Source organism: Spodoptera frugiperda, chromosome 8 (genome assembly GCF_023101765.2).
Source record: "Spodoptera frugiperda isolate SF20-4 chromosome 8, AGI-APGP_CSIRO_Sfru_2.0, whole genome shotgun sequence".
NCBI lineage: Eukaryota > Metazoa > Arthropoda > Insecta > Lepidoptera > Noctuidae > Spodoptera > Spodoptera frugiperda.
In genome coordinates, this window is record NC_064219.1 from 6,150,452 (window position 1) to 6,294,630 (window position 144,179).

At 35.5% G+C, this 144,179-nt stretch overlaps 9 protein-coding genes and 1 long non-coding RNA gene across 29 annotated transcripts; 5 read left to right on the forward strand and 5 right to left on the reverse strand.

Annotated features, from left to right (window-relative positions):
• Window positions 1–6,122: 6,122 nt before the first annotated feature.
• On the reverse strand, window positions 6,123–7,266 carry LOC126910946 (uncharacterized). Its single transcript, XR_007705545.1, has 2 exons — window positions 6,853–7,266; window positions 6,123–6,369 (listed from the first exon to the last, which is right to left on the reverse strand). It is a non-coding gene; the product is annotated as an uncharacterized LOC126910946 (long non-coding RNA).
• Window positions 7,267–14,189: 6,923 nt separating this feature from the next.
• On the reverse strand, window positions 14,190–35,338 carry LOC118275295 (ubiquinone biosynthesis monooxygenase COQ6, mitochondrial). The gene is made up of 9 exons (XM_035593218.2): window positions 34,938–35,338; window positions 34,364–34,554; window positions 33,828–34,079; window positions 22,585–22,692; window positions 21,370–21,540; window positions 20,236–20,438; window positions 19,586–19,701; window positions 18,602–18,768; window positions 14,190–14,356 (listed from the first exon to the last, which is right to left on the reverse strand). The coding sequence occupies exons 1-9, from the start codon at window positions 35,128–35,130 to the stop codon at window positions 14,327–14,329; spliced, it is 1,431 nt and encodes a 476-aa protein (XP_035449111.2). The 5' UTR covers window positions 35,131–35,338; the 3' UTR covers window positions 14,190–14,326.
• LOC118275293 (transient receptor potential channel pyrexia) lies at window positions 23,260–33,511 on the forward strand. Of its 12 annotated transcripts, none has more exons than XM_035593206.2 (15): window positions 23,260–23,676; window positions 26,374–26,728; window positions 28,781–28,946; window positions 29,148–29,364; window positions 29,438–29,594; window positions 29,670–29,804; window positions 29,917–30,145; window positions 30,226–30,471; window positions 30,687–30,916; window positions 31,021–31,159; window positions 31,318–31,511; window positions 31,743–31,896; window positions 31,994–32,286; window positions 32,355–32,552; window positions 32,897–33,511. In XM_035593206.2, the coding sequence occupies exons 2-15, from the start codon at window positions 26,681–26,683 to the stop codon at window positions 33,287–33,289; spliced, it is 2,799 nt and encodes a 932-aa protein (XP_035449099.1). In that variant the 5' UTR covers window positions 23,260–23,676; window positions 26,374–26,680; the 3' UTR covers window positions 33,290–33,511. The 12 variants fall into 12 exon arrangements, with proteins under 12 accessions (XP_035449099.1, XP_035449101.1, XP_035449098.1 ...); XM_035593208.2 differs by having other exon boundaries at window positions 26,385–26,728; XM_035593205.2 differs by having other exon boundaries at window positions 23,260–23,614.
• A 137-nt stretch (window positions 35,339–35,475) lies between the features above and the next one.
• On the forward strand, window positions 35,476–40,027 carry LOC118275294 (protein FAM161B). The gene is made up of 6 exons (XM_035593217.2): window positions 35,476–36,574; window positions 36,840–37,004; window positions 37,410–37,631; window positions 37,859–38,141; window positions 38,325–38,605; window positions 39,574–40,027. Exons 1-6 carry the CDS (start codon window positions 35,676–35,678, stop codon window positions 39,953–39,955), a joined length of 2,232 nt encoding a protein of 743 aa, XP_035449110.2. The 5' UTR covers window positions 35,476–35,675; the 3' UTR covers window positions 39,956–40,027.
• Window positions 40,028–40,116: 89 nt separating this feature from the next.
• On the reverse strand, window positions 40,117–49,648 carry LOC118275297 (phenoloxidase-activating factor 1). Of its 2 annotated transcripts, XM_035593219.2 has the most exons (8): window positions 49,223–49,648; window positions 48,048–48,116; window positions 45,296–45,448; window positions 43,426–43,528; window positions 42,083–42,264; window positions 41,652–41,791; window positions 40,985–41,116; window positions 40,117–40,333 (listed from the first exon to the last, which is right to left on the reverse strand). In XM_035593219.2, exons 1-8 carry the CDS (start codon window positions 49,284–49,286, stop codon window positions 40,193–40,195), a joined length of 984 nt encoding a protein of 327 aa, XP_035449112.2. In that variant the 5' UTR covers window positions 49,287–49,648; the 3' UTR covers window positions 40,117–40,192. The 2 variants fall into 2 exon arrangements, with proteins under 2 accessions (XP_035449112.2, XP_035449113.2); XM_035593220.2 differs by lacking the exon at window positions 48,048–48,116 and having other exon boundaries at window positions 49,223–49,644.
• A 4,037-nt stretch (window positions 49,649–53,685) lies between these two features.
• On the forward strand, window positions 53,686–63,226 carry LOC118275657 (CLIP domain-containing serine protease HP8). Its single transcript, XM_035593711.2, has 7 exons — window positions 53,686–54,293; window positions 56,772–56,941; window positions 58,980–59,244; window positions 61,078–61,268; window positions 61,491–61,596; window positions 61,791–61,968; window positions 62,182–63,226. The coding sequence occupies exons 1-7, from the start codon at window positions 54,233–54,235 to the stop codon at window positions 62,420–62,422; spliced, it is 1,212 nt and encodes a 403-aa protein (XP_035449604.2). The 5' UTR covers window positions 53,686–54,232; the 3' UTR covers window positions 62,423–63,226.
• Window positions 63,227–63,449: 223 nt separating this feature from the next.
• LOC118275331 (uncharacterized) lies at window positions 63,450–65,563 on the forward strand. Of its 2 annotated transcripts, XM_050695231.1 has the most exons (3): window positions 63,450–63,594; window positions 63,974–64,157; window positions 65,260–65,563. In XM_050695231.1, the coding sequence occupies exons 1-3, from the start codon at window positions 63,575–63,577 to the stop codon at window positions 65,476–65,478; spliced, it is 423 nt and encodes a 140-aa protein (XP_050551188.1). In that variant the 5' UTR covers window positions 63,450–63,574; the 3' UTR covers window positions 65,479–65,563. The 2 variants fall into 2 exon arrangements, with proteins under 2 accessions (XP_050551188.1, XP_050551187.1); XM_050695230.1 differs by lacking the exon at window positions 63,450–63,594 and having other exon boundaries at window positions 63,816–64,157.
• A 2,720-nt stretch (window positions 65,564–68,283) lies between these two features.
• On the forward strand, window positions 68,284–81,078 carry LOC118275332 (CLIP domain-containing serine protease HP8). Of its 4 annotated transcripts, none has more exons than XM_035593236.2 (9): window positions 68,284–68,451; window positions 68,883–68,964; window positions 76,122–76,264; window positions 76,448–76,631; window positions 76,939–77,044; window positions 78,386–78,573; window positions 78,881–78,982; window positions 79,104–79,154; window positions 80,215–80,895. In XM_035593236.2, the coding sequence occupies exons 2-9, from the start codon at window positions 68,889–68,891 to the stop codon at window positions 80,523–80,525; spliced, it is 1,161 nt and encodes a 386-aa protein (XP_035449129.1). In that variant the 5' UTR covers window positions 68,284–68,451; window positions 68,883–68,888; the 3' UTR covers window positions 80,526–80,895. The 4 variants fall into 4 exon arrangements, with proteins under 4 accessions (XP_035449129.1, XP_050551182.1, XP_035449128.1 ...); XM_035593235.2 differs by lacking the exon at window positions 68,284–68,451 and adding an exon at window positions 80,934–81,078 and having other exon boundaries at window positions 68,744–68,964; window positions 80,215–80,525; XM_050695225.1 differs by lacking the exon at window positions 79,104–79,154 and having other exon boundaries at window positions 68,286–68,451.
• LOC118275335 (uncharacterized protein C14orf119) lies at window positions 80,861–86,939 on the reverse strand. Of its 4 annotated transcripts, none has more exons than XM_035593242.2 (3): window positions 86,747–86,939; window positions 84,894–85,126; window positions 80,861–83,413 (listed from the first exon to the last, which is right to left on the reverse strand). In XM_035593242.2, the coding sequence occupies exons 2-3, from the start codon at window positions 85,086–85,088 to the stop codon at window positions 83,105–83,107; spliced, it is 504 nt and encodes a 167-aa protein (XP_035449135.2). In that variant the 5' UTR covers window positions 85,089–85,126; window positions 86,747–86,939; the 3' UTR covers window positions 80,861–83,104. The 4 variants fall into 4 exon arrangements, with proteins under 4 accessions (XP_035449135.2, XP_035449134.2, XP_035449131.2 ...); XM_035593241.2 differs by lacking the exon at window positions 86,747–86,939 and adding an exon at window positions 86,429–86,606; XM_035593238.2 differs by lacking the exon at window positions 86,747–86,939 and adding an exon at window positions 85,333–85,512.
• A 648-nt stretch (window positions 86,940–87,587) lies between these two features.
• Window positions 87,588–118,929, reverse strand: LOC118275525 (zinc transporter ZIP1). The gene is made up of 5 exons (XM_035593518.2): window positions 118,457–118,929; window positions 90,135–90,373; window positions 89,779–89,960; window positions 89,252–89,586; window positions 87,588–88,910 (listed from the first exon to the last, which is right to left on the reverse strand). The coding sequence occupies exons 1-5, from the start codon at window positions 118,746–118,748 to the stop codon at window positions 88,846–88,848; spliced, it is 1,113 nt and encodes a 370-aa protein (XP_035449411.1). The 5' UTR covers window positions 118,749–118,929; the 3' UTR covers window positions 87,588–88,845.
• Window positions 118,930–144,179: the final 25,250 nt, after the last annotated feature.

The following is a 144,179-nucleotide window of genomic DNA, read 5'->3' on the forward strand; positions in this document are numbered from 1 at the left end:
GCAGTTCGCGGGCTGCAGGAGCAGGCTCGCAGTCCGCGGGCTGCAGGAGCAGGCTCGCAGTCCGCGGGCTCCGGTAAGGGCTCGTTGTTTTCATGCTCCAAATCCAGGTCGAGCTGCAGGAATAAGTTCACGAGCTGCCGGAGTAATTGCATAGGTCCCGGGCCGCAGTAGACACGCAGTTCGCTGAATGCCACAGGTGGTCTTCATTTTGCGGGCAACAGGAAGAGGCTCGCAGTACACGCGTGAGCTCGCAATACGCGGGCTGCCAGAGTAAGCGCGCAATATGTGGACTCAGGAGTAGGCCCGCAGTGCGCGGGCTGCTGGAGGAAGTGCACGATTCGCGTGTTGCAGCAGCGGGCCCGAAATGCGCCGGCTGCAAGAAGAGACCCGCAGTTCACGGGTTGCAGGAGGAGGCCCGCAGTCCGCGAGCTGCAGGAGGAGGCCCGCAGTCCGCGAGCTGCAGGAGTAGGCCCGCAGTCCGCGAGCTGCAGGAGAAGGCCCGCAGTCCGCGAGCTGCAGGTGGAGGCCCGCAGTTCGCGAGCTGCAGGTGGATGCCCGCAGTTCGCAGTCTGTAGGAGTAAGCTCGCAGTTTGCGGGTTGCAGGAGCAGGCCCGCTGTCGGCTGGCTGAAGGAGTAGGCTCGCAGTTCGCGGGCGCGAGGAAGACGCTAGCTGTCTACAGGCTCCAGGTGGAGGCTCGCTGTCTGCAGGGCTCCAGAAGGAGGCCCGCAGTTCGCAGTCTGTAGAAGTAAGGTCGCAGTTCGCGCGCTCCAGGAAGAGGCTCGCTGTCAGCACGAGTCTAGGCTCGCAATTCTCGGGCTTCAAGTCGCGCATTTTCCATACCAGACAAGATGACACGTGAGCAACTTTTACTGCAGGAAGCAGACTGCGGTTTGCACGCTTCAGGAAGAGGCTCTCGGCTCTAGACAAACACCCGCAGTTCGTGGACTGCAAAAGACGACACGGATATTAGGGCCTTTTAGAGACCCTTACATTTCAAATACTCATGTTGTTGGCGCAGTTAGCACGCTGCACAACATTGTTGGCGCAGTTAGCACGCTGCAGAACACTTACGCTTAACCGACTGCTAGTGGTCGCTCGTAGTTTGCAGGTCCTAGAAGGTAGTTAGGTCTCATTGCAACCTACAGGAGAAGGCATGCGGTTCGCATACTACTGACATACTGGCGTAGAGTTGGTGGTCTGCAAGAGGCCCGCATTTCTCGGGCTGTTGTAGGTCGACGGTTCGCAGGTCATACGGCTAGATTGTAAGAGCTACCTCGTTCGCATTGCAATAGTTCTGTGCGTTTCGTCAGCTACGCAACTTTTCTACTACTTTAAACTAGGTTTCGGGCGTAAATTTTATAGAGTTGAGTTTCAGTTTATTTTTGCATTAGTCACAATATGTAGAGTAGATATGACGTCCGATGAAAGAAGTCGTTATATAACCTACGGCAAAATAAATATCTAGAGTAAATGGTTAGCTAGAAACGAATTTCTAAATGATCAAAGTCTACATACCGGATGTGCACCGGCGACTGTGTTAGATGACAAACAGCTTTGGGTCAGCCATCAGCTTGCATTTGTTTAGTTTATTGTCGCTCGTAAATGCATTAACAGTGCATGGGTGAAGACGTTTAGCAATGTAAACTGTTATTATCAGTACTACCGGGTTCTTTCCTTTACTAATGTTTTGAAAGTCTTCAGCCATTGTGCTGTTGGTGGATATAACACTGGAAGAATAATGACCTGGACTAATATCGTCCAGAAATTGGATTCTTGAATGATTTAGACCTTCTAGGTAAATAAGGATTATGAGAATTTTAAGTAAATGTAGCTATTACGGTTTGAGAATAAAGTGCGGAAGAAATTTTGCAAAGTAAAAAAAATTACCCCAACTAAGGTAGGTAGAAAATTAAAGTTACGTGTTTGTTGAGCTTGATACGTCGAGGTCACGCCGTCAACGAGCATTGACGACACGTTGTAACCACGTCGGCAACGAGCATTGACGCCACGTTGAAATCACGTAGTCAACGAGCATTGACGACACGTAGAAATCACGTCGTCAGCGAGCATTGACGACACGTAGAAATAATGTTGTCAGCGAGCATTGACGACACGTCGATATCACGTCGACAACGAGCATTGACGACACGTAGAAATCACGTCGACAACGAGCATTGACGACACGTAGTTCACGCTGTCAGCGAGCATTGGCGCACATGGTAATCTCGTCGACAACGAGCACTGACGCACGTCGAAATCACTGACAACGAGCATTGACGACACGTTGAGGTCTGTTATAGTTTAAGGGCATTGATACTCGTAGATCACGAAGTCAACGATCATTGACGACTCGTAGTTTTGTAGTCAACGAGCATTGAAGACATGAAGGGTCTTGACGACCTAAGAAAAGAAAAGGAAAAAGATGCCAATATTGACATCGGGGTTCTGTAGCTGTTGAGTATTATCAGAGGCCACGTAGTTGGGTAACAGAGACGGTCGCAAAGAGACTGTTACCACGTGAGCGCGTGTGGTCGATACACGACGAACCGTCTAGTCATAATGCATTGACATTCTATGTGGAGTGGCCACGCGAAGATACTGTCAACTAAGAGAGCAGAGTTAACACCACAACCGGCGACATTATCAGTCGCACAGCCAACAATAAAATAAAAGTAAAAAAAATATTAACAACGGTAATGTAGTAATTACGAATTAGTAAATAGTAACAAACCTAAAGAAAAATATGTCGCATTTACATACCGTTTTAGTAAAGGCGACATCACCATCTTTAGTTTTCAGTCGTACTAAAAAAGCGTCGTAGGTCATAATAGTCGTTCCAATCCTCCGGAAAGATTGTTGGACGGTTGGTTCATCATGTCATGACGGCCAAACGTGATTTGTATTTTAAGATATACATTTATATTTCATCACCGTCGACGTCACAGCATCATCGCTTTGAGCTCGTGAAGTTTGCCCTGATAAATTTATAAATACCACACATACCACAGGAATAAATAGCAGAGCGGCGTGACCGCAAAGTAACGTGATTTAGAGAAGTAACGTAGTTGTTGGATATCCTTTAGTTTTGAGCAGTTTGCCCCGGCAGTTGTGTGCATTATCATAATTTTATCATAGAATTTTAATCAATACTCCTTTGTAGACGTTTTCATATCATTATTATGCACTAAAAAGTAACGCTGCAATGCTTTTCATAAATTTAGACCTCAATTAAAATAATCTTGGATATTTAGCTGTTGGTCTCATATTGACAGGGCCCATCTGGTAGGAGTTCGTATTAGGAATTTCATCCAGAAGTATAGTAAGTGTCTCGTTGTTTTATGTTGCTATTCGCAGTATTATACTTAATTTATGATTATTTTCGTAATTATATTGGGCCAATGTATTGAATCTGCAATATGTCCAAGGAACCTGCTCCTAAACAGATAAGACACAAATGGGCAATATTATATAGTTCAAAACTGCACAGCAGTCTTGAACAGATAAATGTCTAAAACAATGTGAGGAAGCCATTAAAAAACAATAAAGGTTAATTACATTGATTTTTCTCAACATTTGTATGCATGAGACAAGCAGAAAAATCTAAAATGTACAAAAAGTATATTGATAATTAATAATAATAGATAAATTCGTACCGTTATCAGACGCAACTAGCTTCTGAAGGTCGGTTTTGATCTGACCTCGCTTAATTTCCTCTTATGGTCCACCCATATTGTCAATTTTGACAGTGGTATTGATTTGTAAAATAAAATAAAAATTTATCTGTTTCTTGGATTTCAAATAATTCATTAGCTGGATAAATATTCTGTTGTAAGGGAAACTGTCATGGCATCCATTGGTTTTTGAAGATTGTTAGGTAAAGGTACTTATACAAATAAGCATTTGTTTTGTTGAATTTTGTACTTTTCCTCGAGTTCATATTCAAAATTTCTTTTTAGAACGCTCTTTTTATATTGGTCGAATTTCATAGGGTTTAACCTTTTTGCTTGACTACCTTAAAATAATTTCCTAGTTTTTGTGGACAAGAGAGACCTGTTAATCAGAATAGATAAACTTTTGTATCGTACATTCGTACAATATCTTAACACATACGATTTGTAGCAGAATGTGTACATACCTCATGGAGCTTTAAGTTGATTTTAAACAAAACATACCTTCAACTAATATTATTCAAGACTGATAAATATAATCATGTTCATTGCTGTCTTAATGGGATTTTAATGATTACTTCCTAATTTCTTATGTGTGAATATTTGTATACGTCAAAATGTTGGTATGCAAATGGCTATTTTAAATAGCCTTTGTGATCCTCAAATGTAATGTTTGTTTGGTGTTGCGGCTAATCAGTTGCTGGATAACTATATACTTTAGCATATTTCTATGAACTTAAGTCTGAAATAAAAAGAAGTTTGTTATAAGGCCCTATCAGCTGCTATTAGGTGTTTACAAGTGCTTATTTTTGTATTTTTATAAATAAAATTTTGTAGATCAGTCAATAAAATTATAAAAAAGAAATAACTAAGAAATGTAAATGGTACTTAAAAAGACTTACCTATTACGTACTATTCATATCGTAGGACTTGTATCCTATTATATTAGTTTCCCTAATTTTATATCTGTAGGATACCATGGAATACTTTCAATACATTATGTTATATGATTAGGGCCGGTAAGACTTATCTGTGGATGGGGTGTGACGTTCCACTCGCTAATATCAACTGGAGCCGGGTTAGCCTTCTTCACTAGGAAGGACCACCTTGCTTTTCATACGATAGTGATAGGAGTGCGTGATACTCGCTCACGTCAGCCCCAGTCCAGTCGTTAGCTGTGAAGTTTGCAAATAAACAATGAGTATTTGTACATACAGTCTACTTGTCGCTATAAGCACAGAACTAAATCTTGAAAACATTGTATGTATTATAGAACATCAGAGGTCAGTATTAGTCTCGACCACTCACCGTAAAATCTATCCCTTCACGTTTTCGGCCTCGTTTTCATTATTCAGCTATTTATAGGATTCAGTCAGGTTTCGTTTAGAGTAGGTATTGTCCCGGTTTAGTCATCAGCCCACGCTTTTCTTCTTGATTTGTGTATATAGATACCATTTTATACAAACGTCGTTTCATATTTATTTGTGCGTTACCTATATTTGGCTTGTTATTAGAGTAATGGCGATGAATGCTTAGTTTTCTCAATGTTTCGTCTAGATTTCTTTCCTAAACAATTATACAAGACAGCATGCCAATTGATTCGTAAAAAAATAAGAATCAGTCGTTACCTAAAAGTGAAAGTTGCCCCAAACGCCGCCGGGCCGACACCGACGGCAGCAGAAGCAGGGGCTTGACAAGGCCACTATGTTAAGTGCCTCGTTGGAAATTACTCAGGTACACAGTCGACCTCTTCTAAACCTTAACACTCCTCCGTCCTTGTACACATTCCTTCTTCAAAGATAAATTCCATTGTGGCGCATTCACTCCTGTTTACTAGATTATTATGGCACAAATATCCTAACCAACTTTGTTGTTAAATCTTTGAAAGATTGAACAGTGACTCATTTTCATATTATTATGATCTGATACACAATGTCCACTATGTTTTGAAAACAAGCGACTCACCACTTTTCTAGAAAACATAATCCCAAGCAGAATTTCCGTGGCGATGTTCAAGACCACGGTAGAGGTTAAGGTCTGAAGCCTTGCCTCGTCGTTTGTGGCAGCTGCTGACCACGGTTGGCAGGGCTCTGAGAGACTAAACATAATGTTACACCAACAGTGGCCCGAGTATGGGCCACACAATAGCACTATCTAAATTGAAAGGAACCTTCACGCCAACAACCTAACGGTTACCTAGTGGGCTGACAACCGGGACGTATTCGTGCGAGCACGTCGTATAGCAGACAGGTAGCACCCCAGTGCGTACGGTACGCAGACTGCAGCCAAGCCAGCGGCTCCGCAGACAGCAGACTCATATACTCGTTCAGTGACCCGAACACGCCATCGCACGCAACTCTGCGCCATGTTCTCCACGTAGACGATGATGACTCATGGAATAATAATTGTTTGTGTGGTGAATTTGTAAGAAAAGCTAAATAAAAACTCAGTGATACGACCTTTTTTTAAAAGTTATTTATTTCCATACTTAAACATATGTACAATAAATATTATTCAATATGAATAAAAATCAAAATTCCAATTTAATCGTTAGGCGAGAGAATAAATTGAAACACTTAAAAATTAACAAATAAATGCATGATACCGTTACAAACCCATTTTGTAGTTATCTGCGACCACGCCCCAGCGGCAACCAAGATGGCGGCCGACGGATGCAGGCCCACGCGAAACGCAATGGGACTGTAATTTAGAAAAACATCCTACATAATATCACAGATACAAAAAACTTTACTTTACCTAAAACAGCCTATTTAGGAGCTGGCTTGACATTATCTAATTCTCTAAAAAAACTATCTAAGCCACTGAGATCATTCTTCCAGAGATAATCTATTTTTTCTTGATGTTGCTTGGCGACTTCTTCTTCTTTGTTGCGTAATCCAAGATCAGCTTGCATTTGAGCCCACCTCCTGGCGCGCTCTCGTTGTTTTGAAATGAGCTCACTCTCCGCACGTGATAGAGAGTTACTCAAAATGGCGATTATTCTTAAATCACGATTTCTTCTTGTCTTGGCGTCTAGGGATTTGGATTTAACTTGGCGAACCCAATTGGATAGGGATTCGGTTTTACTTTCACAAAAGTCAACGATAGATTTTTCATTTGACTTGTAACCCATTTTTAAAGGATGGGCTAGAAAGTACTGTTTGTTGAGACAATACTACACACCTGTATCCGACCAGGCACAAATATCACTTCTTGGAATCTCCAGCACTACACACAGCGGAGCCACACAACTGCACTTCACCGAGCCGAATTAAGAATGTGGGCGCTTGACGTCATGGCCGCTTTTTATACTCGACCTGAGGCGGGGGGCCGCACTGCGCAGTTGGCCGCAAAATGGCGTCATTCCAACGGCAAAACAATGACCGAGCATTGCCGATGATAACCGAAAACTTACGAGCGTTTTGTGTTTGTTCGAAAATATTGTAGTATAGTGAAAATATGAGGGTTCTGTCGTGTATGCCCACATTTTCATTACTAAAAATTGGTAATTTTAATTACCGATTTTCAGTAAGTATCTTAAACATTTTATCTATTATAATTATTTTAGCAAGCAATGGCTGATTGCACTTAAATTAGGCAGCCTATACTATGTTGGTAGGTAACTACCTTTTAAAACAGAATTTTTCCTAAGTGTATATAAAAAAAAAAAACATGGTTACACTTTGTATGAGAATATTAACAGTGAATTGTGTATACCACAACACAATCATATCTACATCATCTATTTTTAGGATTACGTAGAAAGGATTATTAGAACTATCAACAATATTTTGGATCGAAATTCTAACATGTATGAATGTGGGAAAGAGAGAGCACGATGCGGTATGCGCAATAGAGGATATTGATCGAACAAGAGGCCCCATTTGGGAGCTCGAGACGGGCGTGCGAGGGGTAAATGAGGGGGGTCGGGGAGTTGTTAACGTCGTCTGTCCTCGTTGCACAGGCGGGGGCCGGGGGCAGAGCCAAGCTTCCCCTGCAGACTCCAGATATTTCCGATGACGTATGGAATTGTCTAGATACACATATAATATTATCTATTTAATCATAAAATCAAAACCCAAAAACATAAAATTATATCCAATATCACAAACGAATTAAACACGTTTTGAACAAATTGATTTGGACCGAAATATCATCAACAACAAAAAAATAAGGACAGTGTCGGTGAACTATCTACTGAAATAGATTTCGGTAGTCTGCTTACGTAGATTCTGCCTATACGGTTTTATACATTTTGGGAAATTGATAACCCCATACTAATGTCATTGACATTTTCTGAAAGTCACCTCTAAAAGAAACATTAATTATTACTTATAATATTTCATCTGTGAGCTCAATTTAGGCCGCAAAATGTATTTATCTCTACGAGACGAGGGTTCTAACCCTGCCTTACCTATATTAATGCGAAATACTGATATAATATTAAGTATTTCCAGAAATTATAAAATGTGTACTCATTAACACCAACGTGGTGTATAACAATACTAAGAATAATATCACAGATAATACATGTATTGTTTATTGAATTATACATGCCTATAAATAAGCAGAGACTTGCTATGGCTTCCTCTAACAATACAAGTGCATATTAACAAACATTGGGTAGGAATTTAATAATACTGCGTGTTATTTTAAAATGCAATGCTTATAGTTAGATGCTACGGGCTACGGGTGATTCAATAGCTTTTGTTTTCAATAAAAGTTCTTTGTTCGGCACTAGCGTTATCTCATTTTACAGTTACCTATAGGTAGGTTAGGTACCTACTTACTACTTGCATTTAGTTTAGCAAGTATACCTTGGTACCCTAGTACCTATCAGCATTTAGTAGACAAGTACCCCTACTACAAGACTTACATCAACCTAGGTTGTTGCAAAATTTATAGGTAATGCGGGAGACGAATTTACAGGACGATTCATACTCATTTATCGTTTACTCTCTGAAACTCCAGTCATACGCAGTAGACTAGTGAATCATTATTATTTGTCAATGACTCGAGCCATTACTCTGAATCATGAAATACCGACGTGCGCGTTATCATTTACGTATTAAAATTATGTTTAACCTTTTGTCTATAACGCTTAGGTTGGTTTTACTTTGTACAGTTTTTCAATGGATTGGAAAGAAACAGGTTGCTTGGAAGTTGGCCATTCTCTGACGTCACCCCAACGGTCTCACGCTCAGTCCGCTGTCGAAGGGTAGGGGAGCTCGCAGCTGCATACAACGAACTTTACTAACCAGCCTAGTTTTGTAAGAATTATTATTAAAAAAGGAAGTTACATACAGGGCTTCCTTTGTATTTCAACGGACAAATTCAACTAGAAAGGTCCTTTTTCTAGTTGAATTTTAATTAGGTAACGACCATAAATTCCATGATTATTATTGGACAGGATAAGTCCTTACCATCTTAATTGAAAAAGTCGACAGCATAAACGTGCAAAAATAGCATAAAAAAGAAGAAAGCAACGAATTTCGATAGAATCGACCCACGAGTTACCTATTCAGAATTCATTGCCCTTTTTTATCGGGCGCAGGTAGACAGTTAGACACGTAGGTAGGTATGCCTTTGTTTCAACATTCTACGGCGTAAAATACCCTTTTATAAGCATGTATTGGCTAGACTAAATAGAGATAACAGTCTTAAGCAAAGAATTGTTTGTAAAACTTTTTTTAATAGTAGGTACTTGTAGCAGTTGCAATAAATAACAATGGAATTTTAAATATTCTTACTTTCCCACGTGATGAGTTATGCCCCCTTCGTTATACAGTAGTAGTATACATAAGGAAGTTAGTTTAATTAAGTCCATACGTATTAAACCTATTTAGGATAAACTTGTAAGCAGATACCTGGAATAGATTATTCTAGGAATATTACGATGTTAGATATCATTTTCGTAAATGACGAACATTCCAGTAAGTAGGTACTTAATTACGCAAATCAGGAAATTGTGTCGACGTAAATTCTGTGTAGGCTATCGTTATCACATGCTTATCATTGTTGATAACGTTGTCGGTCAAAGTGGAGAAGTATGCGAAACGTAAACTGTAGCTATATGCAGCCCCGGATCTACATTTTTTTTCACCCGGGGCAAAATTTGAGAAATGCCGCCCCCACCTACTTTTTTTTTTTTTTTTCATTAGGATTTTGTCCTGTGTCGTGGGTGCGTTTACAAACATACAAGTTCACATGCACACAGACCCGAAACAACAATTTGTGGATCACACAAAGAGTTGCTCCGTGCGGGAATCGAACCCGGTACCCGTTGCACGGTAGCCAGTTGCCCAGTCACCGCACCAACCGTGCAGTCAAATCGTGTTTATTTTCACCTTTTTCACCCATATAATTGCAACAATCAGATGTCCACAAATTGTTTGAAATTTGGACAAAGCCTACATACTAACCAGCCCCGGATCTACATTTTTTTTTTGCCGGGGCAAAATTTGCAAACTGCCACCCCACCTACTTATGTTTATTTTCACCTTTATCACCCATATAATTGCAACAATCAGTTGTCCACAAATTGTTTGAAATTTGGACAAAGCCTACATACTAACCTACCTTCCGGAAATAATACATCCACACAGGCCTACATTTTCTTTTTCACGGAAAGGGTTTAAGTTTAATAGGTCTCCTATAGTAAATGGGGTGTGCTGATCACGAATCTGTGCTTAGTTTTTTTCTAGCAAGTCAGGTTTTTAGGAAAAGTGTGAATAAATTTTTTCATAGAAACTGCCAAAAAAATCTTAGAAAATATTTATTAAAGATATATTTAAAAGAAAATTACACTGCAAAATTGAGCTGCTCATAAAAAAAATAACCTACGTTAGACAGACGTTGGTTTTTTTTAATGAAATCGTTCTCTTTTTCCCTGAAAACTGCACCCTGTTCAAGGCCCAGCAGTAATCAGGCATCATTCTAATATCCCAACTTCCTTGGTTACGTCTCTCCATCTCCTTTATGTTTTGATGGAACCTCTCTCCCTGTTCCTCGCTGACAACTCCAAGATTTTCGGGAAAATAGTCAACATGGGAATTCAGAAAATGAAGTTTAACGCTCATATTGCATCCCAGTTTTTTTATAATTTTGGAGCATCTTAGCTACAATTTCTTTGTACTTAATTTGGAGACTTGTTATTTCCAAGGAAATCTTCTATGACTTCTACGAATGAACTCCATACTTCAGATTCATCCTGGGTCATTGTATTCTGGAATAATCTATCCGATTTTAAATTTCGAATTCGAGGGCCTACAAAAGTTCTTCTTTAAGTTGAGCTTGAGAAAATGCAGGAAATTTGTCGCATACGTATTAGCAGTCACCTTGTTTATTTTAAGCTTTGACAAACTGCTACATCAATCCTAACTTTATGTGAAGGGGAGGTGAAAGAACTGATTTTGGGTTGGTGCACATTTTTTTGTCCCGGTACAAGTCTTTCTCTGAAAGGCCATTCTTTCTTAATGTAATGTAAATTTCGTGCTCGACTGTCCCACTCGCACAAAAATCATGGATACTTTGTAAATCCAGACTGCTGACCCAAAATCATAGATATTATTTTGAGGTCTTCACAGAGTTGCCAACAATATTCGCTATACTTTATTTTATTTAGCAACAGCTCAAGATTCTCGTTCGTTTCTTTGAGATGCGCGGTGTGCGCAACATGCACCGAACCATAGGTATTACCATTGTACAACAAGATACCATTCAGACTTCTCTTAGAAGAATCAATAAATAACCTCCATGATGTGGAATCGTAATTATCAGCTCCCAGTTTCATGACTACTTCAGTAATATTATTACAAAATACCAGTCAACCCTCTTGAGAGAAATATTTCGCGAACTCTTTTTCACGATGCCTGTACCACGAAAATGTGGTTCTTGGAGTCAATAGATTTTTGTCTTTCAGTCGTGATCCTAGGATTTGTGCAGCATCCTTTGATAGACCCAAATCTCTCACTAAGTCATTTAATTCAGCCTGGATAAACTGTTGAGGTTAACCTATATCAGGATTGAATTCATCTTCAACGGGTTCTTCCGTTTGAACTTTCATCTGATGATTGCTGTTGGATAGTGGGAAGAAAAGGTGGAGGAATCGAAATTCCTGATCCATGAGGTACAGGTCGTTTAGCAGACGGTAAATTAGGATACTGCATTGTATGTTTGTTTTTCGAATGGACACCCTTTACATCACAAGAGCAAAAGTAACAATCGACAAGTGCTAAATAGTCCAGTCAATTTAGGAATTCACCTCGGAATGCGAGATACCCAGCTGTAATTTTGTATATACTTGTATATTGACCCCCTAAAACTTGTCTCAAAACCTACATATGGTAGGGTGTAAGCAACCCTTAAAATTCAGGGTCAAAGGGCCCAAAAATCTTTTTTTTGCGGTTTTTTCGAAATATCTCATTTCCTATGGGTTTTTGGTAGTTGTATTCAATAGCAATATTGTGGAATACAAAATTCTCTACAACTTTTGTGTAAACTTTTTTTTACGGTGAACCGTTTTCGAGACAGAGGGCGGAGAACGCGCGGTCACTGCATCTCTTCAAAAAATTTATTTTTCGTCTAACCTATCCGTGATGGTTGTCTATGGATAGGACATTAAAAAATACGTCATGGTTCCTAAAACCATTTTTCCTCAAAATCAATCGTTTGAAAGATAGACGCTTCCAAAGTGGAAAAATGAGGTCTATAGAATGTGTCCTGCCCTCTAACTTTTAAAATAAGTGAGTAAGAAAACTAAAAAAAATATATGCTGTACATTTTAATGGAAGCTTTCAACGAAAATTGGTTTGAATGAGATATCATAATTAGTTTTTAAGAATTGATTAAAAGAATTGAGAAAGTGGAAAATTAAGTGTGTTTTTTTTTAAATGTATCAATTCTTAAAAACTAATTATGATATCTTGTTCAAACTAATTTTCGTTGAAAGTTTCCATTAAAATCTACAGCATATATTTTTTTTAGTTTTCTTACACACTTATTTTAAAAGTTAGAGGGCAGGACACATTCTATAGACCTCATTTTTCCACTTTGGAAGCGTCTATCTTTCAAACGATTGATTTTGAGGAAAAATGGTTTTAGGAACCATGACGTATTTTTTAATGTCCTATCCATAGACAACCATCACGGATAGGTTAGAGGAAAAAAATTTTTTTGAAGAGATGCAGTGACCGCGCGCTCTCCGCCCTCTATCTCGAAAACGGTTCACCGTATAAAAAAAAGTTTACACAAAAGTTGTAGAGAATTTTGTATTTCACAATATTGCTATTGAATACAACTACCAAAAACCCATAGGAAATGAGATATTTCGAAAAAACCGCAAAAAAACGATTTTTGGGCCCTTTGACCCTGAATTTTAAGGGTTGCTTACACCCTACCATATGTAGGTTTTGAGACAAGTTTTAGCGGGTCAATATACAAGTATATACAAAATTACAGCTGGGTATCTCGCATTCCGAGATTTTTACCTAATTTTGCCTTATTTGACTGGACTATGAATAGTAAACATACAAACTACTCACATTTTTAAAACAAAACACTGACGTGGAGACAAATCGACGAGGAAGTTTTCGAACATAGCTTCATCTCATCCCCGGTGGCCACCTTCAGCACCGATATAAGGGGCACCGAGACCTCTAACTAGACCTGCTCCGGAGCCCCTGTGGTGCAACGCCCGTTACGGCACATCCTTAGGGAGACATGTACCTCCCATTAGCCTCGTTGTGTAAGTTGCATGGCAGAACGTGACCACTGTGCCACCGTCTTCCCTCAGCCTAACGAACGCCGCTCCTGGCACTCTACCACCGCCGTTTTGACGGACGGAACGGATTTGGTCGTAGACCTTGGCGTCCATATCCGCCAAGATATCCAACGGCGGAAAGCGAGCCAGGAGAGTTGCCGCCTCAAAGGACACCGTTCGGTATCCTCGTGCGATACGCCTGACAGTCGCGCTGACCAAACAGGCGCCCCGTAAAGGACCATCGATCGCACGACACCCGCGTAGAGGCGGCGAACTTCTTCTCTTATGTACTATGCCTATGCGCCTAGCGAATAATAAAATGTTCGGGCAGCACGTCTCACTCCGCGCTCAGGGTATCGGTCAAGTTGATATGGCCATGAAATTCCTGTACTTGTAGGTACTATATTTATTCCGTGGTCAAAATTAAATAAATGATGAGCTGTCCACTGGTCCGTGAAGTGTGAATTTTGCCGCCCCCTGAATTTGCCGCCCGGGGCATGGGCCCCGGCTTGCCCCCCCCTAGATCCGGCACTGGCTATATGTTTTTAAATTACGCACAATTACGCACATACGAAGATACATTTTGTTTAATTTAAGGTATTCGTATAATTTCCAACATAAGCACGTAATTAGAAGAAACAGTTAATGAGTATCGAAATAATGGACGTGATCGATACTTAAATAGTGTTAAGAAAATACAAAATACTTATGTATTTAATAAGTAATTGTGGAAGAAGGATAGGTAAATAAAATCCATGTATAAAAATCAACATAAATATATTAAACTAAATAATAATACAACAAATGGTTCCAATGCCTCCGCCTTTGCTTGTAACCTTCTATGAAACATTGAACCTTGAAGCAATCTCCATTACGCCGTGACTCAAACCAAATAGCTTATGTGGCTGCATGAGACAGTATCATTTTCTGGAACAAAGGAAATTATACTTTATTGGCATTTGTATAAAGTACATAGGAATCAGGTACCTTTTCTACGAGTAAGTATTGATAAACAAAATCATTTTTTCCGCGCTGCCATTCATTTTTTTTTTTATATCACATTTTCGATACAAAAGTCCAAAAAAGTACCATAATAATGTTGTTTGATATTTAATTACCATTAACTAATTAAATATTGAATTATGGGTACTTCAATATAAATTACGGAATTAGGTAATTAATAATTAAATACCTATGTCCTTTATGGCATCATAACAATAAGCTTTAATATAATTATGTATAAAGGCATAGCTAATGCATAGCTTTGACTATCAGTAAGTGAACAAGTAGATACATGTTTGTTTTTGATTCGTTTCAATGTTGTAAACAATATTGGCTTGTGCATGTAGGTAGCATGAGTCATTTCATGTTTAGTTTCTCTTACATCGTAGACTACTGATTAACTTTCACAAGCTACAAGGGAATAGTTGTCGCATTTGTGGTCTGTGTATGCCTTTGTTGAGTCGTCTTCCAGTTGTATAGACGTCAACTGACTTTCTTTCTAATAAACATGAAAACTAAGTGCATTTTTAAGGTTAAAGAACTGTTCAAAACAAACGAATAATGTTGAAGACAAGTTTTTTTGCAAGGACACTATGCGGTAGTTCTGTCTTCCTCGATTAACTTTTTCCTTCCTTAACATTCGCTTACTTTAATGAACAACTTACTTTATCTTTATTCGTTATTAGTACCTATGGTTTAAATAAGCATCTAACTTTTTTAAATTGCTAATATTTTATAAAGAAAACGCGTCTCTCTAAAGACAATTTAAAACATGAATTAGGACACTTTATGAAATAATGATTAACTAAGAATTCACTATAGGTAAAGCAAAATACACAGGCGGATCGTGAAAAAAAGACTATAATAATTTATCGGCTGCTATGACACTGACATTCTTTATAAGGTAAATAAAGAGATACTGCAATAAGTCACGGATGACCATTACAGTTTCTGGGTAGTAGACAGTACGTCAACTTTATTAGGCGAATCATCCCATATTAATAATCATTTACCTCAATACACGTAATTACAACAAGGTCGTAACAAGAAACGGATGATCCACATGATATTTTTGGGTAGTAGCACTAAACAAAAAGGTGTGTTGGTACCTGAAGTTCTACGATACGGGCACGGGTATTTTTATGCACGTGCGAAATAGCGGACGCAAAGATAAGCCTTTTTTACCTTACACCTGGTTTGGCTTCTGTGTTATTTTTGGCTATTGCAAAATAAAGCAGCAAACAACTGACTTCTAGGTACTGTTTCCAGACCAAATTGAAATAAATGATTCTAAGGTCATGTTTGTTCCTGAGTCTATACTCAACAAGGCTGTATTAATTAAAACAATGTCACATTAAATCAACACTGACAATGGTATAGGATTACGCATCAGTGTAGGTAAATAATGTAATACAGGTAGGTGTGTTTGCAATCAATATTACGAAAGTACAGGCACGGAACGATTGCACTCTTGGGTAAGACATTGTGTCATCGCACGCGTTTTAAATGTTATATAAAAATCGCGGTTTTTATGTCGAGCCGTTTTTTGTTAGGGTTGAAAAAACTCTCAAATTCTATCCGAAAAAGGCGAAGTCATGAGAATGAGGTCAAGTTTTGGCCAAGGCCAAAGCAAGAGCCGATCGCACGCTATGACAACAAAATATCGACGGTTGAAAGGCTAATTGATCTTAAAGCGACATTTTTTGCGAAATTCGGATTTATACCTTCAAATCTATTTAAAAAAATTGATATTGAATTGATCAATTAACCTTTCAACCGTTGATATAGTGATATCAATTTAAACTAGAGAAACGAAGTTTAAAATTACACCGATTAACGAAAGTCGGTCTCAATTTTTTTTTAAGAGAAAACGATTGTTTTTCTCTCTACAGAATTACTTTAAATCTCAACATTTGCTAGAAATTCTCACACGATTCTAAACATTTCTGGGGAACTCCACAAGACGTATGATGGCAGGCAAGACACATTACGTAAGTCACAGGGAAATTACACAATAGTGCAGTTACCTTGATATGTTTATCTTATATTATATCGACCACGATTTATTGGCTGTCGGAAATTTCTAAATAAATCATATTTTGATTACCAACGTAATACGGATATTTTTTTTTTAATATTTCATCTGCAGTCATTCCCAGGACTATAAGCAAATAGGTTGAGTGGTTCTAGAACATTGCGAGGGGTCTCCCCATTGGGAGGCACTCCTTTCCTTTTACCATCGGACATCTAGTTTCTGGATGTCGTAACGTTTGAGGCGTTTACTGTAGTTGATGTTCCTCAATTCGGCAGCTAGGTCATTCGGGTGGTTGTCGAGCCGGTTTCTATAGGTGACAGATATACGTAATACGGATATGAAATAAAAATAACATGCAAGTAAGTACCTACGACTTTTTTTCAAACATGACAAAAAGGGTCATGCCCCCTACATATATTCTTTAAGTATATAATAATTCTTTGGTTTACAACCTTATCTTTACCTGTACAAATCATGCAAGCTATACAAATCTTTAAAACTTCGCACGTGGTCTTTTACAGATAATTTAAAAACTAATTAAATTGTTGTTAACACAATGGCCAAAATACGGGTTCCGTGTTATTTTATAACAAAGGCAAATTTCGTGCTGCTTGTTAGAAAAAAAGATTGTCTAAGTATGTGAGATTACACTTTGAAACGGGCAAATAATTAACTAAATGAGCAATTTTTAATGAGCTTCTTATGACTAAATAATAAGTAAGTACATTATATTCATTTGTGTTTTTTTACTATAGTACATCTGCTAATTTTATTAGAACCGATTACCACGTTTTGCCCAAAAAGCGTGATTCTGTGATTAGACAATCTAAGTGAACAACTTTTTTTTAATCGTGATGAAATCCTCATTCCGTACCGAACTCTTACCGGCTAAAACCACTGCGGTGTTCCTCCACTGCCTGTGCCCGTGGTGCGGGTAGCCCTTACGGATTGATCGCACCTACTGCTATGTAGTTTTCTCCCTAACCTAACTTAACCTAACACTCTAAAATCGGGGTACAATAATGATCCTGTGTACTGTGTATACGAGACAGGAACCGTTCGGCACACGACGTATCTTAGGACGAATAACAAATTAATACAGGCATATACACGTTCAAACAAGTCCGTAAACGAAGCGTAATGTAGTTGTAGTACAATGAGATGAAGTTTGCATAATATTATGCAAGTAGGTACATATTGTTGTTGGTCTCATTAATAAATGACGCCTGAAGCTGAAGAAGATAAATCAATATTAGAGCCACTCGGCTACCGACTAACACCGCTTCGCCTAGAGCAGTTAGTATTCTTTATATGGACATTTATGGATAGGTACGCGTTCAAATTACATCAACTGACGATCGCATTGATAACGGGTGAACAACGGACGGTCCACTCATTGACAACTCGCTGCTCGCACGCTTGCGATGCACGTAGCGCGCATGTGGACCGCGAAGGGAATACCTTGCAAATGATTCACGCAAAGGTAGAACGTCTATATTCAAAAATTCGGGGACCAAGCGATTTTCATTCGTTGACTGCGCGACGTTTACTAGTTGACCGCCAGGCATCCAATTGTGGACTATCTGTCGACAACAAGTTGAGACGGTGGTGGTCGCGTGCCGGGTAGCTCTAAAGAGCGATGACTTTAAGGCCGGTTTTTTTGGTGACGGGGGAAACCTTCAAAAGGCGCCTAGCTTTTTGGGGAAAAAACTAGGGAGTGTGGGATTTTTACCTCACTTAAACGGGTGGTTTAAGTGAGGTAAAAATCCCAATCCCGGTGGCCACCTTCAACACCTGTAAGGGGCACCGGGTCCTTTTAATAGACCTGCTCCGGAGCCCCATGGTGCAACGCCTGTTACGGCACATCCCTAGGGGATTTTAAGGCCTACGGCCTACGACGCGTCATTTGACAAACGCATGCAACATACAAAGGGCGATAGGCAGATTTGTATGATGTAGACCTATACACTAATCTCTATAATAAGAGTAAGGCAGAAACCGTTGTAACCGAAACTTGTCGTTCTACGTGGAGGACTAAGGGGGAGGCCTTTGTTCAGCAGTGGACGTCTCTCGGCTGATGATGAAGGCAGAAACCTAGTAACAGTTATAACAGCTTCATTACAGGTATACCATACCTTCAGAGGTTGTAGGGCGTTGGTGATTTGTACGCCAACGCTCCTAGCTAATACAACGGGCATCAAGTCGACGGTGTACAGTCGATGCAACATCTCGATCATAACCTGTGTCGGTACGTTGTGTCGCTGTCGGGTGCTCTCGTATTTCGACATCCAATCAGTGTGAGCTAAAACAAACAGATTTATTAAATTTTCATAGAGTATACATACTAGTTATTTTTAGAAGGAGTGATTGGTAGAAAATTGTGTATTTTATGGTCAGCAACGTATTTGTAATTCTTGTGAGGTGTTATTGCGTTGCAGGTTTCTAATGGTGGTACCATAAACCAATCTCTATGTAAATGCATTATCAATCCAAATAATTATTAAATTTCAAAACTATGCAAATCCAATCGAACTTAGCTGTTAAAATAGTATTTAGAGTACGGAATATAAACCCAAACACAATACAATTTAGTTCATTCAAGTATCCACGCAATACGGATGCAATAGGCGGTAGTGTTGCAACTCAATCAATGTCAATCGATCGGAATTGGATTCAAGAGTCGTTTACCTCTTCCTATAATAAAATGCGCCCACACAATGTGCCTGTACAATTTCTGAACTTGTCGATACTTATTTGGCGTCGTATGTCGTTTGGGCCCGATTTGTATAAAATTGGTGTATAATTTAATTTACTATCATTTAATTTACTGAAAGGCATGATGAGAAACAAATTAATATGTTTCGAAAAAAAAAACAAATGACATAATCAGGATTTCAATCCGTGCGATTGCGATACAGCTTAAAAGACGAGTGGCGCCATCTATTAGAAAATATTTGCGTCTAAACTAATCCAATGACTCAAGTCGTCAATGAGGATTTTATTCAGTGAAGGTTTTCGTCTTTACTCACGAGATGGCGCTTCTAACCTAAGATCTGTTTACACATTATAAATGATTACGAATAACTTTAGATTTATAAAAGTTATAATACTACACTTACTTATATCCAAACCGCTGTACATGGCATTTGACAAAAACTTTGTGAGATCTGCGACGTCGCCGAAGCCGAGGTTGACTCCTTGACCAGCCAACGGATGTACTCGATGTGCCGCGTCTCTGCAAGATAGAAATAGTTTTAATAATAGCTGCAGCTGCAAGTCTTAAAAAAGGCGACGAATGGAAACACGTAGACTAGTGGCGTACAATTTTGCGCTCACGCGATGGTTCTAGTGAAGTATACGATCTTTTAGTCCCATGAGTTTAGCTGTCACTGGTCAAGTTGAATGAGTGATGACTTGAGATAATATATTCTACGACTAGACTATAAGATAATACACATGGTGCCTCTCATCAATAACTCACTGTTAGATTATGAGCTACCTCTACCTAGTTAAGAGGAATCCTACGCTTGGCCTCTCCACGCTTGTCAGGCGGATTGGAGATCGTAGTTAAAAAGGTTTAGATTAAACAGAGAGCGCCGATGCCCAATCTCTGTTTTTATTAGTAATGGTCCTTTAGTCGATTAGTTTCTTACGACAACGGAGAGAAGAGCAGGAATGTCGTACTTCTATTCTACCGTCACCACAAGACAATGTATCTTTTTTCAGTCAAATTATTTGTTATCCTAAATCAATTAAAATGTTGTATTACCCAATAAGTACGACGCCAGGGGCGATGTATCTCGTGCTATGTCCGAAGGCCAGAGGGAAGGCGGCGCGGGAGTTAGGACTGATGCTGCGAATAGAGGGAGGCAGCTGCCGCGCTGCCCCGTCAGGTAGCCCCGCGCGCCGCAGCCAGCTGCTCACGAACGAAGTAACCGTCTCCACGCTACCACTGCGCGGGTATTGTTTCCACTGAAACAAGTAGTACAACTTCAAATAGGCATGTTTCCTACTAGTCAAATTCAATACTTTATTCGAAACGTCAAAAACTATATTTTCTATGAACTTTGTATGAAATACTCTATTATGACGTCATAAGTTTTTGACGTTAAACAGCAGACTTATTTCTAGAAATTTAGCTAGATCGAAATTAAGTAGTTCATCAAATTTATGAATGAGAGTGTGATTATTTTTGAATATTTTATTGTATTGAAAAGTTGAAATAATTTATTTTTGACCCAGTCATCATCCCTATTCAAAACTTTAATGTAAATATACTTTAAAAGGAAAAACAAAGTATCCTCCATAACGATTTATGTCACCATAATACAGTACGCGATCTGGCTACAAGATAGCTACGTTCATAGAATCTGTAATCAAGTTATATAATATTCTTGCATAATAAATGGCGGATTCACCAGATTGTACGTTTGCCAAGGTGTCAATCAAAACTTGCACGCTAGTATTTTTAATCTTTTAAATTAATTGTATCCATTTGTAAGACGAAATGAAATAACACGACAAGATATATGTATTTCAATTTAAAAAATTAGGAGTAGAAATATAACATAGGTCTTTTTATACCATTGGTATTAATGGTTAATGCAATAAAATTTTCAAACTTTGGTAGCGCGATGTATGACTTGTCCTGTCCATCCAGCACCATCTGTTGGATAATACTCGAACTATCTCTATATGTAGATACCAAAGTACCGTAAAATGGGGTGAATAGGGATCGAGAGGTGAATAGGGTCAGAAGAGAGGTGAATAGGTATAGGGAAATTCTTCATAGTATCTATTCACCCCTCTTCTGTCCCTATTCACCTCTCGATCCCTATTCACCCCATTTTACTGTAGTGAAAGAAGTTTTATAGATTATCCTATAAAGCAGTAAGGACATTACCAGTGCATCATTCAGCGCATCAACGAATTGATCTTCTGGAAGTTTCAGCAGCTGTTTAGCGTGGTCCTGCCAAGTACTCCACACCAGGGAGCTTCGCTTTGAGTCTAGTGGGAGGATGGCAATGGGACCTGTAGGAATCCAGCGCTGCCAAGCTGTGGTGTTTGTATATTCCTGGAAGATAAAGGGAATCAAGTTAGTACTAAGTTATACATTTATGCAATAGGTAAGTACTAGTAATAGATGCGTTTGACCAGTTTATAACGGATACTTAATCAGAATAAAAAAACACCAAAGTTTGTTTCAAAAAGCCGTATCAACAATATCCAAATATCTGATATCTACCACTAAATGTGATACCAGTACCCTTAGGTACGAGTTTGGTTTACGTTGAACGAAAACGAAACGCGCGTTCGGCGTTCTGATTGGCCGGCGCTTATGAACCAACTAATCAGAGCACCAAACACGACCTCGTTTCGATCTCCTTATACGTAAAGTAAACTTGTACTAAGACGCCTGTTCAGGAAAAGCTAGTTATTTTAAATAACGAGACGTAGTTCCACATCTCAATACCTCGATAGATGAAATAATTATGCTTGTGTAAAGAATAACAAGTATATGTGCCGGTGGGTTAATCGTTATTAATAGTACACTTGTTACCGGACAGCCTTGGATCAAGAATTGTTATTATTTACCACGCTTAGTACTTTATCTAAATAAACAACGTTAGAACAGTTAGCTGTGGTTGCCATAAAAACTATTGAAATTTTTTTTTTTGAATGGGAATAATTATTCATTGTTTTCTCCCGCCTTGTGCGAGGCGGCGATAGGGAGTGTCAGATTCTTACTGACTAAAAACTACCGCGTTCCTACTCCTGCTTTTCGAGCTGGAGCCCCGGTAACTCGCTAGGCAGACCGCAGCTCCGGTCTATTTTCCGGTATATTTGAAATTAATCTAGGATCAGAATACTAGATCAATTCCATCCACAATTTTTAAAAGGTTTATGAAGCTTTGTAAAAGCTACATAAAATGGGAGAACTGCAAACCAACACTTTTCTCCATAGAAAACCTGTTGTTTATCTTTACTGTCACAAAACACCCCCACCTCCGTGTCTGTTTGCGTTGGCCTCCAAAAGTACTGAGCAAATTTTCATGCGATTTTAACAAAAGGTGAGTTGGGTCGCAAGTACTATAAGAATAATGATAATGTTGCTCACCTCAGCCAAATTAAGTGTGGCTACAACACCCATTTGGTCATAGTTCCACGATAGATATTGCACCCCCATTGCTCGACGGACCGCTGAGTTGGCACCATCTGCGCCGATCTGGAATAGATAACATACAATCTGAGTCTTGATGGTAATTATAAATGAACTGAGAAGCTTACTTTAGAACAGACATAAATGACGGAAGAACTAAACAAAGAAGAAAACCAATGAAACCATGAATGCACGAACTAAAAATATCATGTTGTTTCATCAAATTCAGCTGCATGCAGGATGGAGGATTTAAATGCTAAATGTCTCATACTTTCGGTTTGCTGTAATTCATCAAATTTTTTGTAAGCTTACGCTTACGCTTTTTACAAAATTTGGGTATTTTACAGACCTACATTTATTTTTAGTTTCAAGAAATTCTTGGAATAACTTAAAATTGTTAAACAGATGATATGAACGTTTTAGTTCTTTCATACGTTTGCTAAAAGTTGTACAACTCGAATGTACGAGTATTAAATTACTCGACATAAAAGTAAGAAAAAATAAACTTTTTTGGTTCAAAAATATGGAAACACCGAAGAGCAGCAGCACCAATATTACAGCATAATTTGTAAAAATGCAAAAACTTGGAACCCAATATCAGAAAACAATCGTGTAATGCAGGAAATCATAAGAATAGAAAATTGGTTATTAAAATTCATAGTAAACAGATGGTGTGGCTGTGTAATCATTAGTTGAGGAGGTTTATTTGTGTATGGCGAGAGAGCAGCTTCGCAGCCGGTGCAGCGCCATTCCGTGGTACAACAGTGCTGGGCGTCGATCCGCGTACCTGTTTGCTCCTTAAACGATCTAAGCTCGCCAAGTGTTCGTGGAAAATGTCCACATGTGATCTGTGAAGTGCAGTGAAGGTGAAAGTGCGTTACAATAAAATAGAAGACACGTGGACTTCATCTTTCGCTCCTACATAAAATAGTCAGTTTAATGAGGCCTTGTTAGCCAAACCTACTGATTTTAATATTTCATATTCAAAGTGAGAATTCTTAAACACTGTTATGCACAATTTATTCCTGGCTTATACCTTATCACGTGCAGGTAAACAGATCTTGTTCTGGTATAAAATTGTGCCGGTACTAAATCTGTGCTTTTAATAAAAGTTACGTGAATATCTAGGTAATAACTCAAAGTCATATTTCAAGACTAACCCCAAATAATTGTTCTTTACAAGAATATTTCATACTGGTGGATCGTGTAAATTCAGTAGAAAAGTCCAATCTATGCAGTATAAGTATCATGTAAAAAGAAAATGGTGCACTAAGTATTTTTAATTAGCTTTTCGTTTTGTAAAGGACATAGGGTTCGAAAATATCTGATAGTTATTATAAATATCGGATATTTATGATATATATTCGATATAAATCAAGTTATTTTATATGTCCACTTTGTATGAACATGTTTTTATATTTTACTAGCAAACCCGGCGAACTCCGTTTCGCCACCAATGATTTTCTGTTTTCCTTCTTTCTTGACTATTTTCCTGAATTTTCTTTGCTATAAACCTTACGGAGCCCGAGACTTTTCCAACGAATGCAAAACCGTGGAAATCGGTTCGTGCGTTCTGGAATTATAGCGTCAGGAAGGAAAACCCGACTTATTTTTATATGATAGATTAGTATTTTTAATTTTTTTTTCATAGGGTTTATTTATATACTTAAAAATCAGGAAAATGATTTCAAAATATACATTTTCTTCTAGATATATTCTTCGAACCTTGTGTATGATATTACAGTTCGTCAGGTTTACTGATTAAATCAATGTATAGAGAAGAATCGGGCACTACAGAATCAAAAATAATAGAACATTTTCCGACATCTCCTTAATATGCAACATGTTTTGCGCGATATACTTTCGTGTTGTTGAGATCAAAATATAACATGAAATAAGTACAACATTATCTATACTATAAAAATAAGTCGGGTTTTCCTTCCTGACGCTATAACTCCAGAACGCAGGAACTCATTTCCACGGTTTTGCATTCGTTGGAAAGGTATCGGGCTTTTTGAGGTTTATAGCGAAAAAATTCTAGAAAAATTCAAGAGAAAGGCAGGATAACCGGGAAAATAATCGGTGGCGAAACGGAGTTCGCCTGGTTTGCTAGTCTGTTATAAAAATTACTCATAATGTTGGTATTTTGTAGCTGTTTCAGTTTATTTCTTTAATGCTTCATGCACACACAATGCTTTCTTAATATATATTTTTTGCTACGACTAGATATTATAATCTTTAGACCAGGAAAACCTAGGAATCATTTGAATGCAGTCAGTCCAATGATTAGGAAAATCCTGAATACTAACAATTAGTAGGTAGTTAGGTACATAACTAGTTTTATTTAATTTATATTAACTGAGACAAGATTTTTCCTGTACACACATTGTTGTTGCAATGCATCGATGACATACTAGATCCTTGAGATATTTTCCTTTATCGTTTCCTAGATTTACTTGTTTTACTTGGTCGTGATTAATAGGTTAAGGAACTAATGGTTAAATACTCAAACGTCACTAAATTTTAAAACGCTCTCAAAAATAGTTCTATCACTTTATAAAATGAAAGAGATAGTACGATATTTAAGTACAATTTAAAATTGAGTAGCGTTTCAGTATTCGGGCTTAAGAGGTACGTTAGGCGATAAAAGGTAGTCGGTAGAAACTGTGTTGACAGTCCTTCGATACGTTTGCATTGTATTAAAGGGTTGATGAGTTTGGAAGAAAAGAAAGTTGAAACTTGAACTTAATATTGTGTGATGAATATAGCTCATACTCATACATATCCACTTCCACAATTTTTACTCGACTAGACAGACTAGACTGCTGTTTTCTGAAAACAGATTCTTTTGTACCTATATATTTCATAAGGTAAAATTATTAACTAAAAATCACGATTTACTCTCGTAAATCAATGGAGAAAAGCTCTACTTGTTACGAGTCAGAGAGGGGCTCTTCATCACGAATTCGTCTTATTCGTATGTCATACGATAGTCTAATAAAAAAAGAATAAGATGTATTGTGCGAGACATAGTCTACCATAAGTATTGAAAACTAAACCACAACAAACTTTTCCCTGGCTTTCCCCACGTGCCATTTTCATTACGAAATGGTTCTCCGTTTTTTTTTTATAAATAGATTTTTGGTTTAAAGCATGTTGCAAGCTTGTTTATTCTGCTGTCACTATTGCACCGCATGTTCCGTGTGTCATGGTCAAGAGAAAAAATGAACGTTGTTAGTGTTTAGTCTTCAATATTAATTTTAGTAAGCCTGCATTCAGTTCCGAGTTCTTAAATATGCAATATTATTTTCTGTAGATTATGGCTAACATTGCGTGTTTATTTAATAATGTTGGTATATTAAGTACTTGAGTTTTCTGGACAAGAAATGAGTTTAGGTCTAGATTGGTCGTATAAAGATATCATATTTCAGGTTTAGTTGATTTTTTAGGATATTACACTACTATTATAAATGTGAAAGTTTGTTTGTTTGGGTGTTTGTCCGACATTCATGCTGAAACTACTGAACGGATTTTGATGAAATTGGTATACAGGGTCTAAGCTGACTTGGGTGATAGATACGCGGGCGAAGACGCTGCCAGAACCTAGTGAACACTAAAAATAAGAAAACATTTAGGCACTTACTTACCATTCACTAGAAATAAATTAAAGTGCTAAAAACTTAGTATTATACTAGATATCATAGATATAATATTTCTATGCTAGTTCATTCGATATATTTTATGTAGTCTTTATACAGGTACCTACCAAGCTCGTTTATATTAATTTAACAACGAGAAAACTCCGAAGAATGAATAAATCTTCCACGGCTCATATCAAAGATGAAATAAATGGCGAGATTGAATTAAAAAGTTCGTGGAAAGAGTTCGACTTCTAGTTCCCAAAACATCCGGCGTTATTCAGAAACTAGGCCGTTGCGAAATGATCTATTAGGTCAGTACGATCGATTTAGAATTAAAAAGTGTTTGGGGAAGAAATAATGACGAGGAGCTCCTTGGCTGGAGTGTTTACCGGGAGAACCCAGACGCGAGCATCATGATGCGAAAGTCGGCGCAGGAAACCAATCACACCAAGTCCAACACGGTAAGCTGGATATATCTTTTAACACTTTCTCTGCTTTGTAATTAACATACAACTACTCACTCACTACATACATGCATGTAAAACATCATGAATGCACATGAGTCAACCGATGAAACAGAGCAAGTGTTGTTCTTTAAGGTAATACCATAAATTAGTGACGGTATCTGTATTTCCCTTAAGTTTACAAACAACACATTGTTTCATAAGATTAATTGTTCACTTGAAAGGAACTCCCACTTCCATTCATTCTCTGTTCTGGATCTAAATTAATTTCTCGATATTTATTACGTACAACGGTAGCAAGCTGGCTAGTTGCCGGTTTTCTGACATTATAAACAACAAAGGAACATTGAAATGACGAACATCGAATCAAGAAGCCCTCACAAGCCTCTGTCTGTTTTCTTTAACATGTCAAAGCATGGAGATTGGAATGTGAGCACATAATTAGTGAGATTTTGTAAAGATTCCATTTACACAAACCCCATCAGTTAGACGCATGTCTAAACAGAGATTAAAATAACCTGCGAACCTTGATGTTAACTATAATAAACGTGTAAATACAGTGTTTTTATGAAAATGTTGAATATTTCGGCCCCTTTCTTAAGAATGGCCGTGACGTCTACAATTATACAGTTCTGTTAAACACGCTCATTAAAATTTTAACGAACTTCTCGGAACCTAAAGTATTCAGCATTAGCGCCTAGGAGAACGGCTTTGATGTCGCTACACATTGTAGTTACATCGTACTACCACAAGTATTGTTTTCAATTACTTATATAAGAAAAAAAATGCCACAATGATGTATTCTTGTATTTATTTGAGTATATGTGGGGGAGTATTATCTAAACAGCATCATTTATAAAACGCCTTGATTCCAGTAAGTACCTCTGCCAGAAGCTTGCGGTTATGACGTGCTAATATTGGAAGTTTGATTTCATTGTTTGCATGTTTCACTCGTGCAGCAGGTGGTCTCGGACACTTTACAACATGGTGAATTTAGGAATGGCTGTATAACGTCTTGAAGGATAATTGTCTATTCATAATATTACGACTTGAATCTACTTGCACTGGTTTTGTTTTATGTATTACTCGCAGTAGCTATATTTACCTAAATAAGTAGTATAGTTGCTATATGACCTGGTTTACTGAAAGTTGTGTATTGAGAATTAAAACAGAAGATAAGTAGGTATGTAATGCGAATAGTCAGCACTATCTATTGCGTTTGTAACGTAAATTTACCTATGTATTCAGTTCTAAATTAGAAACAGATTCTCGTATTTTAGTTTGAGATACCTAAAATTCTTAACGCATTTGTTATGATGTCGAATATGTAATCAACGGGAATCTGTCTCGAGAATGAAAGAATCCGAGCATTGGTTGAGTGGTTCCCAAAATAATTGCGTGGGTTTGTCGCGACACATGTGATGGTCATTGGTGGCACTATCAAACCGTGCATTAGTACCTACACATGCACGGGAAAGATAAAAAAATTAAACAAAACATATAATTTCGGTAAAATTAATACAAGTGATACGTTTCTAGAAACAATTTTTTAGCTATAATGCTTTGTCTGGGATAGCAGATTAGAGAATGACGAAATCTTAGAAGCTACAATTTAGATTATTTCCCGTGTTATTATACTATCCATCGGCCGGGACGACAAGAGCGGGAGTTGAGTAACTTTCAGTTTTCAGTGGAGCGTGAGCACGCGCAATGATACGCTCATTCGCGCCTCGTCCGCGGGGTACGGAAACACACGTTCGCAAACAAGAGATAAGGAGGAAAAAGGTCCACTATATTCCATAATAATATATCCATGTTTTATGCAATTTGTTATTCGTACAACTAGGGACACATGGTTTAGAAAGTAACCCAAATGTGCCTGCGCAACATTTAGCAACTCCCTGGGAACAAAGTTATTTTGCCACAATACGGTTAAATATCCTGTAACGAATCCGTTTTATGTATTGCTTAGCATTATTAACATCAAAGGCGAGAAGTGACGTTAAATGATATACAAGTTTTAGTGTTACAATGAGTGTGTGTTGTCAGGTGTCCCGTGAAGGAAGTGCAGGATGGTGTGGTGCTATGAGGCAGGTGGCCGAGGACACGGACGACGACATCGAGGAACCCTACATCTCCAGCGACGAGTCTGCTCATGGTGCGGATCTCGCGGAACTGTTTCGAGTCAAACCATCACCAGATATTTGGGAACTAGGTAATTGTGAACTGCCTCTTTGTGTCGGGTAATTTAAGTAAAAATATTTTCCTTTGACTCACCTTACTGATACCTACTTACTCAAGGAATAAATAACTACATTCCTACTTTAATTCCAATATCAGTGTTATAAATCCATTCGCGCGCGATGGTAGCTACACCGGCCTGCTGTAACATATGTTTTCTCCGCACGTGTTTCAGATGAAATTGAATACAACTTACGACATCTCCCTCTAGCTGAAGAAATATCTGCTAATATATCGACGGGACATTATGACGAGACAGTAGAACTCGCAGCTAATGTAGAGGATGGAATTTTGACAGCCGGCCTATGGGCTTGCTGGCACGGCAGGAGTTCACTGCTGTCAAAGTTGTTGAAGTTGGGGTTGGATCCAAACAGAACCGATGATGCTGGAAGGTACCAACCACTGTTCATAGACATGGATTGGACGATGGTAACAGGGTACAAAATTTACAGTGTCTTCTTACAGATCATGTCTGCATTTAAGCTGTTTGGTAGGCAGCGAAGAATGTGCCAAACTGTTACTGGAGCACGGAGCCGACCCAAACATGTGGGACTCGTCGACAGACAGAAAAGCCACACCACTGCATTGCGCCGCAAGCGCGAAGAGTTTGGCGTGCGTCAAGGTAAACAGAATATTTTTAAAGATGAAAGATGACCCACTAAAGTAATGTTGTAATATATTTAATTTATTTGCACAGGTGCTAATTGCTCACGGAGCGGACGTGAATGCAGGTCTCAACGACCGGTCTCCCTTACATTACGCGGTGCTCAGCGACGCACCGGTAGTTGTGAAGGCGTTACTGGATGCAGGCGCTTGTCCAGACACACCACAGGTGCGGCCTGTTTTTAATCTTAAATCGAACACAAACCAGATGATAAATTGTCATTTAATTCAAATATGATAGAGGAAACGATCCAATACCTTAAAGTTGCCAAATTGTTTAGGTATTCACTGAAACTCCATTGCACGTGGCGGCCTCTCTTGGGTCGGCATCATGCACTAAGTTATTATTGGACGCCGGTGCCGACGTCCGAGCGGCTTTCGGAGCTGGTCGAGCGACCGCCTTACATCTAGCAGCAGAGGATGGCCACGCAGAGTGCGCAAGGTTACTTCTTGATCATGGAGCGAGGATCGATTTAGCGAACGTAAGAGGACAGACCCCGTTACATTTAGGTAAGTATATACGAATTGTTATTCTTTTTACATGCAACTTTTTTTTCTGTTTACTATATTTGTGTTTATTTACGTTACAGCTGCATTGGCACAATCACTGGAAGTGGTCGAGCTGCTGGTGGGCAAGCACGCAGATGTTCGTGCACGTGACAGCGACGGACGCACGCCGCTGCACGGAGCTATTGTGAGAGGAGTTCGAGCCTGCGATGTAGCCCGGGCTCTGCTGGCTGCAGGGGCCGATCCGAATGCGGCAGACAACTTCGGATACACACCGATACATATAGCCGCCTTAAATGAATTTTCCGCCTGCGTGTTGTTGTTACTAGGTAACGAAACACAACTAACTAGGAAACAAACTAACTAGCCGCAAATTAATTACCCCTTTTCAATGTTCAAACTATAGACCACTTGTTCCAATGATTCACCATCGCATATATTCAGGTTGTTTATATTAATACGTCGATATCTTAAAAGTGGAAACTTTGTTTTTCTTACTAGAAGTATTGAAATATTTTCCAAACAATTCATAAATTGCTTTCAGATTATGGCGGGGACGTGACACTGCGTACAAACGGTGGGGTGTCGGCGCTTTCGTTCATAGTACGCCGAGTGCCTGACGTGATTCCACGATACTTGGGGAAGCTCGACGATGCTGTTCATGTCAGCGAGCAGGAGATAGGGGATGTCGACTGCGAATTGGTTATAGACTTCAGGCCACTAGTTCCGTGCCTTAGTAGAGGCGAAGCTGAACTCTTACTCGCTTTCATTGAGGTATGAAACACTAAAGTACACACAGGTATTTCAGCCGTGTTTACATTAGTCAGAGTACGTCAAACAAATTCGTGGATCTACAAGTAACTTGTACTACGTTACAGGTTGGCCGTAAAGACGTATTGAAACATCCAGTTGCAGAAACGTTTCTGTTCTTGAAATGGCGCCGAATAAGGAAGTTTTTCGTAATGAGTTTCATCTATCATGCGCTGTTTATTACTTTGTATAGTCTCTATATCCTACGTAAGTATTATTATGGTATATATCCCTTTAGTGTTTAGTAAACCACTGGTGTCCAACCACTTGTTGACATCAGTATTGCTATGCGTTATTATAAAACTAACAGCAGTCTCTATAATTAAACAGTTTTGTTGTCAGTATATCAATTTTTCTTATTCCAGAGATCTTTCTATGTGAGTCCAGACCATGTGAGGTTCCAACATATCTCCGACCAGTCCAATACCTCATTATACTACTGAATCTATGTTTCTTATCGAAAGAGGTATTTCAGGCGTGTTTAGACTGGTCAGCGTATATTAGACAATGGGAAAACTGGTTGCAAACCCTGATAATAATCGGCGTATTTCTTTGCACGGTAAGCATACGCAGCAAATGTTATTTTTGGCAAAATGATGACCGCTATAAATGAAATAGTTACTACGTTCACAGCGGATTGAAAAGTGTTTTCATGAGAATACTTTTATCTAGACTAGACATACGTATGGGACCTGTAATGTCACAATGTCTCATACATTGTAATAACATAATAGAGGCGTCTTTAAGAAGCGTATTATTTTTTGGTGGATTTACGTATTGAATGTTATAGATACCAAGTTGGGATAACGGCGAACTAAGGACGAACACGTCAAGTTGGCAGCACGATATAGCAGCTATCACCATATTCTTCTGTTGGTTAGAGCTCATGATGATCATCGGTCGTTTCCCAACGTTCGGCTTGTATGTCCAAATGTTCACCACAGGTATTTTTAATACTTTATAACATTAATTCGATTTCAATTGTAATCCGATCTTTAATATTTTTATGTAAGTATTTCATGTATTTTTTCCAATTTCCAGTGACTGTAAACTTCGCAACATTTCTGCTCGCGTACAGTTGCTTGCTCATAGCATTTGGCCTCGCATTCAGCGTGCTGTTCAGCAACTACGCTCCGTTCAAACTGCCGGCCAGCTTGGTGAAAACAGTGATGATGATGTCGGGCGAGTTGGAGTACGAGGACATATTCTACAGTAACAATACGACGCAGTCTGACTATCCCGCCACTGCACATGGCATGTTCCTCACATTTGTTCTACTCGTCACTGTTATATTGACCAATCTCTTGGTTGGATTGGCTGTCAGCGATATACAGGTATGTTTGAGTCTTATTACAGTAAGTTTGTATTTCTACTGATGATAATGAATTCTATTACTTTCCAGGCTCTACAAGAGAGCGCTGGACTGGACCGACTAGTCCGTCAGACACAGTTAGTTGCGCACTTGGAGAGTATGTTGTTCAGCTCACTATTGACTTGTGCGCCCAAGCAGTTGCTAGGTGTGTTACGCTGGGGGGCGCTACTGACTGCCTCGCATACCCGCACGCTTACTATACGACCCAACGATCCGAGGGAAAACAGGGTAAGAATAATTTGCTTAGATTACCATCACTTTTCTGGAGACATAATCCATACTAATAAATAAAGTTGAAGAGTTTGTGTGTTGCATAGTCTATTTTTTTAGGAAATGTAGGTTGGCTGTAGGTTATAAACAGCTCGTGACGTCAATAGGAGCCGAGCAGAGCGGGTAAAACCGTGCGGGATTAGCTAGTAGGTAGTAAAACTCTCTAAGCACAGAGTTTTGACCTTGATCGTAATAATAGTAACTTTTACTCAATGTAAGAGTTTAGATTAGCTATCCTTAGAGCGGTGTCTTAGTACTTATTGAGAGGCAGGCCCAAATGATCGATTGTGCTTTGATTTCAGATCCCGAAAGACCTAATAACAGCAGTTTACAAAATGGTGGCCAGCCGGAAGATAATACAAAAAAGTATCAAACACAACAATAACTACGTTTTTAGACTGAAACGGAGCAAAGACGAAGCGGAATTGAAACAGAATCAAGTGAAGAGAAGAAGTAATTTGTTTGACATATATTCAGTGGAGAGTCAACAAGTCGAGAGGAGAAAGAAAACTAATTCTGCAAGCAACGCGGACAGAGTTAGACCAACATCATTGAATATAAACGCAATACAGGAAATATGTATGGTTGATATTAAAACACAATTAATGGAACTCACAAAACGAGTAAATAAATTAATAGAGACCACAGAGACCAGATTAAGTCGGATTGAGAACAAACTTATGCAGCCACCGTAAACTGGCTTGTTAGCTGAGTACTGGCAGTTTGACAACAATACATTATTTTTTAATGTGTTCTATAGTCTCGTTTAATATATAGGTAGTGGTGTGGGTGTATAACATTCTGTACTTTATATTTCACCTTTACAACTATAAGTACCAGTTTACGTAATTATATTAATTATAAGAATGTCTACATTTGTTATTCAACCTTTACAAATATTAAAAATTTAAAGTGAATAGTTTCATTCATTCAATGTAACCTATATTAAGCAAGACTTCATGTCAATAATACTTTTATGTGCTGTTTTAATAAGCTCAAAAACAAAGATTAAAACATAAAATAATCAGGGCAATTGGAAACCTTCTTTCAACGTAAGATCAAATAAAAAAAAAAAACTCTACCACTCATCTTGTGTCCCATACACCTTACACAAGAGTACATTGTCCTCAATATCACCATTATCATAATTATCACCACAGCTGGACATAGGCCTCCCTCAATTTCTTCCAGATTGCCTGGTTGGAAGCAGAACAATAATAAAACTGTACTTACCAAGAGTTGACAAGTGTATGTGTCGCCATTAGACATTTGAACATAACTTTTAACTGTGGAATTATCTTGTTTGGGTAGTTGATAGCCGGCGATCTTAGCATCATAAACTATTTTAACATTGTTGTCAGTTGATGTCAACTCGGTGTTGACCGCATGCAGCAAGATATCATTCTCCACAATGTAGGCAACATCATCATCAAGTAGCTCTGAGCTGCTGAATGATATCATTGCGTCTGATGAGGCATCCCACACCTGAAAGGTTGATGAAGATATGTATTAAAAATAAATTGGTGACTGGTGGCAAAGGACTGAGTTAAATTTTTTTTTTGTGGAAATATCTTCCATTAGCTTCTTCCGCCTTGGGGGAGGCTAGAGAGAGTGACAGACTTTTACTTACCACAAACCACCCCATTCCTACTCCTGTTTTTCGAGCCGGAGCCCCGGTTAACATGCTAAGTAGTCAGCTAGCAAGGCAACAGCCCTACTGGGCCCAACTGTTATTATTATTGTTTTTAACAATTTTAGTACAAACTTACTTGCATATATCTGACAGGCTGCAACCTCATCTTCTCAACACGTTTCCACACATCGAGTGATGTCATCAGAGCCTTTGTGTTCTGGTTCAGGGCCACCACTCTGTTGCTGTACTCCGGCTTCCATTTGTACTCTTTGTCTGGACCTCCCTCCAGAAGCAATACTTTTAAGTTTGATAGAATTGAATCTTTGGCTGAAAATGGACATGTAATATTCTTGTAAATTCTTGTTGATACAAGTCTTACACTATGAGATTAAAATCCATAATAAATAGTTACCTATTTAGATAGGGAATGTTAACCCAGTTTTGAAAAGCATTTTAAATTGAAGTGGTAATTAGAGTAATGCAACTTTAATAGAGTGTAAATTGAAAGACAATTAATAATTGAATTATATTAACCCGTCGTGTGCCGGAACGCAGATCCTCGCGAGACACAATGTATTATCTATTGTTGTCTAATATACCAGCCTATGATAGGTTAATAACATTCTAAGCATAGATCTCGTCCGAGAAAAATGGAAGTACATCGAACAGAAAAATACTGGCAGTGTTTATATTGTTTTTTTTTTACATACCCATGGCACAGGCGAGGGTGCACCCAACCATTCCGCCGCCGGCAATAATAACATCATAGTCTCCCTTAATATTCTCAGACGGTTTTGTCAGAATGGTCACATCATCTGCAGCACTTAGTGAACGAACACTTGTTGTTCTGATGCTGCTTTTAATTTGCCGCACGAAAAGCCGCTTCACGCTATTACTCAACATTTTCTTAGCTAATTATTTTCGATATTAGATACTAATTGAATTCTCTATCAACATACGTTAACCGTAAATTACATTAACTAGTTTAAGTATCTTATTTTGATTTATTTTCTCAGAAAATACCGCTTTTGATTTATAAATGCAAATTATTATCTATTTTTTTTTAGGTTATTAAATCATTTGTTATTTGTTGTGTCAGTTGTCAATGTCAAATTGACAGACCAAAACATCGCGGCATTCCAATTTACGCACACTAAAATGTGCAATGCACATTTTCATAGCATTAACTCTTTTGTGAGTCACAATTTAAACCTGTTTTTGTTAAATTATCCTAGATTAATATTTTAAGTTGGACCCAGTACAGACTTCGTAATAAAGTGATTTCTTATTTCTTCCAGTAAAGTTATAAAGATGCCCACTGCGCATATTATTTAAGGCATCCATAGCGACAACAATGACAACAAAAAATGTAATACTTAGCTGTTAGTTAAGAGGCAATGTGGTTTATAAAATAATTAGTTAACAATGATTGTGTAATTTAAATCGGCATGACACATCACACAAGTGTGTTTAATAACTCTTGCCTGAGAGTTCCAGTGGATCCTATTAGTAAAATGCCGAAGTCTGCTTATGAACGGAAAGAAAAAATACGTAATCAACAGTCTTCTATTGATTCTTCTTCGACGTGTTCTGTCGGAGCAGCAGACCTAGATGCAGAAAAATTGAAAAACTTTTACCGGAGTATTCCAGACTATAATGATATTAATCATTTACCTACCGAGGAGTTTTATTCCACGCTAAAATCTTTAAGAGATAAAAAGAAAGTTATGCTAGGACTAGCTATTGAATTCATAGACGACTGCAATGGACATGATGACAAAATACTGAATAATTTAACATTAGAAAACAGCCGGTTACCAGCTATGACAAAAAGTTGTAAAATTAAAGGAAATCGAATACCCAGGCGAAAACTGTCTACGGGATCAAAAGATTCTAATAACAAAAATGATCATAATAATCACATTACTTCTAGTGCTCTATCAAAACCGAGAGCTAGCAATATTATAACAGAATCATGCCTTAAACCATCTGTTAGGAAGAATGTGGCACCCACGACGATGGTTGAAAAGAAAAATGGTCACGAAGATTTAAAAATAGCTCCAATGAAAAGTAATTTAGAAAAGACAAGAACCGAACGTCCTAAGAGAAATCACTCAGCTTGTTCTATTTCATGGAATGATGCTAAGTTTGAAAGTAAGAACGAAATCGATCAGAAGTTTGACGAATTTTTCGATGGGAAAAAGTATGATAGTTGTAAAGATTTTGACGGAGATGATTTTAAAACACAAAGTATGCCTTCAAGTCCTTTAAGGTCGAAACGGTGTGGTTCCCCAACACGACGTAGGAAGAGCATAACAATTCCTAAACCCTTCAAAATGACTGAAAGGTGAGTATGAAACCAGACTTAATTACGTAGCTTCTCAATACAGTAAAACCCTTACGATTTAAGTTTTTACAATTACACTAAGGGCAAGTATGTAAACAAAAAGCTGTGCATTAAGAAGCTACTTTCATCAATGGATAGAAAGCTGAACTAGGTAAAATCAAATTCGAACAGCAAAAATATCATGTAGAGCGCTGTGTTACACATTAAGTAGGTACCTTACCTACCTATGAAAGGTAAAAATGTTTTTTTTTTCTGTTTTTCGTAGAGACGAAGAAGATCGCATAGTCAACGAACTTCGGTGTCTTCGAAAATCGTTTTCAGAAGACATGCTTCATCAGAAGATGGAAAGAAAGAAGTTTAAAGCAAGGCCGGTGCCAATCGAGTCCCGCATCCCTCTCTACGACAAGATCTTAGAGGACCAAGCTATGAGGTTTCCTTCCGACCTGAAAGCTACCTGTATGCTTCTTACTAGATTACACTTTTTCCTTGATTATTTTAATTTATTAACTACTTACCTAATTAATTTTATCAGTTTTTGCAAGCTGCTTTTTTAATGATTTGCGGTTAGTTGAAACACGTTCTATCTGTAGCTGTTTTTTTTTTACAAAACCCGTTGGTTTAGTATACTACTTAGGTAAATTAATGTTTAATTATATTTTCGCAAATTCACCTTAGGTAGTGCTTAAATCAGTATTACCGACGCATTTCACGATTTCTTTCTTAATACTTTTTCTTCACCTTTTATTGTACCAACCTTTTAAAGCTTCTTAGATCTAAATATGTCGCCGGGCTGTTAATAAAATTCATGCTTATTAGACTCATTTACATTTTACAGACGTGCAATAACAAAAATAAATAGCGAGGCTGAGCTAAGGGCTCAGATGAAACCTTTTAGTTTTACAAAAAGAGAAGAAAAGGGTCTTGGTGGAATGTGTGAACGAGCAATTCATGTTTTACCAAAAAGTAAAAAGAAGAAACGGTTTAGGGCTCGACCTGTGCCTAAAAACTTGTTTTCCAATTACTTTTACGACAAAATGAGAGAGGATGACTTTTTCAGGTAATATTGGTCATTATTAAATAAGTGTTACATACCTTTTTCCGTTCATTGGAATACATCGTGGTTATGTACAATATTCTACTCAAACTTGATAGGGGTCTGAAAATGAAGTGCTCTGTCTGCCAAGCATACATATTTACACCATAAAACTACTACTTTCTACCAATATTTTGTCGCGACTTGTGATTTCATTACAAGTTCTAATTTAGTATTTACTACGATTACAGATCTATGAACAAACGTATAAGAGCAGATGAAATGTTACGAAGCGCAAATTATCCTGGCACAATGGCTGCTCGGGACCGTAGTCGTCTCTCAACACCAGCCGCTCATAGTGACCTGCCCATAGACCCTTCTCCAGGAGTGCCGTCTATTTCATCATCTGATAGACAAAGATGTCCAAGTCCGACCAAAGATCGGAAGAAAAGAAATAAAAGTCAAAAGGAAGAGTTTATAACTACCAGCCCTCAGCCGTTCCGATTCAATACTGCAGATAGGGCTGCCAAGAAAGTACGTATTCTCTGTTTCATATAACTGATTAAATCTTCATCAAATTCTAAGTTAGTCGTTCCATCCTTAGGATTCGAATTTTGAAAATTAAGAAGTCTGGGTTATGCTTCAGAATTGAACCAATAGCATTAATTCATTCATTCTGGATTCAAAGCAATCATATGATAATATTTTACATTTTAGATGCACGATGTGACGATGAAAATTTATTCAGAAAACAAAAGCAATGAGAGCACCAGTGCAGCGGGGAACGGTCCAGGGGCTCGAGCGTACTCAGCCCTTGACCTCCGAGCTTCTGCATCAGGCAGGTCTAACCTAGCAGCTCTTTTGAGAGCTGAAGCAGTCAGAAGAAGGTTCGAAATGGAAGCAGCTTCTCGATTGGCAGAACAACGACGTCGCAATGAGATGAGATTGAGGGATCGCCAATTACGTTCCAAACCCGCTTGGCATCTTGTCAAAAACAAGTTAGTTTGCAACATAAAAGAATGTCACTTGATTATTTGAATTTCAATCCAGTTTCTGTAGTGTTGTTGTTAGCCTTTGGTCAGCAATAGGTATTTTCTATAATGCATTGTTATATAATTTGTGGTTATATTTTCCCCCCATTTATTCATAAAAAAATTCAACCGATTTTATTCATTAAAAAATATTTTAAATATTTATTTAGGTACCTACCTATAGAATATTAAACACCTAAGTAATGTAGTGAAATTTTTTTAAAAGAAATTTAGATTTTTTAGCACTTCTTGATAATTTATGAAGGTGCATATACAACGTGTAACAAAAAGGGGGTATACATATCAATTGAACGGCTTCTAGATAACGTAACAAACAATACGGGAAGGGATTTTTAAACTCATGTTTTCATGGTACCAAGTTATGAATTTTTCAAATCGCGCCGCCGCGTTATTCAAAATTAGTTAGACAGGTACTAGGCGATCAGATTGACAGAAGAAATGTTTCGTGATATTAGCGAGTGATCCCTGTAGTGTTGTGACACGTTTGTATGATTTAAAATCAAGAACCATGCGATATCAAGTGTTTGGTACAAATTTTTTTTAATTGTATTTTAAACTGAAACTTCGTATAGAGACTCTATTCAACCTGTATTCATCAGCCCTTCTTGATGTATATGGGTATTTTGTTACACGTTGTATAGTACACATTCATTACACGCATTCATAGCACGCATCTTTCCATATATGAAACATATCATAGTTGAATCTGTTTCCACCAATGCTATGTGTACCAATAAATATGATTGGTGCAGTGAAAAGCATCCTAAGGGAGGAAGTTATGGTTTAGGATTTATATCTGCACTTACTTATCCTCTTATTTTACCATAATATACCATAAAAAAAAAATCATAAAACGATTGGATAAGGTTTATTCCCAAGTCCATCTGACAGAAAAGGTACATTTTAATTTTTAGTCACGAGGAGGACATTGCCATGAGGCTGCAAACTCGGCGCGATGAGGAGAGGATGAGACGAGAGGAGTTTCTTCATGAGATGGAGTTGATGTATGGGAGAGTGCAGCAGCAACCGATGCTCTTCGAGAGGTACTACGCGCCACGGTCACTGTCAGCTCCCCTAGACACGCTGCAACTGTCTCCGAGGAAGTCCACGAAGAAACGCAGTTCACGCAACAAATCGTACCATTACAATAGCCCGACTCGATCCCGCAAAGTATCGATTAATGATACAGCGGAAACTTATACTGGAGATGTGACGGAGTTCCTAAACAGAATCGATATCGATGACAAATACTCAGACTCGGAAATCGTAACCGATAGTTTGGATAGAAAATTGTGATTTCACTCTAATTCATTGCCATTTGCACTTGAGTTATTGGTATTCGGTTAATCAATAAAAATGCATGTTTAATGTCTGTGTGTTCATTTTAGAAAATAAAACAAATATCTATAGAAATCATATAAAACAGTCTTCTGCTTCTGCAAATAAAAGTTCAGAACTAAAATAGGAACTATTTAATGAAACTATTTACATATGCATGTAACAAAAGGTACTAAGTAGGTTCTAAGGTATCATTTAGACTAGATGATCTAATATAAACTTGAGGAAATATGCCACTGACGCGTAGACTCCAGGCTTCTTGATACCGCATATTGTGGGCCCAAAGGACACTACTCCGACCAGATAACTTTTGGGACCTTCGGGGGTGTCAAAGACCTAAAAGAATGAAACAGGTACTTAGTTACCCATTAAACAAAATTACTAGATACTCTTAATTCTGACTGATTGACGTTTTAAATGTATTTAATTAACGTGTGCTTTATCACATATTACGAGATACCTTTTACGACGAAATTGTCCTCAAAACCACAGTAGTGGGATTTGAAGAAATAACCCGTTTATTTCATAAAACAAAATAATAAGACCAAATCAAAGTTGAACAGACAGGTTGAATGTCACCATATACATATGTAATAAATATAAAAATTTTAACTATAATAATATTTTTTAAAGTTGGATTTATTTTATATACACCTACTTAGGTACTAATAAATACCTACCTTACCTAACATACCTACATTGCTGTGTCAAATCGATATAATCACCACATCGTCAACTTGTCGAGGTGAAAGGATGGTAAAAATATATACATGAGTGGTAAACATTCAATTTGAAACAACTCAATCGGAAAATCTATGGCTTGGTATGTTATAAAGGATGCTTAGTCTTCTGCTAAGAACACTATTTTAAAGTACAACCACTTAGAATGTAACTACTGTATACTCACTTATTCCATTTACCATTAAAAAGCTTAATTTTGGTATACAAATTAATTAGATATTCAACAAAGTAAAAAAGTTAAAATACCTTCATGAGTGGACCTCCTGAATCGCCACCACAAGCGTCCTTATTATGTTCTGCGCCCGCGCAGATCTCTGATTCGAACAATTTGAATCCCTTACCGAACGAGTCACACATCGCAGGAGCTACTACCGGTACCTAGAAATAATATAGTTTTGTTTTAGAAGATTTTATAATATTTTTTGAATGAAATATGTTTGAAGATGAATATTTCACCTGGAATAAGTACTCAGTAAAGGTTTGTACCTTTCTGATAAAATGAATCCTTAAGGTTGGTTACCTTAAGGATCCCCAGGCCCGCATCATACGCATCGCACGCAACGGATTTTAGTTTGTTTTGTATAGAAACTCAGATAATTGCGTACACTGATCCGCATCGTACGGCCCGCATCATCATGCGATGCGAACTGATGACATCATACAGAATGCGTACGATGCGTTCGATGGGTACGATGCGGGCCTGTGGACTTACCTTAAGGATTCATTTTATTAGAAGTGGACACTTCAGAACTAAGTTCACGTTTGCATAATATTTGAATCTCGTCAAACTTCGTAGGTATGCTTCTGAAGAGTCATCATCTTCTGTCGATGCGGCTTTCATTACACAATATTTTTTACCACGTTTCCGAAAGATGCTTGAATTGAACCTGAGTAGTTGTTAACTTGTACTTACATTAACAAACTGTAACACTTTAGCTCGTTCCTCGGTGGTCATGTTCATCTTTCCCCAACCGGCGACTGTCATCTCATCTCCAATTTTAAAGTTCGCCAGCTGTTCTGCAGTACGGGGCAGGCAGATAGGTGCCACGTAGTCTTAAAACAATAATGATTTGTTAGTTTACCCTTTTCCCACTTCTATTTTTTTTTTTACATTTGCGTAGTATAGGAATAAATTTTTGCTCCTCTGATTTCTACCTAGAAAGTTACAGCATGACCAATAGTTTCGACAGGTTGTGACCGTACCAGCCACTTAATTACTCGATCACCCTGTTACCGGTAACCTGGTAACAGGGTGATCGAGTAATTAAGCCACTAGTAACGTCAGAGATCAAAAAATAAATACATAGTAATATCAATATTGCTTAGAATATATATTCATCTCACTATTTAGTGTAACTGGTTTATCCAGCTCGATGATGGCGACGTCGTTGTGGAAGGCGGGCTTGTTAAACTGAGGGTGGCTGATGATCCGCTTTATTCCTCGATCCTGTACTGCTGGTGCACATACTTTCAGTTCGCAGTCTGGATCCGTCCGCGTGTCGTGTTCGCCCAAACGGACTGTGGTCCTGGAAAGATAATTGTGAGAATAAATTAAGCAGACCGTGACATTATGCGGCTAGACTATGTCTCTCCTCTACATAAGAGGAGTAAGTTATGATCTCCTCCCTTTGTAAAGAAATTGGAGATCACAGTTTACAGGGTTCCTAGTAACAGAGACCGAGCAGTATGATGGGTGGATCATATAGTGTTGTGTGTACACATAGCTTCTGTCTACCTCCAATATTGAATGGGATTGGATTGATGTAGATAAGAACATAATTAACAGAAGGTTCATACGTGTAATGTGTTATTAATCGACCTTTATTTATTCTCATGTCAGACACAGCATTTAATATGTCAGTTGATTACAAATTGTTAGTAATATCATGTTGATAATCTGGAATTGTGAGGTGAAAAAGTCCATGTACCTAAGTATCAACATAAAACAAGGTCACCAGCCCGTATGAATTAAATATTTGAAACTAGATTATTAAATTAAATAACTATGTATTTATAAGAAATATCATAGGTAGTAATATTATGAACTGGATAAAAAAGCTATGACTTGACAACATAAATGCAGGAAAACAGTGGTTAGTAGATGTCCTTGAGTGGATAACCTTTTATATTAGTTACTGGTTTCAAAAACGAGACTAGGACAGACGCCCTCTGGTGCTACGGACTACCTAGCGGGTTTACCGGGGCTCCGGCTCGAAAAGCAGGAGTAGGAACGGGGTGGTTTTTAGTCAGTAAGAGTCTGACACTCCCTCTCGTCTCGCCCAAGGCGGGAGAAGCCATTGGATGATTTACCCCACTCAAAAAAAAGGACAGACGCCCAACAAGTTACCCAAAGAATCAACTATTTTACCCTTTATACTACTTAGGGCCTGTTTCACAACGTCTGGATAGCCGCTATGTCCCTGATAAATTTAAATTATCAACGCAATTTGTATGAACTATCTGTCACATAAGTTTAGCGGGTACTTATATGAAGGTGGTGAAATAGGCGCTTAATATTATAAATGCGAAAGTTTGTGACTTTGTTTGTTACTCCACCACGTCAAAATGGCTGAAAGGATCGGAATGAAATTTGGAATGGACTTTTTATCTCACGAGACCACCGTCGATGCCGCTGACAAAAGCTAGTTGCTTATAAAATAGATATGAAAATAGACATTTAAACTTACAAGACCAATCCGTAGTCTGATTTCTGCACGCAATGGGCGGCAGTGACCACGTGGCGGTCGGTGACCAGGGCTCCTCCACACATGTAGTCTATTTCATCGTCCTCTGTGGGAATAAGAAATAAATTGCAATCTATCACGTTTCTTAGTTAGTCTAGTACAATCGGGATAGGTTTAGGTATGCATATGTTGCAAGGCTTAATAGGGATTTTGACATCAAGATTCTCAGTAGTTGGCAATTAAGTTTTATGAATATTATGTTTCAGTTTGGTACAATCTTAAAAAGAACTGGATGTCCATAATGTGGCTGTATTTTTGTAATATTATCGTCATCAACTTCAAATGTCTTTAACCTAAGTCATAATGTACAAGCAATCAACTAAAGGTAACGTTCTGCTAGGCTACTCAGTAACTTACAATTCAAAATAACGAAGTGAACTCTATCTCGGTCCACCATGTCATTGGTTGTGAGAATAATTTCGACTAATGACGGGCGAGAATGCGATCGAGCTCACTTTGAAAGTTCGAATTGATAGTTACAGAATAGCTGTTCTGCCTATTCTTTATTCTGCCTCCATAAAAATAGGGAAAGCTAGACTGAGAAAAAAATGTAACAATGTTGTATACAATTTCTGTCTACTCGCTATGAAAGCTAGGGCTAATCTCAATTAAGAATAGCCTAGTTATAAGCTTTAAATGTCTTTATTTATTTTGTAATTTGAAGATGAAAGTCATCCATCAGCCAACCATTTAGCCATCTCGCTAACTTATTATCTTTCATTATTACAATAATAGGTTTAAAAATAAAAAATAAACGTAAACAATATCTTCGGGGAATAACCAGCAAAACATTTCAAATGGATAAGTAAATATGTATTTAGGTAGTTAATGCAATTATCTTTATATGTAGGTATACCTAAGTATATTTCTTAAGTCGATAAATGTATATAATTGAACTCTGACTTCCATAATACTTTAAATGATTACTAACCAGATAATGACGCACTTAACGTTAATAACGTCAGTCTCATGACGTCACACATATCCGTGATGCCGTCACATCAATATATAATTTCTATTAATTGGGTAATATAGTGTTAATCATCGATTCATAGTAAGTAATAGTTGTTAATTACATTTTAAGGGCTATTGAAAAAAACCACTCATTATAAATACCGTTGACCGTTAGTTTACCAATCCGGATATAGTCGGAATTTTTCAAATTCTCAGTAATAATACTGAGTCCGGATTTATGTGCAGTTTACTGATAACCAACGGTACCATTTGCATATTACTTATGAAGTTATGCCATTACTCGTGTAGAGTGGGTGTTGCATTGCATTGCAAGTAAAATGCTAGCCTCAGAATGTTTTAACTAGCTATATCTAACAATATGTACATGTGATACAGATTTCTGTAAGCTATTAACGTCACCTATGACCATCCGCAATATCAGTAAGAAAGAAAGAAGAAAGAAAAACAGTTAATTTGCACAGTAGATGTACAGATGCGTTGCATTCAAGATCATTATTTCTTTCAAAAACAATATTAATTAACTGCCTCTTTGGTCGAGTAGTCTCAAGTGCGACTGCCGGACAAGGGGTTTCGGGTTCAATTCCCGGGCCGGGCAAAGTATTACTGGTTTCTTTTCGGTTTTTCGGTAGTAGCACGGAGTCTGAAAATGTGCCCAGTATATGGTAATAGGCTCACCACCTATTACATGGGACTTATAACACAAATAGTAAAAAGTGGGTGTACATTGTGTAGCGGGATTGCGTGCCGTAATGTGCACCTCTGCTACACTTTTGGGGATAAAAGGCGTGACGTTTTTATTTATACTAATCTTAAGTGGGACCTGTGACACGTAACTGACCTATATATCCAAGGCGTGCTATCCAGGGGAAGTCGCCGAGTCCAGCGTTGAGTCCACCAATGATGCGGTCGGCTGCACTGTCGCCGCAGTCCACGGCATCCAGCTTCGTCCATACTGGGTGCTTTGCTATCTCTTCAGCAGGGATCTTGTCATCTGTTCGGGTAAGTACTTATTTAACGTTCCTTGAAAATTGGGATCAATGTTATTTCATTCAATTAGATTATGGAGCACTTTTAAATGTAAAAAGACCTTTTCTATTGGCCCTGTAGGGCAGTCTAAGAAAGAAAAGTTCCACTCATTTCAAAGTATTAGTGGGTCGAACAAGTTCCTTAGGTGACCCAGCAAGAAACGTCATAGATACATATCTATGATACATACCTACATAGGTACTCACTCTAATTTAAAAACACAAGTCTACGTTTAACAAACATTATACATATTGACATTGATTCATTTATGATATATCTTTAGCCAAATATTATTGACTAACAAGCTTCATTATCTTATTATTCTACGTAAGATTTAAAAACAAATTAACCTTTTGGCCACTATAATTACGTCATGAAAATAGACTGACATAATTTAAAATATAAATAAATAAAATTTATTAAACGATACTGTTTTGTTTACTTCAATTCCATTTATCTCTCGTCTAATTTAAATGGACTGTGTTATATCCAAGCTTAGAATGATATCTGCATATATTTAAAATATCTATATCTATCTTCTATACATATAATAATTGAGGAGAGGCCTATGTCCAGCAGTGGACGAGCACAGGCTGATGATGATGATGATACATAAAATGAAACTGTAGAAGTTTTAATTCTATACATTGAAAATATTACAAAATTATTAACTCAAAATTTTTTTATCTGTCTGTCTGTATGTTTCCCCATCACGCAAAAAATTATCGGTCCAATTACCATGAAACTTGTAATAATAAAGTAACAACGTTGACCTCACACCAATTCAGAGCTTGGCGCAGATGAAATTATTTCTTTAAGTAGTTTGTGGCGATCAAAAGTTAGCTAATTTGCTTTGTCTATTAAGAAAGATGATTCTTTAAAAATTCGTTCAGTGTATTTGACCTTGATCAGCTGATTCATTGAAGCCCGGATGTGATGACATAATATAGTCGAGTTTACTTTTTGTCTAGGTGTCGGTCATTCTACTTAGTTACAAAATGTAATTTGGTCAAAAACTGTATTGACGTTATTTGAAGTCATAAGTTAGTACCTATATCCGGTCATAGGAATACAATCATGCATCAATATACTTATATGTATGTATAGATAGGTATTTTGCTTCAGTGCTTAGTCTATGAGCCCCGTTCGTGGCTAGAATCCAGTCCAGCGCTACTCGCAAGTAATTTTGTTTGAGTGCTTACTCGAACAAAATTACTACGGTATAGAAAAAGATCATTTGTTATGATAGCACCATAAATGCGTAAAATATTCATAATTGCAATATGTTTCATTAAAAGTATTTACTTTCCATTAGATATTATTTGACTTATACATACATATTAGTTGTCTGTTAGATAAATCATCTATGATAAATATTATGATACAATAAAGTTTTAATATGCTATTACGTCTTATTTTTGCAATAACACATTTTTGTAATCAGGAAGGTAAGTAATATCACAATTATGACTTATTCTAGTACTCCATACTTAGCAAATATCGTTCATAAAACGTGTACGATAATCACTACATATAAAAATACAACAAATATATAAAAAAAATGTAGTATGGAGTATAAGAACAATTTACGCAAATAAGGTGCATATAAAATGTGTGGTGGGTAGCATGAAGCTTTGAATAGCGACCTATGTTTTTAAGACTGTTTCAATTCGAGTTATACAAATAATATCTTTGCCTAATTATTATTATATTATCACATGGTGGTCACCATGGGTGACCAATAGAATTATAAATCGTGTCAGCGAAAGGTTAGCTTACAATAATTTAAAATTTTAGCCAAAAAGTTCGGTAGTTATTACCGAACATCAATGTAAAGTTATTATTAAAATGTATTACAAAAATTAACAAGCAAGGACCTAAACATTTAGCAACAATACTATAGTGCTAGTACATACAGTTCAGTGACGCGCTTTATTCGCTAGTGCTGCCGTCTGGCCAATGCAAAAATGATTTTCATTAGCATGTTCAGTTATGCTGAAAATAATCTAACGATTTTATATGCGCAATTAAATCTGTGCAGCGTTTCACTATAACTGACATTATATGCTGAGATGGAAAGAAATTATATCGGCTATATAATGTTTCGAACATTTTCCCGATAAAAATAATAAGACGTTTTACACGAGATTCAGATTTGTTTCACCAGTTAACTCTGTTTTCACTCTACGTGATATAATTATATCATACTTCTCGATATGGCTAGTATATGAAAAAAAAAGTTTTATTGGAACTCACGGTACAACTACACATTTTCCTAAAATAAGTGCGTGTGTTTCAGTCTTGAATAGGTCGCTACAAAGCTTCATATGGGCGTATTTCAAAACCCAAGCAACTTGATCAAAAAACCAAAAATACATACGGGGCTACATAAAGCTATACGAAACCAGTATATCATGGTCTCACTTTGTGTAACCCTTCTTAATATTCAACGATTAGCTTATACTGGTATTGCATAGCTTGATCTGAATCCGACAAAATATAAAGTCTGGTTTAATTCTTCTTTGCCGTATTTGTTTGGGTTTAGAAATACACCCAGTACCCACCTCTAATTGCTCTGAGATTATTATATCTCCTAAACATGCTGTTTACATTGCGCCACGAAATCCAGGCACCTGTGAAGTCAGTCAACATTTATTATTGATTAATCTTCCAAAGATTTTTTAGTGATTCTGCAGCCTGTGTTTACACCTAGTAGGTACCTAGCCCTGCATATATACCACCAAAATATATTGATACACTCCAAAAGATGCGGAGCCATTTTTGATATATGTTGTATGGAATTTCTGTCAAAAGCAGAGATCGGTCCAGAGAATTTGGATCAAGATTGAACGCTACCCAAAAGGGTGGAAAGCCCAACAATAATTTGGGAGAACCCTAAACGTTTTAGCTCCATCTCACATGCGTTTAACTATTATAGATTTGTGCCAATTATAGACACTTAATGTCTATTTATGTCCAGTGTCTCTCTATAGATAAAAACATCGTGTTTCCTCATTAAATGTCGTAACAATGAATTAAAAGGGATGAATCATAATTTATTCAAAGAACCATTAATGGTAAAGATATTTTGCTAGTATAAACAAGCAACTTTATAAGTAAGTAAGTAACTACGTAATTAATTTTACAAGATATTTCAATTAATGACGTGTATTAGTGACATAGTCTAGTATTACGTCCACAAGACTGTTTGTCTATCAAACAGGTACACAGACACCAACATAATATGACGAACTACCTAAAACTAACATAATATTTTTCTATATTATAGATTTTCTATTTTATTCCAAGAATATAAAGTTGAATTCTGTTTGACGATTACGTACTAAGATCGATTCCGGGGATATACCTGATCCCGAAGATACTAAACACATCATAATGTGATTTATAAATTAGCAATTTCGATGACGGAAATGACTAAACTTTTAATGGGATTGGTTATAAAAAGATATGGTGGTTACTCATACAATTTATTACTGCTAACCCATCAAATGAAAAGGTTCTTATATCTGACAAAATTCCAAAATTTAAAACACTTTCCTTTGATGTTTTTGGTTTTAATTATGTAATAGGTATTAATTAATACCTTAGGTAATAGTAATAAGGAATCGTAACAAATTAAACATTTTCAACAAGCTGCGGAATTAAAAATGACATGAAATCGAGTCAGTAAACAGAGGCTTCGAACAATAATGAATTAAAAACAAATCGATTAACTCACCCATAGCGGCGTAATGTAGCATGATTGTAAAAGTAAGCGTCAACCGCCAATCGAACAAAAACATAATTAAGTGCTATTTGTTACCCGATTAATATTTTCGGACTAATATGTTTGCGAAGTCTATTGTACGAACAAATGTTCATGACTGCTTCGTGTGTCTTGCCAGCACACAGTTCATGCGCGCAAGTGCCCAGCGTACAAACGCTATTAGTTACGCGTGTTTTCTACACTGCGCTCTCTAAATTAGGGTAGCAACTACACGTCATGGAATACCAGTCCAAACGGTGAATATATGACACACACCCCTTTAGAAAATACACATTATATGTATAAATAAAACTATGAAAGTAAAAATCTCTTCTAAAACTATAAACGAGCCGATCATTAGTTGTGTATAACAGGAAAATGTAATTCAATCGCTGTTTGTTTGCGAAATGGTTTAAGAAAATGTCTTTATCTCTGCACGAAATGGTATGGTTCATTATAATTAATATGATAAGCTGAATAATAAATAAAATATTTCCTTTAATTAACTTGCAGTGGTATTAACGTTAAGTGCAATTGCAGTGCGGTGAGACTCGATATCATTTTCTTTCAATAATTTTTTTTAATTACAGATTTTCTTTTAGTAGTTTTGTTTACAATTTTTTATGTCTTTAGTCAGTAAACCATAGGTAACTAAACTCACGGCTTATCTACATAGAAAGTAAACCTTTACCTATGTACCTAACGAGTTTAATATAGGTAGGTAGGGTTTTATGTTCGTATACTAAACTATAAATCAAATTACTTATTAATTTGCATACTTATCTATTATTATGAAAACAATTTATTTAAAACTTTTCGTCCCCTATAATAATGATTGCGGAATGAATCCTTTATTCTATGTATCTAAGTTGTACACTTAGATAGTCATATGATGATCCGTCAACACATTTAAAGCTGATCCTATAAAAAAATTGGCCTGTATACCTCAGTTTTGTGAACTTTAGACTTTGTTGTTGTTAACCATAATCCACCATATGATTATTCAATAATAATTTTGACAGCTGTATAATAATTCTCTCCTAGTCGAAAGAGGGGCAATTCGCTTGGGCTTTAATACTCGATCGCTAAGTCAAATTATTATCCTCTTTCGCAAATGGTGAAATAGATATGAAAACCTTATTAGTTTTTTATAAGTAAACAGTAAGATGTCTGTTTAGGTTTCTCCCATTAGAAAAAATCCAGGAAAAATCTCGTTGTTTGAAACCTATGAAGCCTAAACCTACCTCATACATTTCCGGGATATGTTAATTAATTGCTTAGGTAGGTACATTCATATTTATACATTACTTTATTACCTACCTGGTTCTAATAATCTTTCCAACATATTTTTCCCTTTATTCAATCTGACATAAATCTTTAATCACTGGAGATAGGTAGTTGAATAATAGATAGATAGGAGGTATTCCTTTTCATTGCCCGATAAAAGATGTTTAAGTGAAGTCTTAAGTCAATTTGGATTAGGCTCGCATTGTCATTGTATGCATCCCTCTTTTAGGAGTGTCTTGAGATACGCTACGGCACCCACACTTACCGCCTGACGCAGGTTACAGGACATGGGAGTTTCATATGGTGTGGAGCGTGGTTGATTGCGATTCCTGATGGGTATAACCTGGGTGACTTCAAGGCCCGATTGAATAGGTTGCTCATGGGCAGACGTGCTCCGTCGTAGACCGCATCATCACTTACCGCCAGGCGAGATGGCAGCCAAACGTCGACCCATCAAATATAAAAAAGTAGTAGGAACGGGGTGGTTTTTAGTCAGTAAGAGTCTGACACTGCCTCTTGCCTAACCCAAGGCGTTGGATGATTTTCCCCCTCAACAAAAGTTTATTGTTATTCTTACAAACCAATGAAAATATTTGTAAAGACCGAATCTCATTAACAGTTGAAATAATTCGGGTATTTTGATTTCCCACACTTTTCATTAAATCTAAGGGAAGTTCTCTAATCACCTATAATAGATTTATGCACATATTTTAATTACATGTACATATTTTACGTGTACAATTTTAATTAGGAAGGTTCAACATTTTACCCTACCCTTTTAAATAAATTAAACCATTAAAGTTAACGAAAACTCTTATAAACAATTGAGCGACTTTATAAAGTCGCTCAATTGTTTAATTTAAAGGTTTATTTAAAAAGGTAGGGTAAAATGTTGAACCTTCCTAATTAAAATTGTACACAGCATTTATTGGCCCAACCCCCGCTACTTGCGGAGGAAGATCAAATTCAAAATAAATTACGCTAAAAAAAAAGACAACACCAAAATTGTATACTTTGGAGATTCCTTAACCAGCTTCTTACGTACTTTCCTTAACAGTTGCAAACATTTTGCATCCTACATAACGAGTTTTAGCTTTCTCAAGTAAAAAGTTTTACGTCAATGAGGTTTCAATTCAAACGTCACTGCATATTGGCGGTCTTTAAATACCGTTATATAAACTTCCTTCCTTCATATTTAGGTACAAATAAAAAAATAAAAAGCTGCGGACGTCGGTTACTCGAATAACTGACGTCATAACGGTTTGATGCGTAGGTGCATCTAAAGTATTTCATCATTAATAACCCCAGATGTCTAATGCTAGACTTTGTGTCTCTTTTATAATCTCTAGAGGATTGCCACAATTTGCAGCTTTGACGATAGGGTTGGAAATCGCTTAAAAGGTTTTGACCGGTCTTTGTCAAATATGGCGTCTCATAAATTAGCTCATAGGTACGACATCCGCGGGAAAAGTAGGAATGGTGGCTAACTAAAGTTTCTAAACTTACTACGTATAGTGAACATGGGTTAGTTTCAAGATCCTTTAACTTCCTAGTTCAAACTGTTTCATGGAACCATTTAATTGTAAGTTGCCTATTAACCACATAGTTCTAATACCAACGAACATATAGCCAACATCGAGCTACAATAATCCAATTTATTATGGTCTCGCTTTGTATGACAATGCGGCACATTTGACGATCACTTTATACTGGTTTCGTATAGCTTGATGTGTAGTCGTAATACAATATTTTTTGTAATCGTTTGTAATAATTTCGAAGTAATTTCTCTATTTTATGTACCACATTAGTCTGAGTCAATGGTTTTACTTTCTAGGAAAGACCTATGGGGCTTTCAATGCGTCACATTCATTTAGTTTTTTGTTTCCTGTCACTTGTGATTGCTACTATTAATCGTGAACATTGATTCTTTTGTTAATATGAAGTATGAAAGTTTAGATCAATAGAAAAGATCAGTAAATATGAAAGTTACAATAGAAAGTGCTCAATTATTTACAACTAAAATTATGGAGCTGTTAGACCGCTCCTTGCTTGCTGCTAAATAATGATAAAATCAGATTTTAAAAATCTAATGTAGCTCTTCAATCCTTATGGACATTGAATTATAGCACCTATTCATTTGTGCCTAGAACAGTGTTTCCCAGTCTGTTGGCTTTCAATCGAGCGCGAACTTTAGTGAGCCTTGTCTGTGTTCCATATTTATTGTTTTAATTTAATATTGGTAATGAAGAGTTACCGAAATATTAACTCTGGTTTTATATAGGCCATAATTTTTAGGTATTAGGTCGATGGACCTAGAATAAAATAGAAAAGGGATATCATATTTTATGTAGTTTATGACAAACAAACTTAAGACTTTATCTATAGATACGTCTTATATTCGCGGCTATGACAAATTGCATTGGTTAAAGCTGTACCTTGAAAATTGATTACGAATTCACAATATCAACACCCACACGTAATAAACCGACCGACACCTGACAAATTGCATCATTATTTTCAAAATGTATTGTTTCAATAGGTATCGTTCGTATTTCCTATTGTTCTACGATTTCAAGAAAAACTCTATTTACTTTACAATCGGAATATTTAATGTTATTATTTGATTTCGTAGATCTGTGAAAATTTTACAGGTAGGTTAGTACCTAATAGACTCAGGAAATCAATAACCACTCTTAATTCAAAATTGAAACTCAATACAAATGAATGAATGTAAAAAATAAATTTTAATAGGTCCAATCCAAAGCTTTTGGAATAAGATCGGTAATAATTGGAAATTTCAGCCGTCAGTAATAAAGAAACCGCATCAAATATTTACCATAAGTAATTATGAACAACTGTTTATTGTTGTATTAAAATTTAAAAACTACTACAACTAAACACAAAACAAATAAAGTTTCCATTGTGATCGCGACTGTAGGAGGCATTTTTGGAATTACAAAAAGAATCTCAGTTATCTTTCTTTTTTCTTCTTCTTAAATTGCAACCGAGTATACCCTTTATTCAATCTACAGTAAAGATCATTTGTCAACTCGCAGTAAGTTATTAATAGTTATTGCTTTATTTATGTACTCGGCAAACTAGTTGTATGGGGGCAAGTAACCTGCAATGACAGTACAAATAAGCTAGCAGGCCTGAGGCTAAGTATGCGCCATCTCACCGACACTAATGTAAAAGCTAAAGAGAATATTTTTTGCAAAAAGTAGGTACTCGTACGTGTGTGTAAGAAAACGATGACACTTGACAGCTAGCTAAGTATATTTCCCCCGCGGAACTAGTATGGTAATGACCGGCTCGTTTATCTGGTCGTATGACCCTCGACGTCATTCTGTCCATCTCCACATTTAAACGGTGTCGCCTATACTCATTTATACCTTATAACACAAATTACGAGTTTGAAAAGAGATAAAAAACAACAACACAAGGAAAATGACACATGTGTGACCGGAGTTTGTAAACTCGTATAAAACGAACCGGCGCTCATTCTGCTCCGGACTTTATCAGCGGATAACGATTCCTCGCAGACAATTAATTTTGTAAAGACTACGATAATTTAATAAATTAAAATAAATAAGTGCGAGTACTTGAAAAATATTGTGTGTGTTTATTTCGTGTGTGAAGTGAACGTGTTATTTAAATATCGGTATAAGAAAGTGATGTAATTAGGCATAATTAAAAATGTTGAAGTTTGCGACAACCGTGACTCTGTTCCTTCAATTACTGCTACAAGTGCAATGCTGTAAGTACAATTTAATTTTACACCTGACACATTACCAGAGACGGCGATGTATCGGAACGTTTTATTAATTAGATCGATTTTATGACCGAGTTTTATTGAAGCATAATTATTAGATATCCACTGACATTGATTAGTTTGTCATACAGTAACATATTGTAACTAACATAGGATATATAAGTGTAGAATAAATACTTCAAACTAAAGTATCATCGTCATTAATATAAAGTGTGTTTACATTTCATTTACAATCAAAACTCGTCGAGTGCGTAACTTTATACTTACCTATAATTATGCCAAACACATAAAACATGTATAATTTATGTAAATTCTTTATAAATATAGAAAAAACGTACCTATTTAATAACAGTTACAAAACACCATATAAACATTACCTGACAATAATATAATAATTTTAAACTTGTTATTTTTTTATTGTTTTTATATTCAATAATGTTTTCGTTCATGTGGACATGAATCAATAACAATAATAATGTGAAGTTATTATAAGTAAAGGTTATAATAACTTCACAGATGTGTTATGTTTAATAGTTATGTTTAATATGTTTAATAGATGTGTTATGTTTTTACTACTTATATTTTTTACGTACATACTTACTGGGTACATGTAGAAAAATAAATACAATAATTTAAATAATATTACTATCGATATCAGTCCTAAAAACGTCTAATCTAAATAAAAAAATAAACTATTGTTACATTATGACAGACCTAGTTAGACAGAAAGGTTGAATGACCTATAATCAGATACCTACTTCGAGAAACTATTTAGTTAGTCAGAAACCACAGAGTCACCAATGCTATGTTTCGAAGTGCACCCCATAATACAATTACCTAAGTATTTTGTATGCAGGTAAGCAAAATAAGGATTGATCATTTCAGAGATAGTAAACCTCACCCAGTAACAAACCATTATGGCAGAATTATGGTTACTGTATAAATCTTCTGTATATGACTTCGTTAAATAGCATAAGATTTAATTTGACAATAGACCTAATTTAGATTTTTTTATAACTTCGTCTGGATTTTTTTACCTAACTTTTACGTGTAAAAGTGCTCTTTTGTAGCCTATTTATAAAAATAAGTTTATTGTTTCAATTATTACTGTTTCTTTTCTGAATCAAGTCTTATTTACTGTACACCAAATTTGGCTAGGTCTACGTTTTAATTATACTTAGAAATTGTTCATAATAGTTAAACGTCATGGGTATTCGTCAATCTGTCGAACCAATACCCGAGGTGATCTTATTTGATCACCAATAAAGACAATATGGCTGCTTTGTCGAATGCCATTAAAAGTGGAACGGACCAAAATATTATAGTACATTGTTAGTTTCCATCTTAATAGGGAAGATGCAATATTTTTATTTATGTTTTCACTGTAAAGCATTCCATGTAGAATAGACCACAAGTATATTAAAAATTTAAAAAAACCCTAATTTATTGCAAAAAATGCGTTTTGAAACTGACAGTTTAAATTTTCGCGCGGAAACGGACCTATAGTTCCGATGACGTCATACCTGTTTGTCGATGCTGTCACTGTTCACTGTTTGTTACCGTCGCTGGCTTTTTTCAAAATTTCCTCTATTTTCAAGATATATTTTGATGAAACTAAAAATGGGCATCCCATCAACATCTGGTTATTACAACAACAGCACCAAAAAAAGCCGTAATGAAATTGTAATATCCCATTAACAAATATTTTACAAAGCCTTAAGACCATGACTAACGGGGCAAACCAAAAATACATAAGACAATAGTGAATTTCGTGCTATGTAGATCTTCTGACACGTTTCCTAGAAAAATAGCTCGTAAAATTACCTGTGAAATATAAATATTTGTCTGTATATACCTGTATATCTTGGAATTGTAATTCATCATAGTTTAATACAATTCGTTCAATTATAGCATTCGTTCCGATCCATCGCCTTTCGAGTTATTATTATAAAACCCTTGCGTCATTGGTGAGCTCGCAACATTAAAGACAAGTTTACCTACAACTACAATTATTGTTCAAAACGTAGAATTATTGTTATTGTTTTCTATTAATATCAGTAATTTAAACATTTAATCGATTTGTTTACTGGCCGTTAAACCCGGTCAAAGGTCTACAGACGAAATGTTCTGCTTAAAAGATGATTTGATCAGTATGATGAGACCATAATAGGAATTCCCAATATGTATTTTCAAGGCGAACAGGATCAAAATTGCCTATAGGAAAAACACTAGATGTCATATTCAAAACAGCATTTAAGATATTTTAGTACGAGGAAAATGAGAAATGTTTCGTAATTGTACAACATTTGTGTAAACACAAACACTACTTGGAAAGTTACTCATAACATAGTGACTGTAATATATGTATGTAATAGACGATGATACTAACTAATTTAAAATTCGCTGAATTTTTGGTCGTTCTCAAGACTCAAGTCCAATTCAAGAGGTGCTCTTTTGTTCCAGTATACTCCGGAGACAACTGTTCTGTTGGCAATGAGTTCGGCGTCTGCCTACCCCTGCGGCAATGTCGCCCCATCTTCGAGGAAGTCATGAGAGCAGGGAACCCCATACCACCACACATGAGCCACAAACTACATAAACTGACTTGTGGTTTTGAAGCTGTTATGCCTATGGTAAGCAATTCATTTCTATGTTCTATTTGTAATATCTATTTCTATTTCCGATTTTTGTGACCTTAGGACCTAGAAATTTAATAGTTGCTCTACACCCTACACCGTATGTAGGTTTTGAGACAACTTTTGGGGTGTCAGTATTATTTACAGACTTATAGCTGGGTATCTCGAATCCCGAGATTCTTACCTAATTTAAGTTTAAATTACTGGACCATAACCCAAACAAACTTCAAGAGAAGAGCGTTATTTTTAAAGGGCAACAATACATAATAATGTAGCTTCTCTGAAGTTGCTGGTTTCTCATCTATATAATCGCTTACCACCAGGCGATCCGTCTGCTCGAATGCACCCTTACTCCATAAAGAATGTATTTTTGTCCTGAATCCTGTCCCTCAAGCCCTTGTCGGTATTTTCCCAACTAAATTATGATCGACTATTTTATCTTATTGTTGATTAATTGTCAGTGCTTTCCTGCTTTACATGAAGTGACTGCCCTTTACAATCTAGTAGGAATGGTTGCTCAATGTTTTTGGGTATCCCCATGTCATACATCGTCAGTCTGCAACCCGATCAATTCTAGCATAGACTTTTCAAATAGCATCACGTTAGGTTCAATCTTTAGAAATTCTTCGCATTTAACCCAAACAATTAGGTACTGCCATCTTGCGAATGTTCGTCATTCCTCCTAGCTCTTCCTTCTTTTTTTGAGGGGAGAAAATCATCCAATGGCTCCTCCCGCCTTGGGCGAGACGAGAGGGAGTGTCAGACTCTTATTGACTAAAAACCACCCCGTTCCTACTCTTGCTTTTCGAGCCGGAGCCCCGGTAAGCCCGCTAGGTAGTCCACAGCTCCGGATAAGTCTTCCTTGCTCCTAGATATTTATTCATAGATGGTTTGACATTTCATGTTATACATTTATTGCATAGTTCAATCAACTACAAATACCAAATGCTCGATTATCGTAATTATGCACATTGCAATAAAATATTTAATTACTGCTTTGATCAGTTGGATTATTATTATTTTAATTAAAAGTATAGGAAACAGCAGTCAGACGTTATTAAATATTTAATTCGTAGTATTTCTGAATTTAATCAGCTGCATATCTTGTGTTGATCTTTGCGTCTACATTTGTTTTTAACTTTTGCGTCGAAATAAACTAGAATTATACAAAAGAAAATAAGTGGGTATCCACTTATTTTCTTTTGTATAATGTATCAGGCTGATGTTCTACTTCACAGTATTATTGTTTTTATCTTTGTATCCAGGTCTTGTACAATGTTTACCTAAATTTAAATAAAATGTAGTTAGTCAGCTTAACGGTTCCCTCTTTCGGGTTACCTTGTTTTGTTTTGTATTATTATGTACCTTGCTTATTAAAATACCGTATTTATTTAATAAAAGCACGGTTATTCAAGTTCATTGTCCAAGTTTTCACAAAGGAATCATGACATGTGCGATTATTTTAATATACCTAATCCTCATTAATTATATGCCTACTACTTACGTGTTTCGTGGGAATTTCCGAAATTAATGTTATTCTTAGAAGGTCAGTTGATAATATTAAAATGAGTCAGATAAGTAGTATATTTATGAGAAATGAGATGATATTGTTATATGTGATATTTATTTTTTTTAAAACAATCCATACAAACGGTTAGTAGGTATCATTAAATGAAACAATGAGAAATGTGTCACGAGAGCAGACAGACTTAAACTACCTAAACATTTTCTATGTAGGTAATAGACACTACTGTAGTCATATGGGAAATGGTACAGATTCTGTTCATTTTTGCGCTTTGTTTGACCCAGACTTGTTTATTGAGATTATAATCACAACTACCTGGGTGGATAGACATAGACATTATGTAGCTACGATACACAAGCTGCCACAAACGCATGCCTTAAACCAACTTTCATTACTTTATTTAAACTCTCATGATGGTCATGATGAAGAGTCCCTCTGTGACTCGAAACTAGTAGAGATTTTCTCCGTTAATTTAGCTTCGCTGAACTAACAAAAGCATTTTTTTTCCAGATATGCTGCATAACATCAGCTCAAACACAAGGAGACATCATAACCCCAGACCGCATTACCAATACAGTAGGGCCTGGAGACGACACGGAAACGTTTACCAGAGGGACCCTCGACAATAAGAATGGGCCAATCTTTGTGGACAGTCATCCCAACTTGAGACTCCTGCCCCAACAGTGTGGCAACATCGAGAGTGATAGGATATGGGGCGGCAATAGAACACGACTGTATGAAATGCCGTGGATGGTGCTCCTGTCTTATGATTCAGGTAGGATTTCTTTCTTTTTTTCATTGTATAGTTATATTTTCTAAATGTCATGGTGTTTAGCAATGATCAAATACATATTTTCTAAATATCTTCTGTGCCAACGACTTTGTTAGTGTTTGTGTATGCTATCAAATTAAGAAATACAGTTTTATTTTCCTACTAGACTTCAGTTTAGTAAGCGTGAAAATGCCTACACTCCTCAAATTACTCTATGCGCCTTGGGCAAGGCGAGAGGGAGTGCCATACTTTTACTGACAAAAAACCACCCCTTCTTTGAGCCAGAACCCTGGTAACCTGTTAGGTAGTCCGCAACTTCGAATCCTCAATTTCAACCTAAAATTCGATTTCTATTACTGCTAAATGTCGTATTATGTACTGGCCTTAATTTATTGTATTAGAAAAGAACAATATCTCCAAAAAGTAAATTTTGATATCACACAATGGAATCTAAAGATTAAAATGATAAAACAAATAAAGCTCTTCAGGTTGTGTATCTACATATATGAGTACGTATGACTTATGCATTAGTCACAAGCAAAGCGTAAAAAACTTGTGAGAGCCTGATCTAAAGATATGCATACTCTGAAGAGTAAACTCACTCTTCAATGTATTTTTCTTAATGACAAAACAAACAATGATAAATCACAGTAAGCTTATTATCAAGACGATCACGTTGCACGATGATTATCACTTTTTCAATCTAAGTCGATGGCATTTTTGCTTCAGTGATCAAAAGAGCGACAACCAAATATCAAAATTTGTAATCATTGTTGATATCCATACCTATTTAAAATTAGGTTTGCTCTATCCGTTTCAATTACACTAATAAAAAAAGTAATTTAAAAAACTAAAAAACCCGACTGCGTTTCTTTATAACATGAAAATGAAAAACCCTAAAACAAGAATACAAGAAAAATTTAAGCAGTCGGGACCCATTCCATCTAAATATTATGAAGACTTAGTGAGGGCACACACGGCTGGCTTTCTAGAATGGGTCCCGACTGCTTAAATTTTTCTTGTATTCTTGTTTTAGGGTTTTTTCATTTTCATGTTATAAAGAAACGCAGTCGGGTTTTTTAGTTTTTTAAATTACTTTTTTTATTTTATTTTCTTTTAGTTTTATTATTTATTATATTTTGATATATCTAGTGTTACTCTCACAGTAAATACGAATCAAACGACCCCTATCAAGCTGAAATCCATCGAGTCGTTCAGGCTAGAGAGTGAGCAATATTCGAATTTGGCGCCAAAAATCCGCCATTTTGATTTTATTATTATTTTGATATATCCAGTGTCACTCTCACAGTAAATACGAATCAAACGACACCTCTCAAGCCAAAATCCATCGAGTCGTTTAGGCTAGAGAGCGAGCAATATTCGAATTTGGCGCCAAAAATCCGCCATTTTGTTTTTTTAAATATTTTGATATATCCAGTGTCACTCTCACAGTAAATACGAATCTAACGACACCTCTCAAGTCAAAATCCATCAAGCCGTTTAGGCTGCAGGGCGTGCCAAACAATTATACATACATACATACATACATACATACATACATACATACTTACATACATACATACTTACATACATACATACTCTCGAAAAACATAACCCTCCTTCTGGCGCAGTCGGGTAAAAAGAACAAAAACTGCCTTTAAATACTGTTTCTATTATCTCTGTGATGCACAGCTTCACTCCTCTTCAGGGGCTAAATGAGTGATTTAATGGCATAACATTATAATTGATGAAGAAAAATATCATTCCAAATTCCACATCTTCATTACAGCAACAAACATAATGTTAATTTTCTAATCCTTCATCTCACTTTTTCAGCTCGAGGACTGAAATTGAGCTGCGGTGGTACTTTGATCAACGAATGGTATGTCCTGACGGCTGCCCATTGTGTCTCCTTCCTGGGCACCCGCCTGCGGCTGAATGGAGTCGTCCTCGGCGAATATGACGTCAGGCAGGATCCTGACTGTGAGATGTCAGACGGCAAGAAATATTGTGCCCCCAATGTCAAGGTGAGGAAAACCTATACGTAGTTAGTTTACAAAGTAGCTTAATGATTTAGATAGAAACTTGTGCCAGGAGGAGATTAATAAATCTTCTAATATCACTAAAGATAGGGGAAATGTACTGACTATTGAAAGCCATCATATTTATTAATAACTTTGGCTTGATTAGGTAGATTTTTTCAAAGTTTGGAGATCTAAAATTGCTTATTAATATATTTATGTCCACAGAACGTGTCGATAGCATCAGTTATTGCTCACCCCGGATATACACCTCAGAGTTTGGTTGACGACATAGCTTTAATACGACTTGCTGAACCGGCTGATTTCAGTCTTGGTAAGTTGGAAATACAGTATTGTGCATATTGTTTTCCCCAAACCTAATACTTAAACCCATGTTTATTAAACGTGCTCATTAAACAAAATCGGTCGATGACTTTTAATTCTAATTTAAATGTGATGTACCTTAAATTACTAAATAATTGTTTTTTAGTGACGTTAATAACCAAAAGCATGCCATGTTATTTACAGATAGTATGAAGCCGTTGTGTCTACCAGTGACTTCTGATCTCCAGAGGGAGTCCCTAATAGGACAAAACGCCGTGGTGGCTGGGTGGGGAGTGACGGAAGAGGGCCTGGAGTCATCCGTTTTGCTGAGTGTCGACCTTCCAGTCATCAGCAATTCTGACTGCATGTCTGCTTACAGAGAGTTAGTATTATTTGGTTTAATATCAGAACATATGAAAGCGAAACATTTGATAATGTCCCGTGGAGATTAACCTCACACCTTCTTAACATTTTTTGAATTTTTTTTTTTGTGAAAGTAATTTGTTTCAAACTAACAAGAAAACTTGTCTCAACTTTAGTCAAGAGCATCCTTAGATTGGTTATGTTATTACATTCGACTTTTTCTTTATTACAGCTCACTCAAGTTAAAAGACACTCAACTATGTGCTGGTGGAGTGAAAGACAAGGATTCCTGCGGAGGAGATTCAGGTGGACCCCTCATGTTTCCAGGAAAAATGGGGAACTTTGGAGTGCGGTATGTTCAACGAGGGATCGTTTCCTTCGGCTCCAAGAGATGTGGCCTTGGAGGCTTCCCAGGCGTCTACACCAATGTAGCTTACTATATGAACTGGATACTAGACAATATCCGCAGTTGATGTACGATGGTTTATACAAAACTGAATGAATACTCCAAAAGATATGGACTGACCCCAATAATGTGTTTTATGGGGACATTACAATTTTTTTATACCAGAAAGAAATGGAATAGTATATGTAAGGTACTTTATTGAATCAGATCTGTTTGTATACGGGTACTATTTCTGGTATTCATAAGAGAGGATTGGTTTCAAATATATTGAAAGACATTTACAGAATTCAAATTAGCTTTTGACTGGTTATAGTGTAGTTAAAAGTTAGTGCCATCCAAGATTTGTTTTCCAATTGTTGACGAGGAATCATAGATTTGTAAAACACTTTCTTATAATCAAAATGAAATTGTGCTAAAGTCAAAGTAAATTATTTGTGAATGCATTTTTTCTTCTCTCACACAATCTATAGATTTTTGGAATTAAGATAACTAATAAGCTCTCATTGAACTGTTGAATTTTCTTTTCGACTTGCTAATAAGTATAAATTGTGTTTTAATGGTAAATATGACAGATGGCATGGAATCTGCGAGTAATATAATCTGTAATGTAAAAAGGACAGCTCTGGTAAGCTTAGTTATTTCTTTAAAGCATAGTGCAGCTTGCGAGATAGCATTTATCTTGGATTTTGATGCCGTATTTTCCTTATGATACGACAAGATTATTATTATTGCTAGTCACGAAACGTGAATTTTATATCTGCGGTAAACTTTTATTTGTATTTTTCTTCTTTAAGTTTGTCTTAAGAAAACTAGTCTAGTATTTTTATTGAAAAGACGTGTTTAATACAGTAAATTATATTCTATATCTAATGATTACTTTTGTTTTATTTATAACATTTGCTTAACATATTACAGGAACCAGACGTGATATGTGTCTGATTATATATTTTTTCTTTTATTTTTTCTTTGTTATTTGTTTATATTTTTGTATATGCTAGAACTTTATTAAAATTACAAGAATGTAACTCATAACTGAAATTAAAAAAAAATGGGATAAAGAGGTTTTTAACTCAATTATAATACTCTTAAACCACTGCACAATAGGTACGTAACTTTTTACAATCTAGTTGGTTATGTTATTGCATTTTGTAAACAATTTTATTTTGCATGTTTTAATTTTATATACTTAGAATTTTTTATACATTTAAATATTATTGTAATGGAAGAAATAACTGAAAAGTAAGTGTACTCGATTACTTACACATGTTACAGGATACAAAGATGTAGATAGTCTGATGTGAATGTGGGTCTGTATATTTGTAAACGCAATACGATACGGGAGGGGCAAGTTCTTTATTTGCATATATGTAGGTAAAAATTAAGACTTCGTTGCTTTTTATAGATGGCTTTTAGCCGTCACAGAACTTAAAAACTACCTTTCCTCTTTGCTACCGCACAGACAGCACCCTTGACATTGAGGTGTCAAATCAAGAAATTGTCACCCACGGTACAACAATAATAATGTAACACAAAATTCTCCAAAAACATGTAAAGTTAGACGAAGGCGTGGAGTTCAATTAAAACCTGTGATGTGTGCTTGTCACCTCCCTTATTGCAGCGGCAGGGGCAGGGGTTTGGACGGCGACGGATATCGCTCAGGCCAATCAAGGCGGAATGGCAGCAGCTGCTCACTCATAGGCCAATATGACTCTCGAAGATCCTCTGATCCTCGCTCCGGTCGCGACAGACGATACGACCGCCGGTACCACAACCCCGACGCTTTCGATCCTCCTCCCGGCCCAGTAAGCATATGTAACAGTGTAGTGTCTAGGAGTTACTAGCGCAGTTGGAAATTAAAGTATTTTCTTTCTGTTATTTTATCATTTTGTTCACATTTTTACTTCAGATAAAAGTTATCAAGTGTGCAAGTTGGGTCGCTTGTGTAAAGTAGTGGTAAAGATACATTTTTTGTGGTACTTTAAATTAGGACATAAAGGTTTGACTAATAATCTTTTTGTTTCAGTTTCAAGTACGGCGAGCGCCTTTCATGTATTGTTGTTTATATTGTAAAGCAGCTCATAGAAAACATCAATCTACCAAGTTAGAAGTATCATCTTCATCAGCCAGAAGACGTCCACTGTTGAATAAAAACTTCCTCCTTAGTCCTCCTCTTAGTTAGAAGTGGCTGTGTCTATAAATATGTATTACCCAACAAATACGTAGTGCATAGAAAAAATGTTAGTCCTGCTTACGCACCGCGTAGAAGAATCGTAGAGACTGCGTCGACGAATCGTAGACACCGCGTAGAGAATGCGTAGACGCTACGTAGCAGAGCGTAGTAGCCGCGTAGAGGTCGCGTAGGCTCTACGTAGAAGCCAAGTAAAGATAGCGTAGGCGCTGCGTAGAAGTTTTGCTAGAGGCTGCTGCGGCGTAGAGGTTTTGATATGGTACACAGTGCTAAACTTTTTTTCAGCTAAAACCATATTATCGAAATTTGTGTCACACTCATTGTAGTTTTTTTGTTTGACTTATCTTCATATTACTCGGTTATTAACCTCACTGATGTAACTTTACATCTCAGTATTCGTAAAATGTCCATAGAATACCTTTCTACCTATATTATACCTACCTACCTATTTTACTGATAAAATAATCCGTAACTCAATCGGTGTAAAGAATTTGCAAATATACACATTGAATTGAAAATTACTAAATTAAACATGGGCTATCTAATATAATTTGTGTAATATTGCAAAGATGAAAGTTTTGATTATTTATTGTTTTGATTGCTTCGAATAGGCCTTGAAACTATATTTGAAATAATGTTTCAACGTTAGATAGAACACGCGGATTTTGTAAATGACTAAAGAAAGCAACACTTCAAAATGTATTGCATCTTCGCAGGCCGCAGCCGGCTACTGTGGGTCCTTGAAAACAACAATATGCAAGTCCATAGAGGACGCTTGCACATACTGGAGGAGGCTGCGCAATGATCGGTTCCATTGGGAGCTCTTCAAGAGTGTTCTGTGGTTCACCATAGGCCTTAAGCTCTTCAATGACATAACCCGCCACATCACCAACCAAAGGAAGCGCCGCTGCAGGCCGAGGCCCAAGAATTGTTGATCTAACAGAACCCACAACTTGTCATTTTAAATTGAACTGTGAACAATTTGTAATATTGAACGTGTTAAATAAACGCCTGATGTTTTTTTTTTGTTTGTGTTTGCTTCAGTATTAGTTGTTGCTTTATTTATTTTTGTGATATTGTTGTTGGATTATTTGTCATCTTTTTCCCCGACTGCGCCAGAAGGAGGGTTATGATATTTTTTTTACCCGACTGCGTTAACTCAACGACCCAGAAAGAGGGTTACCACATACATACGGAAAAACGTTTGAGTCATATTACCACATACTTCTCATTTATCCTAGGTTTTGTAACGCCCTGTATTTATTTATTTAACATTATAAAAGCTGAAGATTCTTTTTGTTAGTTTGATCGCGGAATTGGAACTAATATACGGGACTACTGGTTTAAATTGAATATTTATAATTATTTTTGTGTTGGATAATCCATTTATCGAGGAAGGCAATAGGCCAACAACATAGGAACATCATGCTACGATCAATAGGAGTCAAGAAACAAGTGAAACACGCGTAAGCATCTATAATAAAAGTTTGAACTAGTAAACAAAGGTTAAAGAATGAGTTTTATAAACAACTAGCAAACCCAGCGAACTTCGTTTCGCCACCAGAGATTTTCCGTGTCTTCCTGCTTTTCTCTTGATTTTTTTCCTGAATTTTCTTTGCTATAAACCTCACGGAACCCGAGACCTTTCCAAAGAATGCAAAACCATGGAAATCGATTCGTGTGTTCTGGAGTTATAGCGTCAGGAAGGAAACCCCGACTTATTTTTATATTATAGATGTTTTTCCCAGACAATGAAAAAATACGGAGCAACTATAAATAAATCCTTATGTTACTACTTGTAGGAAACCGGTATAAGTGTCAGCCCGGCGGGGAATCCCTTCCGACTTGTCAAAAGGCTTGTATTGTTACATTAAATTATTGAGTAAATACGGCCTTACATGGAACACTGAGCTTGAATTTAACACAATATAATCTTTTTTTAAAGGGAGAATATCATCCAATTTCTTCTCCCGCCTTGGGCGAGGCGAGAGGGAGTGTCAGACTCTTACGGACTAATAACCACCCCGTTTCTACTGCTGCTTTTCAAGCCCCGGTAAACCCGCTAGGTAGTTCGCAACTCCGGATCAGACATCAGCCCTACTGGGCCCCATCTGTGGTGGTCTGATGGCTCTTTGAGGCGCACGCGGGACGCGAAACACAATATAACCTATACTTATCATACAAATACATACATAGGTACATTATTATCTAAATTATTTGTTATCTTCCTTATTTACTTTAAAGTTTAAACTTGACATTAGTTCCGACTATTGTATTGTAGTTAAAATATGTATTAGCGATAGCACACATTGAACTAACGACTTTATCAATCTAAGTTATTTACAATAAACATTATAATATTATGCAAAACATAAAAAAAAATTGACGGTCTGTGTCTCTATGTCTAGTTCCTATTTATGTATCACTTAACACACTTCCTAATATCGATATTTATGAATATATTTTATTTATAATAGATTAATTTTAATATGATTTGTTAAGATTATATGATTTTGTTAATTTTATATAATTGTATAATGATTTGTGAAAAGTGGGTGTACATTATTCAGTGATACGTAATGTGTACCTATGCCTACCTCTTCGGGGATAAAATGCGTGACGATACAATTTGTTAATATATTCATAGTTTCAAATCATTGAAGATAAATCAAAACGCACTTTATGTATAGGCAAGTTGAGTCACTAATAGATATTAGAAAAACACGTTGAACGCGAACGTGATAATAAAAAAAATACACATTTACATAAAACAAACATTTTCGGTCGAATACAATTAATACTAGTTTCCTAAATAATTAAAAGGAATCAAGGATGTGATCAGAACTATTATAATAGCCTGTATGTCATACCATGGAAGGTTTTGGATTCTCCACAGATTAATAAAGTTGTACGGATTACTCACGCGTTTGTTGCTTATGACTATAGGTCCCGAGCGTAGTTTGAAACTGGTTGAGAAACCTCGTCAAATACATAAGCCAGCAGTACAACGTAATAACCTAACAAAGTACGTATACGGATTACTCACGCGTTTGTTGCTTATGACTATAGGTCCCGAGCGTAGTTTGAAACTGGTTGAGAAACCTCGTCAAATACATAAGCCAGCAGTACAACGTAATAACCTAATTAACCCGTGGAGATTTCTCCTTGTTGATAATTTGATAGCAAACTGTTGACCAATTACGAGATGAATCCGTGATGAGAATGAAGAATAGACACAACGTTCAATTAGACCTAATATGAAACAAGGATTGCGAATAAAATCTTTGGGCAACAACACCATTTGTTATTTTCATAGATTTTAAACTATTTCGACACACGTTTTTATTGAATAATGTGTACCTAATAGATGTTTAAACAGTACCTACCTTTTATATAAATATAATAAGTTGTATATGTTATTTTATTATTGTTATAATAAAATAACTATTATATTATCATGTAAATATAACTGAAACTAATCGATATATAATTAAGAAATATTGTTCTTACCGTCCTTACCCAGTATTTGATAACTACAGTGACAAAATTGGATGCAACTTAAAATAAAATAAAAAGATATGTTAGCATCAGTATGCTAGTGTCTAGACTCTTAGAGATTTTAAGGGAAAAAGGAAAAATGCATTTGTATCGCAGGTCCGTTTCCAAGTGGCGGTATATCGACTGCAAATAAAGTGTAAGATCGACACAAACAGTTCAGCAAATGTTATTAAGGTAGAGTGCAAGGATTGAACTCAGTATCGACGAATCACAGAAGCCCGACGTCCAAATTGTCGATTAAACTTACATATAGCAATAACTTTACACAAGTTCGCGACGAATTGTATATAATGCAGCATTATGCAGAACGGTACTAGTCGCGCATAGAAGGCATTACAACCTCCGACCAGGTAAGTATAATTACATACACGTGTTTAACTCACATATTCCTCATATCCACTAGTTTCAATACAAAACCCAATATTTTAATAAATCTTGAGACCAAATTGAACGCCAATGCCGACAACGATAATTTAATTTAAACGTTCGAGAAAATAACACTAAAATCTATACAAATACAACATAAAACTTGTGTCTTTATATAAGGAAAATCCTAAACTAAGACGCGTTGTCTATAATAATAAAACACGCGTCATCACAACATGATCACAGCTATTCGCATTTTCAAAAAATATTTATTGTTGATAACCTTAAGTGTGAGGTGGCGGCTAGTCAGGGCCGGTTAACTGAACTATCAGTCGTGCACGGGCCGTCCGCCGGACAACTATATTGTTCACAGACTCGTTTCGAATTAATGTTTTATATTTTGTTGTAACACAAGTGCCAAATGATGAAGAGCCTGCTAGAGGGGACGGTTGTCATCGCGTGCATTCTCATCGCGTCATCGTCAAATGCTGGAGGACGTGAGTACTTATTGTCTTATTCACACGTAATTAAACTTTAAACGAGATGAAAAAAATATATGTTTTTAAACTCCGGTGACCTTACTGCATAAGTTAACCTCCGTAATCTTTGGCGTACGCACCACTTACCCATCTCATTGCGTATAAACATAAGTGTATTTGTTTACTTAGCAACATTAAGGTATGTTAACCAGCCATTAGTTAATTGGCATGTAACGAGGAACGTGATCTTATACGTGCCGACATACCTACTCGATTAATATGAAGGTGACAAAGTTTTTTAGACATATTTTAATGGATTGTGCTTTTCATAGTACGAAGTAGCCTTCCTTACATACTAAGCTACTTGTACATGGGCATGTGCCAATAATAAATTACTTGTTACCTAAGTAAACTTGTTATAAAGTGTGCATATCTATTTGTTTCTATTGCTAGCAAATATTGATATAAGTTGTTCTAAACAAACAAATGATTTGGTTACACGAATTCTCGAAACAGTTTGCCAAGGATTGTAAACCGCAAACATTAGTTACATACAATATTTAAGCCTCTTATTATGACAAGATATATGAAGTAAAAACATGTTAAAGAAAGAGGTATATAAGTGGCAGTATGTGATTCCTATGTACCCTCACAAGCCAAAACAATTCAAGTACATAACCAACGAAGTAATGATAACAATAAATTGTTTATTGTACACAATTTCAGAAACATAATTACATACAATATTTCATATATACATACATACACAATTGTAAGTACAATAGAACTAAATACCTGTTTATAAATAAGTACAATAGAAATTACAAATGCAATTTGTTATAAATTTGAGTAAATCGATTATATATTTATCGACATAATGTCACGCCATTCTCCATTAGAATCATATTAAGATAACTGTCGAATAGTGATAGGTTCCAACAAGTGTAATTGAACATGTTTAACTAATAATAACATTTAATATGAACATTAAATTTCGATTAAAGATAGTGAAGACATTGTGCTATTATAATTCCTAGTGTGTTATTATAATAGTATTGGAAAGTAGGGGGTATCATTAACTGTGGTACCTAGACGTAAAACCCAACGGGTAACGGTATTAAATAGCTCAAAATCATATATTGGGATGTATAACCCCAATTTGCCGTCTCTAATATCAGCCTCAAATACTGAAAGTACTATGCTATCCCTAATTAGTGCCGGAAACATTATGAAATGATTACTGTTTCGGTTTGGTTTGTGGTCTATCTGTTATTATTCTGATGATTCAGGTTGTTTTTTTTTCTTAATATTGTATGCAGCAAGTGGGTTGAAGAACTTGGACATTGCGTTATAAAATATCCAGGTTTATCAGAAAGCGCTGATGCCTGGTCTCTGACAAATCTGTATATAGTTCCTTATTCTTGGTACTACTACGGGAAGAGTACCTCTATGACAATTGGCACTACCACATGCCAAAATTTCAATTAACAAATTGTTCAATATCCTATTAAAGTCCTGAGGTACTAACATGAATACTAACTAACTCTCTGTTTTGATACACCTGAACATTTTAACAGTGATCTCAAACTAGACAGCCTGGCAAGCCTACCGATTATAGCAAACTGTATGAACACGAGGCCCACAGTCAGGCTTTAGATAATATGGAGGTGTAGTATACCCCAGAGCAGCGGACTACTTAGCGGGTTACCGAGGGTCCGGCTCAAAAAGCAGGAGTAGGAATGGGGTGGTTTTTAATTAGTAAGAGTTTGACACTCCCTCTCGCCTCGCTTAAGACGGGAGAAGTCATTGAATGATTATCCTCCTCAACAAAAAGATGTAGTTGATATATCCTTTTTGTCTTTTATTGTACATACAAGCTTAAATGTTTGTTATCTACATAATTACATTTTTACTAAACAGAAAAAAAACACAATTCCTTAGTTTCAAATAGTGGTTGAGTAACAAGTCAATATCAAAAAGAAATCCGGTTTGTTCCAATGCAATTTGGTGAGAATCTTCAGTACAAAACCACAAGATTGTATTAATTGACGATATCTAATATTATCATACCTAGCCAAAACGGGTTTCTGCTTACAAAGTACTATCTCAAGCACGCATTTAAGATTCACCTTAAAGTGTACAGAATACGTTTTAATTGTTTGTAAATATTATAATTTTAAGTGTCATTAAACTATTGGTTTCATTATTTACTAGTTACTGACAGTAGCTTCGCCTGCGTTCAGTTAAAATATCATATCTGTCTGTATACCAAATTTCATCAAATCTGTTTAGTAGTTTTAGTGTGATTGACAAACAAACATCCAAACAAACAAACATCCAAACAAACAAACATACCTTCACTATTTATATTATTTATGTAATATTACCTATATAGTTTTGTGAAATTATTAGCTGGTTGCAACGACCGCCAAGTAAACGGTCTCAGGCTCTATTCTTCTTTTTTTATTGTAATAACATGGATTCTATTTTGGTGCTGAAGAATTAGACACGAAGAATGATGTGAGAAATATCAAAAACATACGAAGCATTTGTTATATTTTCAAACGAATACTAGTTACTCTCAATGTGCTTTGGCTCTTATTTATCGTGGCATAATGCCAAATTTTTAGTCTATAGTCTTTCTCGATAAATGGACTATTATCCAATACAAAACAGAAGGAAAAGCAATGAAATCCCCGCGTTCAGACAAAAAAAGAACAAATTCTTCGCCTTATATCTTAGTTTAGTACTTATATGTATAAAGATGCATACACTCTCTGTCTGCAAGCAGATGCAGACTACAACAATAGCTTATTAGTTACCGTTATCGTACTTTAATTATTTTATCAGAAAATTACAAAGTTTCAATTGAAAATATTACTTAGGTATCGTATTTATAAGACTCAATGTGCAATTTTATCGTACGATTCAACTGATTCGAGGAAGAGATAACGAAGTAATGGGGGTCAAACAGTTAGGCTATCTTTGTAATACGTAAACACTAAGAAGTACTGAATATAAAATTCACTAAGCAATGTCATTGCGTAACTTTTGTTTCTGGCAGTTTTTTGGCTCCCATTAAAATTTGATTAATTTTGTATGGAGTTTACCGGGGCTCCGGCTCAAAGCAGGTAAAGGAACGGGGTGGTTATTAGTCATTAAGAGTCTGACACTCCCTCTCGCCTCAACCAAGGCGGGAGAAGCCAATAGATGCTTTTCATCCCTCAAAACAAAAAAAAAAAATGCATCTACTTTTCACCATTAATGTTTGAGTCTTAACAGGAGTGACCCTATTAAGTTGTCAAACTGGGTACAAATTCAGATGCAATGTCATTACGGGAATCTAAAAGACGAAACCTCTTGTTCGGCAGTCGCACTTGCGACTTGACCAACGAAGCAACAGTCGCGGTCAAAGTTAAAGTCAAAACATTTATTTCAATTAAATGTTATAGACAGCTCTGAAACGTCATTCAAATCTTGAATTGGACATGATAGTAATGTTATTATATTCTCGTCGACCACAATGTTTCATGAGGTCAATGATCTATGAGGTTTTATAGGTGTTGGAATACCCCAGATATCTCCCCACATACCTACTCATGTAGCTACTCGGCTAGGATACGCAGAAACGTAAACAATAAATACATTACATCCCTTTTTATCAATATATACCGCAAATACTTATTTAAAAGTGATAACAATATTTTATTTCATTTCTTGAAATTAATTAAGATAGATCGTTACTACATTAATTTATACATGTTTGTTGTTCAGTTGTCGACATTTAAAAATACCTATTAATGGTTTAATTGGACTAAATGATTGGACTTTGACTTTGGCCCTAGGACGTAGGTACACATTACAATTGATGTCAACTTTTTCTCGATAAATACAGTCATGCGCATCTTTTCCTCTTAACCTGAGAACCTTAAATTAGCTAGTTGTTCAGACTCTTCCGTATATGTCCTTGAATAAAGGATTTATACCGGTAATTCCCAAAAATAATTAATTATCTATTAACGAGTTCTAATTAAGCACCCAATTGTCCTGTTATGTTAGATTACGGTCCTATCGTGACTCGGGACTATACATATACGGATACTTAGAGCAGTTTCTAAGCACAACAAAATTAATTGCATTGTTAATACACAATACTAATCCAATATTAATTTTGTAGAATAAACCATACATTCCAAAATAAATTTAATGTCAATTTAAAATGTAAAAAATAAATCTAAAATGTGTTTGTGCATCATTTATTTTCTTTTGTATATAGTTCACTAGTTTTTGTTAAGATCAACAACTGTATTAGTACCGTAAGACTTGGTTAGGAGACCATTAGGTACTAACGAAAGTTTTATACCAGACTAGTGCTCTATTCTAGGACTTTACGTCCCATGTGATAAGAAATGAGGCTTAGACTGCAAACTGCAAGTCATTCTAGACATGTCAGCCGCGAAAACAGTAATGACCCCGCGATCATGACTGTTCTTGACTGAGTACCAATGACTCAATCAAGGGTAAAATCCAAATCTAATTAGGTAAGACCTAAATGAAGAACAATGTAGTACATATCACTCACTACACAAACCCAACACAAAACAAACTTATCGGAAACATTAATGTGTAGAGTAAACATTAGTCATATTAATATCTAGTAATTTGATTGACAACAAACAATGTTATTGTGAATAGTATTATAAATACCTAAATTGATATTAGCTTAACTGTAATGTAGGAACAGTAGGTACCTCTACCATCAGTTTGCTTTGTTGAATTTCCGTAGACACTAAAGTTTAAAAAATGGTATGCAAACCCGAACAGTGCCTTTAGAGGACAATTTTAGGACCAAAATTTATGGTAGACACAATAGGCGCACCGCCTATTACATGGGACATACAACATAAATTGTGAAAAGTGGGCGTACACTACTGTATATTATTGTGCACCTCTGCCTACTTCTTCGGCGATTAAAGGGGTGACGATATGTATGTATGTATTGGTATTATGAGTAGCTCTAACTAGCAATGTAATAGTTTATAAAAATTACTACAATAACTATAGTTTAGCTATGTTCGTTCATTCTTTTCAAACGAAGGAACGAGGTGGTTTTTTGTCTGTAACTCCCTCTCGCTTCACCCAATGCGGGAGAAGTCGAATGATTTTCTTCCCTCAAAAAAAAAGTAGTTCGTTTTCCTCTACACTACATTCAGAATGCATTGGTAGGTGCCTACTGAATTCGATGAATGTTTTGGTGCCTACAACAGGCTAGGTTGTAGGCTGCAACCTACATGTAGGTACTCTAGTTGGCCTTTACGGAAATTAAACGTATTAATATTTATTCACCACTAGTACTTTTTGTATGACAGTATGATGGACTGTTATGGTCGTGGAAATAAACTTGCAGCTTCAATTGTTTATGTATTTTCTGGGAAATTAAAACATCATACGGGATTTTTTTGCTAAGGTTGCGCATATTGATGGGATGTGGCTAGACCCTAGGATGCATATACCTACTAGCTATTCTGGGCGAGTTGATGGATAATACTATTAGTCACATAGTACCTACTTAGGTAATATGAGAAGATATGGAAGGTTAGGGGTCTCCCCAGAAAGGGGAACTTTAATATAATCTACAATTTCATGATTATTTTATATTAATCGCACGATAACGTTATTTTTGTCTTACGATTGCAATCTTAGACATCTAAGATACTAAGTATTTTCAAATTAGTGCCTAAGTTTTTTGGTCAGAAAATTTTGGAAAGGATATTTGAATAACACAAAAAATTTCCACTGCAACGACCCCAAGCAAAAAGGTCGACATCCGATGACTATTATGACGGATTCTAAATCAGCTGTAAGCTGCGACTAAAATAAATTATAAACAATATGAGTCTTCAATTAAAAAACGTTAAAATGATTCGACGAGGCCACGAGATTAACATATTGTAGCTATACATACAAAATATCAAGCGGATTATTTGTCAAGAGCCTGCCAAAGGTCAATACTTTTGTATCGCTACTGTTGAAGAAAAAACTAAAAAAACCCATGTTGGAAAATTAAGATTAAGCAACACCTTTTGTATATGTATTTTTTTATAATCAACGCTAGAAAACCCAAAATATTGGAACAAACGATACTAGTTTATATAATCACTTATCAATTGGACTATTTAGACATTGAAGTTTTAATACACCGGTCACACGCATAAATTAATTAGGTAATAGGCTGCAACTAGGGTTCCCAACTATACTGTTAAAAACAGTATTATACTGTTTTTCACTAAATTATACTTTTTACTGTTGAACAATAATAAAGTATACAAAATACTGTTTTCAAAATGCTGATAGTTATGTTCATTAAAGTAAGTGGTTGCTAATATATTTTAGTCTATTTAAATCTAAGTTTTCTGTTACTTTTTCTATTTCAATAAGCGAGAACCTGTAATTGGCTTCATGTTATATAAATTTTAGTATTACCTGTTGGTTGCCCTAAAATAAAATAAATGCATAAACAGTAATAGAAAAGATATGTCCTAGAATGAAAGAAGTATCTACTTATTGCCTACAATATGTACTTCGCGAACACGCTTCTAAACGCATGATATTAAAGTGAATAGTCACTTGCGGTGCACAATTAACCTATTAGTTATGACAAACAGGGGAACTCCGAGACAGTTACATCAGAAATAATCAATGCATAGCACACCTACATCTTACGCACAAACATATATACCGCTATGATGATCATCATACCAGTCTACGATATGAGGATCCCACATAGGAGGCCGCTCTGTTAGGCGAGTAGGTACATTAATGAAAACAGAAAAAAAGCATCCTTTTATCCTATAACGTCATTTAATACGTATAGTAAAGTTATTCTCCAACACAGTCCAACTTGCTATAGTTAACTGCGTATTGACTTTATCAATAAACATTTATTATTAATTTATGAAGAATTTGCGTTTTAAATCCACTAAGCAGTACATAAGTCGGTAACAATTTTCCAAAAACCTTTATCGACAGTAAATTCTTTAGGGATACACTATGTGTTCATTATACTCGCATCTCTCATCTCATGACTTCGATAGATTCATGAAATGGTATCGTAACTCCATTGGAGAATAAAAACATCAATTATGATACTAACGTAAGATTTCATAATTTTCTAGAGCGGTGTAATGGCGGGGCGAGTTGCATCCCTCTGAACGAATGCTCGGGTCTGCACGCGCAGCTACAGAAAGGCAACACACCGCAGCTGACGCAACTCCTGCGCAGCCTGCACTGTGGCTTCCAAGGGACCGACGTTCCTATGGTGAGCATAACCAATTACATATCTCAATGATTGTCGAGAATGACTACTACCTAAAAAGTGTTTAAAAACAAACAAAGCCTGTTTGAATCACTTTTAAATATATTTCGACACAGCGTCAAAAAAGAAAGTAAGAAGCAAAATAGTATCTAAGAAAAAGTACAAAGTAAGATTTTTCTTTTCTAGATATGCTGTCCGCCAGAGTTTCTAGGTGGTCAGAGCTCGACCCTGTCGATGAGAGCTGGTAATCCTCTGGACCTCCTGCCAAACTCTCGAATTTGCGGGATTCAGAACAATGACAGGATTGTGGGAGGCGTACAGGCTGACATCGACGAGCATCCATGGATGGCCCTTATCAGATACGACAAACGTAAGAGCTGCTAATACCTATAATATTTTTATTATATACCAATATTAATTTACCCAAATTAAAGTTACGTAGGACCTTCCAACTACTTACATTGGAACTGACGTAGGTAATATAAATTAAATTATGAAGCTACAGCTAAAAATAAAGAGCTTAATTTTTTCTTCTTTATTTAATCAAGAAATTACACTCAAACTAAAGGAAAGTTAATTTTTAGTTTAAAACGACTCATTGTTACCATCATGTTGTTACTTACCTTATTATAAGTTTAATAAATAAATAATTATAATGTTTGCATCGTTTTCCACAGCCGTCAGTTGGGGCTTCTACTGCGGAGGTGTCCTCATCTCAGCCAGATACGTCCTCACAGCGGCTCACTGTGTCAAGGGAGCTGATCTACCAACAACCTGGAGACTGTAAGTACCTGTCTACAATTGTTTACATTTTATAAATATTTATTCTTCATCAACATGGCTTACCACAAGGTGAGACGGTGGCCAAACGCCATCCTATTAAATGTCAAGAAAAAACAGCCCGTGGCAATTTATTCTCAAACTACGGACACCCTCTACATAAGAGGGGTTTGTAGGTATAATTTCCACGTTTGGCAGGCACTAACAGTATTTATTATAATTATTAACAGTAGGTAGACAAAGCCATGTAAATTTCTGTCTGCCTGTAACGGTGGAAGAGATACACTACCAACTGATTCATCGAAATAATCTTAATGTTACCTTAATGTTACCTTCGTGACGCATAACTTTCCAGTTTTTAAGCTTTAACTCAGACTTCATTCCCTTGTTTAAAACTCTGTGTTTATGTACATTGTACATGACTGCGCACGAGTATGTGTCATATTTACCTGCCTACAAGTAACATTTTATTTGGGGTCAACATATTGATTACTCGGTCCAACTGCAGTGACTCGACCTATCTCTTGGTATTGTATGTTTTTTCAATCAAAGTGGGATTTTCCGATTTCAACGTACCTCAACCAAAACTAACTAACTCCCGCACTCGGAGACATTTAGTGATTACTTACACTATTCAGTATTGATTTTGTTCCGAAAACAATTACTAAGGACTTGGTTAAGTAACCATTAAATGACTCTGAATACAGCAGTAAGTAGGTCTTATCTTACCTTACCTTTTTTTCCAAGCTGAGCGTCAACGTCATTGCTTCCTGCGCGTGAAAGAACGTTTTACGGATGTGTTACAACTACACGTAGGTAAAGAAGATCGTCAGGTGGTCAACATTTGCTTAGGACCAAGTTACAAGTCACAAACAAATTTTCCATTATAATCCAGCTTAATGTCATGCAATGTATTTAGCAATCGTTTTTATGGCTTTGGTAAATAGGTATGAAGTGCTGACACGACTACATTACTAGTTTCCCAACGTCATTGTAGAAATCGATGTCATTGTTAATGAACCTAAACCATATACCAGTCTACCACGGGTTTTAATAAGTTAATCCTTCATAGCCAAACACTACCTACAAATGAGTGACTGATTGCAGGGTTGGCGCGGTGGCTGTGTAACCGGCTGCCGCGCAACGTGTAGCGGGTTCGATTCCCGCACGAAGCAACTCTGTGTGATCCACAAATTGTTGTTTCGGGTCTGGGTGTCATGTGTATGTGAACTTATGTGTTTGTAAACGCACCCACGACACAGGAAAAAATCCTCGTGTGAGGCAACGTTTTTTTTTAAATGAAAAAGAAAAAAGTGTTCACGCAAAGCTCTCAAATATTTCCAGGACACAAGTACGACTAGGTGAATGGAACACGACCAGCGACGTGGATTGCTTCCACGACGACTGCAGTGGGCCCGTGCAGGACATTCCAGTGGAGGAGATCATCGCACAGGAGAACTACGACCCTCAGGACAGTCAGCAGCACCACGACATCGCGATGCTGCGACTTGCTTACAATGCGCAATACAATGGTACGTACCTGTTTTTGTATGTTAACCTACCACCATAGTACCTAGATATTTAGGGTAAAATATACTGGACACAATAAACTGTGCTACTGCTGAGAAATTTTCGAAAAACCGAAAACACCAATAATACTTCGTCCGACCCGGGAATCGAACCCGAGACCCCTTGATCGGCAGTCGCACTTGCGACCACTCGACCAACGAGGCAGTCTGGCATGTTGGCGAACATAACCCATGATTATGCAACCCCGTGCGGCTTGAAACTAGTAGAGCATTTTTGAAAAATGTGTAACGTATCATGTTAACGTTTCAGATTTCGTGAAACCCATATGTTTACCGATGACCAACGAGCTGAGAAACAGCTTCTTTGAAGGCTTTGACCTGGAGGTAGCTGGATGGGGCAAGACAGAAACCCGTAAGTAGAACATATTCACGAAGGGTTACAGAGTCATAGTTTTGAACTAACCATGCACAGTATACATAGAGGTAGTTGCACAAATTCATCTATTAGTTTCGCTAACAATGGTTGCTTTCAGAGGACGCTGGTAGCGACTCCCAGCAGATATATTCCGGACCCAATGTGGCAGGTGGGCCGCCATGGACATAATGTGAATAGCTTCGATCCCACCCTGCGTGCATGCACGATCCTATTTAAATAATTTAATGAATAATTACTAAACTTATATGATACCTACATATTTTTAAACGTAACCTCTACTCACATTAGAATTTTCTGGTTTCTTCTGTGTCGTGGTTGCGTTTACAAACATACAAATTCACATCACACCCAGGACTGAAACCCCACATATGCACATCAAACCTGCAACACATTGCGCAGAAGCCGATTGCCTATTGTGCTTACCGTGCTATAGATTCATATATGTTCTCTAGGTACATCCATATCACACATCATGGGTACTTGTTATTTTTGAAAAAAAAAATGCTCCATGCCCGACTCTTTGATTTTTTCTATGACATGAGTACAATTTCACATATGTATGTTCTATTTACTTATCACCTATTCGCTCATTAGGTACAACATAATATTATACACTCATTAATTAGGTAGTAGGTAAGTACCTACCTACCTTGAAGTGCACTACACGCGCTCACAATTTTTTCATTGCACATACTTAGGTTCATTGTACGCACCCATTTACATACCTCTATACATTTTTGTACATAGGTATGTCTATGTACATTTTTTTAGTTCTGAATATTTGAAACATACCTTATACTTATTTTATTTGATTATGTTATTACCTACGCAGGTTTAGGCATTGCTCTGTTGTGCCTAGAATAATGATAAATTAGGTATACCTTTTTGCCTATTGTATATCTTCGTTTTCCTTATTATATAATTTATTGTTAAATAAATATATAAACAACTACCTATTTACTGCAATATATACCTAACATTTTTAATAACTTATGCAATAAAATCAATAGGTACAAAACATTATTACAAATATTGAATTGCCTAATTAGTACACAATACGTTTAAACAATAATTAACAATTGTTTAAAGCTTAATAAGTAATAACAGTTTAAACGAACCGAGCTTTATTCTGCTTTAATTAACAAATACAACATCAAATGAATACGAATTAACAAACCAGTTCTAAGATAGATGACCAAATATTGCAGGAACGGAGTCTGAAGTGAAGCTAAAGGTCCGTGTGCCGGTGGTCAGCCTGAACCGGTGCGCCGCCGTGTACCAACGTGTGAGCAGGACGATAGAATCGACGCAGATATGCGCGGGCGGCGTCCAAGGCCAGGACTCGTGTCGCGGAGACTCGGGCGGCCCACTCATGGGACAAGCGCCCTCAGCCAACAACTGGGTAGTCGTCGGCGTCGTATCCTACGGCCCCGCTCCCTGCGGTACACAAGGCTGGCCCGGAGTCTACACCCGAGTAGGCGCCTACATCGACTGGATCCTATCCAAACTGCGCCCATAGGTAAATCAAGATTTTGACTGAGATATTTAAAAATATAATTTTATAAAGAAATCATGCGCAACCAGGCACTAATTAACTAAGGCGCAAGCATTAACTTTTTGTATTACCGTGTAAAAACTTGAGATTAACTTAATTTATAAGTGTTGATGCCTATGGAACTTGCGTCTATGAAATAAAGTACATTATATTTTGACGTTAGTGCCGTTTAGTCACAAATGTGTGCCATCCATGACAGTACATCTTGCCACTGTAATCTAAGTAGTAGGTATGTAAGACTGTGTGAACTAACAATATTGCGACGGTGGATCTAACTACGTGGAATAAATAAAACAATGTTACAATTATAATAAAATTTGTATTAAGTAAATAATTTATTTATAATTAGATGTATAAATGACCTCCTTCTAGTCTCGCCCGGCTCCCGCCTGCATCGCCCTAACAATCACACTTCAGACCATCACGAAAGAATACAACTACGGAAATATATTACTTTTGTGAACATAGGACAAATATACTCCTATATAAAGAATGAAATATATCTACTCATTACATATTGGCACGTATTATTATGTTTGTACTTTCTCCTTCACACGATCTAGGAGCGTTCCAAAGATCTTTTATATTTGGTTTTATTTTTAATATAATTTTGCTACAGTAGGACAGGGGAACAAATAAGTAGGTTACACATTTCGTAAAATCCCGCCATTCTCCCCTGACACGCATGTTTATCCAAGCTACGAATTATTTACGTTTATGGCAATATACAATACAAATATGACAATGTCTCAGACAATTTTATGTTTTTAACATCCAATGACAGCTTACATTTAATAATATATTTTGTAATATCAATAAATGAAAAATAGGAGACTGAAATCGATTATACATAATCTGCCTATACTAAATAGTAAAACAGTAAGATAATGCTTTTATGTAGAGAAAGAGCAAAGAATAATCATGATTACAGTAATAAAGTAAATACAGAGATTCAAGAGTGTAATTCTTACATACACAAGCATAAGCTTATAAAGTACTACATTATTAGATTTCAATAACCGCGAAAATGGAAAACAAAATGGCTACGGTACCATCATAAGTTATAACTATGACAAATATTCAAAGAGGAGATGTCATAACTGAATTTATCTTTAACACAAAGCGTGACACTTTACAGAGAGTGCGGGACATTACAAACCACGCTACTCTCTATTTTCAATCTAGTGGTCTCATACTACAAAAACGTTGCCAATTCATGTGCCACTTTCAGCCTATCTACACCTTTTTACTTATAATATGGCAGCACCTTTTTACTTATAATATATACTTATAATATGGGCAGGGTCGTTTTTTATTACTACAGTGCACATTCATATTATTATTATGGCATCTCCTCTTTGTAGTTGCTTCATGGTTATAACCATAGAAAATTATTATAGTGACCATAATCTTTAGAAAGGATATTTTCTAACATTTAGTCTGTCTGATTGGTTATTTTTAAGAAACTTTGAATATAAAATATCAAGGCAAAAATATAGCACATGTGTTTTATATGGCTTTAGTTTTAGGAGTCAGTTAACTATAGATACTTCTAACATGCTGACAATTTCATTATTGTAGATTTTTTACAATAAAATAAAAAATCGTTTGAGTACCTTAAGTAATTTGGTATTTCTAATTATGGAGAAAGTAAGTGCAGTACTCACTTATGTCCTAAACAATACTTGTCATCGTACCACAGACACTGTTAAAATTAATTTATGATAGCGTGGAATGAATTAAAATGGAATGTTTATACCATACAACATCAACAGCCTATAAGTGGCCACAGCTGACCAAAGGCCTCTCCTCGCATTGAGTAGGTTTGAGAATTAATCAACACGCTTGCTCAATGCGATTTAAGGCCCAGATTTCCTCACGATCTTTTCCTTCACCATTTGTCAGTGGTGTCTAAATAATCTTAGAAACTACACGGAAAAAGTCACAGTCAATATCATTAATGATTAATAAAGTTTACAACTTCACGAGTTTTAGTAATAATATCTTGAATTCGAGAATATCAGAATGTTTACATTCCATACAAGGCTTTAGCTTCCCTCAATACAATACAAAGGAGAATCTAACAAATAGCTACAGACAATAATAGTACAAATAGAATACTATAAGTTATTCACAAAACATAATTTAATATTTCATAATTTAATTTTTAAATTGACTGGTTAGTATGTTTCTTTTGTGTAATAGTGTGAACTTGGCAACATTTATTATTAATTTTAATAATACTAGAGACAAAAAATTAATGAAAACCCTTATTCATCGATGAGGACTACCGTGACTGCGTTTGGCGCCAAGATTGGTTATGTAGCGAAAAGTTTTGGGTCCAATAAACTTTTTTTTTCTTCTGCGGCGACCGAGTTACTGGATATAAAATATTTGAAATTTAGAATGATGGACATTAGCGCCATCTGCTGTGAAAAATAGTAGTCCTCATTGTGTGATCTTGGCTATATTTTATTTTCAAATGTGTGCTGGTATGATTAAAAAACGAAAAAAATAATTAAATAAAGAACCTTATCATTAAATTAAGATGCAGCTGCAATTTCTACGGGAATGTTCTCAGGGACCGCTGGCTCTGCAGCAGGTTCCTCTACCTCAGCATGTCCGTTCTCTTCATTATTCCAGGTCTCACTGTCTTCAGTCTTTTTCTCTTCCTCCGGAGCTGGTGTATGATATTCGAAGAATCCGTTCTGATCACCATTTACCTGTGGTCCGTTTAACATGACATCCTGCAATTTCTTTCCGAACTCAGGGTCTGTCTCGGAGACACTCTTAATCAGCCTGTCTTGTTCCTCCTCAGCCCAAGTTGGAAACCACTCGTTGAATAGTTTTATCTGGAAATTGTAATAATAATTATTATTTTTGTGTTAAATTTTTTTTTTTCATGGGTATTTTAATGTCATACATTGTTTAGTAATTTTAGGAAGAGGAATAATAAGACATAATATTTTGTCTGTATTCTATATTTTACGTTATTATCGAATTAAAATAAATTCGACTAAATATTAAAATATTTTATCAGTATATTTATTTTATCTATCTGGACTGGACTACATCCTAAAAAAGTACCTATTGTATGGATAAATGTTCATGTTTAGATTTTTAAGCATTGGTTGAATGCCTCATTGGTGAATGAAAATTCCACATAAGGCGAATCATGATTAGGATATTTTAGAAGTCTAGAATTGTGCAGTGTGACAAGGGGTAATTACATTGAATAATGTATTCTTCCCCTGCGGAGATTAAAATACCTTATTTTATCAAGATCATGGAAAAAACCGAAGCACCATTTGGAATTATATTACACCTACTTTAGGCAGATATTAATAAATTGTGTAAGATTATAAATATAGCTATAATGCGTTCTAGGTGTAATTATAAACACTATTCATGTTTACATAATTGCTGACTCATGGGGTAATTGTGTTGGCGATCAAGATCAACACAATACAATTATTTTTATTAGCCAATAGCCGACAAGTTTTCTGCAAGCTGTGTAATTCGATTTCTCTGCAGAAAATTGTTATGAAATCATGCAAACTGCTGTATATGCATTGTTGATTGTTTTCTATGGCATGATGTCAATATTTTACAGCTGTGTAGAAATAATTAGGCGCTCATTTTATCTTCTTTATAATAAGTGGATTTCTGTCTATTAGAAGAGATTTCGAATAGATCCCAATGTTGTAAGTAAAGAAGTACCTAGCCTGTATACCTGTATGTTTTCTGATGGTGACAATTATTTCCAAATCTATACATACATCAAGTCTATCAATTTAAATATACAATGATATCTTTCTGCAAATACACAATTAATTATTGAAATTTTTGATGATTGATGAAGTGTTTTTTTTTAGGAAATAGATCACTGTAGTTGTAGTCTTTTTAACTGTCTCTTCCGATATTTAATTGTCTATAACATGATGGTGTAAGATATGCAAATATCATTAGATGTATACCACTAGAAAAAAAATACACTTTTTCATTACTCCTTGTAACTATAAATAGTGTAACATTATATCTGTTCCAAATAGTTAGCTGTTCATTTAGTGAACATATTTATGACATGACTCACTTTGCTCTATATTTAACCACAACAAGGATTAAGCATCAAGGTTAACTCTTCAAGAATTTTTCATGTTTGTTTCTGTTTTTTTTGATAAAATAACAGTAATACTATATAAGGCCAAAATGTGGAGATTTTGGTATAGCTATTTATTTGTTTAAGAGTATTTAGTATAGTTATTTGTAAGTAAGAGTTTTTAAGAACCAGTTTACAGACTAGAAAGTGTTAATATGATTATTGAAACTCACCCGACACTGGAAAAGGCTGACAGGCTTGTCATCACAAGTTATAGAGGCCATTGAAGCAGCCAGCTGATCGGGTTTGTCTCCCCGTGCAGCGGCCAGCACTGGCAGGAAGTCCTCCCTCTGCAGCTCACTGAATTCTCCGAACCACTGCAGCATGTACCGCAGCTGGGCTTCTGAAGTTAAACCGGGGGCCGACATCCTTCGGGCGAGCGGGCGGTGCTCACTTGCTACACAATCTAAATACAAATGACAATTTAAAACACACAAATATCCTTTATCATAAAACAGACAATGTTAACTGACAATACAAGGCCTTTTTCCTCTTTACAAACAGGTACACAGTCGCTGAACTCAAGAATTACCTGATAACATCGAGTTAAATTAAATAAGCGCACGAAACGCGTCTCGAAAGTAGGTAACTCGAAAGAAATTTAGAACTTACTATCAGACACCGATAAACAAACAGTGGAGCCGAGTAACAGAGCCATTGTGACACACTTAGACAATAGTATCTATAACAATAGACTTGAAAAACACTAAGTGGAGTAATAGATTGTCGGCAGGAACGCGAACTGTTAGACACTTTCTACGAGCGCTCGCCTACTCGACTGCAACCAAACCACACGCAGCACAAGGCCACATAACAATTTCACCTTTCAACTTGTTATATCATACGTAACATTTCACTTTCTAACTTATAATTTATGAAAATGATTTACATTTTAAAGGAGAATGCTCGTAAAAAAAACCCAGGCCCGGCGCAAACTATACGTATCTCAGTTTATCAGTATAAATGAGTAATGAAATGCTATATAGGTACCATCATCGAAAACGATGGCTAAATGTTGGAAATTGATATTTATTTTTTAGCATGGATTAATTTTTATAATTGTTTTGATTTATGAAACTAGTAATATCTTTTGTTTTATTGAGTTAATACGCTTCGTATACGCCGTGAGCATCAATTACAGATCACCCCTCATCAATACAGCGTGATATAAGACGTTTTATATAGTAGAGGTAGTGGCAGAAATGCAATTGGCGAATATTATTGTTCATGCATACATGGGAAAAGGACGCTCGGTTGTTGTGCCCATGTGATGTCCATCATATACTACCTTGGGTGGGCAAGGCACCAAGATGGTTTTGTAAATCCCGCACTTTCACTACAAAACGTAATATAAGATGTAGAAATAAAATGATTGAACTTTGAATAATCTGATACATGATGTTTTGATAATGTATACATTTGTTTTAATACTTTCTACTCGTAATATCCTTTAAATATCATCATCATACCAGCCGAAATACGTCCACTGCTGATCGATTTAAATATAGTCCCTGACAAAAAACAAATAGCAATTTCCTACATTTAGCCATCGTTTTCGACGATGGTACCTATACGGGATTTTATTACACATTTATACTGATAAACTGAGATACAAATCGTTTGCGCCGGGCCTGGGTTTTTTTCCCATACTTCGTGAGCATTCTCCTTTTATATCCGAGAAGCTGTTGTTTACGTAAACGATATTTACCTGTTTTCAATGAATCCAAATGCTTCCTCGTATAAACAGATCGATCACTTATCCGTATTTGTTGCAAAGAAAGTTAATATACTTTCGCGTAATATGTTTATAGTAAAACTTGAAAAGAGCAGCAGAACTCGTACTAAACAGGTAGTTAACTGTCAAGATTGTTATTTCACTTGACCTTGACAAACTTGACAGCTACCTGCTACAGTGACAACAGAATAGCCTATTGGGTTTTAGGCACGTATGAGAGAGACGCCTGCATTTCAAAAACTAGATGAAGCACTATCTACAACTTCAGTACTATCTAAATACAATACAAACCGTTTGCTCCTCGCTTCACTTTTAGTAACCACTAACCACACCCACGATTCCCACGACAATTTAAAAATGATTGTTTATTAATTAGACGACAAATGCCAGTGAGAAACGTACCTACAGTCAAAAGACTGTTATAGTTCACGTTCCTATCTGTCTTTGTCGGGTTCACTTTATGTAATAAGAGCACAAACTACTAGATTTTTAGAGCGCATTGCAAAAATATGCGCACGATCCTTGACATATCTATACAAAGGAGATGAATAGCCTTATGGGTTGGTACTAGGTATGCAACAATAGCTGACGTAGGTATTTAGATTCCTAATAAAAGAAGGAGAGGAATGTGATTGATTAAATTAGAATGTATTACGTAAGAACAGTACTACTTGGAACCTAGGTAGCTTAGGTACCTATATAGCGCGTACCGAGTTGATTTTTTATTTAATTGGAGCAAAAGTATTTTTTATCAATGTTAACATGCCTAGTGTATATTAGAACTTCAGAACTGAATCCTTGTGTAAGTAAACGTATTAATATTTGAGTCTTTACAGGCTTATAAAATAAACATGACCCCGTTTATACCCAGTAGTGGTGACCGTGAGCTTAGGTCATGTAACACCCGCTATTTACTTTTTCCTAAGGATTAGTCTTAAGCAGTAAGTAGTGTTGCATTACGTGCTTACTTCTTTACCTATCACGTAATGGTAATTTGTCATAATGGCAAGTGATTGCTGATTACTAAGCCCCGTTCGTGGGCAGAGATGAGAGGAGATAAGTTGCTGGCCTTTTGAGAGTAAGGATTATTGGAAAATAAATATAAAGTGAATGAACCATTGAAACCACTAAATAAATTATTATTTTATAATTTTATTATACAAACTTTTATAAAATTTAATCACATTATATAAATGTACATAACTTATTTTATGTAGTTTATAGTTGGTCGGTACAAATTCTCATTCATGAAACTTATGTATTTATTTAACAAAAAGGTATAAAAAACAACACAGACATTATTGTAGGTATATTATTTAAGTATTAGGCACTTAGGTACAGGAATGTCGAATAAGTAGTTAGGTACCTAAGCACCTAAATGGTCATTTTCTTAAACTTTGTACTTCAATTATAATAATTACCTACTTATGTATTTATTAATTAAAAACTACGTTAGTATATGTATGGCTCATCGCTCATCCAATTCTCTGCTTCCTGCTTCCATAATATATCACAGACAGAAAGGCGTCCAAAAATAAAAGACAAGTTGTTTCAATACTTCTTGGACTTAAGTATGAAATGTGTGCCTACTTACATCGTAAGTATTATCAGATTATTTTTATTAAGTCAATTTAAATATTAATGTGGATCTTCCATAGGAATGGAAGTATGGTGTCTACACAAAATAATTAATAAAGTTTAATTGGATAAGTTTGTCCCAAACTTCGAATAGGTAATATAAATTAAATAGGCTGAAGTAGCCAGGTCAATCTCTCAGACTATGTCTAGTCAAAATACAAGATAATACATTTTGTAGGTGCAAGAACTTGCATGGCTTTCAACAGGCGCGCGGTTCAGTGGCAGTTTATTTCAAAATTCGTTAAAATTTGCTGCAGCCACGTAGATTTATATTTTCAAGTCTTGCAATACAATTAGGTATATAACAAAACTAAAATGTAAGATAATAATATCATTATTATGTAGCTGATGACTAGAAAGTTCGTTTGTTTCGGAATCTCGCTAGTAGATATAAAAATAATAGCTGTAATATTTAATATAAGTAATAGGCATCTTCCTTGTCTTGTCATACATATAAAAATGAAAAATAGCAACTAATGGCAACACTAATTACTTATTATAAAGCGAGTATCCGAAAATAATAAAATGTTCTCTTTTAGAGCTCCTGTAACTTCGTCAGCATTATTTTCTTACATAATAATTACATTAAACATATGTTTAGGCTATCTTATAATTAACATTTACACTTAATAATTTATCACAAATAGAATTATTGTCATTTGGTCAACACTTGTTTAGATTAAGTACTCGATTCACATTTTATATTCTCGTAGAAAATGGTGGCGTGCTGTGGGTCATTGGACTCATTGTACTTATTTCCTGTCGTGGCTGTGGCCATGGTCGTGTCCGCCGTGGGAGTGCGAGTGTGAGTGACCAGCTGGAAATAGAAAAAGGAAAATTATTAATAGATGGTACTATACCTAATAGGTATTCTGTTTGAACGCATCATATATTAATCATTATTAAGAGAGATTTTCCTTATACATAATATGTATTTATTGTGGTTAATAAATTATTTTGTGATAATTGTGGCCTTGTAGAGGTGCAAGGAGTTGACCTATGACTTTTACGCAGAGGGATAAACAAGATAATTGAATGGATGACGTCCTTGCTGACCTACCCTCCTCTATTTATAAGTAATTTTATGTTTATGTATAAACATAAGTAATTATCAAGGATAGTACCTACTTATTATACTGAATATTTCAAAGTACTTACTTAACAGCTGTAGACCGAACATAATGAAGAATCCGACTACAGAAGCGATGAACTGCAGGATGCCGGTTCTGTCGCCTTTCCAGATTTCAAAGAAGATGACGTAGAGCAGAGTTCCTGAGGCCAGACCCTGGAGAACCACGGATGAGATACCGGCAGCGGCAGCACCTTGACCTCCCACCAACAGCAGACCAATACCGATACCCAAGGGCGAAACAATGGCGAAAGTGGTGATGTACACAATCATCAACCAAGTCTTGGTACGCGTTGCGATCAGCTCCACACCAATACAGAAGGCAATGACGAGCTTGTGGGCTGAAACAGCTCCTAACATGTACCTGAAAATAAAGATAATTGCGTTAATTAAAAATACGCATCAAACACAATTTTAAAATTAATGGATACAGCGCCATCTATGAGTGAGTAGTGATAACAAATAAAATTGATGTCGTGTAGTTGTTAAAATGGTATTACTATTCGACAACAGATGGCGTTGTAAGTAGTTATAAAGAAAAATATAAAATACGTACCAGACGTGAGAAGTGCTGGATTCTAAACCGACTGCCAAGCCCTCGAACAGTTCGTGGATAGACAGAGCAAGCACAATAAGTAATCCTCTAAGAGCAGAAGTTACGTCATCACCCACGTTCATTGGCATGTGGCTGTGGTGGTGTGAATGTCCGTGTCCATTGTGGTGATTTCTCTCAATGTCCTGGAAAATAAAAAAGATAACGTTTATACATTTATTTATTTACATATAAAACGCTACACTTATTTACAATAATTAATTTGCATACAATGCCAAAAATTTGTGTTCACATTACAAAAACACGCCAGAATTTAATTTAAACAATAATTCTAGGTGCGTTTCATCTAGTTTAATCACCTTTTTTGGCTCAGTAAGGTCAGCAGTCGAGTTATTCACGCTCTTCTCTCCATTGCTGACTCCGCTGCGGCTCTGACGGACACTCAAGTTCCTGACGAGTGGCGCCACCTGGCCGTTCTTTCTCTCTCTGTAGTGAATGTACATGTGCACCAGTTCTTCCACCAGATACATGATGAAGAAACCGGAACATGTTAGCAGAGGTGTCAGGGAGAAGTCAAACTCATTTAACGCACCGCTACCTGAAACAATGGAATTTGTTTGTTAATATTTGTCTAATAAAGAACAAAATTGATTGATAGTCTGTTGATCGTTGTTTTTTATATGAATTTCAAATTCGTAATGAGCGCGCTAAATATAATGTAGTTGTTATACATCTTCCTTGCCTCGGTTTTATTTATTTAAAACAATTTTACAGTAGGTATTAGGTAACTACCTAAATTAAGGTAATATGTAATGCATTAACTCTACCTACTGTTATTAATTCGTTTGTGTCTCATATACCGACATACAAAAGGTTAATCTACGATCGTTATTCTTTAGCTTCCATCAAAGTATGAAATGTATGCGGAATAAATTAAGGAGTTGCAGCATCCATACGTAGTGGATATGAAAAGGCAGACAATATGCAGTTTTGTAAGAATTGTATAACAAATATATGATCTGTGTCGATATTACCTACATACGTACGATACAACAAGCGATACGAATCCAGTTTAATATGGTCTCGCTTTATAAGACCTTTCCGCACATTCGACGGTCAGTTTACACTGGTCTGTGTAGCTTGATGTGTCCGTGTGTACTACACTACATATTTACATAAACCCATTCAACTTTATACTGCACTAGCCACGCTAAAATAAACCTTATAGCTATCATTTCTCTTGAAGCACTGGAAAATGTTGCCTGCAAAATGAGATAACGTCACTCATGAGTTTAGTGAATGTTCCTTCGTTGCATTTTCCTAGAGGAAAATATACTTTGTGTTTACTTTTGAGATTGGAGATAAAGAGAGCATTTTGTGCAAACGATGTGCTATTGCAGTGTAAGTAAGTGTACCTATGTACTTAGGCATAGCATATTGTATTACCTAGTATACGTAAGTACTTATATAGTGCCGTAAATATTAAAAAAGGGCTATTAAAATAAATGTGGGTGCTTATTATTTTATAAAATATGTAAATATGACAATACTGGTAACTAGACTAGTTGTAATTAAATTAGCTCTTTAGGAATGAGAAAGCAGATGAATTTAAAATAGGTGCTATTTAAAAAGATTTTTCAAACCATTATTGACATTAATAAGTATTTTCAAGTGATCAATAGAGCCCAGTATCTAGAGACTATATTTAAATAGCTACTAAATTATTAATAAAACAACAATACATTTTAATAGACTTCCTAAATGAATTATGTAGCAACTCCAACCTTGTTCAGGTCGAAGGCTGATCATAAGTAGATGATGCAAATTCACATCGCGCCGCTAAACAGACGGACGGACGGACTGACGAAACAGCAACTATTATTATAGTTGTATGCAACTACCATTATCTTTGCAACGGCTCGTGTGAGACGCATTGCCAAGTGTCCAAATATTATGACGTCATTTCACTTGTTCCTTGGGTTAAATATATTGCATTCATTTAATATCTAACGGCCGGTGATAGTCTATAGTCCACTACTGGACTATGAGATTCATCCTCTGGGTAATTAAAAGGGTTTTCCGGAACTGCGGACAACGTTCAAGGTTACCGGGGCTCCAGCTCAAAGCAGGAGAAGGAACGGGGTGGTTTTTAGTCAGTAAGAGTCTGACACTCCCTTTCACCTCACCCAAAGCGGGAAAAGACATTGGATGATTTTCCCCCTTCAAAAAAAAGTACTTAAAAGGGTTTGCTATGATCTCCAGGGTGGGCAAATTTAGATTTCAGCCATGATCGTCCCACTGCAGGACAAAGGCCTCCCTACCCTCCTTCCACTCTTCTCTGTTTGCTTTTAAAAGGCTTAAATATGTATTGAGTGAAATTGCACTCAATCATGACATCGGAAACATTTATCAATCCGTAATTAATAATAGACAACATTTTACGTGTGTCGGAAGGGTCATTATTCATTAATATGGGTTAAAATTTACTCCAAAATGAATGGATGACAACAAAGGAATAAAGATGGCACGCTTTAATAATTAATTGTGACGTCATGTCCATCGAAGAGGAAGGGGGATTGCGGTTAACGATTCTACATTGCACCACAGGACTCATTCTGGTTGATTCTGGTCTTGGACTCGGAGCGAACAACTGCCTACATGGAATACTGTTCATCATTAAATCATTAGAAGTATTGCGAGTTTCAAACTGTAACAGTGAAGTATTTGATGATGATATTTTGTTAACCATATTTGCACTTTGAAAGTGACTGAGACCTCTAAGTTTGTTTCGGCATTTCTTCTCAGAGAGAGGAAGGTTTCTTCAATAGGAAATGTCGGCCCCATCAGTAGCTTAATTAAAGTAACAGTGCAGTTTACGAGAATAAACAATTATTTTAGTAAGAACAATCTATTGTTTTATTGTTTTTCCTTACCAACATTACGCCCTCACCCATTATCTCCGACACGTACGAAATGAATTGTTTATATCTATTTGAATGGGCCATTAAACATTGTTATTAAAATATTTCGAATTCCGTCGTAAAAATAATAAAGATTGTTTAAAGACAAAAAAAGCGCGCCATTTATGGCAAAAGGCGCGCTTGCCGACGCCATATTGAAACTAACCTATCAATCACTGAGTTGCATTTATTATATTTTGTTTCATCTTATTGTATAAATGACTTGGCAGTTTAGTAACCTGTACCCTTGGTATGTGTTTGCTATTATGTTTAAAATAATCGAAACGAGAGCGCGATCGGCTTTCTGATTGGCCGGCTTGAAAAAATCAACCAATCAGTACTAAGGATACTGTTGTTTAACTAAGTAACATTACCTCTCTTTAACCGACTTTCGACATTGGTAATGAGCTCGTTAGTATGTGTGTTCAATCACCCTGAACGGTTGTGTAATACTATTTACTATTAAATGTTTAATGTCAATGCCAGTGCCAATACAAAGCTTTTTATATGTTTTATACTTAATTAATGAATAGTTGGTTTATTGTGCGATAGATGAGATGAGATGATCCGAACCGGACAATTTAAGGAGATATCTACAGGATTTTGTCGACCTTGAAATATTTTCGAAGGAAAAAAAACGAATTTAAGTGCTAAGCATTTTCATTTCAATAGTCTCTAATGTTCTTAAACGAAGGACATTAATCAAGACTTAAATTGTATACAATGGTATACAATTTAAGTCAATTTATATAACAAATATTTCACTTTCAATTTATCTAAGTGCAAAAACGAAAGCATCATGTCATCAGCACCTACGTAGCATTTCTCTACGTAAACAGTTCCATAAAAGTGAATGTCAATATAAGTTTTATCCCAAAGTACGTTACAAGGACCCATCAGATGGGTCTGACTCATCGGCGACAGAGAGTCCTGACTTTTTTCTCATTCACGTCATTTTGTTAAGGCGAAGACTAACCTATGTGCATTTTTTATCATAAAATACTATGTAGAATTCAAATATGCGTTACTATGTAGTTAGCCTAGTCTAGCTTCTTAATAATCTTATGTTTCATAAAAAAGACACAGTGTTAAAAGCTACTCTGCGGATTACCTAGCGAGATACCGGCGCTCCGGCTCTTAAAGCAGAAGTAGGATCAGGGTATTTTTAGTCAATAAGAGTCTAACATTCTCTCTCGCCCAAGGCAGGAAAGTTATTTAATGATTTTCCCCTCTTAAAAAAAGTAAAGGCCGGGTTTAATGAAAAATATAAACCGAATAGAAAAATTAAACATACGTATTTTCATCTAATCCGTAAGACTTAGCACGTTTTTGGATTGTTATGCAGTCGCTGTAACGTACGCACGTCACATACTGACTGACGTAGAAATAAGTAAACAGCTCGTTACTACATTAATTCTAGAAGGAAGAAAGACGAGGAAAATGCCAGTTCATTCACATTGGAATAATTAATATGTGAGGCAGAGCCGATAACGTGCTTGTTACATCCATTTCTTATTTATCCAGGATGGAATGGAATGAGGAATGAGGCACTGTGTGTGGATTTATTTTTAAACATTGTTGCGTATGTTTTCATCAGTAGGTTTAACGCGTTTATTTGACTTTTGGAAATGCTAAAACATAATTAATTATTTCTTGGAAACTAAGACTACGATTGTTTGTTACGCAATGGAAAATAGAAGCTGAATTTGTTTGTGCATTATAATAATGTCTTCGAAACATTTACGACTTATTGTCATGAACAAAACTTGACAATAAATCTAAAGTTCTGTCTGAAAATATTACGTAACTATTTACATCAACTAGCAAAACATTATGTTTAGTAATCTTAATTACAGGACCTAAATCTAGTTGGAACATTGCCTTAACAGTTATAAGAAAGAGGCAAAAGCGGTTGACCTCGGCATGCGTTTTGCGCAGCGCCGTCAGACAGCGCTTTCCATCGATCGAGCCAGCTACAGCTGTCCGAGACAGATTCGGTTGTCTCGAAAGAAATGCATCAATCACGATCGACTTAGCGATTACATTTTTGTTTCTTTTATTGAAGAAAATTAATGAGAGAACTGTCCACTTATCTGCGGGTGGTTTTCTAGATAGCTGGCCATTTTCTAGTTGTAAAAATCAGTTTGTGAACCTTCACTTGTGTTCAAAGTCAACCAGTATTGAAATTGTTTTAGTTTTGGACGTGACCGTGACTCGCTCATATTGAGATACAAGTTCAAAAACCAAATTATAATTATCTCAACGGAACCTAAAATAAAAACTGACTACACAGTCGTAGCTCAAGCTTGAATCACTTTCAATTCACATAGAAAAAAAGTATTGATTTACTACACCCATTCATTGTAGTAAAGCAACAGACACATCTCAAGTGTTTATACGCTTTAAAAGTCAATGTTTCCTGACCGCAGTCTCATAAAATCTAATGAAAGCAAGTCGTATTGGGGCTCGAGGTACGAGGTACCCAGGTACTTGTGTTCGTGCACGAATTACGCCACCTTTGCCCGGTTAACCTTGAAACACATGAATGTATAAATGTACAGCAACTATTCCGAACCTACTTATAGCTTATGACCTTGGACACTCTGGATCTAATGGGTGACTCCGAACAAAGGAACTGCGGTAAGCTCAGGGAATTGAATGCGATTGTAGTTTTTAAATACTGATTTAAATAGTTATATGTCTGCGGATGCTACCTTTTTATGCCTAATGGTGTTTATGGATAAACCACAGTCGTGATGGTTAGGAAGTAGCAACGACAGTTTTGTGGTTACAACATAAGATACACATTTAAGTCTTGTACACATTAAAGTGCTATTAGGAGACTAAGCTGGCTTTGAGTAACACCTAATTTTATTCGCCAATTATTACATTAAAAAGCCAAAATAAATTACATAATCCTAACATTCCAAAAGTTCTCAAAATGGGCAGGATCATTGTGGTAAATAAAAATTGATATACATGTAAACAAATCAGTTACGTGTTGTTCACGCGCATAAAGTTTAAATATTCAAAGTGATTCAACAATGCCTGAAGGAACTGAGACAAATTGCTGTTGTAACTATGTATAATGTGTTTACACGGCCAATAAAGACACAGGTTAACCGGATTGATGCGCATACGACATTTAACGTATCAATTCGTCTCGTCTTTGTCTAAAACGACCAAACACGTTTTGTTTCATTGAAAGTGCAATGAAATGGTGACAACCGTATCAAAATCTGTGAAGCAATTCACGATATTATTGTCATTGGCATTTGACCGACAGCCATTTAAATCTCTGATAAAGTAATGCGGAACAAGTTTCTAAGTCGTCTGCAGAACAAAGAGTCCTTGGACGGGAACTTGGAATCGGCAAACTTTGATTGGCTAGCTAGTGCTCTCTAGATCGAACACTACCAAGTTGTGAATTGGAAAATTTGACTGTCTCGTATTTTTTAAAGTTTTATCTATTCTCTTTCTTGTGGCAAAGAAAACCATGAATACATTTATGTAAAATAAAAATGTAAAAATTTTTACTAATTGTGCAGACCTTATCAGTAGATATGACTATACTAGCAACATTTTCCCAAGCTAAGGCAACTAAAACAACCTGTATATCTTCTCAGAATCTAAATGTTTGTCTAGAATATGTGCATAATGCGGTGATCATCATCATCTTAACTTGCTGGGCACGTTTCCACTTCATTTGACTAAGACTCACATCAGTTTCGTAACATCTTTTTCCAGAATGCCATTAGCACAGATACTCGTCACCCGGAAAGTATGTGTGGTGTCAACTAACGTAATTGGCGAGCTTGCGACATTCTAATTCATTTTCAAATCAAAATATAACTGCCTGTTGACTGCCTTGTTGGCCGAGTGGTTGCAAGTGCGACTGCCGGGCAAGGGGTCTCGGGTTCGATTCCCGGGTCGGGCGAAGTATTACTGGGTTTTTTACGGTTTTTCAAAAATTTCTCAGTGGTAGCACGGAGTCTGCAAAAGTGCCCGGTATATGGCAATAGGCTCACCACCTATTACATGGGACTTACAACATAAATTGTGAAAAGTGGGTGTACATTGGCATTATGTGCCATAATGTGCACCTCTGCCTACCCCTTCGGGGATTAAAGGCGTGACGATATGTATGTATGTATGTATCAAAATATAATTATCAATATTATATTTCCATGTTCTTTCTGTTCTCAGAAACTTTGACATGATCTCAATTCTTAGGAAATGTGGTGTGTTACGTTTTTCAATTTCATTCTTCTTTAATCCGTGACTCGACTACTAAACCCTGTCTCCCTCATAGATTTTTCCACAGCCATTTTCTTACAGCGAGTAAGTACGTGTCTCCTTTATACTTTATATTCATTAGATTAACATTTTCATAAAGAAGAAATCATTTTTATTTATTAGTACAGACTTCAGCATTAAGCTCTTGGATTATCTAATAGCAAAAGATTTTTGAATGAATGGCGAAGCATTGAATAGCAGCAAGATTACGCATCAGACAGTAACTCGTATAACAACAAAGTTTTTATATGATATTCTTGTTTTATTTAGTCTAGAGAGGATTGCGTCGTAATGCTAAAAGCATTTACAACAAACTGGTTCACTAGCGTGAGAGGTGAGCCGGAACTAGGACGGTTATCTAATAGGAAATGAAATAACCAAATATTGATTGGAAGCCGTACTGCCGGTGGCTCTACTTCGTGGTAACCTTGCACTCGAATGCGTATCAACTTATGGAACATTCCACTTGCTTTGTGCATGTTGATGAGTATTTTTTTATTATGTGTGTATTTTTTTTTGGTTATTTTGAATGAATTTGGTAATGTTTTGGTATTAAATTAGCGTTAAGTAGAACTAAATCTAATCAAAACTAAAACGATTACTAAGACATTTGTTAATGATCGATATTTATTAAATTTCAAATGTATTGATATGACTAATCCACACATGTTGCTTAAATAGATACCTACATTAATTGATCCTATAATAAATAAATAAAGAGGAAAATATGGATTACCTATTAACCTGATTCGTTTAATCCGATGTATTCAAGTACGTTGAGCAATTACCTAACCGATGGATAAACATTCAGTGATTGCTAAACTCGATAATGTCGATAATGACTTGACAACGGTAGTCCTCGGGGAGACAAAAGGTGTACCGAACAATTTATGAGTATAACTAGCGACCCGCCCCAGCTTCGCATGGGTGATATATTATGCATGTATTATACATATAAATCTTCCTCATGAATAACTCGTTGCGTGGTTTAAAAAAAAATAGCATAGAAAGGGACTTTGTTTTACACTATGTCATGTTATTATAACTTTCGTGAGACATACTAAATAAATTATTATGTTATCGGCTTACTCACAAAACTGTTTGACGAGGAACTCGACTAGTTTCAAGCCATGCTAGAGGCTCATATTCATGACCAGCATTCCGCGACACACGACGCCGCGATTGTTGCTAACTAGTCGAGTTCCTCGTCAAACAGTTACGTGAGTAAACCGATAACATAATAATTAATTTACTATGTAGTGAATCAATGTATACCTAATGCGCTCTAACAAGGTGCGGCTGACAGATTCCAGTAACGTTTCGTATCACTCTTGAAAGTTGCTGCGATTTAAAAATTATGCCTTAATATTTTAGCTGTATCACATTCGTATCATGTTAAATCATTCGGATGCGTAGTTAATTAAATTAAAACCAACCGGAATGTTCTAGTATTCAATTAAAATCTAATGAAATGAAAAATAAAGTAAAGTGTTATGCGTATAACGTAAAGCCATAGTCGTGTTTAGTGATGGGATGTACGGCTACGATGGATAGGTAGTCGATGTTTTTTTAGAATAAAAAACGAAAATCGTGCGTCGTTCAATTTTCATTCTTAAAAAACCTTTAATTATGTGGGTAAATCCACTGTAGACGCGGCTCTCTCTGCCCAAACCACAGTGACATTATCTGAGCAGAAATATGTAGTAGGCATTTTTCTAGACATTTCCGGCGCCATTGATAATGCGTGGTGGTACTTAATCTAACATATACAAACTAATATATCCTTGTTTTCTTCACGGTTCTGTAAAACTGTAACTCTGAAACACCTCAGGGCTCGGTCATAAAATATTTATTTTGACAAGTATATACACGTAGTTAGACTGCACAACTAAATAACACACACATTTAATAAAAAAATTCAAGAGAATTAAATGTATGCTGCGAGTATCGATAGCGATAAAAAAACATTTTTCTAATGTCCATCCCTAAAGAGAGACGTCAACGTCATACTGGCATCTGTCAGCCGAACCTTGTTATAGCGCACAGGGTATAATTATTATTTTATTTTTAGAGTGAATATATTACAATCGGATCTTTGTTCCAATGAGTTTGGCCGTGCACTCGAGTTGTATTCGTGTCAATGTTATAAAGTTTATAGACCCATAATTGTCAGCCATTATTATAGTGAAACATTAGTAAACCATTTGGGTCAAAATTATGCATCCCATGTTTTAGTATAATTGTAATGACAGCCATTACAATACTCATGATACTTAATGTATTTTTTTTAATAAATAAATATGTGTTCCTTTTTAGCATTCATTAGATAGACCTAATATGAGATCTAGATGATTATCTTTTATCAGAGAAGTATATTTTCAAAAGATATTTTCCACATCGGAAAAATCATTGAGCCACGAAAGAAATCGAGAAGAACTTATAGGAAAAAATAAATAAGATTATTTTGAGGTGCCGAAGATTTTCCTATAGTAGCAGTAGTAGTAGTATTTTATATGTGGAAGGAGGATAATTTGTAGTAACATATCGCTACCTACTTATGTACTGTAAATAGAACTTAATTCCGAGTATAGAACAATCGGTGTAGGTATAAGACAAACAGGTTGATAGTAGGTGAGTAATCGAGAACTTGTGTGTCATAGACTACATAAGTACGAACAAATATTAAAAGCGGCTAAACCACTGAGCCGATTGTGATGAGATTTATCTTTGAGATATGTTTGGAATACACTTATTAAATCATATTTTTTAATGACTTGTTGATGGTTGAGTGGTTGCAAGTCCGACTGCCGGGCAAGGGGTCTCGGGTTCGTTTTCCAGATCGGAAACAGTATTACTGGGCTTATTTCGGTTTTTCGAAAATTAGTAACTGTAGTAGTACGGAGTTTGGTATTGTGCACATTATATATGACAATAGGTTCACCTCCTATTACATGGGACTTGTACCACATATGGTGAAAAGTGGGTGTACATTGTACAGTGGCATTAAGAGCTGTAACGCACCTCTGCCTTACGGAATATTTTTTAGGTTACATAGCAAACGAAAGTACTTGCGTATATTATTTTATGGTGCTAACTATGTTGATTTAACACGATTAGTTTCAGCCATATTTTCGGATATGGTTATGATTATTTTTGTAAAACATTGAACAAGTAGGTATATTACGCAATTATTAACATGTACCTGTTGTTTAATGTTTAAAACGATATCCATGGTTATCAAATAATTTTCGTTAATAATAATAACAAGTTTTACAATTTTTATAGTTTCTATAGTATTATTTTTATAGAAAACGTTGCCGCACTTCAGGATTATCTCCTGCGTCGTATGATTGCGGGTGTGATTTAAAACATACGATTTAACATACACATAAGACTTATTTAGCTTGTATCTAAGATAAGCATTTGAAACGAGATTTTTGATATAAAGAAAATCATTTCGCACTTTTATCTTTGATTCACATAACAAAGGTTTTGTGTACCAACCACAGCCTAGCAATCATACATTATGTATGTACACTTGGAAGCAGAGAAACGGAGCCACTAGAAGTTTTTATTCTTAATTTCTTGATAAATATTTTCTGATACAAATATTTTATTAATTGGTAACGTACCTTTGTCGTATGAAAGACAATTTAATTACATTTAAAATGAAAGTATTTTGTTGTATAAGGACATTTTTTTTTAGTTGTGGAGGGTTCTTTAAAATGAAAACCTAGCCCCCTATTACAATTTACATGGGACTTATAAGTTATGACACAAATGGTGCAAAGTGGATGTAGGTACATTGTATACCAAATACCGTAACGTTTCTGCAATAAACCTTTTTTTATATGAAAAAATTGGTTGGTGGCTCCGTTTCTTTGCTCCAAAGTGTATATTACGTACTTTTAGCACAAACACTTGGGTAAACTAATGTCATTGTCAATGTTATCGCTAAATCACGAGTGAAGTCTTCTATTGTTCCAGACAGACACGCTTGTGTAATCTCAGCACTTATACTTTGATCAAACTGTTCGCGAGCAATTAAATTAATTAAATTATGTACCTAAGTGTCTTCTTTTCAATATTTTTTTGTTATATAAAGTATAGTTCTTTTGCTTGATCATTGTTGTTCTAAGACAGAAGACAAATAAACAATAGATAGATAGATACGTAATAATAATACTTTAGTTATTGCTGTTTTTCTCCGAAGATGTTTATAAGTAGTGCTTATATAAAATTTTTACTTGTTATGTTATACTTAAATGAGTCATCATAATATATTTTTTTCGTTTTTTTCGCGGAATAGTCAGTTATGTGATGACGAACTCATCGAGTTCTTTAATTTAGTATGTAAAATGTTTTTTTTTTATTATTTGTTAAGGTAATAAACCTGCTTTGGGCACTCATTTGATTCAGCTGTTTTAATATGGGTATAAACTCATTCAGTTTGATAAAAAAGACACTAATCATTTAACAATAAAACAGGTCAAATACTTTTTGCATGATGACGTAGGTGAGTCCCTACCTTCTTTCCAGTCCACAACGCATTTGGTTTTACATATAGGCCTATGACCAGTCCATTGACGCAATAAGGGCTTGCAAGGTAGGGGACTACCATCTAAATAATGACTCACACCTTTGTTGGTTTTCCCGCATAGAAAAACTGAGTTATCCTAGACAAACGGCGTTTAAAAACTAGTTGAATCAATACTAAAGTAAATATGATGAAATTGCAGAATAAGGTGCAATATTATGATATTATGATAGTACTAATATACAACCATACAACGTTTTAATGGTCACAACCAATTTCGCATTAAAAAATTAGAAAAAAAATTGGTTATTAATCAAATATTTTTTGCAACATTTGTCTGCGGAATTCATATATTGCGTACGAAAAAAAGATAATAATTATCTTTTAAGGAACAGTTTGCGTATTTATATTTAGAACGTCGACTTATCTGTCAACTTGAGATATTGTAATATCTTAATCTGCAACGGCCCATCGTCAAGTGCGTAGATATCTTAACTAGTGCAGTTGAGATTGAATGTACCAGATACTCAACTTGGGTTAACCTAAATAAATTTATTGCATACTGCGTGTAGGAACTGGTGATTTAGATAATTTTGGGGTACAAAATTAGGAAGAATTTCACATAATTAAAATGTACCTTATTAAAAATCTGTATTTTTATAGTATAAGCTGGTAAACGAGCAGACGCATCACTTGATGGTAAGCAATCGCCGCAGCCTTATGGGCACCCGAAACATCAGAGGCGTTACAAGTGCGTTGCTGGTTACGAATTTAAGGGTTGTTGGGGAATCGGGGATTGTGATGATTGGAAAGGGGGTCTTTGGGCCTCCAGTTAGATAAGTGATTCAGATACCGAAGAATTTTTGAAATTGGAATGTTTGGAAATCCCATTTAAATAGAAGCAAAATAATATACAGATTAAAAAGTAATAAGAATGACTGCAAAAAATGTCACGATATGTTTCACGCGCACTTATTATTTCACAGATTAAATAATATAATCTAACCAGTCGTAATAGAAGTCGGGTGCGAAACTAGTGCTGGCCAACAGACGGTTATGCAAGATTGAACTGTTTACAAGATTAGAAATCAATCGACACTTTAGATTTCTAACTTGAAAACACTAACAGCAAATTCAATGTCAATAAAATTTCTAAAAATAATGATGTTTCTTTGATGACCTGGTATTTACTGAAATGTTTCTAAATTTTATGCATAAAAATGAATTGCTGTTTGTTAGTGTTGCTAAAAACGGCTGGACCGATTTCGCTAATTTTGGTCTTGAATTATTTGTGGAAATCCAGGGAAGGTTTAAAAGGTAAAAATAATGTTTGAGTTTGTACGAAAGTTTGTACATTATTATATTAAGTTAAAGATGATAGGTATATAGACTACAGTTTAATAAAGTTCTTATTTAATATTCGGATTTTGAGTTCATCTCTTATTGAAATTTGAGTTTATTATTATCTGCAAGGTTAGGTACGGAATAGTCATATTGGGTTCTCTATGATTTCTATGGTAAACATTTCAGTTTGTCTAAGAGAATAAATGAGATTTTTTTTTGCCAACGCGTCTTTATTTCATGGGAGTTCTACACCAATCAGTTTGAATCCTGGAAAATGAGTAATTGTTATGTATCTATGTAAGTTTGTATGTATGTATCTATCACTATGATGATATACAGCACTTCGTCAGTTTTCGCTTTCAATAGTCCGACTAGCACACTTAAATGCTCGCACGTATTGACACTTATGGCCATAGCATTCGTTTAGCAGTTGTGACCTCCTTTTGTGCAAAGGTCATTCACATTATAAACGCACAATAATAATAATTGATTATCTAGTTATACATAGTTACGAAATCGGAAATGTACTTTATTCTTTTCATATTTAATTATATAATTTCTATGATAAGTCTGATTGTTTTATTTTAATTTTCACAAAGCTTATTAGTAAAAATCCTTTGTTACCAGGAACATACAAAAAACAAAAGTATTATGGCTACATTTCATTTTATAATTCTACAAGAACTGCATTAGTAGTTTGGACAGGTGAAGAGACCTTTAATTTAGAATACATTTTATCTTTACTTTACTTTTATAACTACTAGTGGTCGCCTAGTGGCCGAAATTCGACCATATACGATTTAATTTACAATACCACTTAACATACGTTCAAGGATAATTTTTATTTAACTCAAACTCAAACAAACTCTTTTATAACGCATCATGAATAACCAAACCTCCTTCAATGAAAAACCTCTTTTCATATGAGACGTGAGAATATCATCGCAATGTCTGTCAATTTTGACGTTTTGTCAGATACGATCAGATACTATGCATGTGTGTGTAATGTTTTATTTATTGATTTAATGTACTTTATAAGCATTATTATTGAAAAATATTAGCGTTCTGTACTTCTCCTACACATAAACTATAAGTGTACCAAATTTTATGCTCCTACGTCCGCGCAATTTTCGTAAAAAGGAATATCAAGTTTTTGCATCACGTATTAATATATAGATAATAATGACACCAAAATGGCAATGAATAAATAATTCGAAGCTGAGTCTGCAATAAATACGAGTAAAGCAATCGATACATCACTACGCAACTTGCTCACACAATGTAATTCAATACGCCGTACAACAAACACGTGTCATGTATTCTATTGTCAATACCAAGCCAAATAGACAGTAATGTGATAGTTTCGGTCGTATTACTAAGTTATTTATATTTGTGTTTTATTTCTAGAAGAAATAAGCTTTTTTTGAGGGGGGTAAAATCATGCAATGACTTTTCTTGCCTTGGGCGAGACGAGAGGGAGTGTCAGACTCTTACTGACTAAAAACCACCCCGTCCCTTCTCATTCTTTTTGAGCCAAAGCCCCGGATCCCGCAGGCCGCAGCTGATGAAGAATTAAGTTAAGGTCCACATACAATATAGTTAATTTTCACCGGTTTTTATTCAGGCATAGTTTCAGATCACAGTCTATTAAAAAAATACCAAAAAGACTAGGAAATAAAAACCAAAAGTAACTTCGAGTCGTAATGAAAACCCATTGGCTGACAGATAGATTTGGTCAACGAAAGAATTGACTACTCAATCTATACATACATCGACCATATTCGACTATTACTTTACTATTGGTATTTTGCTAGTGCTTAACTCGAAACACACGTTCCAGCTAATGTTTATGTATGAGTACACATATATGAAGATGTTATCTTACGCATAATTACATCATTTTCGGCCGATCAGAACAAAGAAGCGAACACATTTGACTCGGTAATTTAATTCCGCATTGCCCATTTATTTTGGCAGACTCCTATGTACTATGAATATGATCCTTTATGCAGAATACTCCCTTATACTAGGTATATTTAGGATCTATTTTTGCAAAACGGCAGGCTGTTGGAGATACGTCATTGTTATGCTGTCTAGCTTCGATTAGTTTTTGTTTTTTAACAGTTATTTGCATATTTATTTGCGTCAAAAGTCTGGTTCTGATTTCCTCTGTTGTGTATGTTTTGAAAATCTCAGGTGTTTTAATATTAGTATATAATTTAGCTGTTTTCTATTTTATTATATTCATTGTCACCTTAGTAGCCTTACCTATCCCTGTTTACGATTTCCAAGAAAACTAGATATTATTTCTATAAGAGCGAAAACTGCAGAATGCCGTTTGTTTGTATGTTTATATCATACCGTTGGGGCTTCCCTTACTGGCAGTTAACTGTAACTTTAGTTGCATACAAAATTTTATCTACCGTTTGGAGTTCGTGAACAGATTTCAAATGGCCGTCCTTGTTTTGGCTGCATTTAGAAGTAACTATGTTTGAGTTTTGTATTAACAATACTATGTTCATATATTGATATCAACCGGGTACAAATAATAACTACTTTTTGGTACGCCTCAAATCGCCAAATTGCACAATACCTGCATAGCTTTTTTTGTTTAATCACGATTCATCAATATTTTAATGTACATTTGATAAGTTACATTTTATGTATCATCTTTTTTAATAATGCAAGTAATGAGTTAAGATTTTTACCTACATATAATTTATTTATAAAACAGAACTAAGTATAAAAACATCAATGAATGAAAACCTGCATGCGTGTCTATAGTCTGTAAGTACGTAACATTCACAGCGTAAATCCCAATGTTGCATTTTGTTCATGTAATTATCGTGTTTTTCCTCAAATTAAATACTAATTATGATTGCAAAATTGCATTCACACGTAAGTGTGATCCTATACATAATTAATATTACTTTATAACTATGTAGATACATAATATGTAGGTGTTTCATCATTACTGAATTGTTTTGAAAGGAATTTACTTCTGAAAACGTCCCCATAGAAATATTTGGTTAGGCAATTCGACCTATAATCATTTTTTTCTAACTCGACATGTTATCTTTTAAACCTAAGCGATCTTATTAACTGACTAAATAGTGATTAACGTGGTGCAGATTAAAAAGGCTAAAGATATCCATTATCATACGTTTAACCCAGTTTTACAACACTGTTAAAAGAACACAAAGTAATACCGCCCGTCCATATAAAATATATACGTACATACGTATATTACATATGTACATGAAATGTACTTTAACACATGGTTTGCATAAGTATATATAACAAACATACAATGCATGAAACCTCTTTGTCTATGTGAAGCATTTGACACGGTAAGGAAATGTCATTTCTTCGTTATCAGTGCATAATTGCAATAGTGAATGATTAGATAGATTAGATACCTGAGGCCTCGGCCTCGAATTTTGCGGGCAGCGGGGCGGCGGCGGCGCGGGAGCGGGAGCGGGGCGGCGGCGGCGGACGTTCTCGAAACTAGCGGGCAGATCGCGCGGCACTACAGCGGTGTAGTGTTGTGTTCGTGGTTGTGTTGTCGAGATATTTGTTTTTATTAGCGAACGAAATCTTTTTGATTCAAATTTATTCCTAACGCTCGATTTACTGTCAAAAGAAGAAGACCTACTATAGGGCAAGGAAAATAAATGGCGAGTTTTATCGAAATTATGAAGAACAGAGACAAAATCCCGACAAATTCTACGACTACACTAGAATGAGTGTAGAAACTTTTGACTATATTCTTGAAACTATCAAGAGTGATTTCAGTTTTTGCTTTAGTCTTCAATATTCAGTTCGTTTTTTATTTCTTCCCATAATTGGTTAATTTTTCTTTATTTTTATGGTTCACATCTTTGCTGTTCCGTATGGGTGTCCTCTCAAAATTGCCGAAATCATTTGCTTTGCACGTCCGAGGACATTTTGATACGTCACAAAAAAATGTAGGTACACAACACTATACTACAATGCAGACGCGCAACGCGGGCGGTCACCGCTTGACTGGAGTGCACCGCTCGTTGCCCGCTCCCGCGCCGCTCCCGCGCCGCTGTTTTCGAAAACCGGTCCATTTGATTATACGCAAAAGATCCTGCCGCTGCCGCGCCGCCGCCGCCGCCGCCCCGCTGCCCGCAAAATTCGAGGCCGAGGCCTGATACATGTAATGCATTTGATACCATTGCAGTCATATTAACAGTTTTAATAATCGAAAGACCAAGTCTTTGTCTTAACATATTGAAAATTATTAGGAAATATAAAGAATAAAGTGAATGTTTTTAATAACCAAATAAATCTTGGTCTACAAATGAAAATAACAACGAGAGTTCCTCAAGGATCGATTCTTGGTCCTGTCAAACTAATATACTTCTTCAAACCAAAAGTTTTAAATTTAAGCCATATTGGACGATTTTCCTTAACATTAAGATGCTACCTAATCTAAAGTTTTCTTAATCTTTGACATATTTTCTCTTTTACGACACAAAGTTTATTAAACTCAGTTCAAAGCGTATTAGCGTCTGTGTCGGAGCTAGAAACCACGAAAGTGAAATGGTTATAAAATTGTACTGTGTAATCGCGAGTTGCAGTCTCATTGTTATTGTGATACAATCCCTTTCGTTTGACTAAGCTGCTGCTGCATTTTAAGTGTATACAATAACTTGTGTATTAGGGGTTTTTATAATAATATATTTATTTGCCAGAAACACGGTAAATACAAAGTGGTGAGATATATATTTAAAAAGATCAACATATTTCGATGTCATAGCAGCATGCAAATTGCTAAAATTATTTAGAGATGTTTTAGTTAAACACTATAGTCATAATGCAATGTATATATCTTTCATTCCAATTCTTATTAAAATTATTGATTGACCACAGTTTTCTCCACTTTACATTCAAATATAACCCTTAAAGCAATTCATGGCCAATGATTAAATTGTTCGTGTCTGGGTGAACCGTGACTCTCGGCACGAAAGCTTTTTGTCTCAATTTCTATCTGGCTAGACATAATTAAAGTGTGTCGTCATGATACCAGCCTTGGCTCTGAGGTTTCTCCTTCGTCTAACAGTTTCTCTGAAGTAGATTATATTCATTATTTTACAGCTGTTTGGTGGCGGCAGAGGAGAATAGATTTGTCATAACTCCTAGTCGTCCCAAGGATATCATAATGCTAACAGATGACTTAGTGAATAAGTATTTAACAAGAGATCGGGTAGTAGCGTTCTCTAATAAAAGTTATTTCCTTTAAAACTTCCTAAGACCTCTTAAACTACGATATCCAATGCGCTGGCTAAGTTTGGAAGTTATGACAAATCCCTATTTTGCTGAGATATTTATACACACACATCACATATACGATATATAGAAGGTCATATAGTTCAGCACTGGGCTCTTACAGACTAAGGTTGTCCCAGGTAAGGTAATGATGATGGCGGCATGAATCATTAGTCACGGAATGAACCGCAGGGACTGTACCTCTAAGATCGACAAGGATGTAACACAAAATAATTCGGAAAGAGGATTAAGAATGACGCAATTACGTGTTACATCAATGTAGGAGTTGTTTTTGATAAATTAGTTTTTGTTCGACACGTACATAAGGAATTGCTTTGTCTGTTTTACATCAATGACACATTTACTATGTACCTACTTATGTGTATTATTAGATTCTATAAAAACCAAAATAAACCTAATATGCAGCTTTCCTAAAGAATTAAAATGTTAAAATTATGAGAACAGTATAAGAATCAGGAAAAAAACATGAACGTGAATACAAATTAAGCTTGTAAACAAAAATAAAAAACTACGCATGCAAATTTATAAATGCGGTTTTTTATGTTTTGTGTTCTTTGAGCAACAGTTTTATACTTTATACCTATTTACACAAGAGAACTTGTTAGACCGGTTTCCACCAATAAAACCACTTCAATAGCATTATAGGTCAATGTGTTATTGTAAAGTTTTTAATATTTTTACTAAAAAGTTTTTAAAATTTTTATTTAAAACTGACCATTCTAATAAAAAGCAAATTCCTGGCCATTTTGGGTAACTTTTTTGTATTTTTTTGGCGCCAAATTAAGTGTTTTTTTCCACAGAATCTAAAATGATACGGTCTTTATAAGGTAACCTAACCAAATAAGGCCTACCTTATTTTTATTACCGCCTAGCTCGTAGGTTTAAAATGACAATGGGCTGATAATTTCAAAATCTTATATTTATTTATTAAACTTTGTAATAATGGAATCAAAATGGCTTTAGAAACAAAAATTACAATTTTGTAAACACAAATAACTAAAGTGTCACTTTGGCCTTATTGGGAACCCTATGTCTTAATAAGGCCTCAATAAAAACTAGTAAGTATTCAACTTCTTAATTATAACAAAACTTTGTCAATGCTTATAATAAATGTAATGAGATCTTATTAATTAATTTTGGTCATTATACATCAGGCTAAACGAATTTCTCATCATGTAATAGATAGTAACATCTTTGAAGTCATCGGTACCCCAGCATCAGTCAAACGAATGAGACTAACTTCTTGTTCTGTAGCCAATTTAGCGACCGACCTAGCTTTCGTGTAATGGAAACCACTCTTTAAATGATGCGTACTTCTTGAAGTTATATCTGGCTGCAGCAGCCTACCGGGTAAAACAGGGTGCATAAAATTCGAAGGGTGAATAGATACTATCGTTTTCCCGATATCCATTCACCCCTTTTCTGTATCTATTCACCCCGTTTACCCCTTTCTACCATTTTAACAGCGTTTTCCATCTTTTGCAAAATCCATTGGCTTTCTTTTTGACAGAAGCTGGTGATCCGTTTTCTATGAAATTACTGAAAAACAACTATGCCGTAATAAGGCCTACACGTTTTTTTTGTAGGCTTTATTAGGGCATGGCACATAGGTAAACAAAACAACGATTATATGAAATACACCGATATTATAGCTATTTCACTAATGTGAGGAGATGGCTAAATGTTATATTGTCATATAGACAAAACACGGCACGTCGTATACTGATAAATATAAAAATACTAACAGTTTACGCTACTCGAATTTTATAAAAACTAAAGTGCGCTCCACGTCGTGATTGTTTTCGACTGTAGGTTCCAACATAATCGCGGCACGGGTTGCTTGCTGTGCTTAAATTAGTTAAGTAATGTGCATGCACACTTCTACAAACTTTGGCGACCATTTGAAATCGGGAAGAGGGAAATTTTCAAAATAGGCTTTATTGGGGCATAGGCCTTATTTGGTTAGGTTACTATATTTATATTTTTATTTTTTACATTTTTAAATGCTTCTCATACTATTGTAACCGCTTATTGTGACGTTTCTTCCTGATACTCATTAAGGTAAGTCGTAAATCAGGTAAACGCAAATTGCCTTATCCGTCAAGATAGTTCTTTATCTAAGTAATGGAACAAATACAGCTGAGTACTTCATTAATGAAAACAAAGAATCTATCTAAAGGTTTAAGAACTGATTTCGCTCTGAATCTCGTTTTTCCAATAGTTATTTAGGACTTGAGTAAATAAGTTGGCCCGCATTGCACAGCGTACGACTCAATGGAACTTATTAATTAAAACGTTTACTCAAAACTTTTTTGCTTTTGGAAAATGGAACCGAGAGCAATGAAAGATAATAGATATTAATTCAATAAATACTACTACTAATACATTATAGATACCATATATTGTCATTTCACAGGTATAAGTACATAGCATGTTTTGTTTTCTTATTATAAACTAGCTACTTCCGCGCGGTTTCACCCACCCTACTTGACTCCTTTTGGTTATAGCGTGATGTTTTATAGCCTATAACCTTCCTCGATAAAGGCACTACCCAACACAAAAAGAATAATTCAAATCGGACCAGTAGTTCCGGAGATTAGCGCGTTCAAACAAACAATCAAACAAACTCTTCAGCTTTATAATATTAGTATAGATTATAACCCTTAACTCAATAGTTACGCTTGCAAAAGTAATCTCGGAAATCTTCTCACCTAATAAAGAAAATAATAGAAAAAAACTCGTAAGTAAAAGCTACTAGATATGATAATAACTTAATCAATTAATAGACAGACACGCGGATACTACAGTACTGGTAAACACAGACATTGTCACCGCTTCCCACGTGCAAACAATGCACAATTAAGGAAAGTTATGTTTTGTGCATCTTTGTTTAGAGAAGCACTGATGCATGAAATATGCACGGGGAAATAATGGCTCGCTTGCTCGTAAAGTGTTCAGTTTAACATCAGTGCAATCAGTGTCGGTAAAAGAGTAATTAGCTTGGAATCATTAACAAATAACAAATAGGTGCGTTAACTTAAACGTAATCTGTTGATAACTCATTTCTTTTAATTTTCATTCGAAGTTGATGAACAATATTTTAATATTTTCTAAGAGTCCTTTATTTTAATTTTTAGTAGAATTAACTCTAGAATGCAATAGGTAATTTAGTATACAATAACATCGATCATCGTAATCCTATAATTTTTATTACACCCTGATCGCTGTATGGCGACAAGAAAGTGAATTCCCATTAAGCGTCCCAATAATGCACTTACTGCTTACGTGCGACACAAATCGGCTAAAATAAATGCACGTGACTCTCATTATAAATATCTATGAATCAGCCGAACCCTTGGTACTCAGCACTCACACCTCCGCGAATTAGTACGACATTCTGCCAACGAATATTTTACACAACAGTCACGATCGGATATCAACCAGCAACCACATTTAGCTGCCTACCATCTAAAAAATACCAATCATACAGACAACATCAACGTGCTAATTACAAATTCTGCGTCCGACAGCAATTTAACCAATAATTTACGTGCAAAATTGTCCAAATTGAGTGTTTTTATACATTAAAATGGTCAAAACGTGCATTTAATTCAGATAATTACCGCCTTTTGAAACTCGATCGACGGGAAATATCGGTAGCGGCTGCTTGTATCGTGCGTATTCCGAATCGGGTCCTTACGGAAATGGGCAACATTAAATTATTCACATATTTCCACTTTATGTAAAAGGACAAGACGTTTGGAGTGAGTTTACGAACGTATTTATTATACAACCGTCATTCCTCTTGATCGTTGGCACACAAAGCTTTGTACATTTTAGATTTGCTGACGTACTGGAGATGTTTGGAAGATAGGGAAATAGATACTAAATAAAAAATTAACCCATCTTCGTCTTACCTATGTTTTCATGTTTTACTTTCAAGAACTAAACAAAATCTTTAGAAGAAAATGGTTATATAACTCTTTTATGTCACCAAGAACTAATTTGCTCTTAAACAAGTATGAGAACAAGTTTTATGCACATCATAAAGGGAATGACAAAATATTTGACGCAATATCACTAAAGCTGCAGGCGCCACATTGCATGGCTTATGTGATGGCCATATTAGCATATCATACCTATACGGCATTTGCATCGAGAGCACCTAACCGCATCCCGTCCGCCATTAACCTTCCAGTTTACTACGTTTTGGTCTAGTTGCAAGTTGAAATAGCTTCGATATATCTAGACAGGCGAAGTTTTAATATTATCTAGTACGCGAAAGTAGTTTCGATACTAACTTAGCTTTGTGAGCTGAGATAGAAGTACCTATGTAGTTAGAATGTATTCACAAATCAGATAAAAATGGATTACGTGCTGTAAAATGTACCTTGCCTACCCCTTCGGGGATAAAAGGCGTGACGTTGCGTGTAATATGTATAAATTAAACCGTTTTATGACATTTTAATTACGTAAACAAATGACCTGTATTGATGTTCTTTTATATTCAATACATGTAGTTACCTAAGTACTTAAGTAGCACTTACGATATTATTATAAGGATATAACATAGGATATGTTAAAAGCTTCAAAGATTATTACGATTCCAAGGTACATATCTAATTATCATTTATGGCGAAACATAATCGACACTAGGAAATGTATCTTTTGAACAAAATTACATACAAACTACACATTTTCCTTATACAGGGACGCGCCTTAACGTGTTTCGACACAGATTGCCATTAAATGCCCGGTTACGCATTAAAAACAGGTTTCAATAAATATAAAACATGTCAGTATTCCTGCAGCCAGTATTTTAAAATAGCCTGTGTTTATAAATAAAATACTAAAAAGACTAGATGCTATTTGATTTTGCTGACGAAAAAAAATGCGAGGTTCTTTTTACAAAATTAAATAAAAAAAAATATGAATATATTATGGTACCTAATTCATTTTGATACATTTTTTATGTTTATTTATGATACTCTCTCATAAAATATTGAATTAAATAATACGAATATTGTAAGAAAATAACAGTAGCTTGGCGGAAACTGACTCAAACTGTGTTCAGGTAAAACCCAGGGCTAATGTCAGTAGAAAGCTGATTTTATATCAACACATGAAAGTGTTAGACTTTCCCGTTGTTAGGTATTAGTGGTACAACTATAACTATCTACCAGTAGGTTCCTATATTCTATCTTTTTACCTGTTTGTCTGAACAAATTGTGATATAAATAAATATTATCATACTGGTTTTATTTTATATTAAGTACAAGGAAATCGGCTAGATTTTTAGGTGCATTGGTAACTTGGTACAATTTTAAATGTAGGTATTGCATTGCCAACGCTTTTTTTATCAACTAAATTGAATTAATTGACTCCTTAACAATATTATTTCGTTCGATACATGGCTGCTAATGGGCACATATTTAATTTGAACAATCTGCGCATATGTTTCTATATTATAATATATTTTTTTGTTCATATAATGTAGATATTTGTTTTATCTTGAACGAGGTTTGATCAATGACGTCACGTTATTTGATTTAGATACGATTTACGAATAACCTCAATTTGAAATTAATTTGGTATAGTCTTAATTAACATTGGATTTACCCAATGTATCATACTACAAAGAAGTTTTTAAGGAAAATTGTCTAGAGATTATCTTCACAATAACTCAATTATAGCAAAATTGTAATAAAAAACCCACGCTATAGTCCCACACAGACTGACATTGGCCAAATGTTATCTAAGCAATTTGTCGCATTCCAAGAGAAAATGTCAATGTCAAGACAAGTTAGGAGACTATTCTCTTTTAAAAAAAGTCACGGATTAAAGTGCATATATGAAGAAAAATAAAAAGGTTTTTATTTTTTGCTATAAAAACGCTGTCCCACATTTAGATTTTCTCGTGTATCGTGGGTGCATTTATAAACATACAAATTCACATACACATAACACCCAGACTCGAAACAACAATTTGTGGGTCACACAAATAGTGGTTCCGTGAGGGAATCGAAATATATTCGAAATAAATTTCCTTTTAAACGAACGAAGGATGAATATTTGGCTTTGTTTTGCTGAATTTTTTATTTTATAAAAAATACTAAAGCTATGACTACGGTTAAAATAAGTTAAAACATAACACAGTTATACAATAAAATTACAAGATTCTTAGTGACAATCAAGCAGAAAGACAACTAGATCACATATCGAATGATACTAGTGTTATGTTAATTAATGATATAATCCAATATGTAATCTCACGTAATACATACATACATATATAGATATATAGGTACACTATATCGTGACGTCACATTAACTTTGTACGGTAACACAGAAGATGCGCGGAAAAACCATGCAATAATCTATGGTGCAATCAACAGGATCTTTATGTATGCAGTTAATTATATTTATGAACTAACATACAGTATTATTGGTTATTAACTTGTATGTTTTATGAGCTATAATATCGTGTTACTTTACGTGTCCATTCATAAAATAATTACGTAAGAAATTATTGAGGATACTTTTATGTTTTGTTTTGATGACATTGTCTTAGAAGATATTTAGTGTAAACGTGTAAGTGACGATTCAAGTATTATTTATTACTGCACATATAATGCATGATGAATGATGAATGAATTATTTATTACTCATTGAATAAGAATAAGTATCTACTTAAAGTTAAATTCATGTTTGTTCCGTCTTTTCAATAAAACTAGATAAACTTCTATAAACATAGTAAAAAAAAATGTAAGTATCTATTGTTTTCAGTCAACCTTGCAATCCCTTTGAGCCAAGATGGAGTTTTAGTAGGGCCAAAAATGTACTTAAAAATTAGTGACCATTATTAGATTATATTCACACACTTGAAATCAATGTCTTGACATTTCCCTAATAATGCATTTACACAGTTTTACATAAACGTGTCTTATACCGATACGATTATAAACAACGTAAACGCACTTAGCATCACGGAAACTAAACAACCTATTTTTTGCAACCTCCAACTCATTATGCATTAAAAAAAACCACTACATATATTATGTGCACCATTCTTTACTATTACGAATTTCCGTTCAATATTCCCGCTCGATAACTTAACTACGAATGATACGTAACAAAAGTTATTCGAGTAAAACAATTCCTTATTTTCACTGCGTTTAATGGCTGGTTAACCTCTTGACTGTGGTAACAGCAAGCTAACTGTGGTCCCAGTAAACTTCCAAGATACTTGTGTTAAGCACTTTAATATCGCACAACACGTGCGATGCACTTTCTCTCTCTATTCCGTGACAATTACATAGAATTGTTTCCGACAAACATTATGTACACACTGGATCACGTCAAGGTATGCATAACCAGTGTAAACTGACCGTTGAATATAAGGAAATATTATACGAAAGGGGGACTATGTTAAAGGTTTTATTGAGACTAACTGAGATATAAGTACATAATATGTACATATTTCCCACGGTTTTCTCACATATCCTCATGACAAAATCACGTTGTTAATTAAGTGTCATAAAGTCTATACATGTAATAACTACGTGCTCTAGATATTTATAGAATAGTGATTGAACATGAATAATGCATCGGTATCAATGGAACGCCAAAGCCTAGTAACAGTTGCAACCTACAATTAAACTTAATGTAACAATAAAATGTGTAATGTGATTATTTTATAATAATTTGTCATACATATGGAAATATTCTGAGTATTGCAAATATATTTTAATGTATTCTGTTGTGATGGAAATAAACAGCAACTATTTTATAAATTCAAAATGTTCCCGAAACAATAAGTAAACCAAAAACAATAATACTAAATGTTTATTAATGTCAGAAACAGGGGAATACGTTAATGTTACGATGCGATGCGCGTGCACCATTCTAGTTCTGTTTCCCTTCATTGAATTGGTAATAAGTTAATTGTTTAGCTGACGTCCGGTGCAGTGCATGTCGTGGTTAGTATTATGACGTTAAGTCCTAGTACTTAGTTAGTACTTAGTTATAACTTGAATCATTTGGACAACCCGGAATCGTAAATCATTCTTAAGGAGCCCTTAGCTGCGGAGAACCGCAAGGATTACCGAGGCTCCGGCTCGAAGCAGGAGTAGATTCTTAGTCAGTAAGAGTCTTACACTTCCTCTCGTCTCACCCAGAGCAGGAGGCGAGTCATTCGATTGTTTACCCTCTCCAAAAAAAGGTAAGTATGGAGTTGTATAAGTGCAGTGTAGGGTCAATAAATTGAGAAAGTCAGGAACAATAACGGAATGTATTAAACCGGATCTTACGGCAACTGTTTGCTTGCAATCTGAATAAATTAACTGCTGACTGAAGAAGTGCAGTTTGCACATACGCCAGTACATTATTCGTTTTAATTTTGACAGCATTGTTGACGTGTAGTAATTCAATGCAATTATCACACAGTTTGTGTTAATTGCGAATTTGTTACGCAAATAGGTACTTTATGTTCATGTTTTTGATAACACGAAAAATCAATCAATTACCTTTTTTTTTTAGATAACCATAAACCATAATGGTTAAGCACCTAACATTGGATACTTAAAAGTGTGCCAGTAAAATAATTATAAATTAAATTAATTCCAAATACCTAAATTATCAATTATTCGTATTAACCGCAACTGTATAAAAACAATAAGAAGTAACAATAAATATTTACGCTAGTGGCCAATGGCACACATATTGACTGTGCTTGCGCAACTATTAGATAATGTTCTCTCGACTTCGCACATTCTAATAGGAGAGTACACTGAGCTAAAACAATTGAACCTTGACACGTGGATAAAAATAAAAATAACTAGTTTCTGTCAACGACTTCGCTTGCGTTACTTGGACGAAAAACAGCTTTGTTATTCCACACTATAATCTATTTCTGTGCCAAGTTTCATCAAAATCCATTTAGTAGTTTCTACGTGAAAGAGTATTAGACACACTTTCATACATAACAACATCCTCACAAGCTTTCGTGTTTATGTATTGTTGTTTTTTTTCTCTTTATTTATTTTTAGGAACTTTTACACGCACGTGTTTGCCAGTCCCATATTACCTATGTATTGTTACATATAACTAAATCGATGTTCGTGATCGTCATATTGTTACGATTTAGTTCAAGAACATACTTTAGTGCCATGCATGCACGCACCGGCATGGGATGTAAGCAAACATATGGTACCCTTGGACGAATGTTCACAGAATTATGTAAGTGCAAATATATTGTGTAAATAAATAAAAAGTACTACAAAATAGACCGGCATTTCTATTGTGAAGCTAAGTTTTTTCTTTTTATCGATCTATTCATATAACGTTTTATTTGTTGTGTTATGTTGTGACTATGAAAACGTAATGCCAATGTTGTGTATTAAAATCGAAGTTACTCAATAACTGCTACTAGTAGATAATTTAAATAATACTTGTATCTAAGAATCGATCAATTCACGTAATTTATAGTATAAGTACATGCACTATCTTCTTCCTAGTTAAATTATGATAACTGATTTCTATGTAGCACCTTGATAAATTAATAATTCTACGAATTCTTCAAATTTAATTAATTTCCGTAATGTTAATCCTATTAAAGTACGATTAAGAATTAGATTTAAATTAGATCTTATAAGGTATTAAAATATAAGATCTTTTTGTTTAAATATCTTTCCACCCAATTCGTTCGTTTTAGATCAAAGTAAATATTATAAGTGACTGGTCTAATGTAAATATTAAACTAGATCTGATGTTTATTTAATATTGGGTTAAATAATTTGATTCTAATTAGTATGAATCTATTAGAAGCCAGAACCAGTAACAGGTGATATTTTGTATACTTCGTAAATATCGTAGTATCGAAATTTTAATCAAATTAATATTTTGTGTTTGTAACTGAGAATGGTATTTCTTACACCTAATTTATAATAACATTCTAAAATACAGTTAAAATATTTTAAATCTTCAACTATAATTTAAATTACTGGCTTTTTAATAACCCTATTTAAAGTTCCGACACTCTACGGGTCAATTTATTAAAATGTAGTGATGTAGCAAATATTGAATGAAACTTATAATCAAAACTTCAAAAAGTTCACGTACTCGTATTTGTGCTTTTTAAAATTTTAGTCGTAATTGAATGCGTGAAGCATGTGTTTTCGTTACAACAAACAAAAATGTCGGAACAAAAGTAAATAGTATTAGTACTCACTCTGAAGGAATTCCACATTTTCTTGGACCTCAGGCACCAAGTGCATGAAGGTTGTAGACAGCAGGACACCACCACCAAACGAGAGCAGGGTCATTACGACCCTGTTAGTGGTTTTAAGGTTTCCTGCATCTTCAGCGGACAGCCAGTTGAACTTCTTAGCCAGTAGCAATGGTGCGAGACCACAGATCATGGAGGCACAGAAGAGGACGATCATGGACACTCCCTTGGCCAGGACTACTCCCTCAGTATCGTCGTCGCCATGGCGTAAGATCACATCCACATGTTCAGACATTTTGGCACAATTTTTTTATGAACTGTGGGCCACCAAAGATCCACCTACTCGAGGGACAAGCGTGTAAATGGGTTGCGGCAAGGGCGCCTACCCTTTTATACCGTAGCGTGGATCGTATCGTATCAGCGATATGCGCGTGCGCTGTCGGAGAGCGACGCGCTTGTACTATGCGCACAGCCGGCCGGCGTCGCAGTTCGTTCCACTCCCGCGCAGACTCCCGCGCTTGCAGCACAGCCTTAAAAACTTAGCGCACCGTTCGGGTATAATGAAATAATATTTGCGCGGACGCAATTACGCATGTCAAATATTTAGTTATTTTTGTAATGCACTAACATTTCGCACATTCCATTAATTATTTTAGTACCGTGTTTAATGGCGTTATGTGTTAAGTTGTGCGTGGCGGACATAAGTCGTGTAATAAACTATTACATTTACACCCTGATTAAATAATAAGTGACTAGTGATTGCCAAGAATATATTCTATTAATTATACAATTTATTTTCGAATAATTTACCTACATTAGATTAGTAGTATTTAGTTACTAAAAATTTAACAATATTCTTGGTATTCAATTCGTGACAATATCGGCTCAACCTTGTTTTGAGTTTTTACAAACAATGGAATACATTGTATGTCTCAAGAATTTTCACCAAACAACGAAGTATCCTTATATTGAAGGGCGAGAACAATAGCCTTGATTACTTAAATTGACATTGCCAACACACACAGTTACATACTAAAGGTTTTAGTTTAGCATATCGTCACTTCAAGTTTGTACTAAGTAATGCTTAATATATTTTTCCGTTATTTATTTTCCGTGTTTTTTCTCTCTTGTTCACGTTGTTATACGACCTAGAAAAATTACCTACAATAAGTAATTTACTAAACCTTTTCACCAAGTATGTTATAAGTACCACAGACGGTAAGCCAGGCTTACCGGGCAGAATTTCGAACTACTTGCTAAAAAAAAAAGAAAAAATATAAAAAACCAGGCTTGAAAAATCTGCATTTCTATGAATTTAGTTAACTATTTACATAATAAAATTCCTGAAAGATTTAATCTAGTTTATCAATGGAATGTTTAATTAATAATAAATTCTCATTTTTGATTGATACTAATTCATTTGAAAAGGTTAATCAATTTCCATTTTCTCGTTTTCATAACTGGCATTAGTTACAATTTATTTCCGCTATAGTTTTTACAATGACCTTGCTAAGTGCTGCGGAAATTTCGTCGCAGATAAATTAAATTGCTTTCGAAACTAGAGGAACTAACTAAAATGCGGAAATGACGAAAATCGATCGAGAGGTAAAATACCAAAAAGGTTTTATACGTATTATACATTTTTTCTCAAGGTCATTCCAGCTATTATAACCCTTTTACTTCTTTGTAAATAACCAAAAACGTTAGAATTTTCGCTGCACTATAAAACTAATAAACATATTTTAAAATATGTTTAACATTCATCAGGAATTTAAAAACTTATAATGAGTTTAATTAAATATCGCAGACTTCGTAGCGTTCGTAGCAAATTCGCTACGCGATCTACATCATTTCATATATGGGCTTAGTCTGATAAGAAAATGTATTTTTTCTTTATTATAAGTCTTGTTGATAAACGAATTATTTATATAATCTAGACTACCTATTTACTTAGTAAGCTACACTATAATATATAACATTAAACTGACTTATGGCGAACGTATTTTTATGCACCACTCGTAATTGAAACTTCAAATTATGTCATCAAAATGGTGCGCCATTAAACTAATAATGCAGTCAAGATACTTAACAGTAGCAATTTCAACTATTCACAAAAACACTAGTAGCTACTTACTAAGTATTTCCCTCTTGAAAACTATGAGTGAACAAACATAATGCATGTATCTGACGTCGTGTTGTAATCAAAGTAAATAAGTTAAACGCATACTTGACACAGTTGCAGGTTTCCAAGTAACTCCACAATGGGAACGTTAAGGCTTCATGTAGGTTCTCGCGTGGAACCGAATGTTGCAACTGGAAAATGTGTGCTGATTATCATTATGTCACAAATGTTGTTTACTTAGGAAGATGATTGTTTACATGATGTGTTAGTGTACTTATGTTCGCTGTATATGTCATCCCTCGTGTAGAGATACCCACTATATAATAAACATATTTGTATAAAATATTTTTAAACGTGCGTGTATTTTGTCTTTAAAAACTTCACTAAGAGTTTAATTTTCTGACTTTGTCGTTCGTAGCAAAGGCTCGGATCTAACCGCTTAGTTTTAAAAAATACCGGTTAATAACCGGTTTATAATCGGTTTTCCTCCGACTACTTTTACTTAAGGACGTGAACATTAAAGAACTTATGGCGAACGTATTTTAACCTAAATTAACCGGTTTATTCGACAAAAGGGCGCCATTCAAGTCGGATACACGCGCAATTTGAAATATTCACAAAATTATTGAAATTTAAGCTGAACTAGCGCGCGGCTGTTTCTTTGAAAACTATGAGTGCGTCTTATCTAACCGGTTTTTAATTGCATCTGACAAGTTGCAGGTTTCCAAGTAATCCGAAAACGTTAACCTTTATGAAAATTCTGTTCCAAATACCGAATGTTGCAACTGGAAAAACCTGCTGTTTCATTACGAACGAAACCCAATGTAAAGGTTTTGCGTACAAGTAGGGATAATAACCCCGGTTTAAAAAAATTTACAACCTAGGATATCCGAGCTTGGTCGTGAGGACTTTTATAAGCATATGATTTCAACCGTACAGTCGAATAGGGCTGGGGAAATTACTAGCGAACTTCAAACATTATATACCTCTTTAATTGAAAACATATTATTATTTCAGTTGAGGTAGTATGGAGAAAAATATAGACTTCAGGTGGACAGTGCGGCCAGTATAAATAAACTAGTGTCTTAAAACACTTTGGAACAAAACTTGTTTAAGCAAATTATTTTTATTTTATTTCCATTTTTCTTTACAAGGAAATATTTCAGGTAACTATTACGTTACAATTACGATGATCATAGAAGGTAATTAATATTTCCCATGGTGACTAATCTGTGCCAGTATCGGTAGAGTTTTCCTTTTAAGAATAAACTACATTAGTTGAATGAAACCTTGAGTTTAGAAGGAAATAGACTAGACAACTTAAACGTTGCATGTAAAGGAATTTCCATCGAATGAAAATACTACGACTATTCATAGTATTTATTTAAAAAGGTACTTTAAAAATTAGGCAATATTTTATGACTTTTTTGGAAAAGGGAGTGGGGGAATCATCCAATATCGTGGGAGTGTCAGTCTCTTACTGACTAAAAATCACCCCGTTTCTACTCTTGCTTTTCGAGCCGGAGCTCCGGTAAACCCGCTAGGTTGTCCGCAGTTCTGGATCAGGCATCAACCCTACTGGGCTCCATCTGTTGTGATATATTTTCTAGCTGTACTATTGACAAGTACCTATATTTGCAAAGCCATATCGGCCATACATCGCCATATTAAAAATGTTTGAATACCCGGCTGGGATGAACTGCGTTTGAAAGAGAACTAGAAAATTATAAATCAATAAAACAAATATACTTAAACAATTATTCTAAGTTAGTAGAAGAACAATACCCGCTACCCGGATTTGCTACGTCAAAACATGGAATGAGTAAGTTGTCTGTACAGTGTACACAAACCAGACTCTTCGAAATTAATTATGTGCAATCACGACCATTGATTGTAGTTATACCTAATATACCTACGAGTAATTATGTATGGTTGGCGCGGTGGCTGGGAAATCGGCTGCTGTGTAATGTGTCGTGGGTTAGTTTCCCCCTCGGAACGTAACAAGTCTTTGTATGGTTCACAAATTGTTTTTTTTTACACAAATAGTATAATTCCAAACGTACCCACAACACAGGGTTTTAAACAGTGTGGGGTTATGTTTGATATATGAAATCCTGAATGCTTAAGTGTTATTGAGATTAAGTCTGATTGGATAGTGGTAAGTGAGAAGAACATCGAGCTTATGGCTTAGTACTTACTGTTGTGTAATCCAATAACAGGTTCCAAGTCCGCAAACACGTATGTAAGTTATGGACGAAGGAGCTTGCCAACAGATTACTTAGGTATACTTAGGTACAATACCAATAATTCAATATATTTGCGTAAAACCTGTTCAGAGAATGTTATAAAATTAGCGCCTGCGCTGCGCTGCTGTATACATAAGCATTTTCTGAATATAAGTGTTACTGACCCCTATTAATTGCGTAACTGGCTAAAAGTAGTTTTAATATAAAACCATTAATTAAAGTCGTTGGTTGACGGTTTCAAACAGACCTTTATTTACCATATTATACATAGTATACTTTACAAAAAAGATATTATATTACCATGTCGAACCGTGAAGCTACTCCATATATTTTTTTAAATAAACGTTGCCCACTGCACACTAGAAATTTCTCCTGTATCGTGGGTGCTTTTACATTACAAACATACAATTTCATATACACATGACACCCAGACCCCGAAAAATAACACAAAGTGTTGCTTCGCTACCCGTCACGCGGCCACCGGTAGCCTATTTACCGCGTCGACTGTGCAGTCATATTTGTTTACTATTTGTCTACTATTTACACAATGGTTTTATTGCTATTTAATAGTATTAATAAAACTTACTATAGGTATTCTTCATATACCTAAGACACCTATTTCAGTGTAGTGATTCACCGCGATGCACGAGACTGCCTGTCAACACGCTATCACGATTATTGATACATCTATCTATCTATCTATTTATATGTCGTACATTATGTACAGTCATGGCAATCAGTGTTCTATTTTAATCATTTATAGTAGGTAATTAGTATAGGCACGATTATATTCCCAGTTGCCAAGATGCTCTTGCATATTTACATAATTTTAACGAACGTTATTTCTTTCCTTATTCTGCAACAAAACTAAATTTAATCTAATTAATGATTTATCGGGATATATTAAAACTTCATGCAGTTTTAATTAAAAATAGTTTCGTAATTAACTCGCTCTTTATTTTTCATAATTAATTATAATACGTGGTTTAATATTGGAAACAGTAGAACCAGGAACGTACCTACGCACCAAAAACCCAATTCATATTATAATTTACACCTAAACACAACTTTTGTGAAAACATAATCAATACAAGGCTATAGAAATAAACTTATTAGTTAACTCGACCTTATCTTTGAAACAAACGAAAAAATAATTGATCAATTTCTAATGTTTTACGAGTAAAATCTGGTTGAATTCGGCAATTTATTTCAAGTGCATTAGTCAAGGCGGGCTTGAAGGCCGCCAGAGATTTGAGAGTGTGGCAGATTGCCGAGGAAAATTTATGTCACTGCCGTACACCGGTCACTGGGCCCTAAATTACAGTGCAATACAAGTACGGAGCAGATATAGGATGATTCACTGTGGAGATGCCGGAGATGCGTCGATGCAGACATATTTTAGTGGCTCATCATTTCCACGAATTCGTTGTAAATATTTATTGCAAACCGTTTCAATGTATCCTTATATGTACTTTAATATTAGAGCAATAAAGTATGTTGTATATTATCATTTTTCTAACTTGTTATTTATGAAAGGATGGCGATAGGCAAATTCAATTATGTCTACATCCACATTACACTAGTCCTGTTTAAATGTCGGTACCCTAAACCTTTTATGTAAAACTGAAAGTATGAATAGGGATCATAATAATCGAGGAATACTGAGAAACTTACAACATCAGCTGCCAACTAACATAAACAACTACTCAGACAGACTCTGGAAAAGTTTCTTTTTTTGCTAAAGACACAATGCCTAGAACGCTCTATTTTGTTCACTTTAAAGAGCGAAAATAGCACACCAGGCATTTTCAATATTTATGAAAACGACTTAATAAAACCTTAATGTGTTTTAAGTAGCAGTTTAAGTATAATCTGTAAAAATAAAATGGTATTATCGTAGATACCTGTAGGTACCTCTTTTCGTCTGCTGTGCGTAAATATATGAAATAGGAATCTTAGTAGAAATATGTAAGAAATAATGCCAAAACATAATGAGTAAAATCTTATTATATTAGTACCGGTAAACTATGGCAACTTTACCGGGCCCTTGGCAACTTTACCATACTATAGGTATTCGATATAAACTCATTTATCTAAAAATCTACCCACTAGAATTCTGTTTTGTAATAGAAGTATTTTTTAGACATTAAAAGGAAATATTTACTATATTTTGCGTAGACGTAAGACTGCTATTATGCCAGTAATGGCCGTCACAATGTATGCGTGAAAATGAGCTAAAAGTTAGTTGTTCCTAAATTGTGCTTACAGAGCCTTAACTATTTGTCACAGGTGAGTGAAATTTTGATCTTGTATGTATATTATAGTTGGGATTACTGTTGTAATGTCAGCAATTGCTTTTTCTTTAATTTATTGATAAATAATCGCTTCGGTAATGTTGACACAGGTTAGGTAAAGTTGCCACGGCCTGCTTTGTGGCAACTTTACCTACAGTTAGGGTTGGCAATAAATGTTTTTTTCTTGTTTGTGTGTATGTAACCATTTTCGAATACCTAAATTTCACAGCATAATAGTGAATATCCTGGATGATAAGATATAATTTATTTAATAATACCTTTTGTTTTACAGCCAAAATGGCTCCCATGAAACAAAACCGTAGAAAACTCGGGCTAGACACTATAAAAATTATACGGAAGTGATGTTATAATTAGCTATGGAGATAGTGAAGTCATAAAATTAAAAAGTCAAGGATTAAACATTATTTTGTAGCCTTTTTTACAATTTTAAACATAAATACTTAAAATTTTAGAACTTAATTTAGTTTAAAAGGGAATAATATTTATGTTAGAAATTTGTGCGTTTTTTTACTTTAGGTTTAAGGTTTATTAATTTTTTTTTAAATATACATGTCATAAAAAAGTTCCTCCTTTTTTGACAACCCCGAGCGTAACAAATTATTTGTATGTAAATTACGATGAAACCCGTGGCAACTTTCGCTAATGTCTGTGTAGCCGTTATCTATATAGATTTCCTCATATTGTTTGCATTATAATACGAAGAGGTCCTAGATGAAGCCCTCTGTACCTCAACAACTCTTCAATATGCAATACACGATGAATACGGCGCGTAGGTAAAGTTGCCAAAAATTTGGTATCTTTACCCATGTTGTTTTTTCTTTACTACGGCTAAAATAAGTGTTTGTATTTAATGACGATTACGGTAAAGTGAGCCAGATAGACTACAATTCTAAATATATAGTTTTGGTTTCTATGCGTCTTATGGTTAAAAATATATTTCGTGTTTTGTTCTAAAATATGGTAAAGTTGCCATGTTTTACGGTACTTGACTTCTCCGAAATACTACAAACAGATAAACACTCAAGAAGTAAACCTCAAACCTCAATAATAAACAACTGAGCAATATGAAGAAGGTAATATGAAAAAGGTTTATTTTGGAATCCCCGTCTGACATTCGAGGCTACTTTTTTTTATTTTAAGAAAGTTTTATCACGCACTTGGCGATGTTCCAATCAGGTCACGTAGGCACGTAGGCATGCTTTGGAGGCTTCGAGAAGCTTGATTATACCGGTGATAAATTCATATATTACGGATAGATATTTGTTTATATTCTAACTTCGATTTTGAAGAAATTTTCCTAGAAAACGTATTTGGTTTTCGTGTTTATGTAGGCCTTGTGAGTTTTGCTTGTAAACATAGGAATGCCCGCTTTTGTTCTGCGAAGATTAAAGCAGAGATGTAAGTGTTAAACATAACATTACTTATAGACAAGAGAGATGAATCGCAGATAAATAATTAGACATTACTGGTGCTATATCTATCTTCTATAATATAAAAATGAATCGCTAAATGTGTTGCTAAGCGCAAATCTCGAGAACAGCCGAATCGATTTCATTAAACCTTTTTTGGGGGGTTTCTTACGAAAGGAAAAAAAATAACAAAAACGTCCAAAAGATTTTTTAAGGGGTAATAAAGTTTCCGGGATCGACTGGGTTACTCCTAGTCCCTAGGTATTACGGTTATTAAGACCTATACAATGTGATAGGGTTGGGACTTCTAACCCGTTAAGGCTGAGTACTACATCTAATTTTATCAACAAAAAAAATAATATGGGGGGTTGAACCCCTAATTGAAAATATTGAAAAATAGTGATTTTTTCGGTAAAAATAATTCACAAATGTTATTTTTTCTCACCAAAACATTATCAAACATATGAAAAAAGTAATGAATTAGTTAGCCAAGGTTATTAGCTACCGTTTGTCGTTTTTTCCGTTTCTACGACGCATACAACCTTTGATATCAAAAAAAGTAAAAAAAATATTAAAATAGCCATAACTTTTAGGGGTAGGGGATTCGACCACTTCGACCCCCGACTTTTGTCGATAAAATTAGGTGTAGAACTCAGCCTTAACGGGTTAGAAGTCTCGCCCCTATCACATTGTATATTAGGGTACTTACCATAAATCTATACATATAATAAAATCGTAGAAAAGTGCTGTCTGTACATTGAAAATAAAAATAAAAAAAATAGCAGGGGTTATTGTTATGTCGATGTCGAACCCAAAAATGTAATTAACTTTTTTTTTGTCTGTTTGTCTGTTTGTCTGTTTGTCTGTTTGTCTGTTTGTCTGTTCGTCTGTGCGCGCTAATCTCAGAAACGGCTGATCCGAGTTGGATGCGGTTTTCACGAATATATTGTGGGATGCTTAAATTTACATTTAGTGTTTGTTTCATGTCAATCGGTTCATAAATAAAAAAGTTATGTCAAATTAAAGAATCACGTCGAACATTCTATGCTTATACCATTAATCTCCGCAACTATTTGACGGATTTGGTTGAAATTTGGTACAGATATAGTTTAGAACCTTAGAAAGGACATAGATATATTTTTATTTCAAAAATCAAAAAATAAAAATAAGAAATAAATTATTTATAAATAATTCTATGTCGATCGTTACACGACTTCGGTTCATGTTATTGTTTTAATTCATCGAAAAAAAGTAAATAAATAGTAAAAAGGTATGAAAAAAATAATATCAATATAATAAAACATTTAGTACAAAGAAAATGCTCTAACGGAGTATAGATAATTCTATGTCGATCGTTACACGACTTCGGTTCATGTTATTGTTTTAATTCATCGAAAAAAGTAAATAAATAGTAAAAAGGTATGAAAAAAAATAATATCAATATAATTAAACTTTTAGTACAAAGAAAATGCCCGAACGGAGTATAAATAAATAATCCAAGTTGTCTTTATCCTCGATAGATGGTGTTGGGATCAAAATAGATCGCGCTATGGTTTCGTTACATTCATTTGGTTGGGTATCGGCCGAGCGCTTCGGTACTATCGTAGAAAAAGTGTATATCAGTCGTATGATTATTTGTCTGTAGTGGTCCTGCTGTTTCGTATATTCTAAATTGGTTTCGTTGTATTTGTCAATTAATAAGTTTATTTGTTGGGTTTTCCTGGTTTTTTGGTTAAACTATTTAACGTAGGTTTAGTTTGATATCGATTATTAGTAGTTACTGTAGTTAGTTTTTTTAATAAAATTGTAAGTCTAATTTATAAATTAATTAGATTAGATTTAAGTCGTTTCTTTTAAATTATTTAGTTTAAGCTTGGTTATTATAGCATAGAGGATAAGTTGTAATATAGTTTCTTTTTTAATTGTTATAAATTCGTAATTCGTAGCTTTCTTTAGTTTTAAGTTAGTTTAAGTCCGTTTTTAAACTATTTTTTCAATGCCCTAAGTGAGTATACATCTATTAAATTCAAACGCAGAGCTCATTATGTTGATTTTTGAAGAGTTCCCTGGAATATCTTCCACATCTCATTTTTGAAGAGATCCCGCGAGATCGGGAACTATGTGGTTAAAACCAAAAATTTGCCGGAAGTCACTATATATTATATAAGTACAAATACGTACATAATAGCATATTTTTCTGACTCGACAATCGGACCATATGTTAGATAAGTACATGTAACACCACATTAAACATAATAGGAGACAATTCTGATTAATCGAGGAAGTATTTACAACCTTTACAACCATGTTTTATTTGTTCATACATAAGTAAAATAATATATATTGACTAATGACGTAGAACAGACAACAGTTTATTTAATTATCTTGTTATGTATGGTATATTGTAGTAGCGTGCCCTTCGGAAAACTGTAAAAGAAGTTTTAATGGAATCATATACTTAGTTTCTTATACCCATATAATATGTTACAACTGCCTGACATGACGTTAGTAAATGTAATTGTGTTTTGTCTTTCACTTTATTGGACAAAGCAAGAGAGTTATACACATACAACAGACACAACGTCACGCCTTTTATCCCCGAAGGGGTAGGCAGAGGTGCACATTACGGCACGTAATGCCGCTATACAACGTACACCCACTTTTCACCATTTTGTGTTAAAGTCCCATGTAATAGGGGGTGAGCCTATTGCCATATCCTGGACACAATTCCAGACTCCGTGCTACCACTGAGAAATTTTTCGAAAATCCGAAAAAAGCCCAGTAATACTTTGCCCGACCCGGGAATCGAACCCGAGACCCCTTGTTCGGCAGTCGCACTTGCGACCACTCGACCAACGAGGCAGTCAAGAGAGTTATACTTGCAAAAAAATACTATTGTTAATAGATATTAAGTTCATTTATGCAAATATTCCTATGAGGGTGACATAATCATTGTGTGATTAAATCCTTTTATTAATGAAATTTTATAAAGATTTAAAAAAGAACAACTGCCTGACTTTAATAATAATCAATTTTAAATGCTATCTGGGTAAGAGTTATTTTATTTGGATTCAATACCTACATCAATCAGAGCTTTCTGTCAATTCTTTAGTTCTATAGTTCTGTAACTTTTAGCCCGCCCCACTCGTGTATTATTTTGCGATGGTACATTTGATATTAAATAGATAATTAGGTTATAAGTATTTACGTCTGTACATACGTTTTTTAAACTAGTACGTTCTACCGCTGCGACTACGACCTCGTTACTATGTTAAAAATATACTTTTAATCAGATCGCGCTCTATTTGTTCGCCAAATTCCATCTAAATCTGTTCAGCAGTTAGGTATGTGTGTTAGAAAACCTATCTCTCTAACCTAACCTATTTCTCTTGTTGAAAAAGTTCCAACTACACTAGTGACGTACGTAAATGTAATTGAGGCTGTATATCGATAAAAATAGTAATAAAGGAAGGCTGTAACGACGATGATCTACATCGATAATCTCAATAACATCTAGATTTTAGCTTAATCTTAAATTGTTCAGCCTTACTGATATATAAAATATGTTAATTACTGTTTGTTTATACGATTCTTTGTCCTCGTTTATATTTTGTATCAAGGACTGTGATATCTTTTCTATGTACCCAAGAAAGATTAATTCAAAGCCGCGACTATGTCCGTGTTATGTTAGTGTTTAAATTACACTCAATTTTCACATTTAGTTTCGTTTATTTAGAATTTAAATTAGGACTGTTGTCTTTCCCGGTCGAAAATGAGTTTTGCAATGTATTAATTTGTGAAAAATAGTCGGAAAAAGAATGATATCAGAAAATAGCATCTCAACAAAGAAAGTAGGTACCTAAAGTCGTGGAAATTAATTATCATTTTTGACGTTTGGAATATAATATCACATTTGAACAAAGGAAACATAAAACAAGATTAAAATCATGTAATTTAAATTATACAATATACATTATACAAGTATTAAACCCAATTCAAGACGACATACGACCGATGAGCATACATGAATAGACTGATAACTGTTGATGAAGCGAAAGAGGTGTGTAAGAATTCTAGCAATTGGCGTTCCAGGCGAAAGGAGACAGGCGTAAGATTATATATGTAAGTATGTATGTCTAAGACGACAATATATCGCGTCAGACGAGTGGTAAATACGCATTTAAATGCTTTTGCGTCAAAGCGCCATCTTTCTATTTTATCGCAATTCTGTTACCGTTTACCGACGTCATAGCTTAGAAGTAACTGTATCACTAAGTCACTATGCTATCTAAACAAAATATTATAATTAGGTAGATGCATTTTCTTTGTGATCGCAAGGAGGGTAAAACCCGGTGTCGTTAAAGTGGCTTTCGTTAAGCCGTTATCGTATAACGCTGCGCCGTTACTGATAACGGCTTGATAAGTTGTATTATATTAATTATGATTGTTCAGACAGGCAATACTTGCGTGATACTAATGTGATACTAATTCTAGATTTTATAGGTACTTTGACCACACTTGTAAATGTTTGTTGGAAATTATCTGATATCTATATCGACATGCAGCGGTGTGTGGCTACTTTATCGATATTAGTTTCATCCCTAAAATAGTTAATGCTTGTGAGGTTAAAGAATAATAATCTGTACTATGTATGTATATGTATGTGTGTATTTTTTCTGTAATTTTGTACAAAAGTTCTAAAAACAAAAGTTATTTAATGATAGATCTTTCTAAAATACCTGTAAAAATAATTCATTCAATAATGAATGAATTATTTTTACCTATAAGGTACCTATAACGGTAATTCAAATCAGTAAAGCTTGTGATTAAATCCTTTTTTACTCATAGAAGAACTGGCACAAAATAATTTCGCTATCAAAAAAAAAAACATATTTTTCTTCTACCATAAATATTGCATCTTTGATTTTTTTTCGTTTGTTTCAGCCATGTATTCCTATTGGGTCACCAATCATAAATAAAATATTTTATTTCGGTCACTAATAATACCCGACAATACTGGCTGGTTTCGCAGAAAAAATACAAAAAGCCATATAATATTTTTTTTATTTATTTATTTTTCTATAACTTTACGGCTACTGTCATTTTGTACGGTTTTGCAGCCAGTAATTAATTAGGCTAGTTTTCACCCAAAGAGTATTTCCTAAAAGGAAATAAATACAACCTCCTTGGTGATTATACTGATATCTGGTATATTGATTGATATAATATTACGGCATTTTATCTGAGTACTGGCCTTTTTGCGCCGTGTACACCTTTATTTTATTTTTAGTCATTATTTTTGTTACGGTGCAAATAAACTATTTTTCTTTCTTTCTATATGTTCATTAAAACTAATACATTGAAGGAACATAACATAGACCTGTGTTACGTACTTCCTAAATAAACTTATATAGGTACAATTTATATAAACTTACTTTATGACATGTTAAGTTAGTGGTTTGCCTTGGACACTTATCTCTTAGGTGCAATCATATCTCAATAAGAGACATAAGTAGGTACCTCCTTACATTAACTGTAGCCTTATTAATCTTCTGCTTTTTAAAAAATAAAACACCCTAATATGGATGTATAAAAAAAATGTACAAATAAAAATCACATTTATGTAAAACCATGAATCCTTTTTCTCGTAAATTTAAGCTATAAAAGCATTCATTTTTACGTAACTTTATTTATAAACAATTCCAATAAATTGAATACTATGCAGAACTTTCTCCACTGTAGCGGCGTAAAGAACTTGGTACAGCTTAAAAAATGCAAAATTCTTGCGAAAGGAACTAAGGAACCGGTCCCTGGCCAATCTGTGATGCTCACGGAATGCATTACGTGGCGCAGAGCTCAGACCTAATATGCTGCATCTCTTGTTAAGTAAGAAAAATGCATTTTGCTCTCTACTCTCTACGTACGCGTCTTATGAATATAAATGCCTGCGGGATTAGAAACTAGTAGAGCTTTTCTCAAATACCTAGTTCATATTATTGTGATTAAGCCGTATATTTCAATTACATATTTTAGTAGTTCACTAGGCGTTAAAAAAATAAATATATGCTAATAACGTAAACAATAAAATGAGCACATGACGGCTTTTCTTTTCCAAAGGCGGACCGCTGTTTTTAACTCTTACCACCTCTTACAAACTTTACTCTAAAAATGTCATTTTAGAGTAAACTGTTATTTAAACGAAATAAAAACTCAGAATTACATTTCTTACGCACTTTTGACGTCAATTCAAACCTAACCATATATATTTAGCAAAAAGACTCTCGGGATCTGCAACCGCAGCATCTCATTAACTGGAGCGCCCTCAGAATTCATTATTCAGCACCAAACTCAAGGAGTATTCAACCTAATTCAATTGACAAACTCTCTTCAGACATTTAAACCTTTTTTATTAAAATTAAATTCTCGCTTATATATTCATGGAAAAAGGTGTGTGGTGACCGCAGTTATTTTTTTTGTAATAAATATCGTCAGGCCTATTTAATTAACTGAAAAATCACGGTTTACTCACGTTAAATACAGTAGAAGCTCCTTATTATGATATTATGGTAATAATATTATCATCAGGCAATTGAACTTTCTGATCATACATCAGAAAGTTCAATTAAACATTTTTTATCTACTATTTGCTTCTTAATTTCGTCATCTAGGAACGTATCCCCTATAACCCCATACAAATTACCATTCCATATTCACGGTTTCTGTATTCGCGGCATATTTACGGAACGCATACCCCGCGAATAAGGAGCTTCTACTGTATATGGATAAAAGCTCTACTAGTTTTGAGTCACAGAGGGACTCTTCATAATGAGCAGCGTGCGCAGTTATGAGTTAATTAGCAATACTTTTGTCAACATTGTTACCTCCTCCAGTGGGTGTCGTAGACTACAGGACTAATGGACTACACATTTGGCATAGGCAGCAACACTTTTTGATAAACCTGAACTTATTACACTATAAAATACAATCTAGCAACAACCCTATTGGCAGGGGGCAAGCATGGTGATTATGAAAAACCCTCTCATGTAGAGAAGGCCCATAGTCCAGTAGCAGAGAATCATATAGCATGTGGATGTTAATGTTGATTGGTAAAATAATAGTTTTGTATTTGACGTTTGCCGCATATAATCTCCGATTACAGTCGAAAGCGAATCAAACATCTATCGTGGAATTAATTATCGATTTCATTGTTGGCAAAATATTTCGCAATCTTACACAATATGTCTCATTTAGATTTAATTGGTACCTGTAAGCTTACAAAAATATCTAGATTTAAACATAGTTTAAAAAGTCTAAAATCACGGGAGGCAGAGATTATATTATTTACATTCACACCCACTTTTCTCCATTTTTATCAGCCTGATGTAAGCATGTAAGAGATTAAGAGAAAGAGTGAAGCTATATTGTGACTTAACCATCAATATTTAATTAAATTTAATTACGCCTATAATATGAAATCTAAATACCGGCGGTATAAATCTAAATGTTGGCCTCATTGTTTTTTTTAATTCCAACTATCTCTTTTATCGCGCTAAGCCTATGTCACTAAGTAGGTACGTTCTTATGTAATTATCATTAGCCGAGTAATTGTTTATTTATTAGTCTAATTCTGCTTAATCTTTTGTGTTAGGTAATATCAAATTGATTGTACGACTAATTAACGAAATTCTTTGTTTGCAATATATTATGTAAGTATTTATATATGTATGTATTAATATAGGTATCTGTGTTAAAAATGGAAGCTTGTCGTAAATTCTTAAGCAGATATCTTTAATCGATTGAACTGAAAGTTTCCATAGTACACAATTATTGTATTTAAAAAAAAATAGTACTTGACAACTAAACATTTAATTTAATTTAGTCTCACGATAGTTATTAAAAAATATATATTAAAATGTATTTATTATAAAAGCGCCATTTTATCGTTGCAAACAAAACAACTGACGTATACCAATTTCCGTACAAGGAACTCGTCCAGGCGGTTGCTGGTCAATTTAACAAGATTCGTTCTGATCTGTAGGCTCTGGGCACAACTCGTCCAGCAAGTCAATCTTACAAAATTAAAACCTCGTCAATGTCTCGCAATGTCTTGTAGCCATTATACTATCTTTTTAGGGCGGAAAATCAAACAATGACTTCTCCCGCCTTGGGCGACGCGAGAGGAAGTGTCAGACTCTTACTGACTAAAAACCGGACCTATCCTACTGCTGCTTTTCGAGCCGAAGCCCCGGTAACCAGCTAGGCAGTCCGCAACACCGGGCCGTGCTGGGCCATTTATGGTGGTCTGATGGCTCTTTGAAGCGCGCGTAGAACGCGACGCGCCGTACGCACGGGATCCATATTGCTTTCTTAGGTGGTTAAAACATCATTGTATAATATTATTACTGAATTTTATAACCTTTATTTTCTTATACGGCTTTTTCATCGGTATGTCGGTAATTAGCACCTATTTAGATGATATTATGAGTGATTGACTACAAAAATGTTAAATGTTATTATAGAGATAACATGGCCATGCGTGCTAAGCGTGCAATCTTGATCCTTATCAATTAGATTATACAATTCAAACTTCAAATGCAATTTCAATTCTTTTGTTCGTGAATGTGTGGATTTTATTCGTGATTACTTGATTAGGATGTTTATTTATATTGTTTTGCCTAATCAGCTACCGTTAAAAATGTAATGATTATCAATGTAATTTGTATGATGTTCACGACTTAGGAAACTGACCTAGGTGAACCCCCCCCCCGCCTTGGGCGTGGCGAGAGGGAGTGCCAGACTCGTACTAACTAAAAACCACCCTGTTCCGACTCCTGCTTTTCGAGCTGGAGCCCCAGTAAACGTATTAGGTAGTCCGTAGCTCCTGATCAGGAGGAACCTAGATGATTTTCCTGTTGGTGGTCTCAGCCCACCACAATTTCTTTCTTTGCCTATATTGGTAAAGATAGAAAAACTTAAATTACATTGAAGATAGACAATATAATCACAATGTGGAACTACTAAATTCAGCATCCGGGTACGTCCATGAGCATATTTTCCTCATATGATTGTTAAACCGCAATAAATCATCTTTAAACCGAGTTTATTACCTACTATCCTATTTTACGTTGAACGTCTGACTATTAAGAAAAATAATAAATAGGGTATTGTCTTCTCTTTAACTTTTTCGTCACTACTTATTGAAAAACTGAAAATACCTACGCTTCAATAACCCAAAGATAACCCCTTATCTTTGGGTTAACTCACACATGGGGCTATGAGACCCACTTAATTTTAGGCCAAATTTCCATGGTGCTTGACGACTGGGCTTCTCCCAGTTGTGCAGACTCTTCTCTGCCTTTAGGCTTCAGATATTCTGTCCGCAGCGGTTCAGGAAAGACATGGCGGGCTTGTCCCGTTTAAAAAAATGACATCTAATTTGCTGGTGCGTTTAATTATAAGAAAAATCCTAATGAACAACGCACTTAGAAATACCATCTTTATATCATGTCAACCATCCAACCTTATTAAACAGGAACACTTTCAAACACCTTTAGCAACAAGATAAAATATTTTTCAAACAAAACATAAATAGAATATCTAGAAGAACGACCTCTAAATTGACATATTATACCTGTAACGAAAGCTTATCTCTACTTCAAACGTTGGAGCGACATAATAAGATGGATGCTGTCTAAATAACCATGATAGAATCTGAATTAGAATAGGAAGTATAGTTGAGAAGATAGGGAATATAAGTATCTTTTAAAGTGTTGAGGCTTAGCTCGACACCTGAACGTGATAAGCAAACTATAGATAGGTGGGAGGTGACTGGTTTCACATCTTGAGGGGTACCTCATGTCATGTCTGAAAAGTTTTTTTTTATTGATGTTAAATGGGCCGACGTTTGGCCGCTATCTCACCTGATGGTAAGTAATGATGCGGCCTACGATGGAGCACGTCTGCCCATAAGCAATGTAATGTAAAATACAGATACTATATCACTATATAGTATAAAATAAAGCCGCTTTCTCTGTCCCTATGTCCCTTTGTATGCTTCAATCTTTAAAACTAAGCAACGGATTTTGTTGCGGTTTTTTATTAGATAGAATGATTCAAGAGGAAGGTTTATATGTATAAATACATGCATAATATATCACCACTGCATTGCGGGTCGCTAGTTATTATATAAAAATATGTATAACCCACACAAAATCACCAATTACTTTTTATCATAGTAATATGCCTAATAGCTTGTACATTGGCAATTTATCAGATCCAGGTTTTTACAAGCATTGGTTTGGAAAAACTAGTAATCTATCTGTTTCGCGGATGGCTAATAATGTGAGAACCTATTTCTAAAAAACTGCCTGGAGTACTTAACTAAACACACGATAATATTTCAAATAGAACTTCAAAATCTTACATAATTTTCCAACCTATACAAGAAAGATCTCCAATGTCCGATAATTAAAACACAAAAAGCGTAGGTAATTTGCGTTTGTAAAGATCTAACTTCAGTATTTTGAAAGACAAATCTTGCCACATTATGTTTCCCACGGCAATCTGCGAACAACGATGAAATATCAATCACAAAAAGCGAACAATTTGGAACAAACGTGTTCCGGAAAAAACTTCTTCGTACTTTGTTCGTTTCTCGTGCCCGAGGCAAAGTTACATAAAAAACAAGAAAATGGCGTGGTTGTGAAGAAAATACAGATTCGGAAATAAGTGGTTTGTTGTCCTGTAAGACCTATAGTGATTACAAAGATCTGTAAGATCTAAAATGATAATGGTTCCGCCGTTGAATTAAACAAAGTCTGTCAGATTCATTAGAATACTTACCCCTTGTACCTCTTCAGTAAATTTCTATCATTGAGCACTTTAATGTTCTTTTATTTTAGTTTAAAAGCCTAACTATTAAAAACAAAAACTAGTAACAATATACTGCCTGAAGTTAAACTTTACCTTTTAACATAAAACAGTTTTAACTCTAAACGAAATATTTATTTAATAAAGTTTCTCGCCACGACTGGCGCAGCTGGCAACAGCTGGTAGTTGGTAATGTATAGTGCAGTTGGCTGTTTTAACTAATTCCTCGTCGCCTCACCGGAACTATTAAAAACTCTTTTTAGAGTACCTATGAATAAAAGGCACGAATTTTACGTCTAGATACTGGAGCTGCGGACTACCTAGCTGGTTTACCAGGGCTCCAGCTCAAAAAGCAGAAGTGGGAACGGGGTGGTTTTCAGATAGTAAGGGTCTGACACTCCTCTCTACCTCATACAAGGCGGGAGAAGGTATGATGTTCTAACACCCTTAAAAAAACCTACCAAGAATACTCGACATAAGCTAAATAGAAAAATGCCAACAACCATGAACCAAAAAAACAAGAAGGATCTAAGAACATACATTGTACGATATCCTCATAAATTCCCTACAAGCTAGCAGACTACATCCATAATTTACATGCAGCATACACGCGCCCTACAAACGACGAGCCATGACAGACTTGCAACATTCATCTCCACAAATCTCATTAAAACGGTAAATAAATATCGTGTAAGTGGACTAGAGACATATTTCTTCCCCAGCTGAGTGAGGACAATATATGGGCGGATTTGGAACGGGAGCACACAGCCTCTTAAATCACTTAATCTTGGATCTGTACTGCAACTAACTTGCTAGCATTCTACTCTGCAACTACTCTTTGTAGGTTACTCTATGAATATGGTTGATTGTTGTTTTAGTTTTTTGTTGTTACCACATTTTAAAAGGTATTGTTAAAATTTTTCGACTGCACGGTTGGTGCGGTGGCTGGGCAACTGGCTGCCGCGCATCGGGTAGCGGGTTCGATTCCCGCACGGGCAAAGTTTAAAAAAATCTTATTTATATAAAAATCAATTGATGTTCGATAGTCTCGTTAAATTTGAATACGGCTTGACAGATCTGGGAATGGTTTTGCTTAAATAATGTTTGGCACAAATGGTTCTCTTTGAATTTAACGGTACGAAGTATCATCAGCCGGGTCAGCTAGTAAAGAAATAAAAATTGTTTTTCAAGTTTAGGTTTGCTTTATTTTCTTTTCTTTTTTTCTTTTGATCTCGTGAAGTCTTTGCGCCGCGGGGGATGTGACTGTATCCAAATAAATAGATCAGTTGCGCAGCTAATTCCACAGAAGCTTTGAGCTACTTACATACCGTACCTATCTCTACTACTAAGACAGGAATATAAAATCTAATTTATTATCAAAGGCATAAGGTATAAGGTACGGACTATCTATCCTTAAAGACATGAATGTAAAATCTAATTATCAAAAGTGTTTAGATAGTAAAAGGTATCTTTACTACAGCGTGTTGTTTATTCATAATTCATGACCATAATTTAAAGCGAAAAGAATATATTTCTGTATAAAAAAAATGTGTAAACGTATATCTTGAATCCGACATCTTATCTTCTCTCAATACAAATAATGTCTAATTTTAAACCACTGCAATGCAGCCAAGAGGAAAATTTAGTGATTCACGTTTGAAAGATTGGAGACAGCAGCATTGGTATTGGGAAATAAAAAAACCCAGTACGTATGCCAAAAATATTTAAATACCTATATCTTACTAGGAAGAGATTAAAGTAATTGACAAAACAGACGTGGCTCGTTAACGATACAGATATACCCCAAGTAATATTAAACATGCGCAAATTGATTTGTTACCCACCTCTACGCTTTATCTAGGCAACCAATCATCTTGAAAGTTGCTTATATACTTATATACATGTAGTTGGTAGTAGGTACTGGAGGAGATAGGAAAAGAGCCTAATGGTATAATGAATGTGGGTAAAGCTGCGGGTAAAAACTATTATTAAAAAAATCACCTCTAACTTTTACGTTTTTATACCTTTTATCTAAAGAGAAGGCGGATGCTGTGACGTCATTATCCTTAAGAGCGCACTCATACATACAAGAAGCTCCCTCGCAGAGCTCATTATGTACTGTCTCTTTGTTCACCTTCTTCTTAATATTTTATTGTGTGAATTTCAAAGTTTCGTTGCAAGTAGCGCTTACATTTTTTAGTTAACTGTTTAAGCGTCGCTACGACGATACCTTGTTTAGAAGAATCTCAAAAAAATATAATATAACTTTTGTGAGACATACAATTCCACGAGACACGACGCCTCTCGCATGGCTTGAAACTAGTCGATTTCTTCATCAATTAATCTTAAAAATAAATAAAATCCCAAAATTATGACAAATAGACAATAGGTTCATACCCTGTTACATGGAAATAGTAAAAATAGTGTGTAATTACATAGAGATGTAGGCAACGCCAAATAAGGCTTATATGCAAAAGTATGGGCATTTATCATGCTGCATAAAATTCTAAGAAATACATTTGAATTTCCGTATCTAAATGACCTTAAGCATCGGCATAAACAATTCTAAATCGTTATCACGATTATTAGCACGAGTGCATTCAAATAACGTCTCTAACTCACGAAAAATGTTCGTATAACGAAATTATTTCCAACGGCAACGACGATAACGGAATAATATCGTTACGGTAGGATTTTGTTACTTACTTATCGTGATAAAAGATATGCTATCGTAAAACAATATGGCAGATGGTATTAGATACTATGGATATTATAATTTGTTATTGACATTGTGACATTCCGAAATATTACAGTTTACAATATGTTACAGATTATGATTTGGATCCGACAAAGCAGACTGATTAAACGGTCTTTGATGTTTTTTTATCAACTATAGCTACTTTTACTTACTAATACATAAAGCTGAAGAGTTTGTTTGAACGCGCTAATCTCCGGAATTACTGGTCCAATTTGAATAATAATTTTGGTTTTAGATAGTACATTTGTCGCGTAAGGGTATATGCTATTAAAATCACGCTATGACTAATAGGACTAGGAAAATTATATAGTGGACTCGGCTCAAAATGCGTATTTTCTATTCTTACCCATCTGACGTCGTCGAATTCGTTTCTAAATTTATTTGTCGAGGAAGGTTATAGGCACTCCTTTCTCTTACATAACATTCTTCACACAACTGTTTCTACCTGAAAGCCACTCTTAAAAGTTAAAGTCCTATATCTTAATTCCACTTCTAATCGATGTGAACGTTAAACCTCTCGAGTAATAAACTCGATATAGTGTTCTCGGTGCACCATGAATAATTTATTGCAAGACACCGATCGGTACCTTTGCTTCATGTTAATTTATGTCCAACATTATAATACTATAGCGCAAGTGAGATGTTTTAGAGGTACTGGATATTACGGTGTTAACACTAATAAATTGCAATGTAGGTTGTTTAAGCTTGTAAGATCACAGATTTCCCTTTTTTAGAAGGACCACACATAATTATAGCACAGTCATCCAAGAATCCCTTGTAGTGTGGTAAAAGAGAGTCAAGATTCGAAATCGAGTACTTGATTCCGAAGACAAAATTCGCAATTTTTAACCGATTGAAAAAAAATAGGATCTCTGTTTGACCCGTAATGTAACTATGTATGTATGTTTGTGCGCGATTGAAATAATCGGCGTTTTTAGCTAAACTGATTTTGGTGTGTTTTTTAGCATAATATTTTTAGACTTAGGAGAAAGTTTTAGATATACTACCCTACTTAAAATTCGCCATTGAAGTAATTTTTAAAAAAACATAGTTTAATTTAAGATTATTCACTTTTTAATTGATACCCTTTAATAAATCTTTCCTCAAAAACACTACAAAACTTACATAATAATAACAGAAATAACATAACACTACACAATAAATTCAAAATCCTCATTGAATACTGGTATTCTCCGTTAGCTAATACGTGACAAGCATCCCACCGGTGGGGGGCAGGTGTGACAAACATTCGCACCTAGCATCTACATTGTGATGCAGCCGCAGCGCCACACCGCGTCACTGACAGACAACAGCCACGCAATGGGAATTCCCTCGGAGACCGTGTGAAACTCGCACGGATCTCCCCAACATTATATTCAACTGCATTTATGCTAAACAGGATCGAGTTTCTCTATTTATAAGCAGGTACATTGTAAATATAGATTTTAATGTGTTTGTTTATAGAACTTAGATTTAATGTGGGAGAGCCACGCTTCGGCACGAATTGTAAACCCAGGTTTTACAAGTGTTAGGCTTGGCAAGTGTAAAGCCTCTGGTGTTACGGGTGTCCATGGGCGGCGGCGAGTGTTACCAGTAGGTGATCCGTCAGCTCGTTTACTAGCTTAAGTATACTGTTACAAAAAACTGATCGTAACAGAGAAATATTGATAGTTTTAAGAAGTTATTTTTCTAAAGTCATTTGGCCATCGAAAATCACTGAAAATATTCTTGAGATCAGTCGTGGTAACATAATAATGAGTGTACAGGCAGTAGGTAGATTTTGGTCAGGAATACCACATAGGCCCCATATTTTCCACAGGAGCACGGGCGAAACCGCTCTTTATAAAACAAGCCTACGTTATAACACTCACGTTTTCAAGTGTCATCATTTCATCATCGTCAGTAATTCTCTAATGACCAGAGAGGGGCAGGAAAAATTCCAATAACACATCTTTCCTTTGGAAATCTGTCTGTGACGTAGTCTGAGGAAGAATTTCCCAAAGCAGCGTAATAAATAGTTGTATACAAATAATATTTTTACTAAACAAATAAATAACAGCTGCAATTCTACCTGAATTACGTGTTCAATAAAAAAAAAACATCGATCAATTTAAAAACATGAATTGAAACGATTGATCATGATCACGTTTGCATGACGTAACATATTTATGTCACGGAGGTGTCATTTATTTCTTATTTCAAGTCAGTCAGTAGGCAAAGTATTGGTTAGGTCAAGAATGAATCAAGATACCTCTGTACCCACAGATAAATAAAGAAATAAGAGCCAAATAATACATCTACTGTTAAACGTAATATTCGCTAGGATGCTCTTAATAATAAATGATATATATTTCTGCAAAAGGTAATATGTCAATTTCTAGTTACTAGATGAGGCCTCTAGTTAGATGGTATTTTATATACTTTGTTCTATTTTAATACCAGCTTCTACCAGGAACGTCACCCGCGTTCCCGTGGAATAAAAAATAGCTCATGTCTTATTTAGTACCATAATCTACCCCTGTTCCAAATTTCATCCCGATCCCTTCAGCTGTTTTGGCATGATTTAGTTACATACACACAAACTTTCGCATTTATAATAATTATTAGTAACATTTTCCTCAGTCTATTATGTGTAAGCTCTTGTCAACTCAGACTTCAAAGATAAAATAGACATAGTGAGTTGTACCGATTGTCAATTCCTCTTCAAGAGATAACAATGTAAAGAACCGTTTTTCTGCGGTGAAACAATGAAATCATCAGATATCTTACACCTGTAACGTGTAAGGTTGTAATAGGTCATAAAGACAAGGACAATGATGCAAGAATATAAAGATCACACAAAGAAGATTTTATAGGTATTTTCCCGCAGATTTTTTATTGTATAAGCCGACAAACGAGCAGACGGGTCACTGTATATAGTAAGCAATGGCCGCCGTCCAATGACACCCGGAACACCAGAGGCGTTATAAATGCGTTGCCGGCTTTTTGGGAGTTAGGAATTTAAGGGTTGTTGGGGCATCGGAGATTGGGAAGCGGTCTCAGTGTTAGGGAAGTAGTGGCTCTGGTGTTTCGGGTGTCCAGGGCGGCGGCGATTACTTACCGTCAGGTAATCCGTCCAATACCATAAAAAACCTAATAGTACATTATGCTACTCACCCATTTACTGAGTTGACCTATAATTTGCGCACAGCGGTATCTATTTACTGACACGCGATTATGCAACCTAATTAGGTGTTACTAGAGCTTATTATTACATAACACCAGTAACAATAGTTGAGTGATAGTGATATGATTACGTATCGATACGAATCGTAGTATCGGTAACTAATGCCGCAGGCTTTGGGTTACCTACTTAAAATATGTCTAAAGATATTCCGATACTTATCTCTGTTTCTCTTTGTCTATTTCATATCTCACCCAATCGGATTGAAATTGGCACTAAAATTCGACAGCGATAGAAAATGTAAGACCTCCGTGTTTTACCTTTCAAGATGCTACCCTAATCACTCTAACAATTTATCATTAATTTTTTTGTGTCTTGTTCCGCCTTGGGTGAGGCGAGAGGGAGTGTCAGACTCTTACGGACTAAAAACCAGCCCGTTCCTACACCTGCTTTTCGACCCGGAGCACCTGTAAACCCGCTAGGTAGTCTGCAGCTCCGGGAAGCATGGTGAGAAGACCGAGAAGACCTGTCAATCAAGGTAGTTTTCATCTTTTTCACTCCAAGATTTTTTTTAGTGTTATTATGAGAAACTGTCTTATAAGAAGGGTTAGAACACTGTTTATCATTAATGGAAGTGTTCCGGCTTACGATGGTACAAAATACACAAGTCAAGGGCTTGTATGACATTCATATCTACGTATGTATGGTTGTGTATGTACTAATAATATTATAAATGGGAAAATGTGTTTATTTGTCCTTTCTTCACATCGCAACGGATGTGAAATTAGTCTGGGACTGGAGAGTGTCGTAGTACTTTTTGTCTCTTTTTAAACCCCCTCCCCCA

Coding starts and splice junctions, on each gene's coding strand:
- LOC118275293 (XM_035593204.2), top strand. CDS start 28,442: ATGATACGCTCATTCGCGCCTCGTCCGCGGGGTACGGAAACACACGTT. Junction 28,947..29,147: donor ACCAGATATTTGGGAACTAG/GTAATTGTGAAC, acceptor CACGTGTTTCAG/ATGAAATTGAATACAACTTA. Junction 32,287..32,354: donor TGGCTGTCAGCGATATACAG/GTATGTTTGAGT, acceptor ATTACTTTCCAG/GCTCTACAAGAGAGCGCTGG.
- LOC118275294 (XM_035593217.2), top strand. CDS start 35,676: ATGACACATCACACAAGTGTGTTTAATAACTCTTGCCTGAGAGTTCCA. Junction 37,632..37,858: donor AGAGAGGATGACTTTTTCAG/GTAATATTGGTC, acceptor CTACGATTACAG/ATCTATGAACAAACGTATAA. Junction 38,606..39,573: donor TGGCATCTTGTCAAAAACAA/GTTAGTTTGCAA, acceptor TTTAATTTTTAG/TCACGAGGAGGACATTGCCA.
- LOC118275332 (XM_035593236.2), top strand. CDS start 68,889: ATGATGAAGAGCCTGCTAGAGGGGACGGTTGTCATCGCGTGCATTCTC. Junction 76,265..76,447: donor AAGGGACCGACGTTCCTATG/GTGAGCATAACC, acceptor TTTCTTTTCTAG/ATATGCTGTCCGCCAGAGTT. Junction 78,983..79,103: donor ATGGGGCAAGACAGAAACCC/GTAAGTAGAACA, acceptor GGTTGCTTTCAG/AGGACGCTGGTAGCGACTCC.
- LOC118275657 (XM_035593711.2), top strand. CDS start 54,233: ATGTTGAAGTTTGCGACAACCGTGACTCTGTTCCTTCAATTACTGCTA. Junction 56,942..58,979: donor TTGAAGCTGTTATGCCTATG/GTAAGCAATTCA, acceptor TTTTTTTTCCAG/ATATGCTGCATAACATCAGC. Junction 61,269..61,490: donor ATTGTGCCCCCAATGTCAAG/GTGAGGAAAACC, acceptor TTATGTCCACAG/AACGTGTCGATAGCATCAGT.
- LOC118275295 (XM_035593218.2), bottom strand. CDS start 35,130: ATGTTGAGTAATAGCGTGAAGCGGCTTTTCGTGCGGCAAATTAAAAGC. Junction 34,080..34,363: donor AGCCTGTCAGATATATGCAA/GTAAGTTTGTAC, acceptor TCAACCTTTCAG/GTGTGGGATGCCTCATCAGA. Junction 19,702..20,235: donor CCTGGCGTCGTACTTATTGG/GTAATACAACAT, acceptor TCTATCTTGCAG/AGACGCGGCACATCGAGTAC.
- LOC118275331 (XM_050695230.1), top strand. CDS start 63,945: ATGTGTGCTTGTCACCTCCCTTATTGCAGCGGCAGGGGCAGGGGTTTG. Junction 64,158..65,259: donor TCGATCCTCCTCCCGGCCCA/GTAAGCATATGT, acceptor GCATCTTCGCAG/GCCGCAGCCGGCTACTGTGG.
- LOC118275297 (XM_035593219.2), bottom strand. CDS start 49,286: ATGTTTTTGTTCGATTGGCGGTTGACGCTTACTTTTACAATCATGCTA. Junction 48,117..49,222: donor GCTACATTACGCCGCTATGG/GTGAGTTAATCG, acceptor CTGACTTCACAG/GTGCCTGGATTTCGTGGCGC. Junction 41,117..41,651: donor AAGTGTTACAGTTTGTTAAT/GTAAGTACAAGT, acceptor TATTATTTCTAG/GTACCGGTAGTAGCTCCTGC.
- LOC118275335 (XM_035593238.2), bottom strand. CDS start 85,378: ATGGCTCTGTTACTCGGCTCCACTGTTTGTTTATCGGTGTCTGATA. Junction 85,127..85,332: donor TTGTTTATCGGTGTCTGATA/GTAAGTTCTAAA, acceptor ATTTGTATTTAG/ATTGTGTAGCAAGTGAGCAC. Junction 83,414..84,893: donor TCAGCCTTTTCCAGTGTCGG/GTGAGTTTCAAT, acceptor TACAATTTCCAG/ATAAAACTATTCAACGAGTG.
- LOC118275525 (XM_035593518.2), bottom strand. CDS start 118,748: ATGTCTGAACATGTGGATGTGATCTTACGCCATGGCGACGACGATACT. Junction 90,374..118,456: donor AAATGTGGAATTCCTTCAGA/GTGAGTACTAAT, acceptor CCATTGTTTCAG/GTAGCGGTGCGTTAAATGAG. Junction 88,911..89,251: donor GTTCGGTCTACAGCTGTTAA/GTAAGTACTTTG, acceptor TTCTATTTCCAG/CTGGTCACTCACACTCGCAC.